The sequence below is a fragment of the Punica granatum genome, chromosome 1, assembly GCF_007655135.1.
Source record: "Punica granatum isolate Tunisia-2019 chromosome 1, ASM765513v2, whole genome shotgun sequence".
Classification (NCBI taxonomy): Eukaryota; Viridiplantae; Streptophyta; class Magnoliopsida; order Myrtales; family Lythraceae; genus Punica; species Punica granatum.
This window is the reverse complement of record NC_045127.1, coordinates 6,830,904-6,950,769: the sequence shown is the minus strand read 5'-3', so window position 1 is coordinate 6,950,769 and position 119,866 is coordinate 6,830,904. Positions and strand designations below refer to the sequence as shown.

At 39.2% G+C, this 119,866-nt stretch overlaps 19 protein-coding genes, 1 non-coding gene and 1 pseudogene across 27 annotated transcripts; 11 read left to right on the top strand and 10 right to left on the bottom strand.

Moving 5' to 3' along the window:
- Positions 1-7,175: 7,175 nt before the first annotated feature.
- On the bottom strand, positions 7,176-11,362 carry LOC116192298 (receptor protein kinase CLAVATA1). The gene is made up of 4 exons (XM_031520815.1): positions 10,534-11,362; positions 8,571-10,212; positions 8,118-8,455; positions 7,176-7,763 (listed from the first exon to the last, which is right to left on the bottom strand). Exons 1-4 carry the CDS (start codon positions 11,159-11,161, stop codon positions 7,408-7,410), a joined length of 2,964 nt encoding a protein of 987 aa, XP_031376675.1. The 5' UTR covers positions 11,162-11,362; the 3' UTR covers positions 7,176-7,407.
- An 8,793-nt stretch (positions 11,363-20,155) lies between these two features.
- Positions 20,156-25,319, bottom strand: LOC116213517 (synaptotagmin-2). Its single transcript, XM_031548501.1, has 12 exons — positions 24,739-25,319; positions 24,225-24,323; positions 24,035-24,085; positions 23,819-23,942; positions 23,538-23,656; positions 23,283-23,384; positions 23,120-23,194; positions 22,572-22,648; positions 22,241-22,487; positions 21,488-21,838; positions 20,945-21,076; positions 20,156-20,537 (listed from the first exon to the last, which is right to left on the bottom strand). Exons 1-12 carry the CDS (start codon positions 24,847-24,849, stop codon positions 20,406-20,408), a joined length of 1,620 nt encoding a protein of 539 aa, XP_031404361.1. The 5' UTR covers positions 24,850-25,319; the 3' UTR covers positions 20,156-20,405.
- Positions 25,320-39,729: 14,410 nt separating this feature from the next.
- On the top strand, positions 39,730-41,182 carry LOC116188244 (increased rDNA silencing protein 4). Its single transcript, XM_031517471.1, has one exon. It carries the CDS (start codon positions 40,148-40,150, stop codon positions 40,790-40,792), a length of 645 nt encoding a protein of 214 aa, XP_031373331.1. The 5' UTR covers positions 39,730-40,147; the 3' UTR covers positions 40,793-41,182.
- A 99-nt stretch (positions 41,183-41,281) lies between these two features.
- On the bottom strand, positions 41,282-44,585 carry LOC116188252 (DNA-directed RNA polymerase I subunit RPA12). 2 transcript variants are annotated; one of them, XM_031517494.1, is made up of 6 exons: positions 44,490-44,585; positions 43,842-43,966; positions 42,369-42,409; positions 41,802-41,861; positions 41,598-41,654; positions 41,282-41,515 (listed from the first exon to the last, which is right to left on the bottom strand). In XM_031517494.1, the coding sequence occupies exons 2-6, from the start codon at positions 43,957-43,959 to the stop codon at positions 41,441-41,443; spliced, it is 351 nt and encodes a 116-aa protein (XP_031373354.1). In that variant the 5' UTR covers positions 43,960-43,966; positions 44,490-44,585; the 3' UTR covers positions 41,282-41,440. The 2 variants fall into 2 exon arrangements, with proteins under 2 accessions (XP_031373354.1, XP_031373344.1); XM_031517484.1 differs by lacking the exon at positions 44,490-44,585 and having other exon boundaries at positions 43,842-44,081.
- Positions 44,586-48,212: 3,627 nt separating this feature from the next.
- Positions 48,213-53,802, top strand: LOC116189269 (ABC transporter B family member 13-like). 3 transcript variants are annotated; one of them, XM_031518870.1, is made up of 10 exons: positions 48,213-48,554; positions 48,998-49,052; positions 49,142-49,325; positions 49,471-49,671; positions 49,839-50,098; positions 50,229-50,545; positions 50,632-50,855; positions 50,970-51,756; positions 51,958-52,199; positions 52,337-53,802. In XM_031518870.1, exons 1-10 carry the CDS (start codon positions 48,323-48,325, stop codon positions 53,552-53,554), a joined length of 3,720 nt encoding a protein of 1,239 aa, XP_031374730.1. In that variant the 5' UTR covers positions 48,213-48,322; the 3' UTR covers positions 53,555-53,802. The 3 variants fall into 3 exon arrangements, with proteins under 3 accessions (XP_031374730.1, XP_031374724.1, XP_031374738.1); XM_031518864.1 differs by having other exon boundaries at positions 48,213-48,601; positions 49,150-49,325; XM_031518878.1 differs by lacking the exon at positions 48,213-48,554 and adding an exon at positions 48,582-48,601.
- A 67-nt stretch (positions 53,803-53,869) lies between these two features.
- On the bottom strand, positions 53,870-56,148 carry LOC116189298. Its single transcript, XM_031518902.1, has 3 exons — positions 55,877-56,148; positions 54,564-54,885; positions 53,870-54,473 (listed from the first exon to the last, which is right to left on the bottom strand). The coding sequence occupies exons 1-3, from the start codon at positions 55,958-55,960 to the stop codon at positions 53,944-53,946; spliced, it is 936 nt and encodes a 311-aa protein (XP_031374762.1). The 5' UTR covers positions 55,961-56,148; the 3' UTR covers positions 53,870-53,943.
- A 1,737-nt stretch (positions 56,149-57,885) lies between these two features.
- On the top strand, positions 57,886-60,646 carry LOC116189288 (prostaglandin E synthase 2-like). The gene is made up of 6 exons (XM_031518890.1): positions 57,886-58,304; positions 58,493-58,627; positions 58,760-58,835; positions 58,997-59,091; positions 59,495-59,662; positions 59,759-60,646. Exons 1-6 carry the CDS (start codon positions 57,977-57,979, stop codon positions 59,920-59,922), a joined length of 966 nt encoding a protein of 321 aa, XP_031374750.1. The 5' UTR covers positions 57,886-57,976; the 3' UTR covers positions 59,923-60,646.
- A 3,902-nt stretch (positions 60,647-64,548) lies between these two features.
- On the top strand, positions 64,549-69,411 carry LOC116212715 (protein FREE1). 2 transcript variants are annotated; one of them, XM_031547380.1, is made up of 11 exons: positions 64,549-65,323; positions 65,402-65,691; positions 66,137-66,223; positions 66,312-66,443; positions 66,744-66,875; positions 67,430-67,495; positions 67,601-67,711; positions 68,311-68,403; positions 68,611-68,644; positions 68,820-68,890; positions 69,002-69,411. In XM_031547380.1, exons 1-11 carry the CDS (start codon positions 64,678-64,680, stop codon positions 69,077-69,079), a joined length of 1,740 nt encoding a protein of 579 aa, XP_031403240.1. In that variant the 5' UTR covers positions 64,549-64,677; the 3' UTR covers positions 69,080-69,411. The 2 variants fall into 2 exon arrangements, with proteins under 2 accessions (XP_031403240.1, XP_031403232.1); XM_031547372.1 differs by having other exon boundaries at positions 64,549-65,691.
- Positions 69,412-69,623: 212 nt separating this feature from the next.
- On the top strand, positions 69,624-71,661 carry LOC116202548 (annotated as a pseudogene).
- A 1,817-nt stretch (positions 71,662-73,478) lies between these two features.
- On the top strand, positions 73,479-75,806 carry LOC116192608 (GDSL esterase/lipase At5g42170-like). Its single transcript, XM_031521202.1, has 5 exons — positions 73,479-73,922; positions 74,200-74,330; positions 74,615-74,848; positions 75,023-75,278; positions 75,371-75,806. Exons 1-5 carry the CDS (start codon positions 73,520-73,522, stop codon positions 75,568-75,570), a joined length of 1,224 nt encoding a protein of 407 aa, XP_031377062.1. The 5' UTR covers positions 73,479-73,519; the 3' UTR covers positions 75,571-75,806.
- Positions 75,807-77,112: 1,306 nt separating this feature from the next.
- LOC116193070 lies at positions 77,113-79,613 on the top strand. Its single transcript, XM_031521822.1, has 3 exons — positions 77,113-77,525; positions 77,918-78,388; positions 78,843-79,613. The coding sequence occupies exons 1-3, from the start codon at positions 77,412-77,414 to the stop codon at positions 79,512-79,514; spliced, it is 1,257 nt and encodes a 418-aa protein (XP_031377682.1). The 5' UTR covers positions 77,113-77,411; the 3' UTR covers positions 79,515-79,613.
- Positions 79,614-81,626: 2,013 nt separating this feature from the next.
- LOC116192802 (SKP1-like protein 1A) lies at positions 81,627-83,659 on the top strand. The gene is made up of 2 exons (XM_031521450.1): positions 81,627-82,029; positions 83,222-83,659. The coding sequence occupies exons 1-2, from the start codon at positions 81,712-81,714 to the stop codon at positions 83,393-83,395; spliced, it is 492 nt and encodes a 163-aa protein (XP_031377310.1). The 5' UTR covers positions 81,627-81,711; the 3' UTR covers positions 83,396-83,659.
- Positions 83,660-83,913: 254 nt separating this feature from the next.
- TRNAE-UUC lies at positions 83,914-83,985 on the bottom strand. Its single transcript has one exon. It is a non-coding gene; the product is annotated as a tRNA-Glu (tRNA).
- Positions 83,986-87,870: 3,885 nt separating this feature from the next.
- On the bottom strand, positions 87,871-89,974 carry LOC116192214 (protein FD-like). Its single transcript, XM_031520692.1, has 3 exons — positions 89,074-89,974; positions 88,439-88,516; positions 87,871-88,282 (listed from the first exon to the last, which is right to left on the bottom strand). The coding sequence occupies exons 1-3, from the start codon at positions 89,704-89,706 to the stop codon at positions 88,211-88,213; spliced, it is 783 nt and encodes a 260-aa protein (XP_031376552.1). The 5' UTR covers positions 89,707-89,974; the 3' UTR covers positions 87,871-88,210.
- A 1,375-nt stretch (positions 89,975-91,349) lies between these two features.
- LOC116202537 (UPF0496 protein At1g20180-like) lies at positions 91,350-92,830 on the top strand. The gene is made up of 4 exons (XM_031534122.1): positions 91,350-91,412; positions 91,529-91,592; positions 91,803-91,939; positions 92,138-92,830. Exons 1-4 carry the CDS (start codon positions 91,350-91,352, stop codon positions 92,828-92,830), a joined length of 957 nt encoding a protein of 318 aa, XP_031389982.1.
- Positions 92,821-94,804, bottom strand: LOC116215812 (expansin-A11). The gene is made up of 3 exons (XM_031551627.1): positions 94,585-94,804; positions 93,833-94,154; positions 92,821-93,529 (listed from the first exon to the last, which is right to left on the bottom strand). Exons 1-3 carry the CDS (start codon positions 94,715-94,717, stop codon positions 93,223-93,225), a joined length of 762 nt encoding a protein of 253 aa, XP_031407487.1. The 5' UTR covers positions 94,718-94,804; the 3' UTR covers positions 92,821-93,222.
- Positions 94,805-104,331: 9,527 nt separating this feature from the next.
- On the bottom strand, positions 104,332-106,055 carry LOC116193164. Its single transcript, XM_031521953.1, has 4 exons — positions 105,713-106,055; positions 105,231-105,333; positions 104,811-104,972; positions 104,332-104,717 (listed from the first exon to the last, which is right to left on the bottom strand). The coding sequence occupies exons 1-4, from the start codon at positions 105,985-105,987 to the stop codon at positions 104,550-104,552; spliced, it is 708 nt and encodes a 235-aa protein (XP_031377813.1). The 5' UTR covers positions 105,988-106,055; the 3' UTR covers positions 104,332-104,549.
- A 1,739-nt stretch (positions 106,056-107,794) lies between these two features.
- Positions 107,795-112,864, top strand: LOC116187571 (V-type proton ATPase subunit B2). Of its 4 annotated transcripts, none has more exons than XM_031516375.1 (16): positions 107,795-108,018; positions 108,284-108,359; positions 108,468-108,558; positions 108,883-108,938; positions 109,030-109,128; positions 109,796-109,855; positions 110,048-110,159; positions 110,295-110,500; positions 110,679-110,807; positions 110,920-111,057; positions 111,244-111,394; positions 111,523-111,605; positions 111,894-111,941; positions 112,032-112,085; positions 112,172-112,255; positions 112,359-112,864. In XM_031516375.1, exons 3-16 carry the CDS (start codon positions 108,501-108,503, stop codon positions 112,542-112,544), a joined length of 1,464 nt encoding a protein of 487 aa, XP_031372235.1. In that variant the 5' UTR covers positions 107,795-108,018; positions 108,284-108,359; positions 108,468-108,500; the 3' UTR covers positions 112,545-112,864. The 4 variants fall into 4 exon arrangements, with proteins under 4 accessions (XP_031372235.1, XP_031372226.1, XP_031372218.1 ...); XM_031516366.1 differs by having other exon boundaries at positions 108,240-108,359; XM_031516358.1 differs by lacking the exon at positions 108,284-108,359.
- LOC116187591 (NEP1-interacting protein 1-like) lies at positions 112,771-114,170 on the bottom strand. The gene is made up of 4 exons (XM_031516397.1): positions 113,777-114,170; positions 113,468-113,646; positions 113,157-113,381; positions 112,771-113,080 (listed from the first exon to the last, which is right to left on the bottom strand). The coding sequence occupies exons 1-4, from the start codon at positions 113,904-113,906 to the stop codon at positions 112,919-112,921; spliced, it is 696 nt and encodes a 231-aa protein (XP_031372257.1). The 5' UTR covers positions 113,907-114,170; the 3' UTR covers positions 112,771-112,918.
- A 933-nt stretch (positions 114,171-115,103) lies between these two features.
- On the top strand, positions 115,104-117,992 carry LOC116192872 (RNA pseudouridine synthase 2, chloroplastic). The gene is made up of 8 exons (XM_031521560.1): positions 115,104-115,488; positions 115,557-115,700; positions 115,825-116,091; positions 116,183-116,385; positions 116,806-116,884; positions 117,079-117,254; positions 117,347-117,449; positions 117,700-117,992. Exons 1-8 carry the CDS (start codon positions 115,135-115,137, stop codon positions 117,715-117,717), a joined length of 1,344 nt encoding a protein of 447 aa, XP_031377420.1. The 5' UTR covers positions 115,104-115,134; the 3' UTR covers positions 117,718-117,992.
- On the bottom strand, positions 117,472-119,486 carry LOC116192873 (probable prolyl 4-hydroxylase 3). Its single transcript, XM_031521562.1, has 5 exons — positions 119,174-119,486; positions 119,002-119,089; positions 118,811-118,910; positions 118,243-118,398; positions 117,472-118,005 (listed from the first exon to the last, which is right to left on the bottom strand). Exons 1-5 carry the CDS (start codon positions 119,308-119,310, stop codon positions 117,950-117,952), a joined length of 537 nt encoding a protein of 178 aa, XP_031377422.1. The 5' UTR covers positions 119,311-119,486; the 3' UTR covers positions 117,472-117,949.
- Between the last annotated feature and the right edge of the window lie 380 nt (positions 119,487-119,866).

Below are 119,866 nucleotides of genomic sequence, written 5' to 3'. Positions count from 1 at the left end.
CAATTTCGTTCTAGATCCATATTCGAGGAATCCCACCTGAAATTCTGTCAAAAAAGAACATCACCAAATTGGTCAAAAGAGCGGGTCAGGTAGTCAATATTAACTAGAAGGACTCACTATCTCTCCCCAAATGGTACGTCACACCCAGAGCCTTGATTAAGATCCCAATCTCAAGACCACTCTGTCTAGGACATCTCATCAATAGGAAGAACGGGAAGGCAACCTGGGTTTACTTCAAATATGAGCACCTCAAAACCTTTTGTTACAACTGTGGGATCCTCGGTCACGACCAAAGCCACTACATGTCTGACTCACCGGCAACACTGAATCTCTACGGACCGTGGCTTCACTTCGATAATCAATTCGACATCCCACCGCCACAGGTCTCAGCTAATCCAACTCCATCTCTGACGCCGACCCCAGCTTCCCTTCATCTGGACTCTGAAACCCCATCCCTACTTCACCGAAGCTCGACTTCCCAAAAACCAAAATACATGCTCAGTTTCAATTTCTCCGGAAGCGACACTAACCGAACGGAAGAGAGCGACAACACATCCCGAATTAATGCTCCGTCTAGAATGTACTATGAGCAAGGACAGAAGTCGTCGACCATTGCATACCCGAAAAAGGCAGAAGGTACGGAGGAACCAAAGGACTTTCTGCACAGGGGCGACTTTCGGGGAAACCCTACCGGGAAGAAGAACTTGAGAAAACCCGCCCGCCCCATATCCCTCTCTACCGATTCATTATACTCTAGGCTCATAGAAATGCGAGCCTAGCAGGAAGCCTAATATCAGGGATAGCGAGAATCAGAAGCCAAGTCCAAAGCTGGCCCAGTAAGCTCCAAAGCCAAACCCGGAGCTGAACAGGCCCAATGCAAAGGGGAAAAATTTTGGAAGCCCTCTGCCCTTCTCAGCGAATTTTATCGATTCCAAAGACATCAAGATCACCTTCCAACAAAGGAAACGGAAACACAAGATAACAATGGACGACCTCTTCAAGCTCTCTGCTCCGTACTCCAAAATCTTCAATAAAATGGCAAGAACAATAGGAGAGGCCATGCAAATGGACTGGACTACTCTTTAAACTCCGAATTTTTTGGATGGCTACAACCAAAGCACCCCTTGGGAGACAGTGCCCTTCAACAACAATTCATGGATGGCTGAGACGCGATTTTATATGGAAGAGATGGAAGAGGAGACTAATAACGAAGAAGTCCAAATGGCCGAGGAGACGGACCTTATCAAGCCCCCAAGGAAGCCATGAGTCTTCTAGCATGGAATTGTCGAGGTGTGAGAGGAGAACCGACAGTTCGAGCACTACGACTCCTCGTTCGAAAACACCATCCCAGTATGATCTTTCTATCGGAAACAAAAGCCAATTCCAAGCGCTGTAATAAAATAGCAAGGCGTTGCATCATCGATGGCATCTTCACAATCGATTCCTCAAATGCAGCAGGTGGTTTATGCCTTCTTTGGAACACCGAGCTAAAGGTAACTATCCTCAAATCTTCCCCATACTATATCCATGCAACCATCGAACATCATATTTTACCGACTCCTTGGATACTTACTGCCGTATACGGACCGCCTTTTATGCATGATAAACCCTTGTTCTGGGCTGAGCTAACTAATACTGCAAATAATATTAAGTGCCCCCGGCTGATTGTGAGATATTTTAATGAAATTTGTGTTGCATCTGATAAGGTTGGAGGGCGTAATTATGCCTCATCTTCTCGCTCCTTCCTTGATACTTTTCTAAATTAATCGGGTTGTGTGGTTCTTGGCTTTACTGGTAACCCATTCACTTGGAGGAATAAGAGATTAGGCCTAGCTTCTATAAAACAAAGACTAGACGGGGCAATTGCAAATGATGAATGGAGAACAATATTTCCAAGAGCAGGAGCTTTCCATCTTCCACAAATTAGATCTGATCATAATCCTATTTTATTAAAATTGTGGATGGACTCCTCACATAAACCTAAACCATTTTGTTTTGAAGAAGCCTGGACCCGTGATAAATCAAGCAAAGACATTGTTAAAAATGCCCGAAATAAAATTGTGAATGGATCAAAAGCTTTCCAACTCTCGTCCAAAATCAAAACAATAAAAACAGACCTTGGTAAATGGAACAGAGGGGTATTTGAATATTACGACACTAACATTGCAGGTATAATGGAAAAACTTGAAGAAATCCAAGGAAAGCGCCCCCCAAGCCGAGAACAAGCATGAAGAAAAACTCGCTGCAAAGCTTGAAGAGAATCTTACCAAGAAAGATCTCATATGGCGACAGAAATCAAGGGAACTTTGGCTACAAGAAGGAGATAGAAACTCTAAATTTTTTCACATCTCAATTGTCATCCGACACAAATCAAACCATATCACAGTCGTAAAGGACAATGATGGGGAATGGACTCAAGATCATGAAGGAATATGCGACTATTTCCTGAGGAATTTTCAGGAACTCTTTAATACCTCTCACCCCGTTATACTCGAAGATATGGAAAATCTAATTAGCCACACATCACAGAGTTTGAGAACGAAAGCCAAATTCGAATCCCAGACGACAAGGAAATCATAATGCCCTCAATTTAATTCCAAATCTCAAAGCACCGGGACTTGATGAAATTCCCTCTCTATTTTTCAAACATTATAGAGAAACGGTAAAGCCCATTCTTCTTTCTATAGGAAATTTTTTTTCACCTCGGGCTACATGCTCAAGGAATGAAACAACACATTCATATGCCTCATACCAAAATTTCAAGGAGCCTCATCCTTCAAAGACTTCAGACCCATCAGCCTTTACAACGTCTGTTATAAAATCACTTTAAAAATCATAGCAAGTTGACTCAAACCTCTGCTCCACAATATCATCTCCCCGAACCAAACCGCCTTTATCGAAGAAAGATAAATCAATGAGAATGGACTACTCGCCTAAGAGATCCTTCACACAATGAGGAAAACAAAGGCCCACAAAGGCTGGATAAGGATGAAAATAGACGTTATGAAAGCCTTCGATAAGATAGAATGGAACTTCATCATCAAGATCATGGAAAAGTTGGACTTCCACTCGACCTTCATATCATGGATTTTCTAGTGCATCTCAACATCTACCTTTTCTATCTTACTCAATGGCTCACCCCATAGCCACTTCTCACTAACCAGAGATATCAGGCAGGGAGACCCTATTTCACTGCTTTTATTCATAATATCAATGAAAATACTGTCTCAACTCCTCTATAGGGCAGAAGTCAATGGCGACATCAAAGGCATTCAGATTAGTAGAGGAGGGTCACAAATTTCCCATCTAATGTTTGCAGATGACCTTGTCATCCTCTCAAAAGCAACCAAAGCAAATATCAGAAACATAAAGAGCACCTTAGACAAATTTTGCGTTAGGTCGAGCCAAGAAGTCAACTGCACTAAATCAGGGATTTTCTTCTCCAAGAACTCCGCAATAGACATAAAGAGATATGCAAAAACCACCATGGGCATGAGAAAACTAAAGGAAGATGCAAAATACCTAGCAACCCTCTATTTATCAAAAGAAAACATAAGGAATCCTTTCAATTGCTAATCGATAAAATCAAAAGCAAGCTGGTATCATAGAAGGCAAAAGCACTCTCCTGAGCGGGTAGAGCAACCCTGATTAACTCCATGATCAATGGCACCCTGATTTACATAATGTCACTATTCAAACTACCAAAATCCACATTAAACACCATCGACAAAGTGACAAGGAGATTCTGGTGGGGAACAAGCAAGGAGGAGGGCACATACTATGCCCGAAGAATTGGGATACCATATGCCAATCGAAAGCAAAAGGAGGGTTAGGATTCCTAAGAGTGGAAGACTCGAATAAAGCAATGTTGTCCAAAACAGCTTAGGCATTGACACAAACCAACACTAGCCTAGCAGGTAGAGTTTTTAAGGCAAAGTACATTAATTTCTTAAACTCCCTCAATCGCTCCTCCCCCTCACCAATATGGAAAGGCCTACAATGGTGTAGAGACACCATACACATAAGCACCTACTCTGTAGGTAACGACTCTACCATTTCAACTTGACTAGATTCATGGATCCTAGGTACGAATGATCACAAACCCTCTTCCAAACTAAATGTAGCTCAAGACAGGGAGCTAACGGTAAGTGATTTGATACTATTCCACCCAAAGAGATGGAATTGCTAGTTTTACAGGATCTACGGAAGCGTAAAAAGAACAGAAATTCAAAATTTCCTACCCGTAAAACTATTCCTAAGACCTACTAGAAGAATAAGAGTAAATAAAAGCGTACCTGGAATATTTAAAATTGTCGACCGAGCGTCCCACGCTTGACGCATCTACTGGTATCCACACCGACTTTGTCGATGAGTTTTCGAGATCGGCGATACTAGTGGCCAATACTCAAAGGAAATACCGATGCAACACCCGAAATTTATTAGACTAATGAACCTAATTTGAATTGAACAATTCAACTCAAATTATATATACTTATACACATGCATACACACACACATATATATATATGCAATTGTATCTTAATTCTTCTCAGTCATATACATTTATATATATATAAGCTTTTGGTGGGGAGAATTTTGTTTCTCCCACCGATGTGGGATTGCCCAATTTTGGGTTTCCACATGACATGTGGATAGCCACATGTAAGCCATACAATTATGTTAAGTGGCTATAAAATAATTGGTACATGTGTCTTCACATAATGAGCTCCAAGTGGTTCCATAGAAAATAACCACTTAGCACACCATTAAATCTAATAAATCGGGTCTAATTAATCGATAAATTTAATCTCATTAAATATCCGATTAATCGGTCGCATCTTAAATCGTCTAATCTCTATTAGACGATTTTATTATTTCAAAATATCTCGTCAATTTAGTCGTAGTGTGTGACCCTGTAGATTCCCAATTACGTTGACAATAATATCGAAATCTCTATTTCAATATTACAAACAGTGAGCGGCATCTAGTAATGCATCATTGTTACTCAAGTAATCGGAAAGTCAATTTAATCGACGAACCTTGTGACCTACGTTACCGTGTAATATAATCCATTTGTCCTCTATATCTCTATTGAGCCCAAGGCACGGTTGATGACATCCTTGTATGGCTCAATATATCTTTTTTTTTGTTTACCGGGTAAGTCTATCAGAACAAATGAGCTCGATATCGCTATATCGACTCATTTGGGTATGCATACACTTTTAGACTTAACCACCAAGTGGCCGTGAGATATCGCTCCGATTTCGTAGGAGGGACAAATCCTATTTTGGTCACTCACATTCTTTTCCATGCTTTGTGGCATACCCAATAACTGTCTTTATAACCAGCATATTACGGTGGCGTTTGACAGTATCAAAATATACGACATTACATGTAGGAATTCATGGTGACCTCAAGTCAAAGGACCATTACACTATAGTCACTTTGAGATATGTTAATGACAGTCACGTAACAACCCATGTAGCAATCTCATGGCGGGTCAGTCCAATACACATTACTCTTAATGTATACATGTGGTGTGACTTGATATCTCCATATCCATGACCTGTGAGACTTGGTCATCAAACAACACCCACACTAGTCTAACCGTATTATCGTTGTCCTAATTAACTATAATACTTTGACTAGGAACATTTAGGAATAATGTTCGGTAATTATAGGATCTCACAATCAAGTCACACTTGATGCCTATTGAACCTACTATTCCAAGGACGTTATTGCGTAAAATTAATATCTAGCGCAATCTACACAATAACAGAAATGCCTCGTAATATAATGAAATACATGTCATATTACAGAACTGATGATAGATTGCCTCTAGGGTATACACCAATTCCTAACAAGAACAACCCACTACTCACATCCCTTTTCGAGCAAGGAACGGTGGACAACATACTCATAATTCATTTGACCCAAGACGACATCAAAGACTCAGCAGTATGGACTCCAAACACATCAGGGAAACACTCAGTCAAATCCTTATATCTCATAGACCAACATAATAGGTTCCAAAATTATAGTGGAGTTGTGTGGAAAGCTATATGGAGCCTAAAAATCCATGAACGTCTAAAACTTCATCTCTGGAGAATAGCCAATGAAGGCTTCTCTTGGTTTAGCAAAGAGAACGCTCCATGTCTTCTTTGCTAAACCAGCTTCGATAAATTAGACCATCTCAACGAAGATTGTATTTTTTACCGTGTTACTTGGAGGGAATCACCATGGGATTTTCAATCAAGCATGATCCTGAACTCTAGCGCTAAGGATTTGATTAACTTTGTTGTTTGCTCTCCACATACTTTTCTATCAAACTCTCTTGATAAGAACATGTTTTCTCTTTTTTGCAGAAATCACTCTTTACCAATTATGGAACTCGCAAAATGATATTTTGCATGTAGGAAAACCACCGGACCTCCATGAAACAATCAAGAGAATCAAAAGATCTTTTATGAAGCATAACAAGGGCAGCCGCAAAGCGGGACAACAAGAAGAAAGCTCGCACTCATCACCCCTGCAACTCACAACACCATAGGAACCCACAGGACCGGAATGGAGCATCATCAGTACGAACGTGGCCTGGAACAGCAGTAGATCATGCCTCTCGAGAGTCATACAGCACCCGAATAACCCACCAATACTATCATGGTTCCAGTTCTCTCATGAAGATAGACCACTCCAGGCAGAGGACCGAGCCGTCCTCCTCACCCTAACCATAGCTGCAGATAGAGGAATGACAAAGATTTGGCTACCATGCGACGCCTTACTATTAGTAGAAGCTATTTTGTATCCACATAACACTCCATGGTAGATTATGAGCATAGTTAAGGACATAATCTCTACTCTCAATCTCTTCTCGAAATGGTTATGTTTCTAAATTCATAGATCAGACAATTCCTTGCACATGATTTGAGCTAATTTGATTCAATGTCAAATTTTCATTCATTATGTACTTACAATGGGTATCTGAATCTAAATTCAGTCGCAGATGTAATTATTACTATTTATTATTAATGGAAATATCTTGTCCAGCAAAAAAAAAAATCATATGTAATGAAGTGTTCATTATATCGTGCATTTTAACAAATTTTATAACGCGGTTAATCGTTTTAAATTGTAGTCAAGTATGCCCAATATTGGAGACGTGCGGGAGCATATAATTTACAGCACAGAGAATTTCTTTTCAGCTTAAGATGCAAATTTTGCTTGCAAGACCAAGAAAATCACAGCAGTCAGTAGTTAGTTACCACAATCCCCAAGACATTTATGCAAAAATACCCCTCCCGCCCGCCCAATTATTACACATCAAATGCATACGTACATACATTTTCCACCCTGCATCCGAAAGGCGGCATTTCCCCTGCCTACAGTACACGTTTGCTAGATATAATCCTACAGAAGGTTCGGTTCCGCCACTGCCGGAGTCGGAAGATTGGTGAGAACATTGACCACCTCCCTCATGGTGGGCCGCCGGCAGCTCTCATCCTCGACGCACCTCATGGCGGTCTTGAACAGGTGGACCACACTCTCCAGCGGGTACCCGCTCAGCCTCGGGTCTACCACAGCCAAGACTGAAGCTGCTTCCGAGGGCTGAGAGAGCTCTGATACAGTCTTCCTAACCCATCTCACTATGTCAACCCCATCCCCAAAGTCCCCGACTGGCCTCCGACCTGCCACCAACTCCAACAGCACCACCCCGAAGCTGTAGACGTCGCTCTTCTCATCCACCTTCAAGGTGTACGCATACTCTGGCCGTTCATGTGACAGAAGTCAGTTTGAGGCATGCCACAGTAAAAATGAACATGAAAAGGGGAAAGACATAGCAAGACAAAGCTGGAGAAAGATTCTAACAATAGACAACCAGAAGAATTAGATTCAAAGAACAGAATAATGAGGCTGTAATCTCACAATAATTGCTTATCTAAACTAATGCATCGGTCGAAAGATGCAATTCCAAAATAGCCATAAGAATCGTTCAAACTAATTGCGTAAAGCATAATTGCAAGCACATACTCCCGCATCATTCTATGTGGATCACGACTACTAGGACAGATGAAAAGGTCGTTCATTCTGTACAAAAAGGTGGTAGAAGTTGTCTTTACCAGGAGCGATGTAACCATAAGAGCCAGCAACAGAGGACATGCACTCGGAAGCACCGGAGTCCTGCAAGAACTTGGCAAGCCCGAAATCAGCCACATGGGCCGCAAAGTCCGAGTCTAGCAATATGTTATTGGACTTCACATCCCTGTGGATAATAAGGGGCGAGCAGTCATGGTGGAGATAGCGCAGCCCCATGGCTGCCTCCACAGCTATCCGGTACCTCATCTCCCACTGCAAGTGCCCTCCCTTCGGCCCGTGCAGCAGCTCGCCTAAGCTCCCGTTTGACATGTACTCATACAGGAGCAAGTTTGTGTCCTTGTTTGAGACATAGCCCAGTAACCTGATAAAATATAAACAAAAACTCATACACAAATTCTAGGCAAAATGAATGTCAATCAAAACCACAGATCATCAATCATGTGCTGAGACAGGAGAATCAGTAGGTTCCATTATACCTGACAATGTTTCGATGCCTGATTTGGCCCAAGGTCTGAATCTCAGCGGAGAAGCCATGATCATTGCACCCACCGCCCCGCCCTACCAGCCGCTTGATTGCAACATCAACTCCGTATGGCATAGACCCCCTATACACAATTCCAGCACCACCTTTCCCAATAATATTCTCATCCTTCAAGCACTCCAACACGTCCTTTGCCTTGAAATCAAGCCGCTGGAACGCAGTAAGCTTCCAAGACCTTGATCTCTCTAATCGCCTCTTTCTCATTACATAAACGGTCACAGTTATGAACAGCATGACGGTGACAAGACCGGTTACTGTAATTATAACCTTCAAGGAAGTGAAGGATGTGTGATTCCGTGCAAAGCTCAGAGGGGACGGGCATGGACCATGGCGGGGTGAGCAGAGACCTGGGTTCCCTGCGAAGGAGCTGTCATTGAAGACCAAAAACTGGCCACCTAGGGGAACTCTTCCACTGAGGTCATTGTTTGATAAATCAAGACTGGTGAGGCTCGTCATGACACGAATCTCATCCGGTATTTCTCCGGTGAGCCTGTTCCAAGAAAAATTGAGCACGCTCAGGATCTTCAAGTTCGAGAGCCCTTTTGGAATTTCTCCTCCAAGTTTATTCCTGCTTAAATCGACCAAACCCAGAGTCGGGCTTTGAGAGATCGAGTCAGGGATCTCTCCAGTGAGCTTGTTCCCGCTAATGCTCACCTTGGAGAGATTCTGGGGACTGAAAAGCTCTGCCGGGATTTTCCCGGAGAATCTGTTGGATTCCAAGGACAGAGTCTGCAGATTCTTGAAATTCCCTATTGCGGGCGGTATTTCCCCGGAAACCCAGTTGTTCGAGACTGAGAGAATTCGCAACTTATCCCCTGACATCTCCCTCGGCAGCTCTCCAGAGAATATATTATCGTTTAGTTCAATTATCTCAGCTTTAGGCAGATTAAAGATCCCTGCGGGAATGGTTCCATTCAGCCAGTTCTTGGCGATTCGGACCTTCTGGAGGGACGGGCATTTGCCCAATCCTTCAGGTATTGGACCGAAGAAGTTGTTCTCCATTAGTATCAGGTACTTCAACTTCCCACTTTTGCAGAGGTCCGGAGGGATCAGTCCAGTGAAGTGGTTCGAGGTGACATCAAGCTCTAAAAACCGCCCGTTCCGCCCTAGATTCTCAGGCAGCTTCCATGTGAAGTTGTTCTCCCACACCTTGAGCACCTCTAAGTTGGGCAGGTCCCCAATGAACTCAGGGATCGAGCCAACCATATTGTTCCGGAAGAGATTGAGTAGTTTCAGGTTCTTCAGCTTGGAGAAACTCATGGGGATTTCTCCAGTGAGGGAATTGATGGAGAGATCAAGGGACATGAGGCTACCGAGGTCCGAGAGCTCCGGGGGAACGGTTCCAGTGAGCTTGTTGACTTGGAGGAAGAGAGTGTTCAGGTTCTTCAACTGGCCTAGGCTTGGAGGGATCTCACCGGAGAGGTTGCAATTCCCCATGTCGAGCACTTCGAGCTGGCTCAGCAAGCCGAATTCAGGCGGGATTCCGCTGGTGTAATTGTTGAAGTAGCCCAGGTAGAGGCCCCGAAGGTTCTTCAGCCGTGCAAAGCTCACTGGAACCTTACCGGTCAGGGTATTGCCTGTACAAACATTACGAGTTCTATAATCAAATATGTGCAATCAATCCAAACTGCTCGTCAACCGATCTAGTTACTCCGAGAAGTACTAGGAAGCATAAGCATCATGTCATGGCAAGCAAACAGCCTTGAACACGACACGGTAACATGTCCAAATTTCTGGTGCAACTTATGTTATATGTTACATTAAAAAAAAATGGCTTATTGTTCACGAACATAAAAATCGAATAATTCATTACCGAGAACGACTATAGATTAATTATTTAACGTAAAGGGACGTGTTTGATGAACGAGAAAAGGTGACAAATCTGGTGCTCAACATACCTTGAACGCCGAAGTACTCGAGGCCCTCAATCTCGGCGAAGGCCTCCGGGATTTCGCCGGTGAAGTAGTTCCCACCAAGATGGAGCTCCCTCAGCTTCTTCAGGCCTACAACCTCCACCGGCAGCGAACCCGTGAAGTTGTTGTTGTAGACGTCGAGGACCTCAAGCTCCGTCATCCCTGCCAGGATCTCTCCGGGGAAGCTCCCGTTGAGGAGGCCATTGTTAGAAAGGTTGAGGAGGCGAAGGGACGTGAGCTTGGCCATCTCCTGGGGAAGAGGCCCTGTGAGGTTGTCAGCGGCGAGCGTCAGGTTGACGAGCCCGTCGAGGAGGCCGATTTCCGGGGGTATGTAACCGAACAGGGGGACGAAGACCACGTAGAGGGAGACAACCCGGGAGTCACGGTCGCAGGAGACGCCGGAAAAGGAGCAGTGGGCGGTGGGAGAGAGAGAGGAGGGGTTGGGGGCGACCCAGTCGTGGAGGCCGGAGCCGCCGGGGCCAGTAAGGGCAGGCTTGAGCTTGAGGAGGACGTCGAGGTCGCTGGACGAGGAGCAGGCGGAGAGGAGCAGCGACGAGAAGGCAAAGCAGAGGAGGGAGGGAACCCGAGCCTGAGGGGACCCCATTCTAATCATCTTCTTCCTCTTCTTGGGGAGGACAAAAATGGCGGTTTTGCACCGAGCCCTGTTCGTCCGTAGAGATAATCAGGGAAGAGGATACGGAGCTGAGCAGCTAATATAGGAACGGAGAAGAGCAGAGCAGAGCATGGAGTGGGCTTTTAGTGACAGTGTCGTCCTGTGAACAGTGGGGGAGAGAGAGAGAGAGAGAGAAAGAGAGGGAATCGGCAACTCCCGCAAGTATCAAACTTGAAATGAATAAACAATATGCCAACAATGTAAAGTAGGATTCTAAATTATAATTATAAATAATTAAAGAAAGAATTACTTGTATTTTTCGTTTAGACGCTTCAACGCCCACTTAAGATTTTATATTTTAAGTCTGGTAAAAAAAATTCATTATTGGTCGACCTATATCGACTATGTCTTACTTTATTCCTTATTAGGCTAATCTAATTTCAATATGAATTTATCGAAGTTTGTTGGATTTCGAAATAACGATGGTGTACATCCACAATTTTTAAAAAAAATACTTCTATTTACAATTACTAAAATTTATTTCTTCACAAAAAAATGAAAAAACAATCATTTTTACTTATATTTGCAATAAATTTTGACATGATACAAGTTATATGGAGAAAATAAGACTCGTCTCTTTATAGATAAAATCCAAATTTTACGGTATATAATTTTAATTTTTTCACATAGTACAAAATTAATATGAATCCTTAAATTCCTATCATTTAAAATGAATCGTTTATTTTACATAATTTCTTTAAGTATTTTCATTCTTTATTTTTTTATTTTATCTCACAAACCTTCAATCGTATTACAAATCAAGATACGGTAATTATACTATGCCCGGGAAAGAGAAAGAAGAAATTAATGAAGAGGAGATAGAGATCGTAGAGGAGTTCTCGGCATGTCAAATTCAATGATTTTTATTTTCCTGACCTTTGTCCAACTGAGTCCTCTTGTCCCGCCTCTTCCTCTGGTCATCCCATAATCACCTTGAATGGAATTACTATTATTCAACAATACATGTTTTAGATTTACCGCTTAATACAAATTTATGATTTGAAACTTTCCGTGTTAATCAATCCTCGATCATGTTAATGTGCACGCATTCTGACATTCTTGCAAAACAAGTTTAGTTTAGTTTAGTTTAGTCTACGAGTAATTACGTACAAGGTTAATTTTACGGAGCATCACTGTGACTTAGCGGTCAGTCGCTCCCTTTTATCTAATTGCGATTAAACCGTATGATTAACAAAGTGGAAAATCTTTTATTAAACCGTTTGATTGAGTTTTTCGTAAACAAATTTGCTTAACTGATTTGGTTTAATATTACCCGTGACGCAATAATAAAAATCCATGTCATCAATTTGGATTTATGACGGGATTGAAGATTGACGAAAAAAATTATAGACAAAAATCACATTTTATATAACAAATGGACAAGATCGTAATTTTTCAAGATGTTTTTGAAATTTTAGAATTTATAAAAATGGACGGCCTAAATTAGATTAAGAAGAATTTAAGGACCCAAATTAGTTACGCATGATGTGAAAAAAACAAATATACACATTCAAGAATCAACTATAAATAAAAATAGACACCTATTAAGACGTTGAAAATTTCTACAATACAATCAATAAAATTAGTTATACCATACTATCAAGTAATTTAAAATGTATGTGAGTAAAAGTTAAGTAATTTATTAAAAAATTAATTAAAATCCATCAAAATACCTGTAATTTATTTCAAATTTTGTACAACTTATTTTTAAATTTGTACATCTTATTTGAAATATACATAATTTATCTTAGAATATGTGTAATTTATTTTTTTGTTAGTAATTTCCTTCCTTATTTAATTTACTAAAAATTCATATAACTTACTACAAATTGGAACAATTTATTTTGATCGTATGGTACAATTGATTGCACCATGGACCTTCCCTATTTATTACCATGGTTAACTTGCTTCTTTAGCTCCTCGTTGGCGAAGATTAATTACAGCGTTGGTCAATATATTGGCTTGAGCTAATGATCGGCAACTAATGAGGAACGTGAAAAAGAATCATGGATCCAAAGAAAAATAAACGAGGGTGGGAAATTTTTCAATCTAGTCAAGGACCCTTCAACACTATTTTGTATTTTCCGAGGGTATCATATTCCATTTCATTTTTTTTTGTGACTGTGTGTTCGTAGTTTTCTATGCAACTGCAGCTAATAGTATACACATGCAGTCGACTATCTGAAGGGTCTGTGAATCGAAGTACAATACAAATGAGTTGAAGTACGACATGCCCCAAAAAGACAAAAAAATCACTGAAGAGTTTGTGGCTGAACTATTAATTTTCCAAAAAAATGAGGGAATATGAATAATATAAACATCAATTGATTCAAGTGGTTAATATCTATTTCTTGTAAATAAAATATCATGTTTGAGTCTAGATTAATTGGGATCCATTAGATTTTTGAATATCAAGGTAGGGGTGATAATATGTGTTGTGCCGTGTTTAAACGGATCATGTCTAAATGGATTTGTGTCAAAAAGCTCTAAACCCAAACACGACACGTTTAATAAACGTGTCAAAATTTTCAAACACAAACACAAACACAAACACGACACGTTTAATTGCAAGTTGATACAAACACAATACGTCTAACCCGTTTAACTAAGCGTATCTAAATGTGTATGCATATTTACCTGCACGATATGACACTATTACATTTAGGTATATATTATACTTACATGATATGACACTATTAACTTTAATTATATATTACTACACGATTGACATGATAAAAACACCATAAACGAGTGATTGATATAAACAAATTTATATGATTATAGTGTACTTTCTTCTATAAATTGATACAATATGTGAAACAAATTTATTAACACGATAATACATAATATAAACGGGTTTAACCGTGTCTAAATAAATTATAAGAGTTGAACCCCTTTAAACACGATTATTTATCGTATCTCAACGGGTTTGACATATTTAGACACGAAATACATTTAGTCTTAATTCAAATTCACTTCGCTCCGTGTCGTATCTATATCGTGTTATCGTGTCGTGTCAAATACTGTTGGTCCTATATCAAGGCATTCACTTATATAATAAAAAAAAGAATATAGTAATCACGTAATGAGAATCGAATATAAAATCTCAAGATAGTAAACTAGAAAAAGTAACATTGTACTACACTCCTTTTTTTTTCGTATGAAGATTTATTTGGTAAAGGTAATTTTTGGATAAAATGGGCATGAATTAACGAGTAAAAGAAAATTTTGACAGGCTTTGGCGAAACAATTTAATGGAAGACTGCTCTGACCGTCTTACGGCGTGAAGGGGTCGTTTGATTAGACATTAGACAGGGGAGGAAGGCAGGCAATGCAATCATAACGCTCTGCAGTGACCTTTTCCTTCCCGCCAGTTGTATAACCAGCGTCCATGACCGTAAGGCGTCTAGTCAAGTTTTTATTTTACTTTTTATTTTTTCCTAATTTCTTTTTCAAATTTTACGTTTTACGAATTTATCTTTTTGTGGCACCTGAAGAAGGATGTCGTCTTTAATCCAGGAACTGTCGTTCTTTTCATGATACACGCGGGAGAGAATCCTAGACGCGATTATCGGCAAGACGCAAAGGTAATCACTAATCAAAACGAATGAATTCCTAATTTCTTAGAAAATATATATATATATATATATGTATATTCTTTTCTTCTGACAAAATGGTAGAAGAATTAAGATATTAACCTTATGCCAAAAAAATCCAACTGCCCTAATCATGTGTTTATTGAATTTATCATCGTGAATAGAAAGACCATGTCTAGTGCGGACAAGTCCTAACATTACAATCAAATTTCACGTCGAACTACAATTTTCTTATGATCTCGGTTTATAAGTTGTTGATCGGGATGCCTCTCATTCAACTTTGGAGACTCATAAGTCTTGGGAGACTCGAAGAATAAGGCAGGAATCGAGGGAAGTGATGGAGAGGGAGTTGGAGAGCCATTCAGTAGCTCAATACCTTCTCTGCCCGTGCTGCCGTGCTCTATTGCGGCATCACCTCGAAAGGATTAGGCAGATTGCTCCATTCGCACTGCAACAATTGGTGCTGCGGTGCCATCCAAGAGGCTAGAAGCACCAAAACTGGGCAACTCGAACTGCGATTCTGGAGACAATTCTATGTTATTTTTCAGTCCGATTGACTTGGATTCATCTCCTTTGACGTAGTTTAGAACTCCTTTACATCTCTTCAACTTTTATCTTGTAAACATAACCACAAAAACCACATCTTTGAAAGATAAGAAGAAGAGAGGAAATATAGGGTTCTTGCAATTTGGAACTTTTGGATTCTGTACATGACCAATGGTATGTACACTTCTCCCGATCTTCTAGTGGGTTTTTTTTGTGTTCTTGCACCGTGGATGTTATCCACTTCAGATTTTATCACGCAAATCTTGGTCTCTCGATTCTCATCCGTCTTTCTACTCTACTTTGTTGCTTGACTTCCTCGCGTTTGGGATTCTCAATCTTGAGTTGTTATTTTCATATTGTGACGACGTAAACGGCCCATTCACCTGGAATCAGGTGCATTAGTGTTTTGTTGTACAAGTGTGGTGCGGCATCACAATGATCCATATTAAGTGAGAGTTGAACCTGAGATGACCCCTTTATAAAATTACAATTGAGATCATGCAATTAAAACAATTTCAATATAAACTAGCTTATAGGATCGAAAATTACAGTTTTTGCTACGATTGAATTTCTTCATTTTTTTAGCAGACATGCCTAGCAGGAGAATGAAAAAGAAGCAAAACAAAACCACGACGCAATTTCCATGTATGAGAATCAAACTCAAAGCAAAGTTGCTTGTGATAATACTAGCCGATGATTAAATCTAAAATGGTGTTTTAAGTTTTCTGGTTTTCTTTTCCCTTCGGGACAGCTTAATGGAGGATTAGGGGTGACGCAAGGCAAGTCCTTTTCAGGGGTGATAATTGAATCCCGAGCCGGGTTGGGACAAGACTGCGCCCGGAGCAAAGGCTTCGGGTGTCGTTACCCAAACAGACACCTTCCCTTTCCTTTCGCCTCTGACTCAACTTGGCAGGGAGCTGAAAGTCTTCTCCTCTTTTTGTTTTTAGCACTAAACAGACCTCACCAATCAGAAGACCCCCCGTCCGCCAGTGGGCCCCACCCCTCACCCAGTTGGCCATTTTCACCCGACTGGAGAAAAGAACTTTGCTGCAGAAGGAACAGTGGGGCAGGGCAGGGGTAAGGGTGAAACTGATGGGGAAGTTTCTGCATTGGGATTTGCATTTCTATGCCTTGATGGGGGTGATTCTCAGTAACTTTTTAGGAAATTTTCACAGTATCAATGGGGGACGGTAGTTTAGATCACATCGATATTGAATCGGATAAATTTGCTCCAATTTGCCTGTTACTAAATGAGCGAGGCATCGTGCAACGGTGATGGAAGTCGGTTACATATGTTCGCTCCATTCGAATACAGTAGGAGTTCCTATAGTTTCTGTTCTTGAATTCTTTTTCGAAGTACGTTTTGAGTATTGATCGATATCGTACATACACGGCGATTTCAAGGTCATTTTTTTACAAAAATCGATCATTGCATTGTGTAAAATGTAGAACGGCGCAAGAACTCACCCTTTCACGTTAGCATTCCACCGTGGAGCGGTCATATATACTCATTGGAGGCTTAATCACGTAAAAAAAGGTACCATATTTAGAGCGCTGCATGTCTAGCGCAATGCTTGAATCTCTAGCAAGGTTCGGCCTTACCAAAATCTTATGCCAAGTTTGAATGGTAAAAGTCGATGCGGCTTTATGCCAAGCACAAGTGGCTCACTTTCATTTCTTTTCATCGCCCTCCAATCCAAATAAAAGGTAAGCGATCATAACAGTCCTTTTTTAAGTAAAGCATTAGCGAATGTGATAGGGCATAATTTGTTGGCAACTTCTCACTAGAAGCCCGTGCCTAACTCAGTCCATACTAGAATGGGATTAAATAACTGTCCGACGGAAAGTGAAAATTTATCATGAAACTAGGGGACTAGTTACAATGTCATTGGTCTTCACTATAAAGCTTGGAATTTTTTGTGGACTTTCCACAATTTACAGGGACCGTAGATTTAAATAGAGGACAAAATAAATTCTTCTAGAAAAAAAAAGAGAAAAAGAATCCACTAAAATAAATTAAATTAAATGGTGCGTCTTGTCGTCCACGTCCACCCGTGGACTTCCATTATTTATTTATTTTTATCACTCAATGGATTTGGTTTGTCGCAGACACTTCTAGTCTTCTGCAACGTATCCTTATTCCAAAGTAGCTTTTGGAGACCCCCCAATCTAAAGATATGAATTTCGGAAACTTATGATGAGTTTGGTTTCATACTAAAATTTTAAAATTAAATTTTGATTTTGAAAAAGAATGGTATAAATGGGGTCCACCCTTTGACTTTATATGAGTTATGTTGTTTTGTTGTGGAAAAAAGTGATATAAATGGGCTCACTCTTTGACTTTGTATAAGTTATTTTGTTTTATAATGGGTAGAGTTGAATTAGAATTGTGATTCTAAAATATCACTCACAAACCAAACAAGGCACTAATAAATCTCGATTGATTCAGTTTAAGTGAGATCAAGCTCATTAAAATGTACAATTCTATCGGCGTGAATTTTTTCTAATCACAATACTCAGATTTATGACTTTATTTATACTAAAGAAAAATAAACAATCAATCACTAGAATCAATTCAGTTAAAGAAATAAATGAACTTTTTGAAAAGGTGGTTTGTATTGAAAAGAAAAGGCACAATTATTCTTCTCCAACATATGCATAAATATAATATATATTTATATGTGTACATATATATATATATATGTGTGTGTGTGCATGAATTTAAATATAAAGGATTTTGGGAGAAAACAGCATCAATTCCCTTGTTTTTCAGCGCCAAAACTCCACTACCTTCGGAGAACAAATTCACATTCTCATTCCCCATCACAAACACACACGCGCACGCACACACATATGTTTATGTATATATACATATCCACACAAATATTGCATATATCGTGGAATATTGACCAAACAATAAATGGTGTAAGTGGGAAGAACTCCAGAGTTTCGAAGAGATTCTTCCGCTGCGTGATTTGATGATGAACATTTTCAACAATCCAATGGTATTACAATCTCACGAGCTAATGATGTACAATAAACATAGAATTTTGGAACGACACAAAATAAAGTGCTTTTTCTATCACGATAGAAGTTCGTAAAGCTAATAAAACAAAATAAAAATCTTAATAAATAATAAAGAGATATAGATAGTCTCACAATGAATACTGAAAGTAAAAATTCTCGATTATATCTTACAGATTCACACGAAATGAAGTGCTTTGGTTTGTAAGCTTAGGTATTCTACCAATTTTTCTCAGAAAAAATTATTACAAAACGCAGACTGGATGGATTGGTCAGTCGTCACCTCTCCAATCAATGGCTATGTACTGGAGTAGTCTATTGGAAAGGAAGAAAGTGATAGAAGCCTAGCTTAGCTTAGATAGAATAGAAGAAAGAGAGTCCCAACTGTGCCCGTGAGCAGGCCAGTGACTGCTCAATTTCAATTGATGGACGGGACTACTCTCTAGTCTCGGGCTCTCCTTGTCTTCTTCGCAATCATCCTAACGATGAATTAAATGCCCAAATCTCGTACTCTCCCTCCCCCCTTCTCTCTCTATCTCTCTCTCAAATCGACATGTACAGCTTGTCTCGATTGAAAGTGAATGGTTATGAAGGGGTGAGATATGAAGAATTATCATACAAATTTATATAAAAATTCAGGTGGTGTTTGATAAGGGAGTAAGGTATAATTCTACTTAATTTTATGAGATGAAAACAAAAGTAATTGAAGTAATTTATTATTAAAAAATTGGTTGTGATAATGGTTAAAAATATATATGAGAAAATTTATTATTGAATTTTAAAATATATATATAAAAATTGACACGTCAGCAATACCGTTAAAAATTGACAGAAAACTTGACGCCAGAATAAATCTGGAACAACTTGCAAATCATGAGTTTTTTTGAATAATTTTTAAACCATTAAATATATTTGAGAAATGGGTCAAATCATAAAATATATGAACTTAAAACCCCTAAAAATAACACAACATAAAAGATTAAGAATATCAATTAAGAATATATTTTAAAAAATTGTTTATTAATTATCACTGCAGGGTTGTTTACATATGGTAATAAAAAATTAAGCGTATATTCAAAATATTATTTATTAATTATTATCACAGCACGGTTGTTTCGATCAGACTCCTTTGTTTTTGGGTTTGATTTTCTTTGTCCTTGAAAATCGCCAGAGAACCATTTGAGAAAAGAAAAACTGGAATTTTTGGAGCATTGGATTGGAGACAGTTCCCATTTACTAGAGGTTGGACCCCATCCCACAGTTTTCGGGCCTCTTGGACCGTTCGGCCCGGGACCGTAACTTCATGGGAAGTGGTGTCCAAGATTAGCAAACATCCTGTGAGAACAGTTGCACCGTGGTCTGCGACTTATTAGTGTGTGTTTTAAAACACGTCTTTGTATCCTCGCGCAAGTGAATGCACAGGTAAATGAGAGCGAATCTTCATCGACTACAAGAGGTTATGCGACCGCAAGTCGGTAACATTTTACTACTTACAATGTGGTGCATGTAGGCTGGAGGTTCATGTGTTAATCTCATAAGCGGTCCTGGACGATGCAGTCGCGCAGATTTTCCTCATCGTATGCAACAAAAGCGGGTTGTTCAGGAGCCTGTACTTGTTGGACCTACTAGATAGGTCTCGAGACTCGATTAGATCCAATTTTGTGATAAGCACAATCTGACTGTTGCAATGAACTAGCCTGCCCCCCCTGAGGCCAAGGCAAGCCTCAAGCAAACCTGGTTGCCCTAGCCTCATTCCCAGGATCTGGAGTTGAACTTCAACCAAGGTAAGTGGCAGAAATGAAGCAAATGCTCCAAATACAGATCAAACATAGTGTATCAACAAGCAAATTTCATGTCTATGGCTAAGCCTCAACTAAGAAAGCAGAAAAAGATCCCTCACTCTGAACAAGATTTACAGAAATCGGGAAATTTCTGAGAGTAGAATACAGAATCTTGGAACTGTTCATCGTTTTTTTTTTTATCGACAGAGGCAACGTACTACCGGCTTGATAAGAAGACTAGGACGCAGTTCTCCACTGAAGCTCGATCTGAATCTGCCCGTTCTTAGAATCGATAAGGTTGTACTTGGCATTGATTCTCTTGTTGCTCACCACATCGGACAAGTAGATATCAACATAACCCAGCGTTTCCTGATAACATCCAGAGTAAAAATGATCAGAAAACGGTCAGCAAGCAACTCTGTCCTGCAAGTTCTGACATCTATCATCTGTTTTCTTATTCTGCCACCTATGATATACGTGTTGATGGCAGTGCGACAATTAGAAGCATCAGCCTGAAAATTCACATCAGCAATAACTTAATTGACATCAGTTTCCTTAGGTGGAGAGAAGACTGTTTCCCATCTTTTTCTGCCCGAGAAAATCACAATTTTAGCTACATAGCTGACCAATGAGAACAGAGATATAGAACGATTTCCACTCAGAAACAGACAATATTCGACTAAAACGGCTGGCGTCCAAACATAGATGAATTGGTGATTTTATTGGAAGATAACAGTCTGATTCTGATTTTCAACCAGAATATAAGAAGTCCATACCTTGGGGTGCAGCAGACCGAGCCTTGAGGAGGTGCTGACAACTTCCACGTGGATTCGGTCATTAGCCGGTGGCTCCTCCAACATAAACTGGAAATCCTCTTCCCATCTCGGGTCTCTGTTCTTCTTCACCGTCTACAGATCGACAAGAAAGGTATTAAGCAGGTGGACAGGCGGGCAAGAGGGGGGGAGGGAAAATCCATAAACCTTAAACATCGCAGAAAATTGAGAGAGAGGAAGAGAGAGAGAGAGAGAGACATTAAGATATTCTTGCAAGAAACCAGTTATGGGAATAATTTACCACTTCAATGGTGTTCCAAAACAAAAGGCAAAGGTAAAAGTACATTTTTCATGCCAAGATTTATCTTCAAGGAAAGTTTTTCTCGCAAAATATATTTTCTCGAGTCTAATTCTACCATCACTGGCCATGGAAATTATGCTCTATTTTAGACCATGGACCCAGGCTAGAAATGTAATTCTCCTTGGACTTCAAGTAATATAATGAAATATAAAAGTATGTTCTAGCAAAAGAGTCATCTCATGTACCTTAGTCTTTCTCTCCTCTCCTCTGAAGAGTATACGAACATGAGGGTTTGTGTGGTGCTTCCCTTCCACATCCTGAGCTTCATGCACGATAACTACAAGCAATCCTCCACCAGTGGGAGTTCCTTCAGGAGCCTTCTCGACTGCATTCTGATCTTCAACATCCTTAGGAATCTCATCTTCCTTGAAAGGTTTATACACAACATCCACCACAAGCTCCCCACGATGCTTCTCATTCTGAGTATCATTTGGGTCCATGTTCTTAAGAAGAGGCACGGTCATCTCCTTTGGCTCTTCGGGTGTGAGCTCCTTCAATGGAATGACATTCATGCCCATCTTCTCATGTTTACCAACCTGACAAAATGAAAAAAAAAATGACTGGGTTAGATCAAGAATATGCAAACTTATACACATCCTATACACATGCAAACAAAAACTTTTCCGCCATTCTTCTTTTCTTTTTATATAAAGAACAGATATTCAAATGGACCCATAGTTCTGGTGATGTTGAAGGGTATGACGAAAAGAAGGGGAGGAAAAGCAACATAAGGACAGTCGATTTCCTTTGATACGAACATTTATATCCCCTCCCATCATATCTGCTCATATGGAGTAAGCGAAAACAGCTAAACAGAATGAACACATGTTCCATGTGCCATACATACCATCTGAAATGCCTAGATAGATAATCCTGAGGAAAAAAGAAAAGTTACATTCCCTCTTAAGTCGAGGCAGTTAACAACCAAGAGCAAATACCTGTTCCCAGTCATAGACAATAAACTCTAAAGCCTGAGATTCAGGGTCTTTGACAACCAAATTGAACTCCTCATTCCACTCAGGGTTCAGGTTACTGTGCTTCACAGTGGTCTTCTTAACAGATAACTTGTCTTCAGTAAGCTTTAGCTTAACGTAAGGGTCAGATTTTCCCAATAAGTCTTTCCTCTTGAGCTTCATGGCTCTCAAGACCTTTACACTGAGAATACCAACAGGTTTTTTGGCAGCCCTGCAAATTAAGCAAATTGGGTTAAATTCCGACGAAACGCTTTGACTTGATAAACAGGAAGTAATCTTAAAGAGGAATGCTTACTTAGAAGGATCCAGGATGGGTACTTGTAGGTACTTGGGCCACAGATACATATTTGCAATTTGATCTTTGATAAGCTCCTGGAGTAATAGCTAACATAAGATATTGAAGCCATATTGAATGAAATAAAACAAGCTAGAAAAGCAAGCATATCGTTCTTCTGTACAAATTTAAAACATAATTCCTGGTTCGTCAGTTTTCGTAAACCTCCTGTGAAGAACGATTTTTTTTCTTTTCCCTCCAAAAAAGCTTTGCATGAGACACAATTCACTAGATGTTCTATAGTCCAAGATATATGGTAATGGGTGGACTTACAAGTTTTTCTATTATTTTCCACATTCAGAAATAAAAAATCATGGTACTATGGGAAAATTTTAATTTCCACAATTTTTTTAAAAAAAGAAGAAAACGGGGACAATATTTTCGCATTTCCAAGAAATAAAGAGCCCAATTCCAGTGGATGAATATACTTAAATTATAAGAATAAGAGAGAGACATTATTACCTGTACAAATATACTTAATTATAAGAAGAAGAGAGAGACATTATTACCTGTACAAACCTATAAAGGCCAGGAATGGACATAGCATCTGCACCAAGCAACTTTAACCCAAAATCTATGTGCGGCTGCAAGGAGGGAGAAGAACAAATAAATTTCTCCTCCTTAAGGCAAGAAAATGTTCATAATGAAATGAACAAATAATTTACTGCGCACCTTCTCCATAAGAGAGACAAATATATTGGCGAAGCAAGGAAATGTCGGGACAAGAGGCTTCAAAGTGATACGAGGACAAGCAAACACTTGTAAATCAACTACCTGAAGTTCACCGAAAGAGAAAGATTAGTGTCCTTCATTGCTAGCCTCAAACTTCCTTATTCCAAAAAGAAGAAAAATAAACAAATCAGAGATGAACCGTGAAAATTAGAGGTTGAGCTGTTTATAGAGTTCTTAAAGAAAATCATAAGTTACCTGAACAGTGGCTTTCAGTCCAAAAGCTTTGGCAACAATAGTGATGTTAGGGTTCCCTGCCCATTTCATCGCCAGCTCCATTATCAACTCCTTCTCATCAGTAAGATAAACTTTCATCCCTTGAAAACATAAGGAATAACGTACATAACCACATTAACTTCAAGTTCACAGACAAATATAACACCTATAGCGACACACAATTGAAAAAAACAAATATATATATCCACATGATAATGAGCGAGTAGGAAAGAGAGTACGAGGAGGAGAGGAATCTACTCTACCATGAAAAGTGGGCGGCAAGGTGCCCAGTGTAAGAGTTTCAAATTCTACAGAGTCGATCTTATATTTAGGTATTTGCTCTGCAATGATGGGCTTCGCGATAGTCTTCACAGTCTTGCAAATGGCCTATACAGCATGATAAGATAGCTCAGACTTAGTAAGTGATCTACAAAGGTGTTAGTACAACAATGGAACTAAAATTGGAAAGATTTCCATACCACATCAAGGTAGGGCCACATGGTTCCCACAAACCTATTAAGCCAATCGACCTTGAAAATGAAAGAGTGGGATTTATCAGAGGGTTTACAACAAAAATAATGATAATATCTACATTCAGCATAACAACCATAATGAGCCACAGCTATAACCAGAACAGCAACCAGAGAATGAATATCAAGAAGAGCTTACCCGATCATAATCTGGATTTTTCACCCACAGGGGTATCTCCGGCATCAAACGTTGCAGAGACTTCGTATCTTGCTCGACCAGAGGGCGTACTTCCGGGTCCTAAAATTTCCAGTGGTTGGAGAAACTAATAATAAGCCCTTCGATTTGAGAGAAATTCAGGGGAGATAATGATTTGCATTCATCAGGGGGCAAAGATCAGACTCATTTTGATCAGTCATCCAATCGATCTCACGACATTCACTTTCCCCTGTTAATAACCTAAAGCAGCTACTAGCTAGGGGAAACTACAGCATATCAAACTTGCACAGAACGAAAGGATTGAATCTCGTAATCATCCCAGAGAGCCTAATACCTTCCCCTACCGATATCTGCATAAACGGCCGCCGTTCGACTTTAACAAGCACAACATAAGCTCTTCGGAAGCAGGGGAAAAGATTCACACAAACAAGGAGGAGCTGAAATAGGTTTAAAAGCAGGGAAGTAAACGAGAGTTGCAGGGAGTAAAGGAGCTGACCTTGACGTCAGTAGGCTGGAAGTATATGAACATGTAGTACCCGATCAAAAGCCCGATGGAAGTCCCCACTCCAAACCCACAGAACCCCAGAACTGTACTCAAGAAACCCATCTTCGGAGCGGAAAGAACTCGCACCTCGAAATCTCCGAGAACGAGAGAAGCAGGAAGAGAACAAGAAAAGAATCGACCCCTTTGAACACTGCCTAGCGGGCAGCAGAACCCAGAAAAGGGAAAGAATCAGAACCCATTAAGCACCGTATCTCGAATCCCACTGGTTAGAAAAATCTAAGAAAGAGGAGCTCGAGAACAACAGAGGGGATGGGGAAATCGTAGGGTTGTTGGGTGGGGTGGGGTGGAAGAGAGATGAAAGGCCGCAGGTGGGTTCTTATCAGAATGGCTTCCTCTGCAATAATGGGAGCATTTACTCTCCGCGGCCAATCATTCTTACGTTTGAGCAATGACCCGCTGAGCTTCCCACTGCAAGCAAGATGGGAAATGGGAAGAAGAAAATGGAAAAGCAGATGAAAATTTTTGAGGAGAAAAGCAGGAGAAATTCCGATGTGGCAAGCGCGGGTGGTCCGTGGGTTAAGTGTCGGTAACGCCTCCTCCTTGACTTGTAGGAGGCGTGACTTGCCGAGACCGGAAAAGGTGTCGATTCGTTACCATCGTACCCATTCTTTTAAATTAATTCGATTTTATCCCCTAAACTTTTCTTCTAGTTCCAGTTGTACCCATATTTTTTTGCATCAGGTGGGTCAACAAATCAACCCATCTTGGTAATGCCTTAAAAACTGTCGATATCGCTTGAAATTCCTGAGATGCTATCATCGAGTCTGAATAAGTATCGTAGTCTGCAATTCCGTTCGCTGCATTCAATAACACTAAGTTGAACCAATCCAATATCGTAGTCTGCAGTTCCGTTCGCTACATTCAGTAACACTAAGTTGAACCAACCCAATACTCCTTTTTAAACATATATATATATATATATAGGAATTCAAATTGAAGATGGTCGATCGTGATAAACGAAATTCAAAGGAGAAAGTTGAGATGGGAAGCGAACATCAGGGGTGAAAACGAAAATGACTCCATTCATTTTATGTTAGTTGGAGCATTAACTGCTGGGCTACTTTTATTTGGACAAGGGTCCACCAAGCCAACTACAGTGTGGATAATGAGATTCGTAAACTTAGTACAATTAAATAAAAATTCTAATAACTAAAAATGTAACACTTTTATTTGATTATGCAGTTAAAATTATAAAAAATTTAACTTTAACTTTAACTCAACACACTACGTAATAAAAATATACATTTTTTAAGTTAAAAATTTTAACTTTAACTCAACACACTACATAATCATTTGTCATTTTCCACAATCAAAATCAAAATTATTTTAACTCTGAAACCAAACGCACCAATCATAGTCTCACTAAGTATTAAATTCAAAATATTTTAATTATCATATAAAAGCGTGAATCACTATGTTATACTCTCTTTTTTTTATTGTTCGTACATTATTTACTAACTTTTAGTAGAAAATAACTTTTTATTTTTATAATATTGGAAAAATCAATTATTCGAATTTGGTCGGGATATTTTTTTCCCCATTTTTGGCTCCCATTGCTTATGGATGGCTTCCCCCTTTGTCAGGTTACTTGGGTCCCATTGCCGACATTATTTGCTTTGGCGGACATTATTATAAAGACTGATAATAATACCGGTTCTCTTTTCCTATAATTAATTATTTTTTCAAATAACAAGCGGTTTTCTCGGTTTGTCTCATTTCATTATTTTCGTAAACCCTCTACAAACTCATAAAATAAGCAAATATTTGTTGTGCTTGAAGGACGATGCGGTTCTACTATGATCTATTTATAACCCCTTATTTATTAATTGCATGCTCAAGCGAATTAATTATTAATTAGTTACTAAATGAGGTGAGTGACGATAATCTGCATGCCCATTTGCATTATTAGAAATCAACCGTTCATTAAATTCTTCATTAATATTATTCGGTGGAATCTAATGGATGCATTGTCGTTTAAATGAAAATTGGGAAAGGGAAGGGCAAATGACGAGCTAGCGAAGATAACATAGAAGAAAAGTTGGAGCATACTATATAGATGAAAACTAAGGATGCTTTGTTTTTCGACATAGTTTCTATCGAATTTTCTTCGTAAACTTACTTTGAATGACATTAAAGCTCATTTTACTGAATTATATCATTTTAATTGATTAGTAATTCTATACAAGGGTGAAAGATCTCGTATCGTAAAAAGAAGTAACATCTTATAATGATATCATAATATACAATCTAGTCGTATTTCCTTTGAGAATTTAAGAAGGTATTTAATTTTCTTTTATAATTTTCATTATCCGAATCGGTGATTGACTTTCAAATACAACTCGTTGGAACTTTAGGTATAACGCATACTGCATATGTGTCTCGATCCGGCTTTGCCGTGTACCATGGTCCATGGAAGGACCATCTCATGTAGCCTCCATATAAGTCCAATATTGTCAGCATTTCCTTTCTTTGTTCGATTCTCTATCGTTCAAGGTGAGGTCGAATTCATCGCAATTTGGGAGTTTCCACTTATTGATTGTGAAATTGAACAGAGTATGGGCATACTCCCCACCCAAGTCCCATCACAAAAAGTTAAACATTGAGGGGGCAGATGGATAAATTTCTGAGGCCCGTGGAACATACATACATATACACATCTATATTACAGGGCTAATTACGTAAAAAGGAGAGACATTTATTCAAATTTTCAATTTTAGCGTGACTTTTTAGAAATAGTAAATGAACGACCTTTTATTTTAATCTTAAATCTAATATACCGTTAAATATTCCATTAATTCTAACGGTATTGACTGGCCGAGCATTAACGGTGCCACGTGTCATCATATTATTCGATGAGTGGACCCCGCATTTTTTATTAAATAAAAAATGCGATTTTTTTTAAAGAAAATAAAAAGAAAGGGAAGGGTCGGGCTGAAGCTAAGGAGGAGGGGAGCCGGTTGGTCGGCGGCGATGGTCTCGATTGTGGCCACCCCAACCAATCGGGGTTGGCAGCCATCGTAGAGATCGGTGCTGACCCCAATTTTGGTTTGTTGGGGGGTGATCGCAATTGGGGCCATCATTGCCAGAATCGAAGGAAACCAGAAATTGGAGCTCCTTAGATTCCAGTGGTGGTAGCCCCGATTGCAGCCTGCTGGACCCCTTCCTTCCTTTGCCTTCAGTCGACCCTTTCCTTTCCTTTTTAAAAAAAATTTCATAATTTTTTTAAATAAAAAAATATGGGGTTCACTAATCGAATAATATGGTGACACGTGACACCGTTAATGCCTAATCGGCCAATACCGTTAGAATTGATATAATATTTAATGGCGTACTAGATTTGAAACTAAAATGAAAAGTCTTACATTTCTGTACTATTTTTGAAAGGTCGTGCTAGAGTTGAGAATTTGAGCAAACGTCATGTCTTTTTACGTAATTAGCTCTACATTATATATGGTCCGTCCAACATGACAAAGTGTTACAGTAACACATTTAATACTTTCAATCAAAGTATTTAGTACTTTTAATACTCGTGATTAATACATGTGCTTATTAGTATTTCGGTTCAAATTTGTAGTATCCTCACAAATAGTAAAAATATTAAATAATTGAACTGAAATACTAAATACTTGAATTGAAGCACCAAATAAGTTATTACGATACCATATCATGTTAGAATTTCCAATAAATATGGGCTATTACATATACTGGTAATTGAGGATGAGCTAAGGGAACTTAGAATTGCCCGTTGTGGTTGGGCCCGGTTATTGTGAAATATCTCTTTTATTTGATCTGATCATGTGATGCGATGGGGGTTGATGGGAATCATGTGGTCGTACATCGTAGTTTTAGTTTTTTTACCCTCTCAAAGAGATATTCGAGACAAAAACCTTTTAGCAAACATGAATGGCCCTTTATTTTCAGGGTTAAAATCATAAAGATTTTAACTTTAACTTTAACTCAACCCACTACACAACAAAAATACACATTTTTCAAGCCAAAATTTTTAACTTTAACTTTAACTCAACACATTACACAATCATTTGTCATTTTTCACAATCAAAATCAAAATTACTTTAACTCTAAAACCAAACGCACTAGAAGATTTGGATATCGTTTACATATCCGAAAAAATAAAAATAATAGTAAAATATGGATATGTTCTAATTAGTATGGCTTTCATTGCATTTCATTGTATTTTTATGTATCTTTCTTTAGGTATATATCATTTGGTATCTAGAAGTTTTACAATGATTCGACTAATTTAGATTTGAGTTCAGGAGTAAAATTATTAAAGTCGTGAATTTTCATTGCATTGCATTTAAAGTACGATATTTTATCCAATGATATTATGTTACACAGCTAATCTAAATTAAATTATATATAAAAAAGAAAAAAAAGAGTTTTTTTTATAGATAAAAAAAGAAAATTTTCGATGGGTTCTGCAACTAGTGTCAATGTTATATTTTCTTTTTTTCTGATAGATAAGAAAAAAGAATATGAAATGCGTGGATTTCACAGGTAGTCTTAATATTATATTAAATTAATCAGTTTTTGAAAATTATTTTCCTCAAAAAAGAATTTTTGTGATGGGATGTATATGATATGGTTGCTATATACACATCTCATATTGGAAAAATTCTAACGTGATATCGAGTTATAGTGATATTTTAATTCAAATATTTAGTATTTCAATTCAAATTTTTAGTAGTTTTGCTATTTGTGATAAATTATACAAAATACTTCAATTGTAATACTAAATATTTAAACTATAAATAGAAGTAAAAAATACTTGTACTAATCACGATTATTAAAAGTACAAAATACCTGAACTAAAATACTAAATACTTAAATTAAAAGTATTAAATATGTTATGGTGACTCGATGTCATGCTAGAAAGACCTATAGTGTTAAGGGGAATGGACATTGTAGTAGATATTGCCCCCCTTTTTTTTCCTTTTCAACGTACTTGATATTGCTATTTTACATAAGGATTGGATGAATTAAATAATAAAAAAATGATTAATTAAACTTAAAGGGGGAAAAAAACTAATATTCTGGTTTCAATAATTAAACAGCTTAATCTCTTACGATTGACGATATATGTCATAAAAAAACCGCTCATATTTACGAAAATCCTTTAACTTGGCTACATCTTATAATGCAGAGAAGAGTATACACTGTAGACATAAGCTATAGTACGAATTACACCCGTTAAATCCGTTATTTTAGTGCCCAAATAAATGTGGTACTAATGTGCGGTATTCGATGTTAGATGACTAAAATGCCACGTGCTCGGATGACCCAACAAGTTAATAAATGACTCGTGCCAAATATGTACGAGTTCGGCATCCGCTATACAAATATATGGTGGTGACTTGACTTATTTGGTATTATTCAAAATAATAAATTAATTTCATTGATCAGATATATCTAACAAAATCTCGATGGTTATGAAAAATTTCAAAATATCTTATACTAGATGATTATCTTTATTTAAATAAATCAGATGATTATCTCTAATCAATCAATCATGTGAGAGTATTTGGATCACCAGTTTCTCCCCTTTCCCCCCATAAATAGAGTAGTCCCCCCTCATAAACGAAAGATAGAGAAGGGGCACGAGGATTTGGAGAAACTCTGCAAAACTCGAGACTCCAACTCTCTCTCGAAGCTCACTGAACGAAAGACTCAGACGACTTCACCAAGGATTCATCAGATTCAAGCCCCGAAGGCCTTGGTGGTTCCACCAATATCTCGACAGGAGCCCTTGATCGAGACTCTGCTACAGTGGAAGAGAATCATAGGATTTATATCTACTTGTATTTTCATTTATAAGTTTCCAATTAGAGATTTATACACCCACGAACATTAATATAAATTCTATTTTGTCACATATATTTCTTGTCTGGCAGAGGTGACACAAATTTGTTGCGTTCGTATACAACTTCGGTTTAACGAAGGAGATAGTTTCGGAATACCGAAGTTCACACTGAAAAAATCATTTAATTTCGGTTTAACGAAGAAGATAGTTCCCGGGTGAGGGAAAGTTTGTCGATTTTCACTCTTTAATAATTAATAACGATGCAATTATTTCTATGAATAATATTCGCAAGAAGTATCAGTACGTTCAACGTACATCCCTTCCCTCTCAGTATTTAAAAAATTTCTCCATTGTTTAGGCTTCGGCCTCCTTTTACTACCCAAAAAAAGAAAGTTTCACCAAGAAAATAAAATAAATAAATAAATAAATAAATAAATAAATATAAATATATATATATATAATAACGATACTAAATTATTGTATAGAAATATGAGAAGTGGCCCCTACAAATAAAAGACCGTAACTGTAGTCTGGCTGACCTTCGAGAAGGAAAGCAAAATTTCCATAACCTTACCTTGTGGCTCTAAATGGCCACATTGTGCTCTAAATTATCTTATGGACGAATCAAGCTTAGTACACGTGGCAATAAATTATAATGCAAAAAAAAAAGGCCATTTGCGACTTCGTGCCATGCGAGAATTCTCCCCCAACAAGATTGGCAAATATCACGACATTTGCAGCTTCCAAACCTATCAATCATATTAATTAAAAGTAATTTATTTTTTATAATATTAGAAATTTTCATCGATGTTCCAGAAAAGGGAAAATGCTCGTTTGGCTTATTGATGCTTTGACGGGCTCGAATTATACGGCCAAGAAATTCCCAGTCGACTCAACAAGTGCCAAAGAGAACGGGAATGGAAAAAGAATAGCAGATGTCTCGAAAGACATGAACATGCACAAAAATTACCTTAGTAGGTTCATCTATCGGTAACTTAATTTTTTTCTTTTAATTATAAAGGATACTCATAAATCTAGTATAATAAAATAAAAATTATTATAATATTATAATAAAAGATTACGAATAGTCTTACAATTAATATTGAATCTGAAATTTATTGAATCCTCGAAAAGAGCGTTAAGTAGTTGCACAATACCCTCTCATTGGAAATCTTTAATATGATTGAGCGGCGGAGGAAGGGGAACATGATTGGGGGAGACATGTTGTGAGACATCCATTCCTTTTGCATTATGAGGAAGTGGCAATGCTTTCGGGGGACACGGTGAAAGAAGTCCCTTGCCATTCTCACGTCTCTGTTCTGTGCATTAAAGCCACATTACTAGTTAAACAGTGAAATCACTATTTCGACTGAATCAATTATAATTATTATTACTACTACTTAAGCTATTTTTATATTATTAAAAGAGGGTGTAACACATTGGCACATGATTTATTCTGATAATCAAGATATTTCCGCTCCATTTGGTTTCGCAGTTAAAATTACAAAAATTTTAATTTTAACTTTAACTCAACATACTACACAACAAAAATACACATTTCCCAAATAAAAAATTTTAACTTTAATTTTAACTCAACACACTACACAATTATTTGTCCTTGTCCACAATCAAAATTAAAGTTATTTTAACTCTGAAACCAAACGAACCATTCAAGTTCGATACTTGGTGGAATTACCTGTACCTTTTACCAAGTTATTAAGATTTTTCTATAGGTTCTATACTTGTAAACAAAAAAGTTGTTTTTATATTTAAGGTGTTTGTTGGCTGGGGAAGATATTTCTCCATTGTTATTATTATAGCCAAAATTGATCCATCTTGTAAGGCCCAGTGAGCTACAAATTTTGCTTGTATCAATCTCATCAAATCGATGGGCTTTATCAGAGAGAATTTTCCGTCACTCGTGTGACCAAATTTGGCCCAGAATTCAATATAAAAATGGTTCTCATATGCAAAATGCTACGGTGAGGTTTAGGAGATTATTATTAGGCTCGTGATTCCCAGTAAAATAACAGTCGCATGGTTGGGCTACGGGCTTTCGGCCCCAACTATTGATAAGGCACCATAGGAAAGTGCGATTTATCTCAATATGTGTTTGCTCTAAGGGAGAAACCCCCTTTTTTTGGTCGAAAACAATGTTGCAGTCCCCTGGAGTAAAGCTCGGAAGCCGGAACAGCCCAAAGCCATATTGAGCCTAGTGCATTCATAAGAATTACTATCTATATTCTCTTAGTAAGATTTGAATCAGAGTTCTCCATAAGATAGACAAATTCTCTTACCATCTGAATCAATCTTTCATTATTTATTTATTTAGCTTTACAGCGCAATAGTAAGATATCCTTTTTTGAGCCATCTGCAACGCCTTGAAGCCCAAATGGTATCGATACGTGTCCCGTATGTCTCAATGATGCATTTGGGTTTCTAAATTCCAAGGACGTTAATCAAAAATATACATTTGACATGCATGAATGAATGAATGCGCGTGGACGATGCCTCGGTAGGGAAGAGTGTGCTTTATACATAGAGCCAATCTTGTATTCTGGAAGTTATCGCAATCCCGAACCATTGCTACGACCGTTGGAGCTACTCCTTAATATAAGATATCAAGGCTAAGTACAGTCCAGTGAGATAATTTGCTCCGTTTGTTTTCAAAGTCGTGATTTAAGATTTTAACTTTAACTTTAACTCAAAACACTACACAACAAAACACACATTTCAAAAGTCAAATTGGTGGGCCCCATATATTATTAAAATACAATCCCATTATAATTAATTATCTATACCTTCCATTCATTTCATATTTCAAAAGTCAAACTGATGGCCCCATATATTTTTGTCTTCTTCTACAATCACAATCACAATCACAAATTCGTGACTTTAACTCCGAAAACAAACGCATTATTATTTTCTTGTGCCATGCAGAAACCGTTATTGACAGTCGAACCACATCGAAATTGAGAATAGAACTGATAGTGAATAGGAAATCGTACTCCATGTACGGATATATAATTACTACTACTATGGTCATCTCCCAGTGAATCTATATATAACTTCACGTGGCCTGAGTTATAAACGGTGAAAACGAAGAGATATATCCTCTCTCTATATATGCAATGTGTGTGTATATATATATGTGTGTGTGTGTGTGCGCCTTGAAATTGGATCCAATCAGATTGGTGGTGGATCAGCCAAGGGGAGTGGGAGAAACATATTTGACGATGGGGTCACATTTAAAATATTCGACCATGAATTCTTTAATGGACCGACCACCTATTTCTTTATGATTACGACTTTCTAGTATCTCTTACATTATGTCATGCACGAGCCATTTCGTAACCTTCCCATATAATAATAATAATAATATGTTAACTAAGAAAGAAACCCTATATGCCTCACCAAACAAAAGATCAGCCACGAAAGAACAACGAATCGTATGCACGAGCAATGGTTGCATCCATTTGATGGCATGATAAGATTTTATTTCACTTTACCACGATCTTCTTATGTTCATTTACCCGTATATTATTTGGTACAAATGCATATTATACATTTCGGAAATGTTTTGGACTCACTGTTAAATATTCACACGCGCATTTGCTATAATGGTTCCGGAGATTGATGTGCACCGCTGCAAGATCTAATCGGGATTCGGGGTCAATTGGGAAATAGATGGAAAATATCAAACGAGATTTTGGGATCAATTACAAAATTGGAGAAGTGCAAATTGCAATTAAGAAAGGGAATTTTCTGAAAATGGTCGGCGAGTTAACGTGTAGGAGTGGAAACTTCTCTCATTCTCACTCTACGTGCAAAATCTATTGGCCCCCTATTAAATAAACTTCGTTGTCATCCCCCGGAAATTATATACTTCTATGTGTACATTAGCGCATATATATTAGGGTTAATTGCACCATATAATCTAACGTTTGAAAGAATTTTTAGTTTTAGCCTAAACTTGATTTTTTACCTGAGATATCCTAAAGTTGACGTGTTTGTTTCACATCTAACCCGACGTTAACTTTCCGTTCAAAATTGACGGAATTGAACAAGTGGCGCGTTAATTTTGTAACACATATAAGCAACGTTACAAAATTAACGTGCTGCGTGTGCAATTCCGTCAATTTTGGACGAAAAGTTAGCGTTGGGCTAGATGTGAAATCAATATGTCGATGTTGGGATATCTCAGGTAAAAAATCAAGTTTGGGATAGAACTAAAAATTTCTTCAAAACGTTAGGCTATATGGCACAATTATCCATATATATTAATAATTAGTACTTATCTGTGTATATTAAATATGTATAATTTTAGTTCATCAAAATGTATGCAGTAATTGCAAGTTCATGTACCCGTGAAATCTATATATTAACAACTAATGTAAGGAACACGATGGAATGTAGATCATACTCGTGGCATAAAAGCAAGGAATATATATATATATATATATATATATAGCACCAGACCTAGTTTTGGAAGAAAAATCTAATATTGTCCAGAATAGGTATAGTGCTAATGCCATATATGAGTGGAACATAGATGGGCAGTCTGGTATCAAAGAAAATTTTAAAAGAAAATGGAAAACAAAGAAAAAAAAAGTGACATATGGCTTTTAAAAGGTTGAGCACATTTTACGTGCTTCTACTTTGGTTACTTTAACAAAGTGAAAGCAAAGGGCGTGCCTCTCTTGCTTAAAGCCTGTTCGGCTTGATGCGGTACGTCACTTGCATGAAAACGCAACAGTTGTGCTGTATGTGCCATTGATTGATTATCTATCACGGGTCATTAACTGTGCTTCAGGCAAAATGATTCAATATATTTTATCTTTTAGGAAGTGATTACGATCGAATGATCATTGGTGAAGCAAATCGAAGGACTATTGGACTTGCATTAATTTAATGTTAGGTACCAACTCGAAAGACTATAGACCTAAATGTATCGAATCTTGTACTTGCACAAAGTTAGGTGAAAATTAATCAAGAGCTATATATCAAGAAAAGCATAACGTATTTCTAGATGTTTCATCTAACATTTGCATATGCGGGCCATGTGGTCATCGAAAATCCTTCAACAGTAAGCTAGCTCTGTTGCATCGCTTCTTTTCTCGGGAAATTGGTACCATACATGTATATACATGCACACATATACGTGATATCGTATATACTTCTGTAAACTGAAATATCGTTTATTATTTATTTATCTATCTGCATGCCAACTACTCTCCCGAATATAAAATGCACAATTTTTTATATTACTCTTCAAAGCAGTGTTATCAGAACCGGACCGGATGATGAACCGGAAAGGGTACGGGGTCATGGGTTTATGGGTCCAACCGGGGGTTCGATGGGTCGGACCGCTCGTTTATTTAAAATAAAATAAATATTCATATTATTAAAAAAATTATGATAATTAAGATAAAAGTATGATGATTTTAAAGAAATATAACAATAGTATAAGAAAGTATCTATATTTAATATTTCTTACTTCAAAATAAATATTTTATTTTAATAAGTACTTAAAAGTAGAATTAAAAGAACAAAAAAGTGGTGGTGGCTTGGTTGGTAGTATGCTAATATGAAAAGCAAGAGGTCATGAGTTCAAATCCTTACACAACCAACCAATTTTTACATTAAATAGGAAACCCATAAAAACCCATAGAACCGGCCGGTTTAATGAAATTTTACTTAAAATCGGCCGGTTCAATGGGTCCGGCGGTTCAAAGCTGCCATTTCGGTTTTTACGCTAACCGGACCGGACTTGGTGCCGGTTCCCGGTCCGACCGGTCGAACCGACCGGTCCGGTCCGGTTCTGATAACAATGCTTCAAAGTTTCACTTTAATTTTTTAATATTTAAATTAAAAATAAATATATTTTATACTTTTTAACTATCCTATAAATAAGGAAGTAATTACAAAACTAAACTTTTATTCAAATAATATAATATGGACGCAGCGGCGCATACTCTCCTTCGATAATTAAGAAATTCTAAAAAAGAACGTGATAAGACTACCTGTATCTACCCATAAATTATTAAAAATTTATTTTATTGTGCGGGAATGGTAAGAATATAGAAAAAAAGGTATATGATATATAAAAACCTATATAGGATAAAAGTCACATATGAAAGCTCCACCGCCGGATGGGGTTGCTTCCAAAAAAATTGACAGCCCCGCCAATCATATGGGCGAAATCTGATCGTATGGGGCCACTCTCCACCATCTTACGACACGTGGGAGTGTCTTCGTTCTATGATCCCGGAGTATAATGTCAGTGCCTAACAATATTAAAGAAAATTTTCCATACTAACGTACAATGCACAACCCCCTCCTTGGAAAACCTTTTTCTCCCCCGTGTTTTTCGTCTGTATCCCTTGAAAGTTCGGCCAAGCCACCGAAAGGAGAAGACGAACAATAATGAAGATAGACTCCTCGCGACATTTCTGAGATATGATTGACTATCTGTCGCGTAGTATCAATTTGAATACGCATTTACTTATAATTTTAAATAATACAATAACTCATGACCATAAAAATCATCAGATTAATAGTCAAGACTATTTTTTTATAGTATGTACGTATTTTCAAGTTTTCTGTGCTGCTCTATAATAGTTTCACGATTCATTATATATTGTGGACGACGGAATGTCTTTAGCATAGTAATTGAGTTGTTATTTCTTAATTCAGCCATCAACTTGGCCGCATGAATCGGTCGTAGTAATGTGGGTAAACTCATTTACTAGGAATTGAATTTTCCGTTCAATCATATCATGGTAGGTTTTCTACATTTAGATTTTTTTTTTCCGGTCTACGATATCGGAGGAGCCAACATCAATGGTCCCACCAGTCGTGTTAGAGAGGACGGGTGCATGGGCACCCGGATCACCACAACTTCATGCACGCATGAATCTATCGTCTTATATAACGAATTAAAAAAGAAAAATAGCGGCACATAACATGAGGTGAGGTCATAAATAAATAAATAAACGACTAGAAATAGGAGGGGGGGCACCTAAAAGGAAAGGAGGGAGTGGGGTCCACGGAGGGATTAAAACGTGTATGACCGAGATTCGTCCAGTCCCTGTCTCAGTTGCCCGTCTTCGAGGAACCTGAGGGCCTCATCGACGGCCGAGATCTCCCAAGCGGCTTTTTCCTTAAATAGAATCCGACGGTCAACATCCAAACGGCGGTTGCCGCCCTGTGAATTTGCCATTGCCCTCGGGATTGGACCAAATTCATGGAAGATACCGAGCCGACCGCTCGCGGTTGTCGGTAATTTAGTAGTAATAGCGACACTATTTGTATAATATACTTTAATTAATTAAAAATTTTAACCTTTTCTTTTTCTTAATTCCTTGAAGAAAATGACTTATTCATCATCATCATCATGAATTAAAAAGAAAATAGCAAATTACTTGTCAAAATATTACTAAAAATGGATTCAAAAATACTGAAAGTTGTGTTTTGTTTTAGAGTTAAGTAGAGTTGAATTTTGATTTTAATTGATTTGTAATGATTGTGTTGTTGAATTATGAGAAAAATATGAAAAAAAAATAATGAATAGTTGAGAGAAAATAACGATTATGTTGTTAAATTGTGAAAAAAGTAATGAATAGTTTAGAGAATTTAATATTAAAAATTGAATTGAATGATTAAAAAAATCGAAGAAAAAGAGAAAAATAATAATTGTATTGTTAAATTAAAGATAAGTAAAGTTAAGTGAAATAGAATTAAAAAGAAATTGTAAAACCAAACATGCCTAGAATATCTTACGTGTAATATGAATCTTTAATGCACATTCAAGTAACTTTAATTTTAATTTCGATTTTAATTTTGATTGTGGAAAAGGACAAATGAGATGTTATTATAAATTTGATTCGAGAAACGTGTGTTTTTGTTGTGTAGAGTGTTGAGTTAAAGTTAAAGTTAAAATTTTTGACTTGGGAAATGTATGTTTTTATTGTGTAGTGTGTTGAGTTAAAGTTAAAGTTAAAATTAATCCAAACGGGGCATTAATTTTAACTTTAACTTTAACTCAACACATTACACAACAAAAACACACGTTTCTCAAGTCAAATTTATAATCACATCTCATTTATCCTTTTCCACAATCAAAATCAAAGTAACTTTAACTCTGAATCCAAACAGCCCCTAAGTGTTTGGGAATTCAAACAGGGCATTAATATTCCCCCGCCCCCCCCTTCATGATGACATGGGAATGAAGAACTCGATTGTTTCATTATATGATTTATACCTCTCTATCTATGTTGCAATTTTATTGGTACCTAGAATCAACGAAAGACCTTCTCCTGCATAAGAAATCGTGTGTCGTAATAGAATAATATTTACGCTAATCTTTTTACAACAAAAATAAAATATGATTTTAGTTGCATGTATAATAAAGCAATAAAATGACTTCTTTTTTTCATTTACAAAGAAGGCACGATAGCTTATTATAATAAATAGACCTGAAACCTCCTTTTATCATATCACATGCCATTGCGCTATACTTTGCAACTGCACTACACTCTCTTTTTCAAAATTGATATACTTCTTTTACCAGTGTGCATTGGTTCGCGTGGTGGCGCTTGTTCCTCTTAATAAGGGTCTAGGATTCAAGTATTTAAATATATTTACTCTTAGTGGGCTAACTGGCTCAAATTAGGTTAGTTAAGTCACACTTAGCTTTTAAATACTAGAATGCGCTATACCCTGCAATTGCACTACACTCTCTTTCTCAAAATTGACCTACTTCTTTTACCAATGTGCATTGGTTCACGTGGTGGCGCTTGTTCCTCTTAATAAAGGTCTAGAGTTCAAGTATTTAAATATATTTACTCTTAGTGGGCTAATTGGCTCAAATTAGATTAGTTAAGTCATACTTAGCTTTTAAATACTAGAATGCACCACGAAAAGAAAAAAAAGACCTTCTTTTATTTATTTTATCTCCATTTTGTAACGACATGAACAAGCCAATAGGAGGATTATTATTATTATTACAAAAGAAAAAAAGAGGAAATAACAAAAAATAGAAGACAATGTAGCCGTTGGGAGAACGATATTTTTGGGTTCTATAAAAGGAGGGCCACTGCTTAGCTGACACAGAGTTCCATTGAAAGCTCCACTGACCAAAGCTTCTGAGTTTAGGAAGCTCCGATTATAACCCTACATCACCCAAGGGGGCTTCCTGTCCAGTCGAAGGTCCCGTCCTCGGAACGGACCCCGACATCTAAACTCTCCCTTCTTCCTCCTCCTCCTCCTCCTCCTCGTCCTTCGGATTTGATCATATCTTCTTGTTGTCTGAATCCATTGACTCGACAGTTCCTTTTCCATTTCCTTATGATCTACGTTTTCTTGCTGAAGATCTGCAAGTCTTTTTTGTAATTATAACGTTTCCCTTCGTTTAATTTAATCCTCTGATCCTATATCTATAATTTCTCCTCCTCCGATAACCGATCAAATCCCTCTCTCTTGCTGTCTGTCTGTCTGTCGGTCTCTCGGGTCAAGAAAATGGAGGCAGTCGTCGCTCCAGACTCGGCAGAGCACCAGCGCCAGTCTCTCTCCGTCTCTCCCTACACCAGCAAGCAGGTCAGGACCGTCAGGTCCCCGAGAAACCGAGCTCACCGCTCTGTCAATCTCGCCTCCGTCCCGGGGCCGTCTGAGAGCTTCGTCAGTCTTGCAAACAGCTTCCATGGAGGTCTCCTTAACCCTCAGAAGCAACCCCCTCTGCTTCCTCTCCCCGTTACCCCGAAAGCCCATGTTTCGTCTTACCCTCCTCCGGGTTCTGCCAAACCGAAGCCCCAGAGGCTGGCCCGCCACCACTCCCTCAACCCGAGCAAGCCGCTGATCAGACGTCAGGGATCCGCTGTTATTATTAGCCGAGGATCTGAGCTTATGCCAGCCGCGAGGCCTCTGGGACCCGAACCATACGAGCTCCCGAAGAACATTTCCGTCTCCATGGTTCCGAATCCCTCTGCCCCGCTCCAGCTGCCAGAGCCGGGCAGGTTTTCGGGGTCGGTTTTTGAGCTGGCGCCGCCCCCGAGCAGCCTCCCACTGCCGAGGTTTTCACTCAGGCCGAAGCTCAGGTGCAACGCCGAGGCCGGGGTCGACTCGGGCGCCACCGACAGCCTGCGCCAGATCTTGCGCCTCCGTTGATGGGTTTCAAGTTCCGGATGTGTGCATGCAATCATCCGACTGTGGTATTGGTGGTATTGGTCGTGGAAACTATGATAGTGGGTGCCTTTTTTTTTGGGGCCCCCTTATTATGCATGGGGACTGTTGTGATCACCTCTCATATTTTTTTCAACTGGGGTTCACAAAAAATGAAAAAAAAAAAAAATCATGCGTAGAATAAGCAGATAACTGGCAGGGTTGTTGTTTAGATTTGGTTTCTTACATCGTTTATGGCAAGAACAGTTAAATCCTGTGGATCTTATGTCTTTTTAATTGTAGGATCCACTGGATTTCAATGTTCATATACTTGTTAAGTATCTCCAATGTTGTATCAATTTCTTTTTATCCGATAATGTTTATGTATTTGTTTAATTTTGGATAGCCGACCAAATTCTTATTTATTTATTCCTTTTTTACCCCATAACCATATAGGATTGATGTATAAAAATCAGAACATCGATTCAGGTGGGATAAGATCAATCAAAAATTTCTTTTTTCTCCATTAACTATCATAAGATAAAAGACAAGTGTTAAATCTCCTTATAAATGATACGACCCTCGCTACAAAAATGATGCTATCGTATATTTGCTGAAATCTCATGATCACACAATACTAGGGTACAGATTCGATCAATTTTCTGTAATCGTATCTCTGCATTTAGTGCATGTATAGAAGGTCGTCTGCCCTTCATCTGCTGATCTCATCTGCAAAACGAGGTAGATCGAGAATGAATAAAAGACACGAAACAATGAGTTGATAAAGTCGAATGATCGTTAAGCTACTTGCCTGTTTTCGAGTATATTCAAACTCGTTATTGCCGCACTTCTCACATTTCCTCGTTATCTGCCCACAAAAAAAATGAGTCAGAATTGTATGACTCAAGATAACTGCCACATTTTTGAGAAAAGCAAAAGCAAAGCATGGCACAAGGAACTCCCTTGTAACCAAAAAAAAAAAAAAAGCATGGCAGAAGGTAAGGGGGTTACTTACCGTTGCCAATTGCAGGGTTCCCTCACCAAAGGTCGATATGCCTAGCTCTCGTCTAATATCCTGCATCAGAAGTGGCAATTAGGTGAATGACATAAACAACATGAGTGTCTTGAACAATAAGAGAGAAGTTGCTAGACTGTCTCCTTGTTCAGAAATTCCATTTCCCATCTTTTATGCGTTTTCAGGCCGTAGCTATGTCAAATATCAAAGATTAGAATGAGAAATAACGTAAAAAGAGCGTTTAACTCATCATTTAGGATTTACACCTATCAGTTGACTTTGTAATGTTATGGAAACCAGTTTACAATGAAAACTGAACCGATAATCGATCTGTATCCTATCTCTTGAACAGAAAGCATAAACCATGCTAAGAGACTTATCAGGAGCAAGAATGTTAAAGGGAAGGCAATTTTTATCAATTGTTCAAGCACTCATCACATGACCGTGCAAATATCTAATAATATGTCAATGACGCAAAAATATTATGTTACATATAAAAAGAAAGGATTTATTCACTCAGGCAAATGCTATTACTGGTTATCTGCAATTTAAATATTCCGGACATACCTGTGCAGTTACCCAATATTTAATTTCTCTACCAGCGATTTCTGGGGAAAAAAAAATGGAGTCAATGTAATGCTGGCAACAAGGAAAGTAAGAGCTAATTGAAGCAATATAACAACAAATTATTATCTTTTCTTCTGGAGCCACTGAAAAGGTAAAATAAACTACTATCATTGACCAAATGCAAGATAATATTCAATCATCATACATCTTAGATGATCAGTAAAGTAGAAGCAGGTCCAAGCACAGCTCTCAAGAATACTCATGAAACTAGGGAAAAGGTATAAATGCCAATGAGAGAATACATAAGTTCAGCGAAAGGATTTCTTATAGTTCCAACAATCATGTGGGAAACCACAGTGTGTATTAATCATCTGCAAAAAGTACTTGTACGAGGACGGGTGCTTCCTTTACAGAACAATTAATCAAATTCACTATTCATGGACCCACCGGCTCTAGGAGCGCTGTCTATGTGTTGATCGGTTTGAACTAGATAATGGCAGGTACCATCAATCAGGTGCTAAAGAGCCTGCTTGGTATCCAAAGTGGAAAAGTGAAGCAGAAATTAATCAACTGGATTCTTCTCCCCATCATTTGGAATACAAGGAGAAAAAGAAACCAAAGAGTTATCACCGGGAGTTGAATGCCAAGAAGCTCTGAACATACAGAAGTGAATGTTTGTACTTTATGGCACAATGGAGGGTACAGATGCGATATAGCTCTGCTGTTAGATAGATGTGATAGATTACCTAGCTTCTTATAGGTGTGGATTTTATGTTTTCCGTTTCATTTTGTGCATGAACTCTCTGCACCTTCTTGGTTCTTTCTTCACTAACTTATTGTGGACAGCGCACACTGCTTACACCTCTGTTCCTACTCAAAAGGATGTGATAATATGGTAAATCTTCACATGCCATGGAAGGATCACGGAAGCCATCAATAAACAATAACCTTGCACTAACTTAAACTCCAGTAGGATTGCTAGCATCATATTTATTAACCATTGACATAAGGAGTCCAAAATTATCCACTGGGTTCTCCTTGCTGACCATCTAATGCATATTCATTATGTTCTAAAGTAGCCCAGTGAAATTAGAAAACCAAGATGAAGGGAAATAGAACGAAAAGGGCAACTCAAGAGCGGCCATTTATTGATGCTAAAACTTAAAAGCTTTCCAAAAATCCCAAAGAGCAGAGAGAACTGTTCATCACTCTTGTGATTCAAAGAATTAGTAAACCATTAAGCATATGTAAATGACATCAACTTCTAATGCGGCGCTGGAACACAAAGGGCAACAAACAAGCAGATAAAAAACCATTTGAAAAATCTGCATGGAAGAGATAAACTAGCAGACTCATCAGCATAAACTAATAAGCATCATCCACGGACAAGGAAAAATAACAATAGAAAAATCAACATTATCTCACACATAGGAGAGTGTACATGTTGTCCCAAAAATTTTCTTTGGGCCTTACCTTTTGTGCTCCTTTTATAGTTACACAAAGGGCAGGTTGCATATTTGACTGAACTTAGAGTCAACATAGTACCACACAAGCTGCAAAACAAGAAATCACGATCCCGGGAGTACGCCATGATTTGTCTGCAATGAACGGTCTGCTTATCAGTAACGACATGATTGACATCAACCAATGTATCCACACCCCAGTTGGAGGATCCCATCAGAACAGCTTATCACTGGTTTTCTAGTGCCACACACATTTTCCTTTCAGTAAAATGAAAACGACGCGAAGTGTCACCAACTAGCTGGCAGATAAAATCCAATTCATGAACCAGCTAAAACGACATCCTATACTGAAACCAAAAAATCGATATTTATACTGATTGTCGATTGAGGCAAATTGTTCAAACCATGTCGAATCAACAGTTACTCTCACAGAACAACGAATTCAGTCGAGTGATGAAAAAAGCTGTTCTTTTTACATGAAACACGAGTCGCTACCGCCGGAATTTCATTGACACGAGCATACTCGGTCCAGAAAAGTGGGACACCAATATTCAAAAAACACGAAAACGGTCCATTAAGCTTCGAAAAAGAAGGCAGTGCAGGCGAGGAGTGGATTGATTACAGCATGTAAGAAGATAAACGAAAATCTGAAGAGCACCTGGAAGAGGATTAGCGAAGGATATGAGACTGAGACTAAGAGGAGCAGCGAGCTGTTCTTGAGGAACACCGAGAAGACAGTATAAGCTTTAATTTCTGAAACCTCTATAAACCCTGGAATTGTTGGGCTGGGCTTCGGAGAATTTTTAGCTGTTAATGGGCCTTAAAAGGGTTGGGCCTCATTCGTGGGCCCAACTCTTCTCGAGCATGAATTTCAGAATTTTTTTTGGGGTGAATATATATATATAAATAATTTATTACTTGCACAAAGCACAACCTTTTGATAGTTGTCCACAACACAAATTTTCTTCTTTTCTGTTAAGTTTTATATGCATCATAAATTGTTCTTTTTAATTTTCAATATCTAAAAACATAGCGAATAGAATCATATCCTGAAAAAATAAATTAATTTAATTAAATACACTCATTTATAATCTCTCATTTAACCTAAAAATCATATTATTTTTCTTTCCGTATAATCACACTTCACCATATGAAATTCATCCCATTCCTTTTTTTTTTTTTATAAGCTCAACTTGATGGTATAATCATTATCATTCCTTCAAAAAACTAATAAAATGTTAATTCCATCATTTTTCTTAAGTTCTATATGCATCATAAAATTTTCCTTTAGTTTTCAGTATCTAAAAATTTATTCTTTTAATTTCATTCTCACCTACCAAGCGGGGTTTTAGGTCACAATTTGTACCTAACCCGGTTCTCGACAAACTGGGAAATTGCTGGAGAACTAAGGTTAGATATTCAGTCTTAATCTGTACTAAATGCGGTTCTCTCGACAAACTGGGGAATAGCCAAGTCCGGGAAAAGTATAGCCTCATGTTTAAAGGTCAATCTCCAGCTACTAAGAACACAACACACCCTTTTGCAGTTAATTAGTGGCCTCCCATTGAATTCTCATTATTACGTACTTTATTTTTTTTCTTTATTATTATTATATGACAGCTCTAGCTCATTCGGTAAGATATGTCGATGGAATGACAGAAAAGTGTAATTAAATAATATAACTTTAAGGAGGCATTTGATAGCTGGTAATTTACATGGATGATCGGTAAAATAGGTTTAAATTACCCAAGTGTACAAGATTGTCATGTTTGGGGATCCTGATTCGTCGAGGGTGGTGGCCTCGCCGGCGGACACCACCCGATGAGGTCCTGGGCGATTGCCTATCCTTGACAATATTGAGGGTTTGGGCTTTCTTTTTTCTCTGTTTTTTTTTTTTTTATCTTTTCATTAATTTATATTTTTCACGTATTTGCTGATGTAGCAGCATAAGCAAATCCATTGAAAATTTATTAAAGTACCAATATGATATGACAGATATAAACCTAAAAATCACAGTTCATACTTCTACCTTTAAAAAAATAATTGTGATAAATCCGAAATAATTTGAAAAGTTCATGATTTTACGTATAAATTACCCTCGTTAAAATGAATATTTTTGACCGGCTACATTAGGACCAATATGCAAAATCGGTTTCATTTGCAGACAGCGGCAGTTTCATGACGAGAAAATGAGATCAATACAATGGCATTTGTCCTCAGTTTGAAACGAAGAAGTTTGGTGTTCGATATTCGATGGATTCTCCCTGCAGGCTAGACTTCCAGTATTAATATTCCCATCTGCATTATCGCTAGACTGATAGGCCTTTGCAATAACATGAGAACAGCAGTTGTCCCGTGGCCACTTGCTAAACTAGAAAGAAAGAGGATCCGTTCTTTCATTACATTTTCGTGATGGATCAAATATCAATAGGCACCGATCGAACGATGCACTACTAACAACTGGAATAGAAATCAAGCATAATGAGAGATCGCACGAGCCATCATGCTGGCACCAACATGCCAAACCAATACAGCAGCTTAATATATTACCATGAGGTCCATTCTGCTGTTCCCTTTGTATATAATTCTTAACATAACAAAATAGAAAAAGAGTACCGAGTATAGGTCTGAGAAAGATGTTTCTCGATCGGATCAATTACAACTGTTGATCACTGCAGATCCCGTGCTGTTCAAAGTATATCGCATTTAGGATAACGAGACCCGTGAGAGAATGAGTTGTATTTGGAAGAAACAGATCGTCAATTAATCGAGTAATGTAAGAAGAAGATGATGAGGAAGCTGGAAGCCCATGTTGCTGAATTTGCATGGGGATGGAGCAGTGTGGGACCATTCTCGTACGGTCCCAATTTCGTCTCATGTGATTGGGAAGACTTTAACTTGTGGCGCTCTTATCGTAAGCGTATCCGTATGGCTCAAACCGCTATACATCTTAATCAAGCCCAAGTGTGGCCCACGGCCTTTATGAATGTAACCTAATTTTGAGGCTAAAATAATTCTTATTCGGGGATTGATACAGAGCCCCCATGTTTGACAATGAGATGACGGATGTATAAGTGTTTCTTTTGTTTTTTGTTTTTTGTTTTTTGTTTTGGTGATTTTTAAACGGAAATATTATTTGGTAAACTATTTTAACACCATAGTTTGATTAATTTTAACCGTTAGAAATATGATTTTAATAAGTGTTCATAAAAATTACTTCTGATTATTCTCTATTTTAAATATTCATTTTAATTTTAGCATTTTAAATTTATTATTTCTCAAACACTTTTGTATATTTTAAAATCAACACTTATTTTTCAACGATAACTTTTTTATGAGCAGCACCGCTTCCAAACGAAGCCAGAGGTGTATGTACCCTTATGACGTGGGCCAATCAAATTGTCCGATTTATTATATTTAATTTTTGTTGCATGACGTTTTGTTTCGGTCAGTGCTTAGATACTACTATTCCATCTGCTGTCCAATATTAATCCGTAGGACGGTCTATATTCTTCTTGCAGTAATGTGTCCTTTCCGTCTTGATTGGGTGCTTAGAGTGCGTTTAGATTTAAAGTTGAGTTGAGTTGAGTTGAGTTTTGATTTTAATTGGTTTGTAATGATTGTATTGTTGAATTATGAGAAAAAAATGTGAAAAAGTAATAAATAATTGAGAGAAAGTAATGATTAAGTAATGATTGTGTTGTTGAATTGTGAAAAAATAATAAATAGTTGAGAGAATTTAATATTAAAAATTGAATTGAATGGTTAAAAAAATTTTAAAAATAAAAAAAGTAATGATTGCGATATTGAATTGAAAATAAGTGGAATTGAGTTGAGTTGAATTGAGTTGAACATTTTTTAGAAAACAAACACACCCACTGTGATTCCATCTGTTGTCCAATATTAACTGATAGGACGGTCTATATTCTTCCTGCAATAACGTATCCCTTTCGTCTCGATTTGGTGCTTAGATACTATGATTCCATCTGTTGTCAAATAGTTATCCATAGGACGGTCTATAATCTAGGGCTGTCTTGAGAGGGCTCGTTACGAAACAAGTTCGAGCTTGGTCCTATGTCAACTCATAGGTTGTCAGAGTGCGTGATGGCCCAACTTTACATCCAGTATGTTTAGGTTTATCGGCTCGAATCTGGGTCGGGAATATATTTGCTAATATCTGGTAGTTGCATTGATCGTTTCGGGTTTGGCAGGGTCGGGAAGGCTCGAAAACGAGAAACAACTCAGCCCTGCCAAAAGTTGAATAGTTGCGCTATCCAACCATATCTAATATGTTATTTTTGGACATCGTGTGAGACATTGTGTTTCCACTTCCAGTTAGTAACGGCTGAAGGAAAGAGCATGAGTAGGTGATTGTCCAACTAAAGTCTCCTTCGACATTAATTGGCGGGAAATTGACTCCTCATCAACCACTCTCTCTTCTTTACCGCCCTGCATCTACACAACTCACACTCACTCTCCTTGCAATCGACAATGGCGGAAATGGAGCTCGCATCCCCGGAAGTGGCAGCCGAGAAGAAGAGCCGCGACAGGCCGTCCGAGACGGGTGAAAGTGGTGTCGGGAGTGTCTCGTTCTTTGGCCTCTTTGCCGCGGCGGATAAGACTGACTACCTGCTGATGTTCCTTGGGAGCATGGGGGCGTGCATCCACGGCGCAGCCCTCCCGGCATTCTTTATCCTGTTCGGCCGAATGATCGACTCCCTGGGTCAGCTTTCCTCGGATCCTCATAGAATCTCTTCTCGGGTTTCGCAGGTAGTTCTTGAGTCGGTTGAATTACGCGGAGAGAGTTCAACATAATTTGATCGGAATTGATGGACTGTCGGGCTAAAAGTTCAGATATGTATAGCTGCATAGTCTAGTTTAGTGGTTATACAGATAATAATTTCTCATAGATGCAGTATATTTGCATTTCATGTCATCTGTGTTTCAAATTGTGCCACCAGTTCTGACAATGCAACTCGAGAAACCAATTCGCTCAGCCTCCACTGTCATTTACATTCCACCAATCATAGTAATCCAAGGACTATGTACTGGCATGGCATGTCTGACTTACCTACGCTGCTGACTGAGGCAATCGGCCCTTGCCGGATCATTTTCATGTGACTGAATGGTTTTTCTGTGCCTTAAATTTTTTTTCCCAATTTGCAGCAAGCGTTGTACCTGGTATATCTCGGGCTCGTAATCTTTGCTACTGCGTGGATCGGTAAGTTAGAATAACCGAAAAGCTTTTTCATTTTTCTTGCATAGATTTCTAACTCCAAGTTGAGTTTTACTATTTCTGTTCATTATAAGCTTTATAGGTGTTGCATTCTGGATGCAAACTGGGGAGAGGCAAACCGCCCGTTTACGACTCAGGTATCTTGAGGCCGTTTTGGATAAAGATATCGACTTTTTCGACACTGAAGCGAAGGACAAAAACATACTTTACCATATCTCAAGTGATGCAATTCTTGTGCAGGATGCTATCGGTGATAAGGTAACATCAGCTGTTAAAATTCATGCTCGGTATACAACATATGTTCTGTCTGCACATTTCAAACCTAATAGAGTAATTCAGTGTGCTTATTTTTACAATTCGTTCTTTAGCCAAATGATGTGACGAATCCTTCTGCTTCTTGCAGACAGGGCATGCTCTCCGATATCTAGCGCAGTTCATTGTCGGCTTCGCTGTTGGGTTCTTGTCTGTGTGGCAGCTCACCCTTCTGACTTTGGCTGTTGTCCCCTTGATCGCAATTGCAGGAGGAGCTTACACAATAGTCATGTCCACCTTATCCGAAAAAGGTGAGAAGGCTTACGCTGAAGCTGGGAAGGTTGCAGAAGAGGTGATTACTACTAATTCTCTTATTCCTTCGAAATAACAACATGAATACTTATAGTTTCTGTATCCACGCAATGTTTGAAGTATCACTCCGCAGTTGAACCTTACTAAAAGGTTTGGGGGAACCTGCTGATATGTTACGGTTTTGACGTATCATGCTGTTTTATTCAGATAATCTCGCAAGTTCGAACAGTTTACTCGTTCGTAGGAGAGGACAAAGCAGTTGAGGCATACTCAAAGTCGCTCAACATCGCACTCAAGCTCGGGAAAAAGAGTGGGATTGCCAAAGGAGTGGGGGTCGGCCTCACCTACGTTCTCTTGTTCTGTGCCTGGGCATTGCTCCTCTGGTATGCCGGCCTCCTTGTGAGGCATCATGTGACCAATGGAGGGAAGGCATTCACAACGATCATAAATGTCATTTTCAGTGGATTGTAAGTCTTGCCCGAATCTCGATATGAGAAACTGAAAATTCTCTTCCAGTTTCAGAACTGCGAACCATTCTCAATTAATTTTCCTCGAAAAATTTTCGGTTTTATTGATCATTTGTTGTATTATCTGCAGTGCTCTAGGCCAAGCGGCTCCAAACCTTGCTGCCATCGCAAAAGGTCAGGCAGCTGCTGCAAACATTTTTAGCATGATCGAGTCAAATAAGAAAAGCGCCTCGAAGAGGTCCTATACTGGGATGGTTCTGCCTGAAGTATTGGGACAGATAGAATTCCGAGAGGTTTCCTTTTCTTATCCTTCCCGGCCAGAGACAATCTTTGAGAACCTAAGCTTCTCAATTAGTTCCGGGAAGATCATTGCAGTCGTGGGGCCAAGCGGCTCGGGAAAGAGCACAATAATTTCAATGGTGCAACGTTTCTATGATCCAACTTCAGGTGTCCAATAAACTATCTTGTCTACTAAATAATTTTTTCCTTAAAAGACCACTGATTAGTAAATCCTTCGGTTTGATACGGCACAGGTGAAATATTGCTTGACGGGCACGATCTTAAGAAACTTCAGTTGAAGTGGTTGAGAGAGCAGATGGGATTGGTAAGTCAAGAACCGGCACTTTTTGCCACGACTATAGCCGGCAACATTCTGTTCGGGAAACCTGATGCCAACATGGACCAAATCATAGAAGCAGCAAAAGTATCAAATGCGCATTCATATATAGAAAAACTCCCCCAAGGGTATCAAACTCAGGTCCGTTTCATCTCATATGTGCAATAAAACCATGTTTATTCCTGAGCTGAGTATTGTACCTTCGCATGCATATTGCGACCTGATACTTCGAGTTTTCATGATCGTGATGAGCAGGTGGGAGAGGGAGGAGCTCAGCTCTCAGGAGGCCAGAAGCAGAGAATTGCCATTGCAAGAGCAGTTATCAGGAACCCGAAGATACTGCTATTGGATGAAGCCACAAGTGCTCTTGATGCAGAATCAGAACTTCTTGTTCAGCAGGCGCTTGACAAAGTCATGACAAATAGAACCACCATCATCGTTGCTCATCGGCTCACCACAGTTCGGGACGTGGACACCATCATTGTTTTAAAGAACGGTCAGGTTGTTGAGAGTGGGAACCACTCAGAGCTGCTATCAAATGGGGGAGAGTATGCTACACTCGTAAGTCTGCAGGTAAAGACAGAACACGAGGATAAAGATTTCGATCGTTCCAGCTCCATGGGCAGAACTTCAATGAACTCGAGCTTCAAAGAAGCTTCCAACAACTTCCAAAACCATTTCCGTGAAATAAATCCTACCAGTATGAAGGCGGGAACCGGCTCCACTGATGGGAAAAATGACCCACCATCAATATGGGAGCTGCTGAAATTGAATGCACCAGAATGGCCGTTTGCATTGCTCGGGTCGGTGGGGGCAATTTTGGCAGGGATACAAGCTCCATTATTTGCACTGGGGATCACTCACATCCTGTCTGTGTTTTACTCACACGACAACCGTAAGATCAAGAGCGAGGTTGATCGGATTGCTTTCATATTTGTTGGGGTGGCCGCCATCACAATCCCGACATACCTGTTGCAGCACTTTTTCTACACGTGGATGGGCGAGCGCCTTACAACTCGGGTTCGCTGCTTGATGTTCACAGGTACTTCAGTTAAAGCCCAAAAAGAATTTCTGGAAAACTGGAGCCATTTTTTCAGTTGCAAGAAATTGTGTATGAGAAACCGATAAGAATGAAAAGTGAAAAACCTTTCTTCAAAGCAAAGTAACTCTTTTTTTAGTGTCAAATAGTGCATCTCCGTCAAATTACTTTTATCAAGATCGTGCTCCGTGCTTTGAATTGCAGCAATCCTCTCCAATGAAATCGCATGGTTTGATTTGGACGAGAATAGTACCGGATCGTTAACTTCAATCTTAGCTGCCGATGCAACGTTGGTTAGGAGCGCGCTAGCAGACCGCCTGTCAACTATTATGCAGAACATAGCCCTCACTGCCACAGCCTTTTTCATTGCCTTCAAGTTGAGTTGGCGAGTAGCTGCTGTTGTGATCGCTTCATTTCCTCTCCTCGTGGGGGCTTCAATAGCCGAAGTAAGTCCCCGAAAATCAAACTTGCTGGAGAAACAGCTGATAAGTAATCTGTGACGGTCTTTTTCAGAAATCAGTGATGGATTTTCTAATTGGACGTTAGTGAGTCTTGCTCTTATCTTCTGTCTTTTGATCTGCAGCAACTCTTTCTCAAAGGATTTGGAGGAGACTACACAAGTGCCTATGGTCGAGCCATTTCCGTGGCCCGGGAAGCCATCGCTAACATCCGTACTGTTGCTGCCTTCGGTGCTGAGGACCGGATCACAGCTAACTTTGCTTCTGAACTGGAAAGGCCTAATAAGCAAGCTCTTATAAGAGGGCACATATCGGGATTTGGTTACGGTCTCTCGCAGTTCTTTGCTTTCTGTTCCTATGCGCTTGGACTTTGGTACGCTTCCGTCCTAATCAAGCACAAGGTCTCGGACTTCAGCAACATCATCAAGTCATTTATGGTTCTCGTGATTACTGCGCTTGCCATCGCTGAAACTCTGGCCCTTGCACCTGATATTGTTAAGGGAACCCAGGCTCTAGGTTCAGTTTTTCGGATCCTCAAGAGGAAAACTGCAATAGATCCCAGCAGCCAAATGTCAAGGATGGTGAGTGATATAAAAGGACACATCGAGTTTAGAAACGTGAGCTTCAGGTATCCTGCGAGGCCCGATGTGACCATTTTTGATGGATTGAACTTGAAAATTGTGGCGGGGAAGAGTCTTGCGGTGGTAGGGCCAAGCGGGACAGGGAAAAGTACTGTGATTGCCCTTGTGATGAGATTCTACGACCCCAACTCCGGGACTGTCCTAATCGATGATTGTAGCATCAAAAACTACAATTTGAGATTGCTGAGGATGAGGATTGGTCTGGTTCAGCAGGAACCAGCACTCTTCGCCACAACAATATATGAGAACATCAAGTATGGGAATGAATACGCTTCCGAGATCGAGATCATCGCAGCAGCTAAAGCAGCAAATGCTCATGATTTTATCAGTAGAATGCCAGACGGCTACAAAACCCATGTTGGCAATCGCGGGGTCCAGCTGTCTGGTGGGCAGAAACAGAGAATAGCAATAGCAAGAGCAATCTTAAAAGACCCAAGAATTCTCCTCTTGGATGAGGCGACGAGTGCTCTGGATGCTACTTCTGAGAAGGTCGTTCAGGAGGCTCTCGATAAGTTAATGGATGGTCGAACAACAATTCTAGTGGCCCATAGATTATCAACTATTCGAGATGCGAATAGTATTGCAGTGCTGCAGAGCGGAAGAGTGGTTGAACTTGGAAGCCATGATTATCTCATTGTAAAACGCAACGGCGTATACAGAAACCTCGTCAGTTTACAGCAGGAGAAGAGCTCAGAAACATAGACTCGACTCAGCTCAGGTTTTCAACCGGTGATTATTTGAAGCCTAACACGACATTCAGCCACAAAGGGATAATAATCCAGGGTGACTTCCCAGACAAAGAGCTCTGCATCATACGCATACAACAGGCCACCAAAGATTACATAGTTTACATTCACCATGCAATAAAGATGGATTCTGTTTCATTGATTTTACTATATAAACTGTCCTTTGGACAGATATCAAATATTATACTTATGTTTTCAATCTCATTATATGTTCTCGCTCAGCCAAGAGAACAGCAATCGAACATGACTATAGACGATTCAATTCAAGAACTTTATATGTCAAAAAATTGTTTCTCATTTCATATGTACAGAGCCGCAGTGAATTGTTTGAGAAAAACAAAAAAATCAAAATGGGACAGTATACGGTAAGGCAAAAATCTCTACATCAGGCAGGTAATGAGCTCTAGGCCACAAATCGCCATTCTTGATCGGACATGATGCATCAGCAAGAGTTTCTGACTTCAATCTCTTGGGAGATTTCTCTTGCCGCTTCGTCCCGAAGAGCCATTCCTGATCATCCGGGTCTTCCCGCTCTGTAGAAATAGGAGGTGCAGACCAGTCCCCGAGGAGAGCTTTGTACAGGGACTCAATAGATGACTCCTCTTTCTTGTGTTCGGTAGGAACATCCCTTCTTCCTATTGTCAACTTTAGGTTGGCAGTGGGGGCAGACTTCTCCTGGACGTGGGTATTGATAGTCTTACATGGAGGATGAACTAGAGCATCAGCCTCAACATGGGTAATGATAGTCTTGCACTGACGATGCACAAGAGGATCAACCTGTGCAGAGGTAGAAGTCGAGCACGAAGGTTCTTGCCCAAGAGGTGCTTCGGGATTATTGTGTCGTTTTAAGTTGAAGCGAATTCGAATCTTGTTTCCTGCTCAGAAGAAAGAAGAAGTCAGACAACTGCAAGAAATTACCACGATCAAACTTATCAATAGACATCACATGTAATCATTTTACTCACCACTCTGTACTGTGGTAAGACTTGGGGCATCCAACTTTCGTTTCTTGCTGCTGTCAGTCCCATCGGAGAGGTAGAAGTGGTTCTCAGGCACGGGTTGGTCATGCTCTTCTGACAGCCCACTTCTAGATGAGTCATCGCTAAGATTCGCGATGCAAGCTGAAGGATACATGTTCTCGTCATGTAAGGATTTCTTGTCGCTGAGTTTCTTGGATTTGCCATGATGTACATCCGTTTGTTTCCTCAGGAGTTCCTTTTGCTCCTTCTTTAGCTGTTTCTTTTCCTTTCTCCTTTCTGAATCAGTCTTGGTTTTTTCCTTCTGGAGCTTTAACGCAGCACCAGAAGAACAGGTTCAGAACAGTCGTGTCCACAAACCATGAACCAACCATGATGCATGTGCGCTATTAAGCTGTTAACCCACCCCCAATAATACAATGCACAAGTACATATAGCTGTCTCATCGGAAAACCAAAGAAACAGCCCATCTAACTTGCAGAAAATATAAAATCGTCAAAGAAAAACCAGGACAAAATCTTTGACATTAAAACTGCAGAGTTAATTTCGGCTTTTGCATGTTACAGCGCCAAAGTCCGAGGTCACACAGTCATAGTCTTCACCAATGAAATATTTTTAATCCCGGGAAAGAGAATTTTGAAAGCCAAGTAGAAATCAAGTTAAAAGTGGGAGAGCAATAGAAATCGAGTGCTCATCAACAGTTTAGGAAACGCAGCAAATAAACAAATCGAATTATCAAAACACGAACGGAGCAGAAAACACACACTGAACTCCGCCATCATGAGCAGTCAATAGGTTAACAGGGTATCCCGAGAAAAACATTGTAGGCGAGCGATACGCCCTCATAGACAGCACGCTATTCAGCTCTCACAAACCCAACAAGGATTATTAATGGCGCCAAAAAATATGCCAAAGTCCGACTTCTACGAAAGGAAAACAGATCCCAACTTCTACGAAAGAAGAACAGATCTCATCATCAGTTCCTTCTACTAAATATCTCAGATTCGTCTATGCTCAGGTGATAAACATGCTTAAATCTCAATACGAGCCAAAGCAATATTCAACCCATCGTTTGCAGAAGCAGAGCCCTAATGAACAGAGCACCTCTCAGTGCGAACGCTTAATAACGAGTCAGACCCCTAAAGGGTCAGATCGCTCCGAAATCACCATATGTACAAATCTCACGGCCAGCATACAAACACACAACAGGAGTTTCATGCCCTATGGCCATGATTGAATTCAACTTCGTCAAACAACCCCGTGCAGTTTGCACAAAAGATTTCACGGTTTCTCAAACCAACCTTAATCGATCCGATCGATCCTTCACCACCGCGGGCTCCGCTCTTAACGTACCCTGGAGGCGTATAGGGGAAGCACCGAGACATCTATTTGTCCGGAAAATCGAAGGTCCTATATAATCAACAGAGCAGGCCGGGAAATCGCAGTTGGATCTCAGCCGCAAATCGACGGCAACCCAATCGGAAATCGGAGAGAGAGAGAGAGAGAGAGAACCCTAACCCTAGCTCCTCTCAAAAACAAAGTAAAGAAGTAGAACCTAACGGCGCCTTTGAACACTGGGGGTGTGGGGGTATATATAGAGAAAGTCACACCGACTTAACGCGGAAACTTTTATGAGTTTCCGTATTTGCCCTTTAAAAATTACAGGTGGCAATTTGGGCGCGTTTGCATCTAAATTTAAATTTAATTAAAAGATTTTTTTGGGTAAATAAAATGAAACATTAAAATTAATCATCTATATGCACAGCGCTTCCAGAACGTGAGATAGAAAGTCCCATAAAGTCACCAAATAAAATATGGCTAATGGAAGGAGGGGAAAGAGGGAAGGTAACAGGGAAATCAGGTAGCTCGGCTCCAAGATTGGCGAGATGGTCAGTACATTTATTAGTTTTCTTGTAGATATGCTTGGGTACGATGGTATCAAATTGTTGATGCAGCCCCTGCAATCATCAATCAAATTTATTAGCACCATGTTGATGGAGTTCCCCCATATCCGACTTAGGACCAATTTAGTATCAAGCGCTACAACCAAGTTGTTGATGCCATACTCCTTAGCTGTTATCAACCCTTGTCTTAGAGCTTTGAGCTCGGCTATAGGACTCATTGCACACCCGAGATTCATACAAAAGCCCATAACCCATATGCCCAAGGAATCCCGAATGAGTCTCCTGGCTCCAGCTATTCTGGATTGCCTTTCGAACATCCATAGGAATTGAGTTTGTAGAAACCATCAGAAGGTACCTCCTAGTAGACTCGGATGATCGAATTTGGCTCGGGGGTGGCCTTGCTTGAGTAGCATAGAATTCCACAGCAACTTGACGGTGAACTCAACCAAGTTACTGTGGAGAGGTTTTGATGAGAAAACTAGGGAGTTCCTATTCTTCTAGTGGTGCCAAATAATGAATGTGAATATTACACCCCAAGGGATGTGTAGGTGCGTTAAATTAAAAGATTGAAAAAGAGAGATTTGTATTAAACTATTCATAAAAAAAGAAAGGATAGATTTGCAAGATTAAATTGCAATTTATCTTAAGAAAATATCGTTGTGTTGAAAAAATCTGCGAAATGAGGAATGGTGCGTGGTTAATTTTGAAAGAAGGGGATGTCGTTGATTATTTTACAAACTATAAGGGGTGTAGTCAAAATTTACTCTAAGATATTTAGCTTATGACCGAAGAATTCACGTTAATGCGAAATTGCTCCTAAATCACATGCATAGAGACATTGTATTCTAATTTGAATGCACAATAATTTTCATTTTCTTAGATTAAATATATATTTTTATTATCCCAAATAATTATTTTGATATTGACAGTTTTTTCTTTCTTTTTATTTTCAACATAAAAGGAGGCATATATAATGAATCATAATTATTTTACCTAAAATTATTCATTAGGTTTTAATTATACAGAAAATACCAACATATATTTTGTTACAAATAGTAAAATATAAAATATGAATAATATTATGTATAAAAAACCATAACAGTTTTCCTTTTTTGGCTGAATCTAAGGGCGTCTGATTTGGCACTTAATTTTTTATTATAAGAAGAAATATAGATTTTTTTATGGGTAAGAAGAAATATAGATAATTAAGATAATCCAGTCACGAAGTTTATGGGTAATACTGAGCAACGGCGGCGGTATAATTGGGTTTTGAAAGATATCCGGGCTTTGCTAAGCCAACAGGCCCACAGGGCCGCGTGTTTTTCAAGGGCCCGTATTCAGAAAGAGCCACGTGGCAAAATCAGGTCCCAACCCTACTCGCTCGCACCACTGAAAAAAGAAAAAAGAAAAAAAGAGAGAGGGAGAGAGAAGTGAACCTCACGGAAGCGGTCTGAACTCTTAACGCTTCCATTTCGACGATTCCAGAAGTCATTCCCGATGAGACTGATCAAAGGCCTCGCCGCCGTCGGCCGAGCTGCCGGATTCGACTCCTCCGCCGCTCACCGCGGCCTTCTCAGAGCTGCCGTTTGCAGCACAGAGTATACCTCTGAGCCGCTCCGGTTCTGTCAGAAGCTCCGTGGTCCGCTCGAGCTACTAGCTCCTCCTACCCCGCAAGCAGTCGCCGGAACTCGGTTTTTTGCGGCCGCAGCTTCGTCTGCGACGCAGGAGGTCCGCCGGAGGGAGCCTCCACAAGCTGAGAAGTATTATCCCAGCGATGTCGTTCTCTATCAGTACGAAGCGTGCCCTTTCTGCAACAAAGTGAAGGGTGAAGTCTCTGTCTTTCTGCTATGCTTTTAATGTGTTGAAGCGGACAGTGTCTGTTCCAATTCCAATGTCTGCCTTGCAAGGAGCCTAATATCAGTTCCAAGTGTCGCTGCAATTTTAATAATTTAAACCGATAGATGTCGATCAAACCAATTTTGGTAATTTGTTGTTCATATTCCTTTTCCTCAGCATTTCTCGATTACTACAAGATCCCCTACAAAGTTGTGGAAGTGAATCCCATTAGTAAGAAGGAGATTAAATGGTCTGATTACAAGAAGGTGCCGATACTGAAGGTTGATGGGAAGCAGATGGTTGATTCTTCAGGTTTGTTTGCGTCCCCTGTAATCTTTATTCTCCGAGCTGGGTCTACTTGATAATGTTACCGACTAGTGAAAAGTCGGTCCTGGTGCTAGTTCTCTTATGTGGTTTTGAAGTGTAAGGTCTTGTGATCTGCAGCTATCATTGATGAGCTGTTTCAGAAAATGCATCCCGATAACTTCGCGGAAGATGAGGAGGAAAACAAGTGGCGTGGGTAAGGTCGCCTTCTCTTTCATTTTCCTCGCATGTAAAATGTAATTGCGTGGTTCTCAATGAACTCGGACTCTTTACAAGTCCATAGCATTCTCAAGCTTTCCCTTTGATTTATGCTGTCACGTGTGGGCTGTTTATGTGAAGTATGAGCTAAATTTGCAGGTGGGTAGATAATCATTTGGTTCATGTTCTATCACCAAACATATATAGAACACCTTCAGAGGCGCTCGAGTCATTTGACTATATCACCAACCATGGTAAGAGCAAATAGTGACAGTGCTCGTTTCTGTAACTGACTTTACCTTCTTTTCTTATTCCCCCGGAGGATCTTCTTATTCAAAATATTAACAATCCAAGATCTGTCTCTCTCTGATGTGTTATACTACAAACGGTAGGAATTAATTTAAGGTTCGGCAGAGTCTATCATTGTTGTTTCTTCCTTTGTCATGGTTACTTTCTACTTCATTAAGCAATTGACTTATTGATGGCAAAATATTATTTCCGAAAATTGTCCATTTTGATGAGATGCCTGTGACAATAATATCCTGGATTTGTATATACCTGGAAATAATATATGTGAATTTCATGGAGTAAGTGACATGCTAGAGTTTCTTTTGATCCTTTTGATCTGAGAAAGACTACTTATTATGTATTTGCCAGGCAATTTCAGTTTCACGGAGAGGTTAATAGCAAAATATACTGGTGCGCTAGCTATGTACATGGTGTCCAAGAAACTGAAGAAGAGACACAACATTATTGATGAGCGTGGATCATTATATGAAGCTGCAGAAACCTGGGTCAATGCTCTGAAGAACCGGCCATATTGTGGTAAGTACTTGGTGTTATCTTGTCCATAGTTAAGTCAACTACGATGTACGCATTTTGAAACTGTTTAGTGAATCTTTCTTTGAATATCATGGGCAGGTGGTGTGAAGCCTAATTTGGCTGATCTCGCTGTCTTTGGGGTCCTGAGGCCAATTCGTAACCTCAAGTCGGGCAAGGATATGGTAGAGAACACTCGCATTGGGGAATGGTACGGTCGGATGGAGAGAGCAGTTGGTGATTCAGCTAGAGCAGTCGCGGAATAGTTTCTTGTTACCGTTAGTCAAAAAGAGAAACAAAGGCTGAAGCCTCCGTTTTATCATATCCATTAGGTGTGTCCATAATATAGCCATGAATTTGGAGACCTTTCAATGCCTCATTCCTATCAGAGGGCTCCCATAGAGCTAGTGTTGAAGCGATTTGCTTGGTGATGGCTTAGACATGCTTGTACTTACAATGAGAATGCGGGAATAACCTTGCGAAGACACTTTGATTGGTAAGTCTCTTATGATGAGGAGGATATCCTTGAAATGTTACAGAGAGAGCTGTTGGTCATTGAACTTCGGCTTTTTATGCCTGGGTTCCTCATGCTGATCTTATGGGTCCTGAATTTGGATCTAGACTTCTAGTCAAGTTGAGCTTGGACCCTGGCTTGGTTCAGTGGTTAAAGAACCTCCCCTAAACTAGCTTGGTGATCTTCTTGGCTCAGTCTCAGAGCTTGGAACTTCTCTGAAGCTGGGGGATATATTGCATGAGAGTTAGGTTATCTTCTTGGCTCGTTCTAGGAGATTGGAACTTCTCTGAAGCTCGGGGATATATTGCGTGAGAGTTGTCTATATTGGTACTTGGAATAGCATAAAGCTCAAATTTATGTTCTGATATTATAGATAAACACAAAAAGGGAAAAAGAAGAAAATATTGTAATAATAAAGTGGGAGAAATGCACTAATCTCACTCAACATGAGAATGACATAATTCTTTTGTGCTTAATCCCATTTGACTTCTTTGGCCAATTATTGTTTTTCAAGGAATTTAATGCTGTGTTAGAGTTTAGAGTTAAGTAGAGTTGAATTTTGATTTTAATTGGGTTGTAATGATTGTGTTGTTGAATTATGAGAAAAAGTGTGAAAAAGTAATAAATAGTTGAGAGAAAGTAATGGTTGTGTTGTTGAATTTTGAAAAAAAAATGAATAATTGAGACAAAGTAATGAATAGTTGAGAGAAAGTAATGATTGTTGTGTTGAATTGAAGATAAGTGGAGTAGAGTTAAAATTAAAGTTAAAATTTGTTTGTGAAATTAAATAAATTGTAGATTCGAGTTGCAATTTTTAATTTTTTTTCTTATTATGTAATAAATATTTTACCGGATAAGGCCGCAACAACATAACATGTTCGGGTAGGTTTTTTTTTCTTATTTTGAAAATATGTTAATTAGTTTTAGGATTAAAAAAATTGAAAAATCAAATAAGGTAAAAGAAAAATAAGTCGGATGAAGAGAGAGAAGAAAGGCACCTCGAGTGGTGGTTGTCACTTCCATAATCATTTGATGTGATTATTGGTTCTGAAAGTAGTGTGTTTATATGCGGATATGATATTTTATTCGAATATATCATCGAACCTAGTAGCTGGCATTCGGCCACTACTTCCCAATAGAAAGCAATGTTTTTACACCCAGCCTGACCAGTTGAACCAATTAACTTGCAACCCGTAGTTTTGTCCGGGTTGAGTTTGACAAAAATCCAGTGAGATGAAAACCCTGGTCAAAACTAATAAGTCCAGTTGTCCTGTCGGCCCAATTGGCCCATCCATTATGGTTGGATCGATTATCTTTGGAAAAGATTTAGAGTGCGTTTGATTTCAGAGTTAAAGTAATTTTGATTTTGATTTTGATTTTGATTGTGGAAAAAGACAAATGAGATTGTATTATAAATTTGACTTGGGAAACGTATATTTTTGTTGTGTAGTGGGTAGAGTTAAAATCAAAATCATAATTCTAAAATCAAACTCTGAAATCAAACGGGTCCTTATTTTTCGACAATTTATCGATAGAAAAATAAGAAGAAACGTATAAATTAGAATATATATATATATATATATGTATGTATATACATCTTTCCTTTCAAAATTTAGGTATATCTTGCAAACTGAACTCGTACTTAAATTAGAATCTCGATATATGGTCTCTACTTTATTGTTTGTTTGTCACATAAACGTTTAAAATGAGACTTCTTAAAAAGAAATGAAGTACAGAAAATATTGTCATGACTCTTGATCAAGGTTAAATTATTTCCATATTTTTTAATATTTGTCTCTATAATTCTTGAATTCCTTACCAATTATTGAAAAGAGAATCAAATAGTCGAACTAGTGATTGAACAGGTTAAACCGATTGACCCACGATTCAGTGGAGGCTTTGGTTTCACGACCGGTTGGGTTTCAAAACATTGATAGAAAGTGGTCATTGGTGATGGCTCAACTGCCACTTCCTTTTTTAACTTTTGCCTTATGTTTGAAGTTTTTATTTTTATTTGTTTATTTTTCAAATTAAAGAAGCTATAAAAAAATATGTTTTTGGGTTTTATTGGAGTAAAAGAATAAATTATATATCATATATATAAACTCGTTTGTTTTTAGAGTACAGTAGAAATAGCGCGATTCGAATTCCGTATTTTCACGATTGTAATTCGTTTTCATTTATTTTTCATTATATTTTTTATAAATTCATTTTATTTATAATATATTATATTCGACTGAATGAAAACAATAAGTGTGTTGATATTGCTATTCCGTCATATTGGACAAATAAATTATTAACTATGAAGTAAATAATAAAATTATAAAGTAATACAATAATAAATTCGTTGCTTAACGCTGAAGTAAATAATAATATTATAAAATAATATATTAATATATATACGTTTACTTAACGATGAACTAAATAATATTAATATACATGTTCATTTTTCTATAAGTTTTACAACAAATTAATTTCCATAAATTTTGTTGTAAAATTGATTGGTAGCATATTCGATCAAGCGAGTGATTTTCTTGCGTACGACGTACCTCATTCTACCATTCCGGACAAATGATTGGATCTATTGTGATATATTCTTTTAGAATTTAGGATAGTATGGGTACATACAAGTTCTATATTATCCATACTTACATTTTTTCCTATATATTTTAATAGAGAAAATAATAAACTTTAATTAGTTTTTCACATTTACGTAGTTGAAAGTTAAGTAATGTATAAATTTCAATTTATTTTTCATAAATTACAAAATGTATTTTTTTTACTACTTACCAAGCACATATTAATTTTGATATTATTCAAGGAGAAAGATTACTAACTTCATTAATTGCTTCAATTTAATTTTCACTATCGATAAAATATTAATTATCTTATTACTTTAAAAATGATTAATCTCACATAATTTTTCACCATTAACTATCCTATATTAGCTTAAACGTCACAATAAAAAATTTTCATAACAACATCATTAATGATTGTGCGTAACACGAGTCATCAACCTAGTGTATATGTATACTCTTTAAAAGAAAACAGAAAGCCATGAAACCTATATATATTTTACTTAAAAATAATGATTTGGTCAAATAATTTAAATGAATATTAAGTATGTGTATATTTTTTTTCAATAAATGGGATGAGTTGGGTAACTGCATTTTATATTTTACGCTTCGCTTGGGAGCACTGTTGCCGATGTAAAATTGATAAAAAACAGAGTTGCAAAAAAATAAGTATTGATTTTAGAATAATTAAAAGTGTCTGAATAATTTAAAATTATTGAAATTGAAAAGTGAACAAATAGAAATAGTAATGCCTTGTTTGGTTTGTAAGTATAATTTTAAAATAACAACTTTAACCTAATTTTACCCACAATAAAATAAAATAATTCATACAAAGTCAAAGAATGAATCCCATTTATATTACTTTTTTTCACAACAAAATAACATAATTCATACAAAGTCAAAGGATGGGCCCCATTTATATCACTCTTGTTCAAAATCAAAATCTGATTTTAAAATTATATTATGAAATCAAACGAGGCGTAAAGCATTTATCAACCTAGTTGAAAAATTATGTTTTCAACTTAAAAACCTATCAATTTTGAAATAAAAACTAATCATTACTTCTACTTAATAAAAATTTGTAAAGTAAGTATTTATTTAACCTCTACCGCACTCTTGAAACTTTTTTTCGATGTATACTTATGATGGTATTTGAAGCATCAACGACCCAACAAATTCAGTTCAAACTAGATTGGTCAACCGAAAAATAAAACTCTCATAGCGTGAATTTTTTTTATTCGAAAGATGCGAATTGAGATTTCACTTAAGAAAAGCAATTATCAAAATAGTTTGAACCATTCCACGTTGACACGTATGAAGCATTAAAAAAATTAATGCTGCGTTTGGTTTCAAAATAGGATTTTAAAATCAGATTTTGATTTCGAAAAAAAGTGGTATAAATGTGATCCACCCTTTAAATTTGTACGAGTTATTTTGTTTTGTTGTGAAAAAAAGTGATATAAATGGGGTCAACTCTTTGACTTTATATGAGTTATTTTATTTTATTATGGGTAGAATTAGATTAAAGTTGTGATTTTAAAATCATATTTGCAAACTAATCAAGCCATCGAGCCATAAGCCAGTTGACATAACAGTGTCCTTCTGGAACAAGTTCTATTCTAATCCTACGGCTAAGAAATCATACACTATGGGCCCCGCACCGGCCTCGCTCTGTCGGCACGCCAAACCTTTCCCCCAGCCCAAAGAAACACGCGTCCAAGATTCAATCATTTGACCGATCTCACCAAACCTCCCGTGGTCTCATCCTCACCGAACGTTTCCCCTTCATCAGAATCTAAAAACAATCCTCTCTCTGCTTCCCGTCTTTCTCCTTGATCACCATCGTCTTCGTCGTCTCTGCCTTCCGCCATAGCCAGACCTCGCCTCCTTCCCTTGTCCTTTTGTCGATCTCTGTGATCGTAAGACGAATCATGCAGCAGGGAGACTACAGCTCCGCTCCCTATTACCACCCTCACTACAGTAGCATCCCAAATCCCAATCCGGCCCCCAAACACGCCGATCACAGCCCCGGCCCCTACGCATCTGCCCCGCCGTTCTCCACCACCGGCTACTCCCCTGCCGATTACGGCAGCTACCCCTCCAATTACCCTCCTTACCCCCAGAATCCCGATCCCGTCCCTCCCCCAGCCCCAACCGCCCCTTCCTACTCCTCTCACCCGAACCCTAGCCCCAATCTGCAGCCACCGACCAGCTTCAGCCCTTCGCTGTCGCAGCCTCCCGCTCCTCAAGCTCCCTCTTCATTCCCTGGCTTCGAATCTCATGGCGCTTATCAGCCTCCAGCTCAGCAGCCACCGCAATCCTACTACTCATCGCCCGCGCCGTCCTATGATCAACCACCACCACCTCAACAGGTGCCACCCAGCTACTCTGCTCCGATCTCAGCTGCACCTAATCTTAACTCCAATCCGATCTCCAGTATGAACCCCAGCAGCACTAATCCCCCATACTCATCGATGTACCCCTCGTCAGCTCCATACAATCCACCTTCGCATGAATCACCTTACCATGATTCCTCAAAGTTCGATCATGGCAGCAGCTACATCGAAGACAAATACGGTAATTATGGCCGGAGCAGGTCCAGTTTGGGTTCGGAATTGTATGGGAAGCAATCAGATTCTTCCCTCTATGATTCAGGTCGAGATGATTTGTATGGAGACGGTGTCTATGCCTATCAAGGAGGCAAAGCGGAACCTTATGGAGCTCGAGGGACTGCTCCGAAGTCTTCGACTTGGTCGGCTTTTGATGATTATGGGAGGTCGATAAGTTTCCCTTCTTCAAAGGAGTCATCTTCGGTCAGTTCACCAAAGATTGTGCGGGCAGTTCCCAAGGCGGAGGCACAACAGGACGTCAAGAGTGGTGTCCAGAAGTTCCGTGTGAAGCTATTGCCTGAAAGTGGGTCCCAGACTATGGACGTTCTTTGCCAGGTTTACAACTTGTCCATTTACCTTCTACTTGCTGATTGCTGATGAGTTCTTTGCAAAATGAGTTGTCTTGAATCTCTTAATCCGAATTACAGATATTGAGTTTGCGAAATTCGGAAATCATGCCTTTAGGAACTGTCGACATGAATGTACTTATATTGATAAGCTACTGAATTTTTTGTCACTTGGTTAACTTTTTGGCGGCCTAGAACTATGTTGGATTGGATTATTGGAATATGACAGCATTCACAATCAAGTGTCATCTATGAATCTGGAAAATTTGAGAACCGTGTCTACCTTCATTTTTAGTATTGAAGTTGCTTTCTTCAATCTCTGTGCAATTTTTTAAAGTTGTGTTGTTATATCGAGTAAAAAATACTAGCAATGTCAGGCGTGTTGCTGCCACTGTTTTTCTTTTTTCCTTTTACATTTCATAATTTTGTTGCAGATTGGTCTGGATGGAATTAAAATGCTTGATCCTTCTACGGGTCGGATGTTAAGGATTTACCCGCTTGAGAACATAACGAGATGCGACGTGAGTTCATTTCTGTGATTCTATGGTTTTCATTTACTTATATGTATTTATAATAGCTGACCATTTAACATGTGTCCTTATAATGCAGGTGATAGATTCTTCAATATTTGCATTTTGGTCCAAGAGCTCCGTGGATATTGAACCGAGAAGAATCAGGTTGCAATCAAGTAGTTACACCACTAACACTATTCTGGACATAGTGACAGCAGCAACTGTACAGGTAGGAGATGCATGAAGAGTTCTGAATATATGTCAAAAGATAGGTTATGCAGTTGGATTTGATCTCAATGTAGATGTACATGACAAAATACAGTGACTGGTTCTGCTTAGACTTCCTTAGAGGCCTCATTTCTTGATGTCATACTGCGTAAATTGTTTGACGAGATGGCCTCATCTCTCTGTCAATTCATGTCCCTGGAATGGCATTTGAGCTAGGCTATTTTGAACTGCAAATGATCTACAACCATATTTCTGTCTTGTTTTGTTGTTTAATCTTAAAATCTTTCGTTTTGGCTTTCAGCTCAAGGAGATGGGAGGAAGAAGCAGACCATCTGATACACCAAAGATAAATGAGCAGCAAATGGAGAAAAAGAAGGGTTTGGCTGATTGGATGAATTTGATAAAGCCCGGCAATGAAGAGAAAGATCATTGGGTAACCTTAAATTCTGCATACTTTAAAATATGTTCAGAATCTGGATATAATATCTTTGAAGTGTTTATGGTATTATCACATCCAATGTGTACTTTGTTTATGTTTGGTGTGAACTGATATACTTGATTGATTACAATTACAATGTGCAACAGTTAATGTGGGTCCTTCTGCATAACTCTGCTTATAAAGTTTGCATGCAGGTCCATTAAATAGTTGAACTCAAGAATTTCAAAGATATTGATTAAACAAAGTCTTTGATCTGGCAATTGCATTCAGTTCTGGCGTAATGATTGATGGGCATTTTTATGGTCACTTCAAAATAGTTGGTTGTCCCCATGGAGCTTCCAGTGTCTATTTCTGTCTATTAATGTAGATATTTGTACTGGAAATTCAATTTGCTATTTTAACAGCCTTGGTTTGAAGATATTATAAGGGTATTTTCAGCAAAGATTCTTAATGGATTGTCATGATTTTTGCTGTAGAATTTGCTCGTTGTCCATCAAATTTTGATGTCCTAGATATTTGAAATACTTCTTTCTTATATTGGTTTATAGGTTCCTGATGAAGCTGTTACAAAGTGTACAGCTTGTGGAACAGATTTTGGTGCTTTTGTTCGAAGGGTATGCACTGCTTTTTCTCTATTTAATTTATTTATTATTTTTCAATCCTCTGATCAGGTAATATTCTTGTTTGGTGTTGTTTACCCTTCATTTTCCTCTGTCCAGCATCATTGCAGGAACTGCGGAGATATTTTCTGTGACAAGTGTACACATGGTAGGATTGCTCTAACTGCTGATGAGAATGCTCAGCCAGTTAGAGTTTGCGACCGTTGTCTGGTGAGCGACTAGTTCCTTAAACCCGGAGTTTTTTCTTTGAAAACTATAAAGAAACAATATGCTAAAAGGAGACATGAAAGAAAGTTGATAACATCCGTAAATGTCTGTAAGACCCAATTATACACCTTAATCACGAATATACCAAGTATGCATTTTTAATTCATCTTCTTTGGAACTAGCATCCATTGTTTCAATAATACCAAAAGCCTTCCTTTCCAGACTCAAATGACATTAAATGGGTTTAGTAGATGATCATACTGGCAAATACCAAAATTGAGGTAGGCGAGAATTTATATGAGGTTCCTTTGGTATAGGGAGTCAATTAATGCCTAATCTAGGTCAGAGTGTATTCATGCATTCTGTATGGCTTTTTTTCTTGAGCAAGCACTTGTTTATTAGAGAATGATGTTGGCTCAGTGCTAGTGGCCATCACTGTGTTCCCAAGCTTGTGCGTATTTTGGCAAAATATAGGTGTAGGCAGTTCTTATTACCAGAATGCAATGTTGCCGGAAAATTATGGACCTGCACACATTTCAGTTATCTTTTTGATGATTTTGTTATTAGACATGGTTATAGAGCAGTCTTCGTTCCTCTCTCAGGCCGAAGTAACACAGAGGCTGTCCAATGCAAAGGAGGCTGCCAGCAAACCGGTGGGCTTACAGAGTCACGAGGATCTTGCCAAAAAGCTTCAGGTTGGTTATTATCTGCATATCTTGGTCTGGAGAATTGTAGATCATGTCTTCTGATACAAAATAGAAATAACCGGCTTCACCTACTGATTTCACTTTATGTTCTTATTATTGATCTCTTGTGAATTTGCATCTCTCCCACTATTGAATGCCAATTTGAGTTTGTATATTTTCCTTTACATGTTCATCTGACATTAACCAATTGTGCAGGAGGAGATGGAAAGAAACCGCCGAGCTGGATCAAGTAATCTTCTCCACCTTGACTTGCTATGTTTTCCTTTCCAGGGCTATCACACCAATTTTATTTGTCCCTTTCATTGAGACATGATCAACCTGTTAGATTTGTAGCATTTCCCTCCTTGGAATTTCCAAGGATTTGCTTATCTTGCGGTCTTATTGGCCAATCTCATAATTTGCAGGCTCTAAGTCAGAGGGATCAGGAAGGAGAATGAGAGAAGTTGCATGTCCCATATGTACTGTTCATTTGCAGGTTCAGATCTTTGACCACCACCTTTTTGAACATCTCTGTAATAGATTTGTCTCAACTTTCACACTACAAGTTAACGCACTCTCCAAGATAACATCCTCGGCTGGATTGCAGGTTCAGGTTCCCAGCTCGGGCTCCGAGACCATCGAGTGTGGGGTCTGTCAACATCCGTTCCTCGTCAGCGCTCATTGATTCGGATCCCGACCCCATTCTTTTTACGGCCCTCATTGCTCTCTCAAATGCTCTGAGGTGTTTAAGTTCCATTCTAAGGGTTGGAGTTGAGATATATATGGAACAATAAAAGGATTACAGATGCTTTAGTCGCCTTCTATCTTCTGTTCAACGGACATGGACATAGTGTGATGCGGATTCCTAGAGATTTTTTTCACCCTTTATTTTGTGTATATCTAGATACTTATCGGAGATTTCCCGTGCCGGGGTTTTTATTTTTGTGTAAAAAAAAGGAACAATCCGAGGAATGTATTTTTGTTTCTCTGCCACGTTTATTCATGTACTTTCCACCACTAGCTTGTCTGTTTTCCTTGGCTTCCTGCGTGTACATGTCATATCTGGTGTGGGCAATGGAAAAGAAATGAAAGTATTTTATCGACCCGACTTCTAGTGGGGTTAATGGCGGCGGCGATTTGTTTCCGAAGGTGACGTGAGTTCTGTTTTGGCACTAATTTATTTGGTATCTTCTTAGTTTAACATTCTTCTGGAAAAGGTAAAGCATGCAATTTATATGAGTAGATGCCTTGCACTCAATCGTTCACCAATTGGTCTTTAAAGGCCTGTAAGGCATGATTCCCACATGCTATTTGTTTCACGAAATCAAATTCTGTTTATGAGCGAATCGAACCCGATCTCATTCCTAGAACGATGGTAAACTAAGTAAGTTCTTCCAATATGAGAAAGATTCAGCCGATGCATCATCTAGTGTTCTGGCTCGTGTCGAGGGGAGTCTCTCTACAAGGAGTCCTCTTTGTGATGAGTCAGATCTACCAGTCCCAAGGGCTGGCTGTGCTCCTGGAAAATGTAACGGTTCTGGCAATTTTCATGTTTAGGGATTCCGTAGTCGACCCGGGCAACAACTATCTCAAAACGGTGGCGTGCAATCACCTGCCTTATGGGCGGGAGTTCATGGGAGGGAATGCCACAGGCCGATTCAGCGACAGCAAGATTCTTCCCGACCTCATGGGTAGTTCCCGTTGTTCATCCTGGGAAGCAACTCTTGCAATCATAAATCCGTTTGCAGCAACATCATAGATTGAGGGAGTGTATGGTCGTCATTTGCATCTGAAGTATATACGATATTATATCTTTCGATTGCTTGCTTATGATAATTTATTACAATAAGATGTTTTTCGAATCACTGATCGGATGACGACCCTGTGATAATACAATCACATAACAAAGTTACATCTGACACAAAACTGGCCCTTAACCATGACCAGCATATAATATCAGCGAAAAATCCATAAAGCGATTTTGGTTTGAATCAAAGTCCTAATAATAAGTCCTTTTGTAGTGGAGAAATTAAGAATCAAAGACGTACTACCGGCATTCTTGGATCCTTCTCTGCCTCTTGAAAAACTCCCACGGGTGTCAACTTCGCCTCAGGTGGTGCTGGTTTCGATCCGTCAATATCTAAGCTTTACGTAAGCAACATATACATACTGTGTTTGTTTCTCTTTTGAGTACTCTATGTCTACTATGTTATTACTATTGTAGTGATCTCTGCTTTTCTTGTGCCATCAGTCGGTTATATCCATGTCGGACCAGTTACAACCTTTTCAGTGAGCACAAAGGGCAGCTGAACGTCTTGTTGGAGCAACAAGAGTGGACGAGATTTTCGCCAATAGCATGTACCTGGTGGCAGCCGGGAGCAACGATCTCTCGGATCTGTTTTTTCACACGCCTCAGCAGATGCCAAAGCATGATACTCATTCTTATACCGATCTACTCATATCCAAAGTTTCAGCCTTCTTTCAGGTAGAAAGACATCAGTTTTAAGTATAACATTCAGCTTCATAGTTTACATGTTCATTGAGGCCTTATATCTTTTACTAGCCATTAGATCTACGGTGCTTATTAGTTCTTATGGCATCTGATTTCGTTAAGGGTTTATCCGACCTGGGAGCCCGGAGGATAGCGATTTTAGGCTTAGTGCCTCTGGGGAGCTCGCCATTCCAAAGAGCACTCAGTGGAGGACAATGGAGAGTATGTGCAGAACATTTCAGTGGTGCAGCGAAGTTGTTCAATTCGAAGCTCCTGTCAACACTGCAAGTCCTATGGAAAACACTGCAACTCAGGTCCGGTTCGCCTATGCCGACTTTTACGGAGCTTTGATGGATATCATCCAATCTCTGCATGAATATGGTAGGTTAACTCTACGATTGATTTTAAGCAGGGTATCCATGATCATTCAAAGTTGATCCAACGCACGTACGTCTTTTACAAAATAAAAATAATGAGATTGATTTCTGTTGCTTTCAGGATTCGATATAGCGGACAGAGGGTGCTGCAGGACGGGATTGGTAGAAGTGTCGTTCCTGAGTAACCGATGGATTCCTGGGACATGTTCGAATGTCTCATGGTTCCTGTACTGGGACAGTTACCATCCCACAGAGAGAGCATGCCGGATTATTGTCCAAAAATTGATTGGGAAACTTGTCCAAGACATATTTCAGCAGTAGCAACTTAAGTCAAATGCCAAACAAATTTCCAATTACATCAGCTTCATGCCAATTACTGTTTTTTTTTAAAATAATTTATTAAGATGCCAATTACTATTTTTTTTAATTATAATTATATATACACTCAAAAGTGCTGACGACTCACTGACATTAATTCAAGTGAGAAAAATCCACCAATCCTGGCCTTCAATGGAAAATAAACTTCTTAACTCTGTTGAGAGCCATTATTGCGAAGGTTTTGGCTAATAGACTCCGTTCTGTTCTAAATAAACTTATTACCCCTTTCAAAGTGCATTTGTACCGGGGCATTCGATTTCAGACAATATTCTTTTAGCTCAGGAGATCCTTCATACACACGCCGGCGAAGGGCGACTACGGGATTGGCTGTGCCGGGGGACCCCCTTTCTCCGTATCTCTTTATTCTTTGTGCCCAGACCTTATCAGAAAATTTGTTGCATGAGCAACGCCGTCATTGGGTGTGTGGTATTAGTCCGGGTAGGGGATGCCCCAATATTACACCTCTTTTTTGCGGATGACAATTTTCTCTTCCTCAAAACTACTCAAAATGTCTTCAATAGATGTCGTAATTTATTATCGACTTATGAGGAAGTATCTGGGCAACGTATAAATTATGCGAAGTCTGCAATCACCTGGAGTCGAAATGTTTCTCATGCAAAGGAAGAAATCTTATTAGAATTTTTCCGGTTGATGAGTTGAGGGAGTCTGATAAGTATTTGGGTCTTCCCATTAGATGGCAAGGGAGGGGATGCAGATAGGAAAGGAATTAGTTGACCGAATCCAAAGGAGAATTCAAGGTTGGATACATCAATTTCTCAATCATGCTGGCAAGGAAATTCTTGATAAAGTTACGGCCTCAGCCATACCGGTGTATACGATGTCATGTATGTTACTTTCAAAGTTACTTTTATTGATTTGAAATCCACTTAAAGCATATTATGATCAGAGCCAAACACTATTCTTCCTTGCATAGACCGGGAACACCTAATGGCTAATAGTCTAATGAAGAAAACGAGATATTCGTACCCAGTAAGGTTTACTTGGGTTAAAAAGAGTGACTTTCTTGGAAATTCCTAAATTAAGACCATCTCAAATATCATGCCAAAAAGTAAAAACTCCATGTTGTCTCTAAGTAAGCGGAACGAGGAAGGAGAATGATTACCACCTTTCTTAACATCCCTGCAATAGATTCATCTCAATCCTCATACTCCAATTGAACATCTGCGACTGGATTGCAGCTTCAGGTTCCAGACTCTGGCTCTGAGACCATCTAGTGTCGGGTCTGTCAGCATCCGTTCCTCGCGAGTCGCAAGTGCCCATTGCTTCGGATCTCCGCCCCGTTTTTTACAGCCCTCATTGCTCTCTCCAGATACTCTTAAGGTTTTTAAGTTTCATTCTAAACGGTTGGATATATGGAACAATAAAAAGATCACAGTTGCTTAGTTGCCTTCTTTCTTTTGTTCGACGGACGTGGACATAGTGTGATGCTGGTATTTTGAAAGATTTTTTCACCCTTTATTTCGTGTATATCTAGATATATATTCGAGGTTTCTCATGTGGGTTGTATGTTCTCTTCTTACCATACGGTCGAAAAAGGAAGGATCAACGTGAATGTATTCGAGTTTCTCTGCCACACATATACATGTACTTTTCAATAGCTCATCTTCTGTTCTGAGTTGCCATGCTCGGTATGGGACATGGGAAAGATATTGAAGTATTCTACTCGATCCGACTTGTACTCTGGCTAATGGTGGCAGCATGTTTATTGGACAGATGACATATATGTTTTGTTTTGCAGTAAGTTTTTTGGAAAAATTGAAGTTTAGAATTCTTCTGGAAAAGCAGAAACACACAATTTAGATGAGTAGATGCCTTGCACTCAATCGTTCAACAGTCGGTCTTCAAAGGCATGTAAGGCATGATTCCCACATGCTCTTTGTTTCACAAAACCGAATTCTGTGCGGAGCCTAATCTTCCTGATCGAATCAAACCCGAGATAATAAACTTTGTAAGATCTTCCAAGATGCAAAATATTCAGCCGATGCATCATCTTGTGTCCTGGCTCTTGTCAAGGAGAATCTATATACAAGTAGTCCTCTTTGCAATGGGTCAGATCTACCAGTCCCAAGGGCTGGTTGTACTGCCGGAAAATGTTACGGTTCCGGCGGTTTTCATGTTTGGGGATTCAATAGTCGACACTGGCAACAACAACCATCTCAAAACAGTGGTGCGGAGCAATTTCCCGCCCTATGGGCGAGATTTCATGGGAGGAAGGGCCACCGGGCGATTCAGCGATGGCAAGATTCCGGCCGACCTCTTGGGTAGTTCCCATTTCGTTGCAAACAGCTTCTTTATAGTTAAATCATCTCTTGTTAAGTCAAGCAACTCCGGAATTTGAAGACCGTAAAATTTTCATTCAATGTTTGAAACATTCTACATTAGATCTTTCGAGTATTTGTATACAACTGCGTATTAAAAGGATATACATGAGACGAAGAATCGGCTCTTAACCATATGGTCAACATATAATATCACCGAAGAATTTATCTAGCAGTTCATGTCTGAATCAAAGTTCTGATTTTAAGTAATTTCTTGTAGTGGAAGAATTTGGAATCAAAGAAGTACTACCGGCATTCTTGGATCCTTCTCTGACTCCTGAAGAACTCCCGACGGGCGTCAACTTTGCATCGAGCGGTGCTGGTTTTGATCCGCTAACATCTAAGCTTTTCGTAAGCAACACCAAAAAAATCCGAAAATGTTACGAAATTTATACTGACTGCATTCAGTAAAAGTTCAAGACACATAAGGGCCCTAACCACATTTCGGCTTGATATCAATCCATAGATACTGATAAAAAATAAATAGGCACTCAAAACAAGTACATGTTCCACCAATAGTGGGTAGTTTTAGGCAAGTTTCCTACATAATCTGCTCTCTGTTTCTAAATCGGGTATATATATGTTATTGCTGTTGTAGTGACCTCTGTGTTTCTTGTGTGTAAATGAGATATCAGTCAGTTATATCAATGTCGGAGCAATTACGACTCTTCAGCGAGTACAAAGGACAGCTGAAAAACCTGGTCGGAGTGACAAGAGCGGATGAGATTGTCGCCAACAGCATGTACCTGGTGGCATCGGGGAGCAACGATCTCGCGGAACTGTATTTTCACACGCCTCTGCAGATACCAAAATACGATATTCATTCTTATACCGATCTTCTCATAACCTCAGCTTCAGCCTTCTTTCAGGTAGAAATATATATATCACTCGTAACTTCTATACCATCGAGACCGTCTGATCATCGTTTTAGTATAACATTCAGTTTCGTAGTTTGCATCTCCATCGATATCTGAATTTTTACTAGCTGTTAGATGTCTGGTGGCTGGTGCTTATTAGTTATCGTGGCATCTGATTTTGTGAAGGGATTATACAAACTGGGAGCCCGGAGGATAGCGGCCTTGGGCTTGGAGCCTCTGGGGTGCTTGCCATCACAAAGAACACTCAGCGGAGGACCGAATAGAGTGTGCGTAGAGCATTTCAATGATGCCGCAAAGATGTTCAATTCAAAGCTCCTCTCGACCATGCAAGTCCTAAGGACGACTCTTCCTCAGGTGCGGTTTGCCTATGCCGACGGTTACGGTGCTCTGATGGATATCATCCGAGCTCCACATGAATACGGTAATTCAGCTCTCCGACTGCCCGGATAGTTGATCCGACGCTCTCGCAAAATGAAAATCATGACATTAACTAAAGCTCTTTGTGGCTTTCAGGATTCGATATAGTGGACAGAGGGTGCTGCGGGACGGGATTGGTTGAAGTTGCCTTCATGTGCAACCGATGGATCCCCGGGACATGTTCGAACGTCTCGCGGTACCTGTTCTGGGACAGTTACCATCCCACAGAGAGAGCATACCGGATTATTTTCCAAAAATTGATTGGGAAACTTGTCCAAGACATGTTCCAACAGTAGCAACCTGAGTCAAATATTGCCACATAAATTTTCCATCAACATCAGCTTCGTACCAATTGCTGTTTTTTGGATAATTAAGATGCCAATTACTATTTTTTTTTGGTTTAATTATCAATTGCTGTTTCAAAGTACTGATGGCTCAGTCGTAATCCAGTGAGAAAAATATGCCTGCCCTGGCCTTCTACTATGGAAAATCAACTCTTCGTATTGCGAGCTCGATGGAAAGTGGTAAAATTATTGTCTGTTAAAGTAAGTTTGGAAAATTAAATATTTTGTCTGATAAACTCTGTATGTTCGAGATACTGATCATGCTGTATGTATTTGAAGAACAACATTTTATGTGATGTGTGAGTATGTATTTGGTGTATACATATTTTCTTATATGTTCGTTTTTTTTGAGAAAGGAGGGGATGATAAAAATATTTGAGAGAAATGAATGTGGATTTAACTTCTATGAGGAGGCTCTTTAAAATGAAAGATCCACCGGAGACTATTCGAGAAGCATCCATGTCTGTTTTTCGGATGAATATCTATAATTTATATTATTTTACAAAATATTTGAATATAATAAAATACTTTTCTTAAGTACAAAATTTCTTTATGTTTGATTAAAAAATTTAACTTAACTTAATTTTACTTTTCTCTTAATTCAATAACAAAATCATTATTTTTTTAATCTTTTTCTAATTCTCTCTCATACTTTTTATAATCTATTATTACAATTAATTTTTTAACACTAATTTTTTTTTCACTATTCAACACTTTTTTTCTCAATTCAATAATATAATCATTACTTTTTTATCTTCTTATTTAAATTCTCTTACATACTTTTCCCAATTACTTTTATCTTTTATCTCCTCAAATTAAATTAAATCAAACTTAACTTCGTTATCAAACGGAATATAACATTGTTGCAAATTTAAATGTTATATTTGAGAGAATGCCTAGCAAAAAAAAAAGTATATATAAAATAATAAGATAGTCAAGCAAATGATAATTTTCTTATAAAACAGTCTAGTATTATAACTTCTTGGAGTTCATTTTTTCTTAAGTTAGGCTCCTGAATTTAATAACACTCAATGAATATTTGTGTTGTAAATAATTATATAGAGCGTTTCGTTTTTTGCTTGAATAATTATATAGAGCATCTCACTATTATGATTACCTTCTAAAATATATGAACGATCTAAAAGAAAATAAGTCATGCGATACATATGAAGAATTCGGAATGAGAATTCAACCTCGAACTAAATGGTCTTATGCTGAATTTATCTTCTAAGTAACAAAAAAGGGGTCTTATACGGACTAATTTTTAAACTTTACCACAAAGAAAAAAATATTCATCGGTTCGAAAATCATTGAAAGGACCGTGATCAATAGGTTAAGAACATCTCATAGTCTAGTCAAGAAACCGAAATAGTTAAAAGTTTTTCCTCATAAAATCGGAGTAAAAATACAGCAAAAAAAGGATTAGGAGGAGAAAAACAAAAACAAGTGAAAATAGAGAACAAGGAAAAACAGTTTCCCTACCTATCAAAAAAAGAAAAAAACAGTTTCCCATTGGCTAGAGGCTTCGGCCCTGCAAAAAATAAGGCTTCGTCTCGTCGCGCCTCCATCTCTGGCCGGGAAACTCGTATCCTTCCACCGCCGAGAACTCGAGCGTCGGCGGTGGTGCTGATCTTCACGGTTTCCTCTTGTCTCTGCAAAAGCCGCGGTCTTCGATTGTCAGCAGGATTCCACAATGGCGAAGGAGCCTCGTGTGAAGACATGGAGATTACTCAACCAAATGTAGAGATTACTGCGAGATAGCTTCACAGTTCGCTTCCTGCTCCGGAGACAAGATGGAACCTACAGTCGCGGTGTTTGACGGTCTCAAAGGCTTCGCAAAGTCGACCCAGGACTTCGTCTCCGGTCTCATTCACCACCACGACCCCTCATCCTCCCGCAACAATCCGGTACTTATCCACTTCTCTCGCATTGTCGTTTTATCTGGGGAGCCGGAATTCCACCGGGAATCACTGCGGAAACCTCATTCGATGGTGAATTTTTCAGCTTTGACACTGATCCTGATATTCAAGTAACGGTTGTTCAATGCCACTGCTTGAGCTGGGGGAGGAGTTTGATGGTTGAGACTACGTATGGATTTTAGGGTTTAAGACGGGAATCAATATGGAAAATTTACTGGATTCTTATGAGTTATGCTTGTGATATATAGTTTCTGGATTTAGATAATTTCGATGCATTGATAGCAGAGAAGAATCGGGTTTTGCTTGTTGGTGATGCTTTACTTGCAACTTCGATCATGTATTATGGATGTTGAATTTGTCTAACATCCCGTGATGTTCAGATTGAAATCTTGAAGCGGCTCCAGAGAGAAGCATTTTCCGATCTCATGAGACTGCGGGACAGACAGGACAAGATTGAAAGGCTTCTTTCCATCTACAAGACTTCGAACAAAGGTCCCTTCGAAGAAGCTGGTACCCGTGTGAGGGGGGAGGTTGATGTTTCAGGAGCTGTACTGAAGATGGATACTGTTGATCAGCAAAACTTCGATGCTCTTAGAAGAGCAGGAATAAGGACTGGAGTCAATGCAAGGTTCACTTTTGAAACTCAAATACGAGGTAAAGATTACTTTGTGGCGGAGCTAATGGCCAGCCAAAAAGCTGCAGAAGACTTTACCGATTTCTCAGGAAATTTACCGCTATCCCTCTCGAAAGTATTTTACAAGGCAAATATTACCGACTGGTTTTCTGCTGCGGCAATCCCGATTGGAGCTCACTGCAGAGATATAGGGAATGATTCAAGCTCTTCCCGTCAGGTAAAGGCTAATGTTTGCCCATGATCAGCTGGAGATATTATGCTGAATGAAATTTCTGTTCAGCTTGAAATTACTGCAGATTTTCTTGTTTTTCACTGTGTTTGATGGTTGCGGAGAGAAGAGTAAAATTTTAAAACAATCTGTTTCTTAGGTAGAGTCCTTGAAAATTTATACAAGACCAGGAGTTACAAAACTATAATGATTTGCACAATTTGGCACCGAAATAGTTTTCTTTTTTCCTCTCTTTCTGGGCAGATTCTTTGAGTTATATGTTTTTTAGGCTTTTCGAACTAGCATTCTGGCATGAAAATGTTAATTGCATGAGTTTATGGTATAACTTCATTTCAAGGTCAATAATTTTTTTGTCCAGGCCCTCCTTAAAATGTTACCATCGAAATTGCAGGAGCACCATTTTTGGAACGTTTAACTGAAGGATTTTCTTTGTTTCTGGCAGGGAAAAGGCCTCACTGATAATTCATCGCTTGGACCTCCCTTGGTAAGTCAACCGCCTGGAAGTGCATTTGGAGTAACAGCAAGAAAAGCAAATTTTATGGCTACGCTGGGGCATCTTGTTTCTGGACTGGAGATGCCATTAGATCCTCATGGAATTAGGCATATTTTCAGTACCTTTGGGCAAGTGGTATGTGATTTGCCCAGAGAGATGAAGTTATCCATTGTGGGTGTCCATCAGATTCCAATAATTTCTGATCAACGCCTAAGTCTTGGACCATTTGCAATTCCACTGAGCCCTTTGAAGCGTCGCCAAGATTCTGATGTTTCAGTAATAAGCACACCGGGTGCCTCTTCGGGATCCATTGCTGTAATGCTTGAATCTCAGCTTGATGAGGACACAAGAATTGGAGGTTGGGTTGAGATGAAAAGTTCAGACAACAAGAATATGAAATGGGCTATAGCCGTCTCCGATGACTCCGAAGATGAATTTGGGTGGGGCTTGTGTTTAAGTGGAGCCACCGAGGGCTCCAATAGACTGAACCGTTTTCAAGTTGAATCTTACCTTAAGTTCAACGTCGGAAAGAGGTTCACTGTGAAGCCGGGTCTTGTACATGTAATGGATGGCAGTTCCAGAATTACTGCCTTATTGGTTCGGTCTAACTGGTCCTTGTGAACTGTAGTTGCTTCATCATCCCCAAAGTATCCTAGGCTACTCCTTATTGCAGAGAATTAGAAGATGGCATTCTTTATAAAGTCGCTAGTTTTGCAGATACTTTTCCTTCTTTTTTATGGTTTATTAAGGTTATGTTTGTTTGGACTTAGTTTTAAGCGCCGAAAATTAAGTATTGAAATTTTGAGCATTTATTCAAATAAGTGCTTAATTGATAAGTAAAAATTATTTAATAAAGTTAAGTTTTGAAAGTCTAGAGTTTTCGGGCAGTACTCACATGCTAGCACTATTTTCTTTCTTTTACTTTTGACCCCTATCTTTACTATTATTTTATTTTTATCATTTCTCAAAAAAAAAAAAAGAAGAGGAGAGGAGAGACCTCACCGGAGAGGTGGTTGCCGGCAATTGGGCCACCGACTCTGGCAGAGGGCTCAATCACCTCCTCCCTCTCTCTCTTTCGGGTCTGCCACTAAGCAGTGGACTGATTTGCAAAGCTTGAAATGTTTAGGGGCACCGCCGTAATGAATAGACAATGGCCACCCAGCTGAGCGAATTAGCTCAAAATGATTGAATAATTAAGTAGGTTTTCATTTACTTAATCATTAAGCATGTTTTTATTTACTTAATCATTAAGCACTTTTTTGACTGAATCAATAAGTTAAGTAAATTCTTTTGGTGTTATCAAACAAGCTAAACTCAATTAAGTCTGGTGTTCAACATTGCCATGCGTGCCACCGCAGGCAAATCTTTCCTACCATGATAGCTGAGGGCAGGCGGATTGCGCCGAAGTGAAGGTGTTTATATCCTTGGGAGATCCACTGACGTGGAAACTCCGAATGATTAAGTTCAACACTTAATTTTTTTTGGTGTTATCAAACAAGTTGAACTCAATGAAGTGTTGAATGATTAAAGTTCAATATTTAATTTGAGTTATCAAACACACCCTAAGTGTTGTACTATTCGTTACTCAAATATACGTCAGTCATTACAACACTCGTCCGATACAATTCAAGGGGCTTAACACTTTGTCCACTAACTGACTTAAAACCCAGCTTACAAGCAAATCTAGAATGGGCTACCTGACATTGCACATTATAAAGGACGAGCAGCCTTTCCTTTACAGACTCAGTGACCCTCTGCACCAGATCACTTACAGGAATAACGACCTTGCGAAACACTCTCGACTTCCTCTCTTTTCCAGACAAAATATCCATAATGAGACCAAATCAACTTTAAAATAATAATGTCTAGCTTCCGACCCTTCAGATAAAGCAAACTCTTCCTTCTTCAATTTCTCCATTTTATCATGCTGGCGATTGCTTATTGTCAAAAGCTTACCGGCCATTGCTATTTATTCCGTCTGAGTGAAATGGGAAGCTACTTAAAATGCAGGTATCCAAGGCCTTGTCTTGATGATGCCAAAGGAGGATTTGTCCACATGGGTTAGCAAACACGAATGTCTTGAACGAGTGCCTCGTTTATGGTCAGGAAGGTTCTTGAATTTACAGGTTCCTCGAAACACAACGTATTCTTCTTGTTTTTGAAACGATACCCTGCGGGTAACATGTCTATGAGCTCTTGTTGAGCTGCTGCAATGGTGATTGAGATAGAAGATACCATCTGATTAGAATAGGGAGCAGCCTCTTGACAATTTCGCTGCGGCAATTATCTCCTTTTCTTCGTCGAGAGTGGTGAGATTTGAGAATTGTCGTTCAATTTCTTAGTTCATAGTTAATTTCCAGCTTCTATTGGATCAAGAGATTACAGCAGATTAGGATCATGACCCGGTTTCTATCACTTCCGTTTTATCAACCGATTCTTAATGGCTTGGAAGGTTGTATCTTTGGTCTATCGATTTATGATCTACACTTACATGAGAGGATAAAGGAACTATCATCTCTGTATGTACCCGAAAATAACATCTTGAACTACATAGGCACGCCGATGGAAGTCGGTTGCAATTCCCACGTCAATAAAATCTTCTCGGTAGGTAAGTTGGGTTTGAAGAAGTCAAGATACCACGAGCTTGGATCAGCCTAAGAGAACGGTCCAACTTGGACCGGCCCGGTCCGTGATGAGTGATGTTTATCCTGAAAAATCAAACTGAACCGCAATTGATTTCCCATTAATATATCGGTCACCTCAAAATCCTTCTCTCGCTCTCTCTCTCTCTCCCTCTCTCCCTCTTCTCGGATCTGCAATGTCGTCGGATCGGAAGATAAACCTGAGGAGCTCCGACGGGGAGACCTTCGAGGTGGACGAGGCGGTGGCGCTGGAGTCCCAGACCATCAGGCACATGATCGAGGACGACTGCGCCGACAACGGGATCCCCCTCCCCAACGTCACCAGCAAGATCCTCGCCAAGGTCGTCGAGTACTGCAAGAAGCACGTTGAGGCCGCCGCCGAGAGCAAGTCCGAGGACCGCCCTTCCCCCGCCACCGCCGCCGAGGACGAACTCAAGGCGTGGGATGCCGATTTCGTCAAGGTCGATCAGGCCACGCTCTTCGATCTGATTCTGGTCAGTTGCTGCTCTCCTAGAACCCTAATTGCTGAAATTTCAATTGATTGTTTGTGATGTCGACGTTTCTCATAACTTCGATAATTGCAGAGGCCGGTAAATTTGTGATGAACATATGGTTTTTGGTGGATGAGTTGTTAGTACTGTTCTTGCGTGTTCTTTGTGCTGCTTGATTTTGCTTTTCTTGCCGTTGACATTTTTTTTTCATCTTCCGGCCTGCAATTAAGCTTCTAGATTAGTTTGATGAGGTGCCCTTTTCATCGTAGTTATAAAAAAGAATTTGGTGGAGCTGAGGAGTAATTATTAACTGTTGAATTCTTTAGAGTCTTTTCAGTTGTTGCCTACTTAAATTTTAAGGTTGCTGTTTGTGACGTGCGTGACTTCTCATGATATTTGAGCTTGTTCGGTTTGACAATGCTTGTCTATTTCACCAAAATAACAAGGTTTTATTAAGACGATGAATTAGAGTAGTTTGAACATGTCCTTGTACGAAAGTCGTTGCTGAATTTTGATGGTGGCTTGCTGCTAAGAAACAGCATGTAGTACATGTTATTTCCTGCTTTAAGAATTAGATTGCAGGCTATAATCCATATCGAAGAGTAGTCCTGTTTAATGGGCAGCTTAGCCGGTTGAAGTCGGTGGCTTTAAATTGAGCTGAATGATAGTATGGGTTAGAGGTTCTTAGGTTAACTTTCTGGATGGGCAGCTGAGGCATTAATGAGATAAAAGGGAGTGGGAATCCCTTCCTCCGCTCAATGTCCAGTATGATGATTTGCTCTTTTTCCTCCCTGTGCAGATGTACGAGGAAACACCGAAACATTTATGTTCTTTAGGAAAGCCTCTTAAATAGAGTTCAATCTATTTGAAAGCACATCATTTGCTTGTAGATCTGGAAAGGAAAAAATTGGTTATGGTAATTAAAAAACTGTACAAGCATATGTGAAGCTTATTTGGTCTCACCTTGTTATATTGCTTAAAGGGAGTATAACTTGGTAATTGCATTCTGAAGGAATACAAGTTGCCCTAATGCTGATCCATAGGTCCACTTTTCCTTTAAACCTGCCGAGGATAATTTTCCATTAATATCGTCCTAGTATAATGTGCGAATATATTTGAGAAGTGGAGTAGAGTCATTGACCGTGATAGTATTAAATCTTTGATATGTGGATTTACATTTTCCGCTGATCCTTAGGCTGCCAATTACCTGAACATCAAGAGCTTGCTGGACCTGACTTGCCAAACAGTGGCCGACATGATAAAAGGTAGGACACCAGAAGAGATTCGCAAGACCTTCAATATCAAGAACGACTTCACGCCCGAGGAAGAGGAAGAGGTCCGAAGAGAAAATCAGTGGGCCTTTGAATGAGAAGGAACCAAGCAGAGAAGCTCAAGCTCTGCTCTTTCATACCATCGCTGTATCTGTTCTACCTTCTCTTCTCCAGGCCGATCGACTGCTTCGGCCAATGCAGCAGTCGTCTGATTCTTGTATCTGTAGTAAAGACAGTTTCCTTTCCGTCGTTCTCTCTCTTCCTTCACCTGTGTAACTATCATTGTGAAGTTTGGTGGACGTGATTGATAAGCTTCGAACATTTGCTCATGTTTCTATCCATGGAATCTTCATCTGTTCATATATGCTTATTGATTTATTTCTCGTTATCTTCAAATCATATCGGGGAGATTTGTGATGAGGGGATTGAAAATGAAACGCCTTGAAAAGGAAAGAGAGATCAATTTAGCTCTTCCTATATGACCCATGCACTGGAAAGCTCTGCCGATATCATTACTTGATCATCTGATGATTGAGATAGGCTATAAAAAACTAACTCGGTAACAGAAGAATGAATCAGAAAGAACGCTAGAAGTCAACGGAAAAACAGAATAAAGTTCCGTTGCCGGGAATCGAACCCGGGTCTCCTGGGTGAAAGCCAGATATCCTAACCGCTGGACGACAACGGAGTTGTTGGTTTTCAGTGCATTGTAAATAATCTTCTCCGTCTGATTTTAGACTATCATCGAATGATGACAGAGTACATTATAGCCGTTCCAGGCTCGGTATATTTTCTTTTTCCGGGTGACGGCTTAGTAATTGATGGCAAGGCTTTGTCCAACTCTTTTGTACGTACGATGCCAAGTAATACACAAATGAAGCAAATCCATTAGTTGAAGAATTACTGGAGATAATTAGACTGTAAAACGCATTCACGTCTTTAGACTGCACTTATTGGGTCTACTATATATTGCCATCGTATTTTACATCTCTATACAGTGTTTGTAACTCCATATTTACGATGAACTGCGGCCTGCAAACTTATGTACGCATGCAAAAAAGCCTAGCTTCTTCATCAAGCGAGAACAAATAATTGCACTGTTTCTTGAGCAACAACCTTGATGAGCCATTATGGCAATGATCAAGCAAAAAAGAAACTGCATTAACTGGCAGCGACATATATATTTATTATACATAGACAATGCATTTGCATCAGCATGCACCTACTCTCATAATCAGTCTTTTGATTAAATTACATTATCTTTTGCTTTGTTCCCTCCCAATCTCGTGGCCCTAAGCTCTCGTCTTTGTTAGTTGAACTAACACCAATTACTGCAATTGCTCTTATTCAAACGTATCTCGGATAAAAAGGGCCCACCCATCGTCAATAAGTTCAAGTGAGATCGTAACTATTGAATGTCGAATACATCGATATGACAAAAAGAAGAAAGAGGGACAAAAATTAAATACTTTCATGTCCGAATCCCGATCGGATGAGTTCATTACAGCAAGGCCCCTGTGAAAATAAATCGAACACCCTCGATCGCATCGTAAAACACAGAGCACATCTATAATATGCATGTCCACGTCATTATCGATCGAAGCCGTGAAAGATTCTTTCGGGACTGAATAAAAACATGTGAGGATTCCTAATTGAGAGAGACAGAGGGGAGGCTTTCCTTAGTTTGACGTTTCTCAGCATCCTAGGAAAAAGCTTTAAAAGGATAACATAATATTGACGGCCAATTTCTTTCCAATAGAATCTTTATTTCTTTTGTTATATATATATATATTCCCTTTACCATATTGTTTATCTTTATTTTACCATATTGTTTATCTTTATTTTATCTTCATCGGTTCCTAATATAAGTAAGGAAAATTCTTGAGATATTCAGTCGTTGCGCCCAGTACGAAATGTTATCGTACTCGGATAATAACGTTTCTTATAAGAAGAATAATATTTCGTACAAAACAATCAGTCGTCTGAAGTTTTGTACGAAATATTTCTATACTTGAAAAATAATATTTCATATAATGAAAATAATATTTAACTGTTGAACTCAAGAATTTCCCTATAAGGAGGTACACCGTAAATATGGCTCTTCAAGCATAGTATAGCGACGTTATTTTGTACATGATCCACTTGTGAATTGAGGAAAAAAAAGAGAGAGTAGAGAGTCCTTTTTTTTGGGTGGGAAAGGTATATTTTATTAATCAGCACATAAAATATTAATTAAATGACCACATGATACTGCTGGCGTCTATACCAGTCACGACGCTATCAGAGTCTATCTCAGCCATGACACTGCTGGTGTTTCTCCCGGCCATAGAACTACTGGGTAACAACGTACCCTTTATTACAACCAACAAGGAAAACAAACCACACATTGTACAGAAACCGATTACAACCACATGATACCGAGCAAATCAGACCCGATAATAGATTTTCCTAGACTAACCAAGCACATACACAACCTAAACAAATCAGAAGCTCCTCTAAATGGACACCAATGGGAAAACAAAAGCGAACACGACCACGGCATCAGACTATGTCAGTAAATCGTCGACGGTGAACGTCCGAGAGGCCAAAGTTTTTAACTTGGGGCGGGGATGAGAAAGAGGTGACCATCAAGGCTCTAGAAGAGTCGCGCTTGAGTCAGCCCGGTACGTCAAGGCGTGAACTGAGTCTATGCTGAGCTACGGGGGAATCGGACGGCAAAAAATCGAGGCGGGCTGCACTTTTGCGTGGCGGTGGGTTGGTGAGAGGATCGGGATGGGGTCAACGGGATGCGACGAGCGGAAAGTATGGAAAAGTGAATTCGGCTTTGAGGAGTGGTGGAGGAAAGATGAAGCTAAAGATAGAGAAAGAAGAGAGTCCATTTCGTAAAGAGTCTTTGGGGGGGAGTAGAGAGTCCATTTCGTAAAGGGCAATTTGGGCGAACTTTTTATTAGATTGGCCAGATTGTTGCATTTATTAATTAGAAGAGGGAGAAAATGGGCCGGGGAAATACATGTCCCACCTAGTAACTCAGCTTGATTATGATGATTTGACAGTATCAGGCGTATTTCATATTTGAATATTAAGAAAATAAAAAAAATTATGTGGAAGAATTTTGTCTTTCAACTCCAATTTGAATTAATCAGTCTCATTATATTCTTAAATATCAGATAAGGCCGTAAAAAAAAGAAGAAAAGACTATATTATACCTGCCGCGGACATGACATAGACTATTTAGAGTTAATCTATTCATATTATGATCCCTTGTCTCATAAAAAAACTTTGCCTTTATAGATCCCTCCTCTAATCACTTGTCTTTTCTTTAGGCCCGCCAGTTCCCATTGATACATGATAATCCGTCCGAAATCAACATGATTTACATTCAATTCTCGACAGTATACTTTCTATACTCTTTATTATTTCACTTGCCATCTAAAAGAGGTCACACAAAGAGAAGAAAAGGAGAAAAGGAGAAAGATTCAAGGTAATATTCTACTCACATCACATCATATACTTCTTGGGAGTGTCTGATTAGGAAACATGCTATGTTTGGTAAGGGAATTTGATTTAACTTAATTTAATTGTACTTTTTTTTAAAATTTAACAACACGATAATTATTTTTTTTTATATTTTTCTTTAAATTCTCTCTCATAATTTTTTTTATATATTATTACAATTAATTTTTTAATATTAAATTCTCTCATCTATTTAATATTTTTTCTTAATTCAATAATACAATCATTATTTTGAAGAGTCATTAATTCAATAATACAATCATTATTTTTTAGTTTATTCTTCAAAGTCTCTCACGTACTTTTTCAAACTACTTTTGTCTTCATCTTTTCTAATGAAACTAAATCAAATTTGACTTCATTACTAAATACTACCGTGCAAGATTGTTAATATTTGGTAAGGGAACTTACTATTTAATAAGAGTCATGTCGTATTTAAAATAATAAATTGCTTCCTAAATAAAGATTCATCTCATAAAAGAATAAATTTCTTATTATTTAGTAGAAAACTTAATATTTTAAAAAATATTAAGTTTCTTGTTAAATAATAAGGCTCTTGTTATTTAGCAAGAAGTTTGTCAACAAATGACTCGATATGCAGTGATGTGGCGTGCTCCGATTGGTCTCTACAATTTGTTCCTTTTAAGGGGCTTCCTTAAGAAAGCTAAATCCATACTCTTATCATAAGGAAGCATCTGACAATTACATTAAGATCAGCTTTACCCTATCGAGACTTGTCTTATTTTCTCAATATCAATCAGGAAAAACTGGACATCGACTGTGATAGACAAAAGTTCAAAGCTCTGTCTGTATTGAAAAAGTCATTGACACTGCGTAAATGTAGACTTGTAGGGCTTGACAAGTGCATTCACGATCTCGCTTGGTAATTTCAAGGGAAGGAATAAAAAAAAAGGGGAAAAAAAAAGAAACAATGACTTTGATTGTGAAATGAGCATCATTTTTATCCCCCACTGCCTTCTTTATCTCTCTATTCATTTCTTGATGTGGATGTAACAAAGCAAAAGACTGACTAGGACCACTGTAGCAATAAAATGGTTCCCATATAGAATAGAGTGAAATGAAGAGGGAGAAAGGGTTATCGGATCCCGTCCTTGATCGATTCTTTATACGCATGGAATCATTAGATCTACATTGTCCTGCATTTCTCGAATACAGATCTGACAATTCTGAAGGTACGAAGAAAAGTCCGCCGGTATAGGACTACAAAATTTTTCCAATTGGTGGTGGCGTAACATCTTTGGCCAAGTTAATGGAGCAGAGAGAGAGAGAGAGAGAGAGAGAGAGAGAAGGGGACGACAAAAACAAAAGGAGAGTGGATCTGATGATTGACATTTATTATTATGTGCAAAGTGTGGATTATTGGGGGCCGGATGCCTTGCTTCTTAAAATGGTGCTGTCAAGGTTCTTCGGAGGCTCTGCTTTTCTGGAAGCAGAGCAGGACCTGCCAACCTTAACTGTTTTTTACGTACGATAATGGTATTGTCCCAAAAATTAGAGACAAAAACAAGAAGTACAGAAGTTAGTAATCAAACATTAATATTTCTTTAATTGGGAATTAATTTATGAAAAATAAAGAAAAGGGTTTTCTTCTTTCCCCCCTCAATGGTTACCTCCTGATATTGTCTTCTGAGCTTAGCATTCTCTTCCTGTAAATGGGTTACTTCCTGCTCCAGCTCACTTGTGTAAGCCTGCAGTAGATAGTTAATACATGAGGAGCAGATTCAATATGACATGCGTGTTCGTATGTTGGCCGCGTGTCAACATTTACGCAAGCAGACATCATTGACATTTAATCACATCTCTGAAAATATATCTTTCTTAAAATTCATCTAGATGGAAAATTCTGCTCATTTTGCATTACTTTAATGTATTAGACATGAAGTTCGATCATCTGCTTCCGGAGTGGAAGGAGCTAGTGCAGTGTTCTGAATGACAAACATTTTATTATGAACAAGGAAAAGATTGCCTTCGACAAACACGCTAACAACTGTGCCAGTTATACAAAAATTGAATTGGCAAATTCTTTATAGTCTACTGTGCCGCCAATAGGTGCCAATAGGCAAACTTCAGCAGAGGTTCGAAACTCAAACTCACTCATGGGAAAATTAATTTCAGCTAGTAGGTTGATGACACCTCTTAATGTCAAGGTAAAAAGTAGGTTTTTGTCTGTCATATTAATGGGGTAGGATTGGTTAGTTAATTAAATGAGCAACTTTTGGGAGGAGAGAGAAATAAAATGAGAGACCTGTTTCCTAGCTCTGGACCGGGCAGCGGACTCTCTGTTCTTCATAAGGCGCTTCCTCCGGCGTTCAGAGTGGTCATCACCACTCTCCGGCTGCGGCACAGCATTCTTCTTGTGCATGAACGGGTTGTCGGGCAAGCTGACTGAGGCGATGAGTGAGGGTGCTCCCGGATTACAAGCCTGGTGCTGCGGCTGGTCGGCCCTGATCTTACTGGAAATAGGACTGTCGAGATAATAATTGTAGTAGCCCAAGCCTGAAGAGAGACTGACTGTGGCCGGCGGAGGCCTCGAGAGTGCTGAGAAGGAGTCGTCCCGGGCGGAGAAGTGGCAGGAGAGGGGATTGTTGCTATCATTGTCGAAGAGGCCAAAGGGCTGAGCAAGGAAGTCCTGGAGGGAGACGGCGGGACCACCATCGTGGAAGATGGCGGAGGCAATAGCAGTGCCGGGGCGAGAGTGGTCGACGAGCCCGGAGGAGAGGCTGATCTCCTGCCATACCTCTTTTATGGACCTGCTTGTGCATGAGTTGGATGGGGAAGAGGGGGAAGGAGCAGAGCACTGAGTGTTGTTAATGGAGGATAAGACAGGAAAGTCTGAAGGAGCTGTTGTGGTTGCTGTTGTTGTTGAGGTTGAGGCCATTGTTGTACGTTTATTGTTGTTCGGGCAGAGGAAAGAAGCTTGGGAGGTGGAAGAGAAGACGAAAAGAAATGGAGGATCTGATATTATATATGATTATTTTCTTTTTTCCTATTTTGGGGTATGATTGGGGGAACAACGTGGGATTGGTTATATACTGTTGGAGGAAATGTGTTCTGCTTTTCTCTGGGTCTTGTCGTGCAACAGCGCAAACAGCATAATCCTCTGATATCAGTAAGCTCGTTTCCGGCGATATTATTGAAACTCCCTCACCTTATCGTATTTTTTTTTTTATATCTTTGCAACGTTTTTCCTTTTTTGGACTTCAACCTCGACTCCTATCTGAAAAGATAATGCAACGCATTGATATGTGTGCGAATCGAGACTTCTTGATGTACATGTAACAACAGTCTGTTCAGCCATAAAAATTACAGATTGTTCCAAGACCTATAGTTTAGAAAGCAACTCAAGCTCGAATAACTACTCCGTTTTCGTGGGGGTCCACGGGATAATGTTTTCTAAATATGTCTTCATTTATTCTGGGAATGTCTCCAAAGGTTTTGATGTCCAACGTCTGTTTGAGGAAGAAACAAGAAAGCTTTGTCAAAAATGATTTTGCCAGAAGACAATCTTAAACATATGTACTTCCTCACACATGTGGCGAAAAATAGAAGATTAATCACCACTAGAAATTTTGGCACTTCACTGGCATGGCCCAGCCTGACAATCATGGGCCCTACTTCTTGTGGTGGGCCTATTACAATGGAAGACGAGTCGCCGACATAATTGGCAAATGGGAAATTAATCCGATTTTACGGCCGCAATTTCTCTAAACTAAAAGCTTCTCCTTGAATCAATGAAAAATCAACGAATAAGATATGTAAATTTACCCATAATGAAGGTGAAAAATGTACTATGGAGCCGAGTTTCCTTGAAGAATTTACCCATTTCTTGCACGACATGTTATCCATACCTTGTCCAGTTGCCCTTGTCAATCTTACTGAATGCCTAGTCGACCGGACGGATATTACTTCCATCCGCAAGATTACCCGGCAAAAAATATACATTCTTTTATCCATATTCTTATTGCCATATATTGTTAGATCCCCCATTGCTTCTTTAGATGCAATGTTGCTCCAGATCGGGCATTTTGGATTTTTGGGGCCAAATTTTGTAGTCTGGGTCGATCAGAACTGGAAATCTAATCTTGAAGAAGGTTGGATTTTCTATAACCTGTTGATGAGAACTGGACTGTGGTTGGAATTGCCAATCCGAACCAAAATACGCAACCGGACATATTGAGAGTGTTGGAAACCCAATCTGGATAAGCCCAACAAAACAAGCCACTACCGATGTTTGGTGGTCTAATGGTTAAGTCTTGGATTAGTCGCCTAGACATCCTAATTAGGATCGAGTCACCTTTTGTGCAATCGTAGTTCCGCTAAAACAAGAGCCGAAGGGTTTACTTGACTTGAACGAGTTCGAGTAGCCTTGGTGGGTTAATCTCTATGAGGGTAGCCATGTCGGTCAAAATTGTTGTGATATGCCAAAAAAATAACTCAAATCTCTTATCTTTTTCTTTTTTATTTAAAAGAAGGCCATAAATTTTCTTCTTTTGCTAGCATGAAGCTTCCGCGGAATTCCAAATGACAAATGTTCATCCTTCTCGAACATTAGACGCAGTCGGGAACCGTGTGAAGCAGAAGCAGGTGGAAATAGAATTCAACTCAACACGAAGAAGCAAGAAGAGGGGTCCACGTATATTTATATAAACGAAGAAAACGCTCTGCGATAGCTTTGTTCCTATTTTTTAAAAATTTTTCAGTTATTTTCCGATATGTTGGTCTCTGTCCTTCTCGATCAGCTCGGAAAATCGAAGAACACATGTTGTGGGTCAAGTTGAGATCCCTCCTTTGGCCTAAACGTGAGTTTCAAACTCCGATCACTCACATGTTTACTCGTTCAGTGTTATTTTTCTCGCGATTCTTCCGTCCTTAGCTAGATTCGGTACGGTCGTCATCTTACGATGATCTTGTATGATTTAGTTCAATTTAATTTTCCGTTTTTTTTTTCTAAACTGTGTTGATTTTTTGATACAGTCAATTCGAGGATCGAATTCGAACGTCTGAACAGCATGTCTGGTGGACCAAGCGTGAGTGCAGAATATGAGAAAGTTTTCAGGACCAAGTCCTACGTAGATATGTGTGCCGAAGTCGACGAGCAGATGCAAAGAAGAGTCAGTGGCAGATGTCTGTCTTCCTCCTATCGAAGTAGCACGTATGTTTGTCTCACCGAGAATCTCCATGAGCCTCCTCAAGATATCCTTGTAGAAACTACGGAAAGCTCGCTCACGCATCACCTCATCATAGAGTTCGTAGAAGCTAGTGTTGAAGCATGGAACCGCTGTCTGTCGCTCCTTTGATGCATCCATCAGATAAATGGTGATTACAGTAAGATCGAAAGGGCAATTCAGATAGCTCGAAAGGTACTTGATGACAGTAGAGTTTTCTCCGTCCATGAAGAATACCGAATTATTTCCGAGGAGTTAGCTGCATATGCTTCGTTGGATAATCATTTATTGGTTGTGGGACAAACACAGTATCACGATCTTCTCCAGTCGTACAGACTGCTGAAAAGCAGGCTAATGATAGAGCAAGGGAAAGCAAGAAGGAGAATGAAATTGTTTATGTTCTTCGAGAATGTAAGAAAATGCAGCCCAGTGGCTTCTTGCACTTCAGGATCTTCCAAGGATCAGGCAACAAGGATCAGGCCAGCCCGTGGAAATGACATGCCGAAGTTGGTTGCTCTAGAAAGACTTGACAGACAAATCGATCAAGCCTTGAGAGGGCTTTTCCCGTTGATGATTCAAATTAGTACTATCCATAATCTTGTCCAGGCGGTACACAATGAGGTGGAGTACGGGAAAAACCTCATGAGGCTGTGCTCGGGGAACCAGGGGAGGGAGATGCTGGAGGCTATAGTGAACAATTTCGATGTTGACAGAGTAGATTTCTTAAAGAAGCTAGGAGAGCTCGAGGATCATATCCGCCTGTGTCTTCTCATTATCAACAAAGCCAGAAGGTCTATTGTTGTCGAACCAGTAGCTGACAGGTCTGATTCAACATGATACGCAACGAGAAAATTAATAAGCCAATAATTCATTCATCTTACATCACGAAAGTGTGTCTTGAAGGAAGACACACATAACGTTATGACTGTAAAATAGAAATCACACCACATAGCCTATTATACGATACGAAGCTGCGATTCGGGTCGAGCTCCTTCTTGATTATTCTTTTCCACATTTGTGTAATAGAATGAATTTCAGTGTATAGAAATATGCCATCGAATTCTGTCCATAAAGTTTCTCAAGAATTTCGATTTGAGCCATAATCACCTCACTAGTTAAAGGCTCGAGAAAAGCGACGGCGGGCAGCTCAAGATCGATGACGAGCACGCCTCTGCCAGCTCAAAACGTGAAATTCTGAAATGTGATTGGTGGCCTCGGTCGCAGCTCGGTTAGAATTGTATGTTACTGGAGAATGTCTGCCCAAAGGCCCAGTTAGACGGCACGATGTTCTCAAAGACCCTGGTCTCTCCGTCGGTTGTGGTGACCCTGAAAGAGAGGGACTGACCATTGAGGTAAGAGTTGGACTGCCAGTTTGCTCCCCAGTTCCTTGACATTGCCATCCATCCAGTCTTGGAGCCCTTGATCGACACCGATTGGATCGATCCAGCCCCTGCAACATTGCTGATCTGCACAAGCTCGAAGTAGTCTCTCCCGTTGATGGTGAATCTCACTCCTCCGTGTTTCTTGCAGGGCACCCTGTAAGAGGATGTTTATAAACTAAATCAGGAACAGTACTTGCAGCAAGATATAGATTTATGATCAGTTACGGCTATTATCATTGCACGGAAAGTAACAATTACACCTCACTAATCCAATCATATCGACTTTCTCTTTTCAAGCGGAAAAGAGATTAGTGATTATTATTGGCATGGAGGCTCTAAATGAACCTCCTGAGAGCACTGGACTGTGTAAGAGTGTCATGTTGTTAGAAAACGCACGGAAGCTGTGGATTCAATGCATCCATTATCGACAACGTTGGAAGCAGGACATTTGAAGTACCTTTGGAAGAGGACTGGCACAATCCCTCCCCTGTAGATGCCGATCTTCTCCCAGGCGGGTTGGGCCATGTCAAAGTGCTGCAATGGAGGATTGCACCAGCCTCCATTATTGCTGGGGAGGGCAAAGTTTGGAGGGCAGAAATTGGTCGCTGTGATGGTGACCGAGGCTCCCTTTATACACCACCTGGTGTCTGTTTGGTAGTCACACATGATCCTGTAGCACTGCCCGCAGGATGCTCCGTCATTGAACAGTGCAGTGCTCAGGGCCGCTGTCCGGGTTCCATAACCTGCCGCATACAAATTCCCGTACCCGCACGCCCCTCCTACACCATTACAAATTGCTTGGATCTGTCAGCTTAGACTTCAGGTTTCTGTTTCCACTGAATCATACATATCTTTTTGTATCATCGTATATAAAGGAGGAGATTATTGTTTTGCACAACGAATCAGTCATGATCCGGCAGGAAATGTGGGGGGTCTAGCACTAAGAACAGGAAGCATAAGGCGTGGTAATTCCCGGGTTTTAACTTAATGACAAGAGCTGAGACAGTGAGATGCGCAATCGTGCAGACTACACGACTTCTATATGCTAAGCGGAGTCTGGTTTGGCTCTAACACTAAATATATAGTTAGTCAAAGCTCGACAAGAAACTAAACCTTTAACTTACTTGCACGCCGACCGAACTAACTTTCCTAAACCTATGAAATGGGAAATTCCGGTGAAGCCGGAGGAGTCGGAAGAAAACAGCTTACCCATGGTGCCGGAAGCATCGCTGCCTCCATAGAAGGTGGCATGGCCTTTTGTCCACCCCGAAGGAGCAAAAGCCGAGACATTAGCAAAGCACAGAAGCAGGCCTGCTACCAGTGCATAAATGGCTCTTTCCATATTCCTAGTTTGCCTTCCAACAGATAAACAGATCGAATCCAGATCTCAAGATGTGAGCAGTGAGGAGTTTTGGGAGAACTGAAAGTGCACACTACTTTATATAGGAAATAAGACCCTGAAGGCCACCGCGAAGATAAAGCCCAGTTGGGAAACTGTACTCAATGTGAGTGGATTTTAACGGCGGTGTTGGGATTTGAAACCTGTTGGTAGCATCTCATTTGTCCGAGTAAAAATTAGTATCGACCAGTGGGCTGCCGATAAGACCCGCTAAAAGCATATCGTGACCAGTGCCAAATCGATGTCTGAATAAAAATGATTTCAGGCACTAAATTAAAGATATCCCGTGATCTCATCGAAGTAAAATGGTCAAGGCAAAATCTACTACAAGATGAGCGCTCTGATCAATCAGGAGCAAAGGTTATTTCCTTCTGATATTATATTAACCATATGACGGGCCCGCGCATACGCACGGGCTAGAGTTTTTGGGTCGAATGATGTTTTTGTGTTAATATTTTGTGAACAGTCAAATATAAAATCTGTCAATATCGTGAAGTGGAAAACACTTGTTAAATAGAAATGTTATAATAAAAGATTACTTTATTTTCTTTATTTATTATTATTTTATTTTAAGAGCTTCCAATATATTTCAAAGCGGTTATTTTTACACTAGATTCAATTTTAGCTTGAATATTTCAATATTGATAGGACAAAAGTGACACGTGACACATAGTTCTAAATTCTCTACGACATTCATCTTGTTTGTGTCACGATATTGATCTCCAAAGTGTGGGCACTTATGCATGAACGGCAATTGTTGTTCTGCACCATCGGAGACAATGTGCCTGAAATTTGCGTGACAACGCATGATTGTGGCTTCTTCATCACGAACTAACAGCAGCGGTGTAAAATTTTCGTGGCCGCAACGATCATCATTCTATAGCCTCCACTCTATTCAAGACCTCATTATCGGTGTCATGAATGTAATGCTGAGCAAATTAAGCTTTCAAACCATCAAGTGGTAATAAAAAGCCAGGCAAATGATAGTTCTGACCATTCAAGAGAAAACAGTATAGACCACGACTCTTACGAGCAAGTGAATCAATTTTACCCCTCGTTGATGTGAAAGCAAGCGCGGCATTGTACATACGAATCTTCCGACGATATACTCCTACAGTTCGACCATATTGGTAATCTAAAAGTGACAATTAAACTTGTCTTTTCGAAAAACATGTATCGAATTTAGAATTCTTGGTGTACTTACTTTTCTCTGTTCTTTTCTCGTACCAATGGATGACTCCATAGTATTCACAAACACGTCTGGCGACCAAAGTCCCATGGCTCCTTAATTCTCATTGATGTTGAACTTTGTCCTAATATAGTGTGAGTATCATTCTTACGCATATTTGTACCTGTAAATTAGTAAAAAGAATTACACATTCGTCAAATGTAATGTATAATGGGCATTAGATCAATAGGTAAGTCATACTATCTCGACAATAGGGATATAATGTGTACAAAACGTGGGGAATTAAAAGTATCATATATGTACTTAATTAAAGGATATAATTAAAATTATTAGAGTGTATTTTTCATTTTAAAAACAAAATTTAAATTTCAACCTTTAGGGGAAATGACACATTATTTCGGCACCATGTATTTAACAGTTTGAAAAAGTTCACATTCTTTTCCCGCTGTAAATTAATATACTATATCAATTTAAATTCAAAAAATTCTATAGAGTATAAAAAATCATACCTTCGACTTGAGTAGAAACTTTTTTCTGCTTCAAATCTAAAACTTCCTTTTTTCGAGCAAGTGCAATCTTGCATTGCACCGATTGCATTATGCTTTTTAAGTGAAGTAACTCACGACCAACATACTGTCCAAAATCAATTCTTCATACATAAAAAATGTGAATCTCATTATGAGCATAACAAAATTAGGTCGGGTAAGCAAGAAAGAGAACACGACCTTGTATCTTGAAAAAAAGAATATAAGATATAACCATCACTTCGCTATTATATAATCCGGCCTGTGGAGTACTACTAAGTTGGCTTGCTCTATGACAAAATTTAACCTCTTCTTTTCGGGTCCTCCAGCTAATTTTGTTCTTATTAATTCGTTTTCATTTTCACTTGTTATGCTTAGTGAAGCAAGAACAAAAGAAAAATCTTTTATGTATATGTGTGAGACAAATGTTGCTCAATCTCACCTTCCATGTCTTCTACCTTCTCACTTGTATCTCGAAAATTGATGACCTTTCTTTTTTCAGCTTCATGAAATTGCCGCAGATAGCTTTTTTTTTTTTTTTCCATGAAACCCGACCTTCGTGTAGGATTGTTTTTTCTTTTTATGTTTTAATGTGAATAGTTATGATAGAGTCTTTGCATCCTCCATCTTATATGGCGTCTATAAGTAAATCGTTCCGGCTTCTATTCTTTTATATAGATTGAGCGGGGTTTATTTAATTGAATTATCCCTGCAGGCCTCTGATGGTTTTTGTGCCTCATTTAATTATTTCCACGTTCACTGCCTTCTACGAGACCTCACATGCCCGCCTCCCTGCTCTGCTGCACTGCAGAGGATAAAAAAAGCATATTATCACCCGTGATCGATCTCATAGCATATCCATGAATATAACCAAAAACAACTTAAAACTCGATATCTACACAGACTATCTGCATACTGTTCCGTGCCATGTTATACGTGCTGTTTACACTCTCTGATCAGTCGATAAACGGTCTCACGTTCTGCAATGATATCGAAAATGCAGGTTCGACTTCGAGCCTCCACCGAATATTGGGTCTTGGATTTGATTGGGGAACGAAAGATGGAATATGTTGATCGGATCATGGCATGAGACTTCTTCACGTGGAACGTGATATTTCTTGACCCCTTTCCCCATATGATTCGACACACTAATCCCTATATAAATAATTAGATGATTGAGGTGATCTGTTTCTCTGGGCACATGACTTTTGGCGTTAAGCGGGGTGAGGATATGGTGAGTTGTTAATGGCGGTTTTTCCCTTTTTTGTTTTTCCTTTCTTTTTTTATTTATTTATAAATTATGATTAATTGAGCAGAACCTGATGGCCTATTGGGTGGACTAATCGGTGGCCAATTACTTGACACAGACGAAATCAGAATCTTCAAGTTCATCCATTCACAGCACTGGGCAATTACAGTACTGTGCTATTACCTCGTATGACCTACCGAAAAGATATCAGACAAACCATTCATTCATTAGGCCACCTTCTGCGGCCATTGAACGCTCGTCTCTGGACCTCACGCAGCAGTCTCAATTCGTTTTTTATTTTAAAAAAAATAAAAATCGTTGCTTTTAATTAATAATAATTCATCCTTATCGAAAAAATTAATAATGATAATAATGTCTATATTCATTTAATTAATATAATTCTTATGTAGCCATCACATAGACTTGAAAACAAAGACTATTGTTGGAGTGCGAAGTCTCTCTTTTTGTTGAATGTATCTTTGAGTGATGTAACGTCTATGTGATAGAGTTGGGCTCACTTCAAAGACATAGAAGAGAGACTCTTGCCAGTTTGGGGTATACCAAGATTTAGAATTGGAATATATAAAAAAGGAAATGACTTATACAAGCGTAAATAATTATTTTAGAATTTCTTAATTTTTTTTTTTAAAAGTGGACAGAATCCTCGTAGAGAAAGGAGACCTTCCTCTTGCAACTGTTCATGAAGAGGGGGCGGCGGGGGTCCCAATATCGGCCAAACTCATCTGGCCTACAAAACAAAGCCTATATATATGTGTACCTATATCCATATATGTAAGTTGGGCGGCTCGGATCGGCCAAAGGGCCTCAAAATACTTCGACCTCTTATCCCAATCCGATAAATTTTACAATAACTGTTTAAAAACTCTCTTTTAAAAATATTTTATGATAAGACCAATGAGAACGTAATATTGTGTTAATTTCAAATAAAATACTATTGGTTACATAGTATTTAATAAATCACAAATTTTGAACTTTTATTATGGAATGGATTATTTTTATAAGATATTGATATAATAGAATATTTTTAAAACTTTTTAAAAAGATTTTATTATCTATATGATATTTCATAATCTTGAAATTTTTGTTTAAGATAAAAAGTAAAATCTGATCCCATCTATATTAATTAATATCAAATATAAATATGTATATAAATATATAAATTATGGATATACTAAAATAAATAACATCAATATTAATAACATAATAAATATATATATATATAAATATTGATTATATAAACTATACTATTAGCTATACTATTTATACTATTATATAAAGTCAGAGATAAGAATTTCGTCACATTTTTATTTCCGAAATAACATTTATAATTTATTATTCAATTAATCGTGACCATTAGATTACCGGCAAAAAATCTTAGAAGAAAAAACTACCCACTATCTCTTCCTCATCCACTCTATTTAGTATTTTCTCTCACTTTTTCACTTTTTACTCATTTTCCTCTCTCTCCTCTTTTGGCCACCCATCCCCATTTCTTGCAAACGGAATTTTTTTTAATTCCTTGTGTAGCGCGGGATGATCTTCTGGTATATATTTAAGTCAAATACTGGTCTGATTAGAGCTAGGCATCTCGACAGGCTTTCTTCGGCAACGACGGGCAAAGACGGATCGGATCAGCCTTAGGCTCTCTCTAGCTCATTCAGATGGGTTGCTCTTTTATTCAGTAAAAAAAAAAAAAAAAAAAAAAAAGATCGGTTGCTCTCTTCACTGTTGGGCCCAAATGGGCTTTCGTTTTAGGCTTTTGTGAGTCTTGGTCTGGTTTTCAGGTGTGGGCTGGAGGCTGCTTCTTTTTCTTTTTCCGCTGAACACAATATATATATTTACTGAGACTAGTCCTGAAACTCCTGATTACTTTGAGGAGCTTCTAATGATTCTTTTTTCCCCTTTAGAGCTTTGTTTAGATCCATGGGGGACAGAAGATTTTGAAAAGTGATTTATGAAAGATATCGCCCGTGATCGATCTCATAGCATACCCATGAATATAACCGAAAACAGACTAACACCCGATATCCACTTAGACCATCCGCATAATGTTCCGTGCCATCTTATAGGTGCTGTTTACGCTCTCAGATCAGTCGATAAAACGGTCTCAAGTTCTGCGCTTGATATCGAGAATGCAGGTTCGAGCCTCCACCGATTATTGGGTCCAGGATTTGATTGGAGAAGGAAAGAATACGTTGATCGTATCAGGGAATGAGATTTCTTGACGTGGAACGTGATATTTTCTGACCCCGTTCCCCAATGATTCGACACACTAATTTCTATACAAATAATTAGATGATTGGGGTGCTCTGTTTCTCTAGCCATAAGACTGTTTTGGCGTTAGGCGGGGTGAAAATATGGCGAGCTGTTAATGGCGGTTTTTCCTTTTTTTTTTTTTTTTTTTTTTTTTAACTATGATTGTGGCCAATTATTTGACAAAGATGAAATCAGAATCTTCGAGTCCATCCATAGCGTCCGTGTAGGGCAAGAGTTCTCTGGTCACCTTTGTTCTTCTATCTCTTCTCCCCCAAGTATTAATTGTGTTGTATGCTTCTAGTACTGGTGCTCTGATTTCTTATGTAGGTGTCGTGTATGTTATTCGTAATAAGTGGTGGAGTTTGTTAATTTTTTCATGTTTCGTTTGTCCCGTCTTGGGGCCTCTTATGTGCTTATCCTTGGTAATGGTATTTTTTTTGTTGAATGAAATGCTATGTTTGTCTCAAAAAAAATAAAATAAAAAAAAGGGCCACCCATTCATAGTACCGGCCAATTACAGTACTGTGCTCTTACCTCGTATGACCTATCGAAAAGATAACAGACAAGCCATTCATTAAGTGATTTTGTATTTTGCGATATGCATGTGCAATCACAACTTTCGATTTTCAACTTCTGAGATCACAGTTTGTTTATTTCTGGTAGGAGGTCACTGTTATTAGTTGATTTAAGATATTGCTAGTGCTAGTAGGACGACTCGAGATGCTTCGGGGCACCCAACAACAGCAGAAGGTTTGGTCATAAACTCTGTCTCAATAAGGCGAAAGCTGATGGATACAGCCTACAAGTATCATAATCCTTGACGAAAGCTAATACATTCCATTGCATTGTGTATATCTCAAGGTTTTGTCGAAAACGACCAAATCACTGAGTTATTTCAAATCTCCCGTTGAGTTACTAGGCGGACAAGCACCGGACTACCATACTCTATGCACCTGTCCGCATTCCTTACCTCTGTGTATGATATGATGCCGATTCATTGATCCTAATCCACTCTTTGCAAGAATTTGCAAGGAAAGGGCTAGGCTGTTGCTGGTCTTTTGTGAGCATCTTTCTTTGTAAGGATGTCTGTTGTTCTTGACTCAGCTATTATTTCATGGAACAGGAATAAGCGCAGCTAGTCTTTCTTTTCTATTACAAAATCCGAAATGGACTTCTTTCAAAAGGCTTTGCTAGCTAGAAGGGAAGGCAAGAGCCCCTTGAGGGAGTCAACAAGGGATGAAGGTCTGGAGTTTGCTGCTGGTGGCCGAGCTTCTAAGTACTTAGCGAATGGATATGAATTCGAAAAGGCTAAAATCGATATACTAATCGGCTTCCCTAACATTGACATACTAACATTCCCTAACTTCTGTTGGTTTGACATACTAATCAAGGCTAGTATGGACGATAGCAATGCTTGGTAATAATAGCCGCCAACATTTTCGCCATACAAGACTCCTGGCTCTGATAGCTTCATTATGCATTTTAAAGCACATGGTGATTGTTGAGTGAAATGCAGTTAGAGGCTCATTGGTGGATTAATGTGCTTGCTCTCCTTTGACACAATTCGGCCATTTGCACGGTCCAATTTGGCATCGATCACCTTGTGGCAAATAGCTTTGTCTAGTAAATACTGGATCTCTGCACCGAATTTTGTAGAGTCCAGCCTCAGCTTACTGGCAATACGAGAATAAGAGATACTGATATCGCGGAGTCTAGCTCTAATCGCATAGTGCTGGACATAGGTCGATTACATGGTGGGTTTTGTCTGCATAGAAAGTGTCGTGGAATTTCTCAGTAACTGTTTGAACAACTTCACCGAGTAACAGGTAAAAGTGAACCATTTGGTTCATTGGAGTCAAAATCCTCAACAAATTCAAAACTTACTGATAAGAAGACTACGGCAGGTGCCATTGAGAGAACTTTTTGGAAAGCATCTTTTACCTCAACAAATTCAAACTGAATCATGCAAATATTGACAAGAGCAGAAATGATACGGAGAGACCTGCAGCGGATTCAGAGGACCTTTCCGATAAATAACATGGCAATTTCATGTGCAATGAGTAGGTTGTAGTATCAGATGGTCGAAATTGCCCACCAAGTATGGCTTGAACTACAATTATATAACTTTTTAAAATGTCTTTTCTATTTCATAAGTTATACGAATAATTACAAATGAATCATTAATGTTCATAAAATTAATAACATACTTTTGTCATTCCATAATGACATACTTTTTATAATTCCATAATAATGAGGTGGACTTTCCGACTTCTCTCGAAAAGATAGTTCTCACGGGAATTTCTACAAGCAACAAACAGGCCAAAGCTAATTTGCTACATTGGATTCAAAATACTCAAGCTTTTGCAAGTGCCTTCGAGATAGCCTTTTAGAGATCTTCTTTTGCAGCGACATACCGTAAAATGAATCGTGCGATCTTTGCCAATGGCACCAACAAGCCAGCAGGATAAACAAAAACGACCTTCAAATCAATAACATGGCCAATTTCACATGCACTGAACAGAGACGGGCTGCGTAAGACCACGAGAAAATATACACTATCATATGGTTGAGACATTCAATGAACCCGGTGGCTTGAATAACATTTGTTGAGAGGGGCACGTTTGCATTACATCCCATGCAGGGGAATAAAGCCACGAGTCAACGTAGTGAATTGCAGGAACCGTGGAGGAGAAGAAGGATGTTTGTTTTAGTAGCTTCTCTCTTTGAAAATTTCACTCCAAGAAATGGCGCTTAAAACTCAGGTCCATCAAACCTTGGATATGAAATACTACACAGTAAAAAATGAAAACGGACTAAAATATATGAAAAGAATGGAAAAGAAAAAAGATAATAAAAGGTTTTCTTTCACTTAACTAATATGAGTTCATACACAATTATTAACCGAAGAAAGAAAGGCATAATGCCCAGACAGTTAATTCGCGGTAAACTAGCAAAGTATTTCATGTTTTCCAGTTTTGAAGAAAATGAGATGCGTAGGCGAGACAAGGATTTCCAGATGCAACGACAAGATTCATTCGCTAATCGCATATACCATAACTTCTGAATGCATCGGATATGCAATGCCTCAAATTATTGATCCTAAAGGACACGCGGTCTTTTCGGAAAATTTGTGTCCCCCAACAACAGTCCGATCAGATAACGAGGCCATCCCTGTTTGGGCAGATTTTCTTTAGTCGACAAATTAAACAAGCAGAACGTAGATTAGATAAGCCTTTTATCCCGTGCATTGCACTGTTCGTTGTCGCATACATGTTATAATATTTATGGGAGTTACTCACATTTCTAACAAAATATTTTTTATTAATAAAAAAAATGATTAATTTGAATTCAAAATGATAATTTTCAATATCCATAGACCGAGTATAAATAATCCAATAATAATGTTACATCGAATTGTCTTATTTAAAGTGAATTATATATCTATTAAATCGTTAATATATTACAACGATTAATCGTAGTTAATCTATCCATGTATTTACTAATATGCAATTTTATTTTTGCTTTAAAAAAACTATTTCGTGGGCTTTTAATTTCCAAATTAAATGTTAGTTATATATGTATATTTTTATTTTTATGAATCGTAATTTCATGAAATTAGTAATTTTATTTTCAAATGACCTAAGTATCATTAAATTAGTTCGCTTGCAACAAGCTTTTTTATTTTAAAATTACATTAATAATAAATTAATTGCTTCTTTTAACGTGGTCTCTATTGCGATGCCCTCTATCGTTATCACAAAATTATATAATTTGGATCTTTGAAAAGCAAACTTGCTTTTTTAAGCAATTAAATTAATTACTTATTCTGTTGATAATTTAAATAATATTATATTAATATGTATTATATTTTATGAAATTATTCATTGTCATTTATATAAATCAATTTTTTGCTAATTATTTATATATATATATATATATATATATCTACATATAATATTCTATCTAGAATCGATTTCTACATTTATTATCACTTAATAATAATTTTATAAATTATAATAGTTCAAAAGAGTCTACTTTTATATATATTAAAGTGTTTTTTACTATATACATAGTGTGGATATATGAATGCTATAATTAGTATATAAATTAGTAATTATATAAGTAATTTAAAATTATATATCGTATCTCGTACTTTTATTATATGAAATATAGTAGCTACAGTAATACTATAACCTTTTTTTCAATTCTTCTCAAATCTTATAACGATAAAGCAAATTGACGATTATAACCCTATGAAATATAGTCCTATTAATTGCTTTTAAGAGTCAATTTTACTTTTTTGTTGCATTGGAGTCAATTTTACTTATAAAATATATAGATGATACTCACATATTGCAGTAACAAAGTATGACACAGCATTGACTGACATCCAACATAAAAGGCAGCCCAAAGGGGCCGGGTGGAGCTACGGTTTATGTTATTTTCAGGCTACAGTAACAGGACGGCCTGTCTGTGCTTGACATCTTTGCCCATGAAGCGACTATAGAGCACGAGAATTCTTCACAATAGTGCTCTTTACAGGAAATAGTGAAGGGTTTCATCCCCATTGTCGCTCGATGCACCGATAAGTGGATCAATGTAGCTTTTCCAACCCTCGAAATCTATGGGAGAACCAGCATGAGGCAGCACGAATCCATTCAGGAAGAAGGTTGGCGTGGCAGAAACTCCCTTTGAAGTGCTATACTGCAATGCCATAGAGTGGGAGAAAAAACATCCGTGAATATATACATACAAGTAAAAAGGCTCTTGCATATTAGCTTCGACGGTTTTTCTTACCTTGAAAGACACCCTTGTCTTGAGATCGGTTCTCCGATCATTGAAGCCTTGTTCTATGGCGGAGTAAAACGAGTTGCCCACGGCTTGGGTAGCAAATTTTGCAACAAGTCTCACGATGGAAGCCTTTGATAAGTTGAGGGTCTGATCATTGTAAAATTTCTCCTGTTGGAACAATTTGTTAAATTTAAACTGAACCATGGAACCCATATATCTGGCCCCAGAATCTCGGCACATACAAATCACTCGAACACCATAATGACCAGAAAAGTTCCATCATTCATCAAATTTAAATTCCCAATAGGCGTATATCGTATCCTGACCTTATATGTGGCATAAACATTGAACAGAATCAGCTCAGTCCGATGCAAAAGCATTCTTCAAGACAGAAAAGTTATCGACTTACTATGTGGAAACATTTACCTGTTGCTTAAAGAATAGCTCTAATAAGTGGAAGGTCGCGGAGCTATTCAGCGAATTGACAATGTGCAAAGCACGGGAAGCTACGTAGGCGTTGTCATGGTAACTGCATACACCATAGAAGAAGAAGAAATCATCGAACACCATTGCCAGGAACCATAAGAACATATATTTCCATGGAAAAACATATACCGGACAATCCATGAAATTGGACTTCAATAAGAAAGCAGTCACTCGAGAATTATTCAAAAGCATGCATTTTTCATCAGAAATGGACAACGAGAGCATCATGGTTTATCAATTCGGCACAAAAGATTCCAACTTCCAAGAAACAATCTCATCTTCCAATTGTCCACCGATCATTCAAACGAATGCAGGGCAGCTGTATGTTGAGCTCCAAGATCATCAAACGATCAGATAGAATCACAGATTCTAGCAACAGAACGTCGCGGGATGTGGATCGAGTAGCAGAGCGTGATACTCACGGGAGAGGGAGGAGGTGGACGACGAGCCAAACGTGAGGCCCGTAGTAGTCGAGGGCCTTCTTCAGGGGCCACCAGGCGTCCCTGCTGTCGGGGCAGACCGGGTCCAAGAACGCCTCGATGATGATGGTTTCCGGGCCGACCGGGTCAGTCGAGTACACGAACCCATCGGGCCTCGCCGGCGGCAGCGATTGGGAGTTCGCCCTAATAGCCGAGAAGCCGACGGTCACGAAGAAGACCAGGGAGAGCAAACGGGTGACGGATTCTGGTCTCGCCATCGCCTTCCGAGCTTTCTGTTTGGGAATCAGAAATGGTGGCCGTCGGGGGAGACAACGAGGAAGGACATTTTTTATCTACTCCTCATTGTCACTTCAGCAGCAAGCTGATTGGTGGTGGAGGGGGATCAATTGATGACGTGGCGATATCTACGGTCCTAACCTAAGAGCGAGGTTCACTGGAACATGAAACAACGTAGCACAAACGCCGGCGCCGGAAATGCGCCAACGCCGTCCCTTGATTAAGACCGTTTAGTGTGTGTTGGGCCTGGGCAGCGGACCAGCAATTATTCCAGCTTATTATGGGCCTCCGTCCAAAATGGGCCCACAAAGAGACCCGTGCTAGCTCGAACTGGTACCTATCCACCCATCAGTCCTCAATCAAATCTCTTGAATTGAGACACACTGCAATGCAATTTGACTATTCATGTGGCACTAGACCTCATTGGTCATGACAATTCTAGAGCACAAGGATACACTTTCGAACTTTTAAGCAAAATTCAAGTTGATTTGCTCCATTGACCATAAGCAAGAGCTACTATTGACTCTTCTGATCTCTACTTGAAACGTTCGAGCATGCGACTGCAGCAAACCTTGTCATCTTTATTTCTCGTTGGCGTATTCCGAACTTACTTAACATCGTTGATGATACGACTTCACCATTTATCCATTAGTAATGGTAAAATATGCCCCTTCCTTTGCTATGACTTATAAAGGTCTCCAGGGATAATAAAGCAAACTTACATGCGATAGATCAACCGGATCTAATATAAGAATAGAGTTTCACTTAAGAAAATCGAACCCGAAACTTCCGAGTTGACTAAGCCCTCGTCCTCGAAGCACAAACACAACTTATATACGTATAACAGTATATCTGGTTTTTTTTTTTTTGAAAAAAAAGAAGAAGAGATTTGGGGTAGTGCGCAGTCACGTCCCTCCGAACTCCGGCAGCTTCAGCTCGAGCATGACAAACAGTGAGAAACATCTTACATGAACTCCCACAGATTCGCATGACCCCTCCACAAACTTTCCCTGACAACAAACGATAACTCTTAAGGTAATTACAGTTGTAGAGATATAATTTGAACTCGAAACGTCGAGACAATTGTCCCAATTCTCAACCATCCAGACTTTGCTGGTCTGCTCTCCTACTCCCAGAGGTCAGCTTCATCAATTCCGTGTATAATTGGTCAAACCATTTTTTGTCATTTTCCAAATGAATCATCGACCCAGCATGGTGCTTCAAAACTTTGGAAGCATGTGCATTACATCGTCTGACGTGGCAGGATGCACCCAATAGTGTGGCATTAACTAACACGTGGCAAGAATCTGCTGTCGGATCCATGTGTGACACGTGCGCGCTGGTCTCCCGGCAAACGCATCAAACCAAATCAAGAGAAGGCAAGAAGAAGCTTCAGGGCAACTTCACCAAAGCTCATCCACTTCGTCCTTTTTTCCCTAGTGAATGGATGAATGAAATTAGGTGTGGATCGTGATACTGTGAATATTGAGATATTTTGCCATAAAGTATAAGCTCGATCGGTGGTACTACCTATTATCCACGTATTGTAATCGAATTGCATGTCAATGCATTAGAATGACGTTCGAAAAATCATACGGTGAGAAATGAAAGTCAATTATAACAAATTTCAATTCGTATAGAGAAATTTCGTGCAGAATTTTGATGCGCACTGAAAGCGCTTTTCGACCGGGATCAAGCCGAATCCCGAGTAAGGGTTAGTCTATCGCGGTATCACAAGATACTCGTGGTATTGAAAAGAAAAGAAAAGAAAATAATATCCAGCGGAGTTATCCTCTGAACTATGGAAAGCGGTGGAACCGAAAAAGGCGCCCCAACTTTTCGGGCAATAGAATCCTTTCACTTTTCCCCCTACCCCCAGCGATTTTGCATTTATGCACGCCATTAGTCCACCCCTGTTCTCTCTCTCTCTCTCTCTCTCTCTCTACTGTGTCTGCCATCGTCTCATCTCTCGCTGAAGTGATCGGGGAAGTTCGAGCTCCCGGCTCAATCGAGTAAGTTATCAGAGTGGCGTTTGATCGTAATCGTCCATGCGTGTTGATGGTCCTTTCTGCCGTCCGTTTGTTCACGAACGACGCGGCACATCCGACAGTTCGTTCCGGCTTTTTTACAGCACTTAGCTCTAACTGTCAGTTGGCAGAGACTTCTGATTGTGAATTTCGTCTTTTTTTAATACGTACGAGCTTGCAGTTGCCGCTAATAAAGCGAATTACAGTTTCAGATCAGCTTTGTGATTGATCGTCCATGTGAACGTTGTAGAGGCTCTGCCTGTTTGGATGGATGTTTGATGGATTAGGTTGCTACTTGTACGCGGCGGTTACTGTTCTGGATCGGTGTACGCAAACTAGAATTGTAGTTGCTTTGGGTTATTGTCGTGTTGCGGAACGGCTATCGCTCAACTGTTCAGTTGAATTTGGGTTGTGTGTGTTTTGAGTTGGTGCAGTTTTGTGAAAGTAAGCTGTGCTAGATTTTGAAGATGGGAGAGGCTAAGAAGGTCTTGGACATGGAGGAGGGGACTCTCGAGGTTGGCATGGGTAAGCCTTTTGATGCTTTGTTATCTGGGATAATAACTTCCTTTAATACTTCAGATTTCAAGCTGTGTTTCTTCTCGAATTTGGTGTATACAAAAGGCAAAAGGAAGGGGATTCTACAGTGTCTCTTATTAGGTGCAATGAAGTTCACAGTCATCTTAATTGTTGAATTACTTTTAAATGGCCTTGAAAATGGAACGCGGAAAGACTTTTGCAATAAAAAATTGAATCCACTTAGTGATAAGTTGATCATGCATTAGATTTTATTTTGATTTTCCGGATTATAGATACTGTAAACAGGTTCATATGCATGATTTCAACTTGCAGAGTACAGAACTGTCTCTGGTGTTGCTGGGCCGCTGGTTATTCTGGAAAAAGTCAAGGTAGACCATAGTTTTTGGTCATTTCTGACACTTCTAGTTCCCCTGACGTGCCTATCATTAGATAGATGTTATTAACTTTATGATGCTTCAGGGTCCAAAATATCAGGAGATAGTTAATATCCAACTGGGAGATGGAACAACAAGGCGTGGTCAAGTGCTGGAAGTTGATGGAGAGAAGGCCGTTGTGCAGGTTATCTCTATCATTTTGCTGCTGCTGCTTGTCTTTTCTGTACCTTCTCTTCATTTTGTGTGTGGTTGTATGTGCTTGTGCTGGGGAATTTGTAACGAGAACAGCTTGCCGTCCCTGTTTCTGCAAAATAGAATCAATGTTCAACAAACAAAGTGGAATCAAAATGTGTTTGATTCCATGCATCAGAAAAAAGTGGAATTTATTGAATTGATTTTGGTAATAGCTGTTAGCAAGTGTTTTTTTGGAGCAATTTAGCTGTTCAAGATGATAACTTCAGGTTACATTCAACAAGTCCATGCTGTCGTAAGATTTGGGTTATCATAACTTAGCGATGGACATTTTAATTGTAAAAAATGCATGAGGGATAACGAACCAGACTGATTAGCATGGCATGTAGAGTCATAAAATGACATGCTAAGCAAGTCGATGAACTTTTCGGTTGCTGTAGAGGCTCTCTGATTATTTCAATTTTGCTTCTTGATTGGTCATATGCCCCTCTATGGTAGCTGTATTTCCCTATTACATCTCTATACCATTGGCAGTTCGTGGAATCTTTAATCCTGCATGGAAGAGGAAAGATACTGTTCTCGTGTCGTTCAGAGTCTCGCAATACTGAAGCTTTCGTTCCAAGTCTTTGTTTTCTAATGTCCTATTTACCTCTTCTTAGGTTTTTGAAGGAACATCTGGAATTGACAACAAATTTACAACTGTTCAGTTCACTGGGGAGGTAATTCCTGCCGCTGGTCATTGAGCCCTAGGGAAGGTCTTAATCACTGAAAGTGCACATGTTATAACATTGAGCATAATGCTGTTGAGCTATGGGAGACCCCAAACAATTGGTTGACCCGAACTTCTATAAACATTTCACGCATTCATAATATGATATTCATAGTAAAGGTAAGTCTCCAATGATATGCAGGTGCTGAAAACCCCAGTATCACTGGATATGCTTGGCCGTATCTTTAATGGTTCTGGGAAGCCCATTGATAATGGTCCTCCGATCTTGCCCGAGGCTTACCTTGATATATCTGGTGAGCAATATCAGCGAGAATTCTTGGTTGGACATTATACATTCTAGTTTTCACTCTCGTGCCTTATATATCTGGAGAGGACATATTTGAGATCTCTGAGTTTTTCCTACAAATGAACGTTTCACTTAATCTCAGGAAGTTCCATAAACCCTAGTGAGAGAACATATCCCGAAGAAATGATACAGACGGGAATTTCTACAATTGATGTCATGAACTCCATTGCACGTGGACAGAAGATTCCACTGTTCTCTGCTGCTGGTCTTCCTCACAATGAAATAGCTGCCCAGATCTGTCGCCAGGCCGGTCTTGTCAAACGATTGGAGAAGTCTGATGACATTAAGGTATGATTGCAGCTTCCCCTGCATATCAGAATGAACTGCTTTTGGAGTTTCATTTGCAATGTGATATTATGACTTATTTGCTCTCTAACCTGATCGAACTTAGGAATGATCCATCTTTAACATGTAGGCACATAGCAATTTCTGTTTCTTATTAGCTGGAACATAAATTTCCTTGTAGGATGATGAGGAGGACAATTTTGCCATCGTATTTGCAGCTATGGGTGTAAACATGGAGACAGCACAGTTCTTTAAGCGAGACTTTGAGGAAAATGGATCAATGGAGAGAGTGACTCTTTTCTTAAATCTGGTAATTCTTATACATGATTCCTATATTTTTTTTATTTCCATCACAACTTCTGTGGGCTGTCTTCTTCTTTTGATGTAATTCTCCCTTTTTCTAAGGTCTGCTTCTTGCACAGGCCAATGATCCCACAATTGAACGCATCATCACTCCTCGAATTGCTCTCACTACTGCTGAATACTTGGCTTACGAATGCGGGAAGCACGTTCTTGTCATACTGACGGACATGAGTTCTTATGCAGATGCCCTTCGTGAGGTAACGGTTACTTCTCTGTTCCTCACAGGACTCCGTTTCTATCAACACACATTTCCCCAGTTGTCGAGTTTAAAATAAAGGCCTTTTAGTGCCTTCCTTTTGAAGTGAACCAGCTTGATTTTCCATCTTTATCAATTAGACATGATCCTTGGATCAATCGATTTTTGCATTATCATTGAACTGCAGGTATCAGCTGCCCGGGAAGAGGTGCCAGGAAGGCGTGGCTATCCTGGTTACATGTACACTGACCTGGCAACCATTTATGAGCGGGCAGGTCGTATCGAAGGGCGAAAAGGCTCTATCACTCAAATTCCTATATTGACAATGCCCAATGACGGTAACTATCTTCTGGTCTTATTTCTCATCAAAGTCTCCGACGTTAATTTATTCTGGTAATATTGCCATTTCTCCTTGTTATATTGTTTGCATGCTCACCCGCCTCATCTGTGTATTCCCATCTATCAGATATTACACACCCAACTCCTGATCTTACTGGTTATATCACTGAGGGGCAGATTTATATTGACAGACAGCTCTACAATCGACAGGTCAGTCGACAGCAAGCAGCAATACCTAGTCTTACATAAAAGCAATTGTCCCATTCTTATTATATTTAGTAGGTATTTTGTTGTTTATCTGTGTAGCTTACTTGATGTCGATAAAGTAGCGTAGGTTCCCAAAGAAGTTGGCCTTGTCTTAACTAACGGAAGATATCCATTCTTTTTTTAGTTTATGTCTTTACGGTTTTAGGTGGTCAGTTAGCTAGTTATGCATATAGATACATATTATACACTTCGTTTAGTCACTAATTCCTTCAATGTTGATTATTGGAACAGATTTACCCCCCAATCAATGTGCTTCCATCTCTCTCTCGTCTAATGAAGGTAGAGATTTCAGATTTCTCTGGTTTAATAAGTGCATGGTAACCTGGGAAAGAAAATTTGACTTATGCCACCTTAATCTTGCTTCCGCAGAGTGCCATTGGCGAGGGGATGACTCGTCGAGACCATGCTGATGTTTCCAATCAGGTCTTTTCTACAACAAACTACAACCTAAAGTTTTCATCTCAACATTACAAGTTCTCATAACTGTGTTCTTATTTGTTTATCTTCAGCTTTATGCAAATTATGCCATCGGAAAGGATGTTCAAGCAATGAAAGCTGTGGTTGGAGAAGAAGCACTCTCTTCTGAGGATCTGGTCTCATTCTTTTTCCCTCCCTCTCTCTCTCTCTCTCTCTCTTCATAGCTAATATTCAGGGAAGATTGACATCAGTTGTTTTTCTGGGGGATGTTTTGTTCAGCTTTATTTGGAGTTCTTGGACAAGTTTGAGAGGAAATTCGTGAGTCAGGGCGCTTACGATACCCGCAACATCTTCCAGTCTCTCGACCTTGCATGGACTTTGCTTCGAATATTCCCCCGTGAGCTGCTCCATCGTATACCAGCAAAGACCCTTGACCAATACTACAGCCGCGAGTCAACCGGCTGATCATATGACTCTGTCAGCCCAGCTTTTAGCTAGATTGCCTGCCAGTATTATATATATTGAGTTCATTACCAGGTCTTCCGCTCCTCCAGTTCTTCGGCCAAACTGTTGTATCTAGCCAGAGCTATTGGGTTTACTTTGTGGACAATGGTAGTTTATTTTCATTTATCGGTTAACGATTATCGGTCTAGTATTTTTGGAACATCAGCGTTAAAACTGCACATTTGGGTTTATCGAAATAATTGTTGTTGTATTATAATTTCTTTATGGGACTGGGAAACAAATTTCTTCCAAGCACTTTTGCCTGCTAGGAATGTTCTCTACAAAGCATCGTGATTATGTTCACAATTGCCTTCAAAGAATGAACTGTTTCTATGCTACCGTGCTAGATTCTGGACCCGACTGTGCTTCCTCTGTTTAACTATGCTTCTGCATAGTGGGCAAGAATTATGTCCACGGAGCCACTTATCGATGCATGGTTGATGAAACAAGTGGTGGCAGCAAGGGAGCTTTCGGGCCACTTGCCTGAACTCGAAATCCTGCCACGGAAAGAGTGAGGTGTGAGCCTATAAGCAATGAAATCCACCAGGAGAAAGTATATCGTAGAAACCGAACCTGAAGGCAAATGGGACAGCAGACTCTGTTCCCCGAAGAATCGATCAAGTCGTCTCTTGCTATTCTTGTCTTCACAATCTTATCTGAATTTTTTGGTGCTCTAACAAGTTTGTTCGAAACATCTGAGGTAACATTACTGTCATTGACTGCAAGGGTTGGGAGCTCACGGACAGTGTACCATTCTCGAACTAGTTTTTGAGCAATGCGAACAGTTGCAGAGTCAAACTGTCGACGGGCAGGTATTAGTATATTCGAGAATTTTTCAGTGAGAAAATAAAAGAAACGAATTCACCAGGGGGCTGGAAGCTCACCAAGCGGCCGAATATGCAGAATCCATTGCCCTCAGGGAGGAGGAAAGCAATGGAAAGCTTGAGGAGCTCGAACGAGAAGAGAACACCAACCACGGTCCCAATTGCCGCTCGGTGTAGGAACCTGCTTTCGGTTCTTAACCCAGTTAGAGATCCGACTATCACCCCAAGCGTCCCGCCAACTATAAATCAAAAAGTACATGCACAATCACGTTCACTTCTCCATAAATAAATCCATTCACTTGACAGAAAATCCTGGCGCCAACTCAGTGTTCCTCGCAGAAGCTGTAAAAGAGGGGGACAAACACGAACCTAGCACGAAGAAGGCGGCAAGAGTCGCGTACAGAAGCAAGCAGACAGCAGCAGAAGCTCCGTCGAAGCAGAGCTTCCACATATTCCCCACGAATTCCCTGAGCAAGGAGCAGCAGAGTACGCTCCGCATCCTCTTCCCGCGATATACTTCTGCTGCCAAAATATGTTTCTCGTTCCTATTTCCTTTTCCGGTGTTTGGATTGAACACGCCACTCAAACACGAAGGCCAATGTCTTGTTGGAAACGTAACCCCATGTCCGAGTTGAAACAACTTATACTAATAAACAGAAAGCGGGTAGCCTGGGAATTTGCCGGGAAAGGACGCCTCCACTCGTTCGGATGGAACGAGTCACTCAACGGACATCCGAGTCTGAGTTTAACGATTCTGGTCAAAGTCGTCAACTAACATATATGGGGCCGCCTTCTTCTGTTCTGTTTGTCCCTCCTTTCAGTTCTGTCCCTTTTTAATTCATCCATGGAGTTTGAGCTTCGGAAGCTTCTGAAAGTCAATCTGAAATATTCCACCGAGTCAACTGAAAACCTTAGCAGAATTGCACAGTACCGCTAGCATCTTCTCCTATACTAACGTGGGACTAAATGTTCGATGAGTACTGTTATTTATGAGTAACAATCAATCAAATCATGTGACAAAATCCGAATGGAAACTTACACGCCACAGTGTATGAGCTAACCTTGTTTCTCCTACGAATTCTATTTACTATAGTGTCCACTTGTGATGCTTATCTTAAATCACCTATATAATCTATCCATATTATATATACATATATATATATATATAATAAATTAAAGTACTCTCAAGGATAATTTATTTATTGAGGAATTTTCACGTAAACATTCTCAGTAAATAATGAGCTAGAAGTTTAATCGTCCCTTTATATTTTCTGCGTTGACTTTTCTAATTTTTACCCTAATCTCTTTTTTTTTTTCCTTCTAGAAGGCACTCTTGAATAATACATTAATGAATTTTGAATTTTTCAAAAAATTTATTCAATTAATTTACAACCTACTCACGCGTCTCCTAAAAATACAAGTATCCTCGCAACTCACCGGCCGGAGGACTTGTAATTAGAATTTTTATATTCGTCAAAGCCTAAAAATCCGTACATTTTAGAGGAGTCTCTTCACCTCTCTAATTCTAATTTCTAACAGACGGCGATTCAAGCTAGATCCGCCTGGCCCACTTGTATGGGCTTGGCCCTGGAAGAGTAGCTCAACTATGGGCTTATTAGAAAAATGTAGGCCCAAAATAACCCAATTGGCCCGGCCCATCATTAGATCAAACATGATCATTCTATAAGGAAGAGGGAGAAATCCGACAGCAAGTCGGGTTGCAGAGGATGCTGTCTCACTTCCCTGAGCTGCTCACCTTCCACTCCTCCGTCTCCTCCGTCTCCTTGCCTCGCCGTCTTGTCGGAGCTCGGATTCCAGTTCATTTCAGGGCTCTGACGGTCCTCAGAGTTGGCCCGGGCCTCGTGGAGAGCTCCAACGATGCCATCGATGGGGCTGATTCCAGCTCCGAGCCGACGAGCAGCTTTGCCGGCGTCAACCTGGTGGAGACGGTGGACACCAAGGCCAGCAAGCTCAGGATCGACGCGTGGATCTCCTCTCGCATACGGGGCATCAGCAGGGCTCGGGTGCAGTCGAGCATCCGCGCGGGGCTTGTCACCGTCAATGGCCGCGTCATCGATAAGGTGAGCTTCTTCAATTTAATTTCTTCAATGAGTCAGTAGGTTGTTTGACAAGAATGGTTACTCTTCAGGTCTCCCACGGCGTACGTGCTGGGGATGAGATTAACTGCACGATATCGGAGTTGCAACCTCTGAGGGCTGAGCCAGAAGATATACCTCTGGACATAGTGTTTGAGGATAAACATGTACTTGTTGTTAACAAACCTGCGCACATGGTAAGCTCCGATGATTGTGCGTTTGCCTTGTGTTGTATTCGAAAAGTTTGGAATGATGCTTAGTTCTCAGCTGCCGTCTACTGGTTGGGAAGATTGATCAGAACATTGTTGTCTTATGGTCCAGGTTGTTCATCCAGCACCAGGAAATGCATGTGGAACCCTTGTAAATGCCATTCTTCACCACTGCAGTATTCCGACTGTTGCATTCTCGGAAAGGGAACTCCTTTCTGAGGTAGAAGATGCATCTGATAGTGATGATGAGTCAAGTACTCTTGCTGCATATCAAAATTCTATGCAAGGAGGCGGTTCTAATTCATATGCCTCCTCTGTACGACCTGGTATTGTGCACAGGTTGGACAAAGGAACCAGTGGACTGCTGGTTGTTGCAAAGGTCATATTTCTTTTCTCCGGTTGCCCTTTTCCTGCTACTGTGTCAAGCCTATTTATATCTTCTGCTTAGTCTATAAGATTGCTGGCTGCAGAATGAGCATTCCCATGCCCACTTATCCAAACAATTCAAGCTGCACACCATACAGAGAGTGTACATCAGCCTTACATGTGGAGTGCCTTCCCTACTCTTGGGACGTGTTGAGGTTCCAATTGGTCGTGATGTGAAAAACAGGGTTCGCATGGCTGCTATACCAGGTCCAACTAATACTGGTCAGGCTCGATATGCTGCTAGTAGGTGATTCATTAAACGCTTTATTTTATATGGTCTATGGAGGTTCATAATATGACACATATTACTGCAGGAAGCCATCTTATTTCCTATTTGTTTAATTATTTCTTTAGTTGAATTCAACCGATAGGCATGCGAAAAGATATCAAACATGTAGAGGCTGCACTTGCATTGTTGGTTTAGATTTTTTCAGACGTAGTAAATGTTTTAAGGAAATCACCTTTTCTTTTTCTTTTTACAATCAATGTATCATGCTTGGTATTTGTAGGTTCAAGAGAGTTTGGCATACTTAATTAGTATAATTCAGTTGCTGCATGTGCTTTCCCTTGTCCTTTGTTGCTGGACTGTTGAGAGTGAGGACCCTTTGGAGTTCAAGAAGATCCACTATTATTATTAATAGTAATCTATTCCTGTCCTTTCGAGTAGGTATAAAGTAATTGAAGTTCTCGCTGGTGGTAGTGCAGCATTGGTTGAGTGGAGACTAGAAACAGGGCGTACTCATCAGGTACTTCGAACTCTACATGGTTAAATATGTTCCGTACCAAGCTTTTGCAGAACGATCTCTTGCCTGCTTATTATAGGAATTGGCTTTTCTTCGAGCCGCAAATAGAAAATTCAAGCATTTTGATGATGTTGGTAATGTGTATTTATATATTCTCTATACTATACACTCACGAAGCCTTTCCTTTCATCAAGTAGATTCGAGCTCATGCCAAGCACATTGGAATTCCTTTACTGGGAGACGAGGTTTATGGAGGGACGAGGGGCATGATCCTGTCATTACTCCAGCCCAGGTTTCCACATAGTTCTCAGGGAAAGCTTTCCCAATTGGTGTCAGGATTAGAACGTCCTTGCCTCCATGCTCTGGCTTTAGGGTTAGAAACTAAATCACAGTCTGTCAACATTCTGGTGTTGCTTTGGATGCTATGGTGTATAATTCCCTTATGGTGGAGTTCTGTCTTTGTAGGTTTGAACATCCCCAGACTGGGAAGAATACCCATTTCTCATGTCAGCCACCTGAAGATTTTGCCGAGGTTTTGAGCCAGCTCCGGGCGCTTGGATCTGATAAGGTATTTTAGACCGGAGATATTATCAAAATTTCATCATCATTTACATTAAATTCATCCCCACTCTTTGATTTGTCATGGTGTGGCCATCAGTCAATCAGAGTTGATGTAATTTTGCTTTCTTAGCAGACAAAATATTGCCTAGTTATGTGTGTGTGTGTTTTGTTGTCATTGTTGGTATTGTTGATGCTGATGCTCTAGTGAGTTCATGATTCTCGACGTAGGCACTTACTATCCTCTCTCTGATGTGCAGCCTTTGCCGAGGAAATAATATATCTGTTGGGGAGCTGTCCAAGTTGTAGGATACAGGATCTGTATCGAGGTTTCTTTTATATATCAGATCGATTCTTTTCACGGGGCGGTATATTGACGCATTAGGAGCGTAAAAGTCGGAGTGATATGCCTTCTGATAATGTATGTCTCTCAATTGGCTTTTTGATGCCCGAGGAAATCTGTATAAAGTGTGAGAGTGTGATTGTGATGACACAGAATGATCCATATAGTCACTCCCATTTAGTGGAAAAGTCTCTGCTATTGTTTGTTTGCTGGGAGAGCATTCCTGCATTCAGTTGGGTATTAGTTCAAAAATAAGAAGGGAAAAAAAATGATAATGTTGAAAGTGAGATATCATATTCTCTAAGATGAGAACTTCAAACCATGTTATTCATAAGAGGGGCCGCAGTTAATCACGAAAGTGCTTGTTATGTAAAATGCATGAACGCTGTTATTCAAAAGAAGGGCGAAAAAAGAAAAGTTGAAGTCCTCGGATTTAGTTGGACGAGGAGCTTATACTGACCTTGCACACTTGCGGGGTCAACTGAGCCATCAGGTTTCACGGTCCAGAATAGTACTGCATTTCCCATCTTCGGTGCCAATCCCTTATTCCCACACTCAGGTAACTCGCACCAGGGTACGTCACTGAAGTTTGCTTTTGCATTTGGAGGTCCGGACACTGCAAGTAACAGTTTAAAGCTGTCACTTCACCCCTCGTTTCAACTTATTAATGCAAGTGCAGTGCAAAACTTCTGCTGTTAATTCAACTGGATGTAGAGTGCGTTTGGATTGAGAGTTGAGTTGAGTTGAGTTTTGATTTTAATTGGTTTGTAATGATTGTATGGTTGAATTATGAGAAAAAGTGTGAAAAAGTAATAAACAATTGAGAGAAAATAATGATTAACTAATGATTGTGTTGTTGAATTGTGAAAAAGTAATGAATAGGTGAGAGAATTTAATATTAAAAATTGAATTGAATGGTTAAAAAAATTTAAAAAATAAAAATAGTAATGATTGTGATGTTGAATTGAAGATAAATTGAATTGAGTTGAGTTGAGTTGAGTTGAATATTTTTCAGAAAACAAACACACCCTCATTATCGAAAATCTTTCCAGTTCTGCTGTCGGCCACAGTCGATTTCACTACATGAGGCTTAGCAAGGCTTATTAAGTGCTCGCGTTCTTCCTTGGACTGCATATAACGGTAGGATCAGAACGATCACATATCATCAATGAAAAAGTAAAATGGAGAAAAAAATGGGCCAAAAGGGAACATCACAAACCTGGAAATTGTGATAGAGAACAGCTCGATGCTCCCACGAAAGCACCTGAGACCACTGCTTCCCTCTCTGCCCTGACTCCTCACTTCTCCTGTTCATGCCCATTACGTACAGCAAAGTAAAGGAAACAAACAAATGAATAATAACTGATAAAAACCGAAGATCGGAACCTTACCGGTCGGAGCTCTGATGCCTGAGGATGGTGATGGGACTGAAATCAACTGGCGGGGAGGCCTTGTTCCTGATGGGCAGAGACACAATGCCCAGTGCCAGCAGGACCAGTAACACCACCGTCAGTGCCAGGAGCACCATGAACACCGCTCTGTGCCTGGTGGCCCTCAGACCTGCACACGGGGGCACTTCCCCTTGGCCATGCTCGGGGCGGCGATCAGGACCGACAGATATTGAAAGAAGTGGGTGAGCCTCTTCGGGATCAGACAAGATCGAGACTCTGATATACCATCAATATTAGAAGTGTACTGAGGAGGTATATCCTATAGTTCAGATTTTGGTTTTGGGATGTGGCGGGAAATTTATAGCTGGAGACCGAGACGGAGCTGGGTGCTGGAGGTTTCGTGGGGAAACCGGTTGGACAGTTGGCCTCTATGACTGCTTAAGTAAACAGGGAACATTAGTCTTGAGTAAACAAGGAACATATAGTATGTTCCACATTAACTAATGTCACGGTAAAGATCATTAATTATGTTTGCAAATTTTTGTAGAATTTAACATTTAATAAGAAAATTCCTTAGTTTGAAATGTTATCTATCGGGATTTTTGTCTCTAGGCAAGAAAGATTATTATCTTTGGACATTAATGTCATTGTGAAATTATTACTTTTTTTGCAGGGACGTGGTAAGATTGTTAT

Coding starts and splice junctions, on each gene's coding strand:
- LOC116212715 (XM_031547372.1), top strand. CDS start 64,678: ATGCAGCAGGGAGACTACAGCTCCGCTCCCTATTACCACCCTCACTAC. Junction 65,692..66,136: donor CTATGGACGTTCTTTGCCAG/GTTTACAACTTG, acceptor ATTTTGTTGCAG/ATTGGTCTGGATGGAATTAA. Junction 67,712..68,310: donor GAGTTTGCGACCGTTGTCTG/GTGAGCGACTAG, acceptor TTCCTCTCTCAG/GCCGAAGTAACACAGAGGCT.
- LOC116189269 (XM_031518864.1), top strand. CDS start 48,323: ATGGCGGAAATGGAGCTCGCATCCCCGGAAGTGGCAGCCGAGAAGAAG. Junction 49,672..49,838: donor CTGGGAAGGTTGCAGAAGAG/GTGATTACTACT, acceptor TGTTTTATTCAG/ATAATCTCGCAAGTTCGAAC. Junction 50,546..50,631: donor TTTCTATGATCCAACTTCAG/GTGTCCAATAAA, acceptor GATACGGCACAG/GTGAAATATTGCTTGACGGG.
- LOC116189298 (XM_031518902.1), bottom strand. CDS start 55,960: ATGTCTCGGTGCTTCCCCTATACGCCTCCAGGGTACGTTAAGAGCGGA. Junction 54,886..55,876: donor GATCGATCGGATCGATTAAG/GTTGGTTTGAGA, acceptor GCTGCGTTAAAG/CTCCAGAAGGAAAAAACCAA. Junction 54,474..54,563: donor TCTTACCACAGTACAGAGTG/GTGAGTAAAATG, acceptor TCTTCTGAGCAG/GAAACAAGATTCGAATTCGC.
- LOC116192214 (XM_031520692.1), bottom strand. CDS start 89,706: ATGGCCTCAACCTCAACAACAACAGCAACCACAACAGCTCCTTCAGAC. Junction 88,517..89,073: donor GGTCCAGAGCTAGGAAACAG/GTCTCTCATTTT, acceptor TATCTACTGCAG/GCTTACACAAGTGAGCTGGA. Junction 88,283..88,438: donor TCAGAAGACAATATCAGGAG/GTAACCATTGAG, acceptor CGTAAAAAACAG/TTAAGGTTGGCAGGTCCTGC.
- LOC116187571 (XM_031516358.1), top strand. CDS start 108,501: ATGGGAGAGGCTAAGAAGGTCTTGGACATGGAGGAGGGGACTCTCGAG. Junction 108,559..108,882: donor GACTCTCGAGGTTGGCATGG/GTAAGCCTTTTG, acceptor TTCAACTTGCAG/AGTACAGAACTGTCTCTGGT. Junction 112,086..112,171: donor ATGCTGATGTTTCCAATCAG/GTCTTTTCTACA, acceptor GTTTATCTTCAG/CTTTATGCAAATTATGCCAT.
- LOC116189288 (XM_031518890.1), top strand. CDS start 57,977: ATGAGACTGATCAAAGGCCTCGCCGCCGTCGGCCGAGCTGCCGGATTC. Junction 58,305..58,492: donor TTTCTGCAACAAAGTGAAGG/GTGAAGTCTCTG, acceptor CCTTTTCCTCAG/CATTTCTCGATTACTACAAG. Junction 59,092..59,494: donor TGACTATATCACCAACCATG/GTAAGAGCAAAT, acceptor TGTATTTGCCAG/GCAATTTCAGTTTCACGGAG.
- LOC116188252 (XM_031517484.1), bottom strand. CDS start 44,046: ATGGGATCCTCCAACTGGGGTGTGGATACATTGGTTGATGTCAATCAT. Junction 41,862..42,368: donor AATATTGGGTAACTGCACAG/GTATGTCCGGAA, acceptor CTTCTGATGCAG/GATATTAGACGAGAGCTAGG. Junction 41,516..41,597: donor TTGAATATACTCGAAAACAG/GCAAGTAGCTTA, acceptor CTCGTTTTGCAG/ATGAGATCAGCAGATGAAGG.
- LOC116192873 (XM_031521562.1), bottom strand. CDS start 119,310: ATGGTGCTCCTGGCACTGACGGTGGTGTTACTGGTCCTGCTGGCACTG. Junction 119,090..119,173: donor AGGCATCAGAGCTCCGACCG/GTAAGGTTCCGA, acceptor GGGCATGAACAG/GAGAAGTGAGGAGTCAGGGC. Junction 118,399..118,810: donor AAAGATTTTCGATAATGAGG/GTGTGTTTGTTT, acceptor TGTTACTTGCAG/TGTCCGGACCTCCAAATGCA.
- LOC116188244 (XM_031517471.1), top strand. CDS start 40,148: ATGGAGGCAGTCGTCGCTCCAGACTCGGCAGAGCACCAGCGCCAGTCT.
- LOC116193070 (XM_031521822.1), top strand. CDS start 77,412: ATGGAACCTACAGTCGCGGTGTTTGACGGTCTCAAAGGCTTCGCAAAG. Junction 77,526..77,917: donor CATCCTCCCGCAACAATCCG/GTACTTATCCAC, acceptor CGTGATGTTCAG/ATTGAAATCTTGAAGCGGCT. Junction 78,389..78,842: donor ATTCAAGCTCTTCCCGTCAG/GTAAAGGCTAAT, acceptor TGTTTCTGGCAG/GGAAAAGGCCTCACTGATAA.
- LOC116193164 (XM_031521953.1), bottom strand. CDS start 105,987: ATGGCGAGACCAGAATCCGTCACCCGTTTGCTCTCCCTGGTCTTCTTC. Junction 105,334..105,712: donor GTCCACCTCCTCCCTCTCCC/GTGAGTATCACG, acceptor TGGTGTATGCAG/TTACCATGACAACGCCTACG. Junction 104,718..104,810: donor AGACAAGGGTGTCTTTCAAG/GTAAGAAAAACC, acceptor ATGGCATTGCAG/TATAGCACTTCAAAGGGAGT.
- LOC116192802 (XM_031521450.1), top strand. CDS start 81,712: ATGTCGTCGGATCGGAAGATAAACCTGAGGAGCTCCGACGGGGAGACC. Junction 82,030..83,221: donor CGCTCTTCGATCTGATTCTG/GTCAGTTGCTGC, acceptor GCTGATCCTTAG/GCTGCCAATTACCTGAACAT.
- LOC116187591 (XM_031516397.1), bottom strand. CDS start 113,906: ATGCGGAGCGTACTCTGCTGCTCCTTGCTCAGGGAATTCGTGGGGAAT. Junction 113,382..113,467: donor TCTGCATATTCGGCCGCTTG/GTGAGCTTCCAG, acceptor GCCCGTCGACAG/TTTGACTCTGCAACTGTTCG. Junction 113,081..113,156: donor GCTGTCCCATTTGCCTTCAG/GTTCGGTTTCTA, acceptor TTTCCGTGGCAG/GATTTCGAGTTCAGGCAAGT.
- LOC116192872 (XM_031521560.1), top strand. CDS start 115,135: ATGCTGTCTCACTTCCCTGAGCTGCTCACCTTCCACTCCTCCGTCTCC. Junction 115,701..115,824: donor TTAACAAACCTGCGCACATG/GTAAGCTCCGAT, acceptor CTTATGGTCCAG/GTTGTTCATCCAGCACCAGG. Junction 117,255..117,346: donor CTCCATGCTCTGGCTTTAGG/GTTAGAAACTAA, acceptor CTGTCTTTGTAG/GTTTGAACATCCCCAGACTG.
- LOC116215812 (XM_031551627.1), bottom strand. CDS start 94,717: ATGGAAAGAGCCATTTATGCACTGGTAGCAGGCCTGCTTCTGTGCTTT. Junction 94,155..94,584: donor CGATGCTTCCGGCACCATGG/GTAAGCTGTTTT, acceptor GTAATGGTGTAG/GAGGGGCGTGCGGGTACGGG. Junction 93,530..93,832: donor GTGCCAGTCCTCTTCCAAAG/GTACTTCAAATG, acceptor ATCCTCTTACAG/GGTGCCCTGCAAGAAACACG.
- LOC116192608 (XM_031521202.1), top strand. CDS start 73,520: ATGATTCCCACATGCTCTTTGTTTCACAAAACCGAATTCTGTGCGGAG. Junction 73,923..74,199: donor GATTCCGGCCGACCTCTTGG/GTAGTTCCCATT, acceptor AATTTCTTGTAG/TGGAAGAATTTGGAATCAAA. Junction 74,331..74,614: donor CGCTAACATCTAAGCTTTTC/GTAAGCAACACC, acceptor ATGAGATATCAG/TCAGTTATATCAATGTCGGA.
- LOC116202537 (XM_031534122.1), top strand. CDS start 91,350: ATGACAAATGTTCATCCTTCTCGAACATTAGACGCAGTCGGGAACCGT. Junction 91,593..91,802: donor AAAATCGAAGAACACATGTT/GTGGGTCAAGTT, acceptor TTTTTGATACAG/TCAATTCGAGGATCGAATTC. Junction 91,940..92,137: donor ACGAGCAGATGCAAAGAAGA/GTCAGTGGCAGA, acceptor TGCATCCATCAG/ATAAATGGTGATTACAGTAA.
- LOC116192298 (XM_031520815.1), bottom strand. CDS start 11,161: ATGATTAGAATGGGGTCCCCTCAGGCTCGGGTTCCCTCCCTCCTCTGC. Junction 10,213..10,533: donor CGAGTACTTCGGCGTTCAAG/GTATGTTGAGCA, acceptor ATGTTTGTACAG/GCAATACCCTGACCGGTAAG. Junction 7,764..8,117: donor TTATGGTTACATCGCTCCTG/GTAAAGACAACT, acceptor ATGAACGGCCAG/AGTATGCGTACACCTTGAAG.
- LOC116213517 (XM_031548501.1), bottom strand. CDS start 24,849: ATGGGTTTCTTGAGTACAGTTCTGGGGTTCTGTGGGTTTGGAGTGGGG. Junction 24,324..24,738: donor TCCAGCCTACTGACGTCAAG/GTCAGCTCCTTT, acceptor TGGAAATTTTAG/GACCCGGAAGTACGCCCTCT. Junction 24,086..24,224: donor AAAATCCAGATTATGATCGG/GTAAGCTCTTCT, acceptor TTCATTTTCAAG/GTCGATTGGCTTAATAGGTT.